Consider the following 144,179-nt stretch of genomic DNA (forward strand, 5'->3'; position numbering starts at 1 on the left):
GAGTTGTCCATCAGCACTACCTCTTGGTCCCAACTGAAGTTCTGTTGGATTCCAGACAGCTAACATTCCACATCAGGGCCACAGTGTGCCCATCTGAGAGGCCAAAGAATTTGAAAAGTAAATTAAAACATTGCTGTTGGAGGCGAGATTACACCTTGGGTTTCTCTGGGTGGTACCTGCTCTTAGGACCCTGGTAGATGAAATTCCTTGATTCCAGAAAGAGCAGGGCAGGGTTTCCCTTGATTTTGATAATCATGGCATGTTGAATCCTATTCACAGATGCTACCATGCCAGCCCCATTGCTTCAGGCTGCTAAGTGGATACACAGATTTTGTTCTTCCTTGTGGGAAATTCCCAATAAAGGAAGGAGCAAGAAATCTCCCCACTCCTCCTTGACTTGCTGTGCTGGTAAATTCCTGAACTTCTCTGATCTGCAGTTTTCTCTTCTATAAAATGTGATATGGTCCTGATCTTTCCGGTTGCTGTGAGCATCCTGGACCTAAAAGTCCAAGCATGGAGTAGAAGCTTAATAAATGCCCAATGACACTTGTTCTTCGAAAGATGAATTGGCAGCACATGCCTATATCAGTTTCTGATTGCTGTCGTAATGAATTGTCCTAAGTTTAGTGGCTCAAAACCACATAAACATTCTTTTACAGTTTGGTAGGTCAGAGGTCCATAAAGAGTCTTATGGACCTAAAGTCTGCAGGGTGTCTGCAGGGCTGGTTCCTTCTAGTGAATCTAGGGGAGACCCATTTCCTTGCCCTTTCTACCACCTAGAGGCTGACCTCATTCCTTGGCTCATGGTCCACTTCACATCACCATTTCTGCCCCAGCTCCCCCAACACAGTCACATCGCCTTCTTCCAGTGACTTTCCTGATTCCCTTTTATAAAGATCTTATTTTCTTTTTTTCATTTTACAGCTTCATGTGCAGCATATGGAAGTTCCCAGGCTAGGGGTCGAATCGGAGCTACAGCTGCCGGCCTATGCCACAGCCACAGCAATGTGGAATCTGAGCCTCCTCTATGACCTGTACCACAGCTTTCAGCAATGTCGGATCCTTAACCCACTGAGCAAGGCCAGGGAGCAAACCTGCATCCTCATGGATACTAGTTGGGTTCATTACCACTGAGCCTCAATGGGAACTCCTATTAAGATCCTGGTGATTACATATAGGGCCCACCTGGATCATCCAGGATAACCCTCCCCCCATCTCAAGAGCCTTAATTTAATCCCATCTACAGTCCTTTTGGGCACATAAAGTCACATTCATTCATAGGCTCCAGGCATTAGGATGTGTCTTTGAGGGCCATTGTCTAGCCTACTACAATGTCTTAGCCCACTTGGGCTGCTATAACAAAAATGCTACAGATTGGGTGGCTCCAACAACAAAACATTGAATGCTTATAGTTCTGGAGGCCAGGAAGTCCAAGATCAAAACACCAGCAGACTGGGCATCTGGTGAGACTGGCTTCTTGATTCCTAGAAGCCTGTCTTCTTGCTGTGTCCTCACATGGTAGAAGGCAAAAGGGAACATTCCAGGATCTCTTCTATTAGAATCTTAATTCCATCCATGAGGGCTTCACTCTCATGATTTAATCACCTGCCAAAGGTCACACCTCCTAATACCACTGAGGATTAGGTTTTCACCATGTGAATTTGCGGGGGACACAAACATTTAGTCCGTAATACACAGTGTCTAAGGTCCTTGGAAATTCTGTAAAGTCCTTTGCAGGAAACCCAGTAGTGTAAAGACCGTAGCACTAGGTTCGGTCATGGGATGATATCTGGGGACTGCTGTTCCTCAAGGCTGCTCTTAAGTTTATGGCAGGTGGGGAGCATCATACACCACCCAGTGGTTCTCAGAGCAAGGCAACTGAACCAGCAGTATCATGTCACCTGAGAACTTATTTAAAATGCAGATTCTCAGGTCCTCTTTCAGATTTAACTGAATTAGATTCCCTTGCAGTAGAGCCTAGTAACCTGCATTTTAATAAGCTGTCCTGGTGATTCTGATGCATGCTCCAGCTTTTTTTTTTTTTTAATAACAGCTTTATTGAGATATAATTCACATGTTTTAAAGTTTACTTTTTTTTTGTCTTTTTGCTATTTCTTGGGCCGCTCCCACAGCATATGGAGGTTCCCAGGCTAGGGGTCTAATCGGAGCTGTAGCCGCCAGCCTATGCCAGAGCCACAGCAATGCGGGATCCGAGCTGCGTCTGCAACCTACACCACAGCTCACGGCAACGCCGGATCGTTAACCCACTGAGCAAGGGCAGGGACTGAACCCGCAACCTCATGGTTCCTAGTCGGATTCGTTAACCACTGTGCCACGATGGGAACTCCTTAAAGTTTACCTTTTAAAACAATTCAGTAGCTTTTAGTAGATTCATAGAGTTGTGCAACCATCACCACTATCTAATTCCAGAACACTTCCATCACCCCAAAAGGAAACCTCACATCCATTAGCTGTCACTCCCTGTTACTCCTTCCTCAAGCCCCTGGCAACCATTAGTGAGCTTTTTGACTCTATGTATTTACCTATCCTGGACATCTCATGTAAATGAAATCATACAATATTTAGCCTTTTGTGTCTGGACTCTTTGGCTTAGCATAATATTTTTAAAACTCATCTATGTTGTAGCAGGAATAAATACTTCATTCTTTTTCATGGCCAAATAATATTCCGTTATTTGGATAGACCTAATTTTGTTTATCTGTACATCACTTGATGGATATTTGTGTTGTCTTCACATTTTGGATATTATAAATCATGCCACAATGAATGCTCAAGTTTGAGAACCACTGTGAAAGAATTCATCAGAACCCAGAAATCTGGGTCTTATTTTCCCAGTTCAGAATACATATTCTGAGTCAGATTCTGAGTCTCACCAGACTTTTGAGATTGATGTATAAAATCAGAATGTCTGTTTATTAATGTACAATGAGAATTCACTGTCACAGGTACTGCTTTTCTCAAGGGCCATGGGATTAGCCCATTTCCTCTCTGTAGCCCACCCTTCCTGAAAGCCAGATTTTCATTAGGAGTTTTCCTGGTAAATGTGGAGTAGAGAGTAGGAGAGTTTGGTGTATGAAATGTTTGAAGGTCTCAGGCTGAGACACTCTTCTCTCCCTGGCAAGGTAACTGAGAGTACAGGCAAACTGCCCAAGGGTGGAAGGGTGGATCCTAGCCCTACCACTGACTATCTGTGTGACCTAGAGTAAGTTATTCAATCTCTCTGAACCATACTTTCTTTCTCTGTGAATTTGAGATAATAATAATGAAGATGTCATGAATCTGTTGGGCAGATTAAATGAGATAACACCTGTAAAGTGTTTAGTACTGATGCCTAGTACATGGTCCTTGAATGGTGGGTGCCACCACCTTCACGGTAATTAACCATCTCGTGTTTGGATCCAGCGTTGCTACAGGGACTGGAGATAATAGAAGTCTGCTCTAAGGTCTGTCTCTGTGACCTTGGGTAAGGTCAGCATTCTCCTGCTTGTAAGTGAAACAACTCAAAACTGCTTTAAGTCTTTAAAAATGAGGATTTAACAGAGAAGCTCCAGGGGCTCAAATGATGTATCCACTTTTAGTTTCTCTGCATCTCTCCACCCTGCTTTTCTAGTGTGTTGGCTTCCTCCTCAGGCAGGCCCTTCTCACAGGTATACTCAGGTGTGCAGCCCACCAGCATAGCTGTTCCAGGGAACAGAGGATATCTTAAAAAAAAAAAAAAAGTCTAGGGTGTTTCATGGACTCTGATTGGCCCATCTTGCACACATGCCTGCCCCTGAACCAATCACAGTGGTCAAGGGGTTTGGAATGCTTTGGACTCTCCATGCCTGAGTCAAAGCCCTACCCTAGGACTGGGAGGTCCAGCCTGCCCTGAACCTCTAGGATTGAGATACCATGGTTTTCCCAGTGCAAAACCATGCTGCTGTTACTAGAAGAAGGAATAGGCTCCAATGCCAAAGACTCCTGTCCCCTGGATGGGGTGGGTTGGGTCAAGTCAAAATCTACCCCGGGACTTTCTTTACCTCTTTTTATGGTTGACTAAACTCCTCTTTCAATCTGTCCAATAATTAATCAGATTGCATCAGGCTCTGGATCTAGGTGCCTTCCTGACTCTTTGGATAGGGATTCTCAACTCTATAAAACTATTGCCATTCAGAGCTGGATAATTCTTTGTGCTGGGGGCTGACCTGTTCTTTGTAGGATGTTTAACAGCATCCCTCGTTTCCACCCACTAGATGCCAGTAGAATCCTCCCCCCAGTTGCCCCCCTCCAGATGTCTCCAGGTGCTTGAGAACCACTGCTTTAAGTTAATGTCCCTATGTCCTCTGTTCCACTGGGGTTGGACTAGTTTCACTCTTGGAGGGTCAACTTCCTTATTTCCAAGTGTTTGGGGTTCTCTATACCCCTCCAGTACTGACAACACTTTTTGCCGACAAACTGTAGCCATATTGTAGCAGAGGTTCCCTGTCTCCATGGCCTCGAATTCAAGGCTGCCGCATTAGGACCAGGACCTGTCACATCTCCATCACCTCAGCCCCTTTAGAGATGCTTTGGAATATGGATGCCCCATCTTAACCTTGGACTATGCTCCATCACAAGGCTGTCTCCACCATGTCTGCAAACTACAGACAGTCTGGACCCCTCTGTGGACATCACTTTGAGCATCAGGGAGGTGATGGGGGAGGAAATCTATTGCCTGAAGTTCAGATGCAGGAATGCCTGGTGTCTTGGGTTTCATAAAGTCGGACTGGGGTCTCTCATAGCAAGCTGGTCTGTCCCAACTGAGTCCGGTCAGGCAGTAAATTCCATGGAATGAGTCTATGTGGGGAACTTCTCAGCAGTCCTTTGTTCTATGGACAGTTAACTTCTGCTGAACATTGACTACAGGGTGGCTGCATAATTTTAAAAATGCCACATTTCCATTGTGGAAGAATTTCAGCCCAGGCAACTCTGAACGACTCTGATTTAAGATCCATAAACCCAGTTCAAGGCAATAAATATATAAGTAATTGATGATGTAGTGTGTGAGCAACTTAAGACCCATCCATCACAACCGGGCAAGCAAGCGCCGTGGACATGCTCTGAGAACAGGATGATAGGAGGGGAATAAATGGTCAGAGGGACCTAGACGGTTCTGCTCTCTCCATAACTCACTGCTGCTTCTCCAGAGCATCGTGGCCTCCTTTTACAAAGAGCCTCCTCCCTTCTTTTATCTTCTCAGACTGGGGAGAAGTGCCACTTAGGAAAGTACAGACAAGCACCTGGGTTGCTCAAGGGGAAAGGTACCTTTATTGCACACCTACTACGTACCAGGCACTTGCTTTGTATTCCAGTGCCCAGGTTCCTTAGAGAAACTTGGCAAGACGAGGGGTTTTATCACTCCTCTTTGAGAGGAGGAAGTCCAAAGAGCAGAGGACAGGAGCATCACATGGGCAGAGGCAGGTTTGGGTAGGTCTGCACCTATAGTTAATTCTATCCAGACCCTCTGCCTCTTAGGTAGAAGAGAGGGTGGGGGCCTCCGTGTTGCCTGGATTGTGGAACGTGCCATCCATTAACACGTTTATTGCCCGTTTCTGAGTCCAGATGTCAAGCCTGACTTGCTGATCCCAGCCTGTGGTCTGAATGCACACTGCCCCCTGCCCCCCACCCATCCCACGCCTGTCACTGATACTGCTGTTTCTGTTGGTCTGTTTCAATGCGAGACCATTTACAATTGAAATTGATGGAGCACAGGGCTGGCTGTTTTCCTCCCTTCACAGGGACATTTGCAGTGATGGCAGCACGGGGCCTCTGTCTGTCAACTCTTGTTTTGTCCTCATTTAAGCCTGAGCAGGGTGCAGTAAGCCAGCCTCTTCCAATTAGCATTTTCCTTCAGGTCAAGGAGACAGGTCCTGTGTCTCTGTGGTCTGAGATGGCTCTGCATTGCTAACTGGGTCCCTGGGCTTCTCTGGGTTCCAGCCTGCCTTTCCTCTTGCTCAGGGCTTCTCTCCCAGGGAGGGTGCACAAGAAGACCCCTTTGCCGCCTCTGCTGGTAGTCTCTCCTCCTTTCTGAGCATCTGAAGAGAGAGACCATGGTACTCAAAAATGGGGCTCTGCAGTCCAGGAGATCTAGGTTCAAATCCCAGAAGGACACGTTCCTCTGAGCCTCAGTTTTCCCATTTGCAAAATGGGATCACTAGTACCTATCTCACAGGGTGAATTGTTCGTTCATTCATTCATTTATTCCTTTATCAATAAATATTTGCAGGGATGCTTACTTTGTGCCCATCTCTGCAAGCTGCTGAGGATACCGGAGGGAATGAAACAGATATGTTACAAAGAATCAATGCGCTACTACAGGTGAAGCACTTAGGCCAGTGGTCCCCAAACTTGTCTGTGCATTAGTCTTACCTGAAGACCTTTTGAAATTTTCGAAGTCAGAGCACACCTGTTCTGATTAAATCAAGAATCAGCTAAGTTTTTATTAAAGAGCCTGATAATAAATATTTTAGGCTTCGTGGGCCATCAGGTCTCCATCTGGCTATTTACCTCTGTCCTTCTAGTACAAAAGAACCTGTGGACAACTGACGTGTTGATGTGCCAATAAATCTTTATTTGCGAAACAGGCTATGGGCCAGATTTGGCTCATGGACTGTAGTTTTCTGACCCCTGAATTAAATCACAATACCAGGGAGGAGCCCAGGTGTCAGATGATTCCACCATGTGGATAATTGGGGAACCAATGACTTGGGCAATGCATAGCTTGCTGCAGCTCAGAGAAGTGAAGTAACTTGCCCAGTGAGGGGGCCAGAACCAGGACAATAACCCCAGTCTTTCTAACTCTAAACTCCATTCTTTGGATCAGTTCTCTGTTTTAAGCTCTCAGAGCCTCAGTTTCTTCATCCGTATAATGGGATTGATACTAGACCTCCCTGACAAGGCAGCTAAGAGACCTGAATGTGAATATTGACATAGGTGGCAGGTCTGCCCTTGGGAGGGACTCTGTCAATGGCACCCATTTTGGGTGAGAGGGGGAGTTGAAAATGTTCCAGGGGTCTTGACCTCAGTGGCTCTGGAAACTGTGGAGCCCTGGACGGATGAGCACAGGGGAGAGGTTTGGGTGAGAAGTAGTGGGTTCCATTTTTGAGCATTTTTGGGCTTCTTCGTTTGGCCAGCCATCCCAGCTAAGATCCTGGCCCCGGCTCGGAGCCTGAGAGCTGGGGCTAGACTTATGGGTGGGTGGCCAGGGCAGAATGGGCCACCTGCCTTCTGGGACCTCTCACTAGTTCAGGCCCTTCATGGCCATGGAGAAGTGAAGCCTCCATTTGGAGGGCTAAGCTATTGACTTATTTTTGCTAGACTTAGCAAGAAAAACCCTTCACCTCTCAGCTCTAAGCCAAACTCTGCATGCGACCCAACATGTAAAGATGAATAAATGGCAGCTTTTACTGTCCAGGAGCTCACGGTCAAGTGGGTGGTGGGAGATCATATGTGTAAACAGAGGTTCTCATGCAATGAGGCAAGTGGCCCAGAGACGTAAGCACAGGATTCTATGGGAGGAGCATAGCAAGAGTGTCCGTCCATGTGATTCAGGGAGGGCTTCCTGGAGGAGCCATACTTGAGCTGGATCTTGGAGGAAGAATTGGCATGAGTCAGGCTAAGGGAAGTAGGGAGCAGAAGGATGCAAAAGAATGTCCTAGACAGAGAGGACAGTATCTTTGAAGTTGGGAGGTGCAAAAGAGCAGATCCATGGTGTGACTGTGACCGGGGGAAAGCTGGGAAAACAATGCAGCCACTGGCAGTTTTCAGCCCAGGATTAGCTCCAGGTGCTGTCCTTCTGTTTTCTCAGAGGCACCAGGCATTTCTTCCTCTGTGGCCTGCAATTGGCATATTCTTCCCCTACCTCTGACTTTTCTTGGTTGCTTCAGTAGACTTGATGCTGTAACAAAGGTCCTGGAGATAATGATTCTGGATCTACCAAGGCTGCCCTCAGGATTATATTTAAGGAGTCTACCCCCTCCCCCCTTTAACTCCAGAAGCATCGCATGTATTTCCTGATTGATAATGTATTTCCTGAGTGCTTCCCAAATAAACCAACATGGGTCCATTATCCTAATGAGAGTCTTCTGGACTCCTCGATAATGTTTTATTCCCCCCCCCTTTTCTTTGTATTTTAATTTTATTATCTTATTATAGAAACTGATTTAGACGTTTCAAGAAGATGACCCCTCTCTTTCTAGACCGTAGCAGCAAAATTATATCAAGGGGGACTCAGAGGGGAAGGTTGTGGGTAGGGACACTGGGAGGGGGAGGGAAGATGGGTTTTCTAAAATGTCTCATTTTTAGAATTGAGAGAGGATGGCTAGTTAGCACCACTTCCTGCTCCAATCTGTGGGGTTGTGTCTCGTGGAATGAGAGGCTGATTTCTTCACTTTTCTTGTCACTGCGCCCCGTCAGCCCCACCTCCCCACCCCCACACCGCCTGTACGCAGACCGGACCTACTGTTAACATCCTAGATTTTCCACCTATCATCCCCATGAGGAAGATAATTACTCACGTGGCACCCGGCTGTCCCATTGTTTGGTTATGAGGTTAAAAATCCCTGATACACTTTAATAAATTCAACAGTGAGCACATTATAAACTGTAATTAAATGCCTCAGCCATCTTCTCTTTCTTCACCTGCAATGAAATTTAATTGAGGCCATCAGAGGGGGCTGCAGTAAATCACAGGTGATGACTCCAGGCTCCACTCTCTTGCTGGGAGGGGGCGTGATGTTATCACTGTCCAAATGTGTGATTTCTGGGCAATTGGGAGCCAGGGGGAGGGGAGGGCGGGGGGGGGTGTCCCTGCTCAGCAGGTAGCTGCCACAACTCAAATGCAAGGGGGTGATGGTCTTTTAAAAAGAAGAGCATGATTCGGAAGGGAGATGTTGGAATAAATACATCTGGCTTTCTCACTAGACCCTGAAGGTAATTCCAGTTGGGCTTCACCATTAAAAAAAAAAAATTTAGGAGTTCCCACTGTGGTACAGTGGGTTAAGAATCCAACTGCAGCAGGTCAGATTGCTGCAGAGGTCTGGGTTTGATCCCCAGCAGTGGGTTAAAGGATACAGGCTGTGGCTTGGATTCAGTCCCTGGCCCAGGAACTTCCATATGCCGTGGGTGCAGCCTTAAAATATATATATTTTAGACCAGACCTTTGGCCAGGAGGAACAGGTGATGGGGAGAACTTTGGTTGTAACTTACTGTGATGTCTGCCCCTCACATCCTCTGTCCTTTTCTGCCTCCTACCCCACATAGCAGCCATCTCTGTGCTGCCATTTGCTCAGTGCCCTCACTACTCACCTGCCCTACCAAGGTAGGCTTCTCCCGGGAGTCACACTCAGGAGAGCACTTTATTCTCCTCGGCCATGACCAGCACCACCACCTCTCCTGCTGTAACTTACACATCCTCAAGGTCTTCTCTCTGCTTTGGTAAAGTGACAACTGGATAATTGTATTAATTAGCCCAGGCAGAAGCAGTGAGAGGAGAGAGTTAATTTTCCTTTGCCTCTGTCTTCATGAGCTGATGTGGATTTCAGCAGTGGCATGTCCTCAGAGACATTGCCTCATCACGGATTATTCTACCAGGAGACAGTGAGGGCTAGAAAGAAAACAGGCTTGGGGTGAGACAGGAATAGGTTAGAACCTTGGCTGGACCGCTTACTGGTCCTACTCTGCATAGTTCTTCTCTTCTGTAAAATGGGCAATGGAACAACACACCCCATGGGCTATTAGGATTTAGGTGAGCAGGGATGGGTGAGCCCACATGGTCATGCACACTTTGGCTTGGAGAATGCAGACCATTTGTCCAAGAATTCCCACCATATCAGTGACAGAAATGGGTCTACAGCCCAAGTCTTCCGGCTTCAAAGAAAAAAAATCTTTCATAGTGTGTATGCATATCAAACCATCATGTTGTATACATGAAACACCTTACGATTTATCAATTATACCTCAATAAAACTGGGGGGAAAAGAAAAAGAAAAAAATCTTTCTGCTTATCAGCTGGAGAAATGAGTTACACAACTGTTAATCAGACATTGACACACTTTTTCTATAGAAGGCCAGGTAATAATTACCTTTGGCTTTGTGGACTATATTGTCTCTGTCACAATTACTCAGACTCTGCTGTTACAGTTCAGAAGCAGTCACAGACAATATGTAAATGAGTGGATGTGGCTGCACGCCAATCACACTTGCTTTACAAAAGTAGGTGATTGGCTGTATTTGGCCTGAGGCATCATAGTTACCCAACCCCTGTTCTAAACCATAGTCCATGGAGAGCTTTGTCAGGTTCTAATTGATGTGTTAATTGTAGAGGCAGAGTAATGATGACAATGACAAAAACAAGAATAACCATAATATGTCAGGTGCTCGGCTGAGAACCTGTTCCAATTATTTTATTCCACTTCATCCTCCTAACAATTCTATGAGGGAGATATTATGACCCCCCCTTTTTTTTATAGGAGACAAAACTGAGTTTCTGAGAGGTAAAAGTGCTGACCTGATGTTGAAACACAGGTCTACTCACTTCCAAGTCCCACACTCCACTGGGCAACTTGATAAGCTGGAGGCTCTTCCCATTCAGAAATGAAGTATGCTACTCTGTCTCCAAAGGATGTCTATACTCAAGGCCTTGTGGCTGGTTTAAACCCCACGTCCATGCCAGTTGGTTTGACCTTGATACCTCCATTCTGCAGTCTTCCTATTTCTAGGCAGGTAGCTTTACCATTGCTCATTTTTTTTTGTCTTTTGTCTTTTTAGGGCTGCACCCACGGCATATGGATGTTCCCAGGCTAGGGGTCTAATTGGAGCTACAGCTGCTGGCCTACACCACAGCCACAGCAACACCAGAACTGAGACACGTCTGCGACCTACACCACAGCTCATGGCAATGCCAGATCTTTAACCCATTGAGTGAGGCCAGAGATTGAACCCGCAACCTCATGGTTCCTAGTCAGATTCATTTCTGCTGTGCCACGATGGGAACTCCCACCATTGCTCTTTGTTTTGCCTCAATGTCATGGGGATCCTTAAGAATCTCTGAGTGGTCTGTTCCATCAAGAGTGAGCAGCACAGGGAGTTTCCATTGTGGCTCAGTGGGTTAAAATTCAAAATAGTGTCCATGAGGATGCAGATTCGATCCCTGGCCCTGGAAACATTCACATGCCACAGGGGCAGCCACAAAAAACAAACAAAAACAATAAAGAGTGAGCAGCACAACTTTTGCTCACCCCTAGCGTCTCTTTATCACCATTAGTCTTTTTTGCTTTATTTCTTCCCCCAAGACATAGCCCCCAGGCTCACTCTCAGCTGCATACTCGCCAATGCTAAGCGGTTCCCTGGACGCCTTGGATGAAATTTTTCATCAAGATGATGAAATTTGGATGTTAAGAAATGGGTGGTAGTTGTCTCAGGGAGAAAATTATGCCCATCTACACAGAGAAACTGAATTTGGCTTTGAAACACCGTGGAGCTATAACCTTTAGAGCTAGCCCATGATTCAAAGACTTTTAGATCTGATGTATTTGAATTGGATATTAAAACAAATAGAGATGTTCCCTGCTATGTGAATAATAGCATGAAGAGCTTTCGTCAAGGATTGGTTGGCACCTTGGATGAATCAGTGGGATTTTAGCTAGTGACTGGCCTATGGCCCCCAAAGAAAAGTTGAATGCTCTAAGTTTTATTAATTGCCGGAATCTTGCTAAAGAACTTGCTACTTGCTTTGAATAATGCAGCACCATTGTTAAGTTCTCAGTCTGTCCTGTCCCTGGGCTGGAAGCTGAAGGGCAGTTTGTACCTTCCATTTTACTGGTGGCATTTCTAAGGATGAGTTCTGAGGCTGGACTGTCTTAGCTCAAACCCCAGCTCCTCCACCTAAAATAGAGTTAGGAGATTAGATGAAATAATACATCCGAAGCATTTAATCTGAGCCCTGCCATGTAGTAGGTACTCAATAAATGTTAGCTGTTATTATTAATAGTATTATGTGCTCAGCGGTCTTTATCTCCATGGAAACATTTAAGGATAGAATAGCTCCTTTTCTCTTCAAGAGAGTTTAAGGACTCAGACTGCAATAGACAGTTTCCTGTGGTCCTTTCCAACTCTCGGACTGCAGGATTTGAACAATAATTTTTACACCTGTATCAGAAGGAGACATAGTATAGGAAGGCAGTATGAGGTAGGTTGAAAAGCTAGGCTTTAGTTTCATAGGAAACTGAGGTCAACTCTCAAGTCCACAAAAGACTAGCAATAGGACTTTGGATTATTAATTATTCTCACTTTCCTTATTTCTATACTAGGGATACAACCTCATAGGGTTGTTTGGATTAAATGAAGACACTCGGCTCCAAAAGGCACATCCCCCTTTGGGGTACGAACCAGAAATAAGACCATACATTGCTCTTTTGCCAGGCATTGGGCTCATTACTCTGGGGTATGAAATTTTTATTGAGGGCTGCAGGTGGCATCATGACATGACAGCTCAAGTGGGAAGGGCCTGGCCTGGGAGATGAATGGCCTTGTAAGGGTAGGACTGAAGCAGGGGTGGAGAGTTAGGGGGGTGGGGATGGGGCCCTCCTGTTCTTGCCAGAGCCTGGCAGGCTATTCTCCTCTAAGCCGACAGAGGGAGCTCTTAAACGTGTAAGACCCTGCACAGCATTCTGCTTGTATTCTAGTGTACTTCAGGGTTCCCATTGCCTTAACACAAATCTCAAAGTCCTGTTTGATTTCCTTCATGGAATGGATCAAATTATGACTCCTCTGTAGACTCTGAGTGCAGAACACTTGACTATCCATTTCACCACACCCACCCCCAGTTCCATACCTGGCAAGGGGTAGCGCTGTATCCGTTTCCTATGGCTACTGTAACAAATTACCAAAATTTAGTGACTGACAAGAACACAGTTCTGAAGGTCAGGAGTCCAAAACCAGTCTCAGGGCTAAAGTTAAGGTGTCTACAGGGCTGGTTCCTTCTGGAGGCTGTAGGGCGCATACATGTGTTATATGGATTAAATGAGATACTGGGAGCTCCCGATGTGGTGCAACAGGATCAGCAGTGTCTTGGGAGCACTGGGACTCGGGTTTGATTCCTGGCCCAGCAAAGCGGGTTAAAGATCCATCAGTGCTGTAGCTGTGGCTTAGGTCGAGACTGCAGCTCAGACCTGATCCCTGGCTTGGGAACTCCAGATGCTGCTGGGCAGCCAAAAATGAAAAGCAAAAGAGTTCTCATTGTGCCTCCGCGGTAATGAACCTGACTAGTACCCATGAGGATGTAGGTTTGATCCCTGGTCTTCCTCAGTGGGTTAAGGATTCCGGCATTGCTGTGAGCTGTGGTGTAGGTCACAGACGTGGCTCCAATCTGGTGTTGCTGTGGCTGTGGTGTAGGCTGGCGGCTACAGCTCTGATTCGCCCCTGTCCTGGGAACTTCCATAAGCCGCAGGTACTGTCTTGGAAAAAAAAAAGAGAGAGACAAAAAAAGGAGAAAAAGAAATGAGATAATATATGTAAAGGGCTTATTTGGCAACAGTGCTTGGCACATAGTAACACTCATTTTTATGTGATGTTTCTGTGTTAAGTGGTTCCATGTGTTTTCCCTGTGCCTGAGTCCTCTGCTAGCCTGAGTTCAAATTCACCAGGTCAGAGCCTGAGTTTTTCATTTCAAAGCTCTACCTAATGTGGCACGTCATTACTGTGACTTCCTTCTAGCGCGGCTTCTGTTTGTCTATCTGGCTACCAAGGTGCTTTCAAAAGCCAAGCCTCCTGGTACTTTTGAGAGGGAGAGGGAAGGAAAGCCCTCCTTCCCTCCAGTGCTTTCCCTCGCCCTGCACTACAAGCGAAAATATCTGGGAAGAAATGTCTGTTATTCTGCTCCTGGGACAGAGGCACCAGGGATGGTCACAATTCTGCCTCCATTGTCTGAGTGACTTGTTATCAGAAAATTAGAGTAGCAAAGCAGCTTTTGTTCAGCTATGGAGACATCTTAATAGGCACTCTGATTGTTAAACAGGAGTTTCTATATCAGTTTAATTGCTATAAATGCTGTTTGCCTTCTCTGTTATGATAAGGCCTGAATTCTCATAGATTTTCCCCTTTAAACAGTTTTCCTTTGCTTTGAGGCTTGCATTGGCAAGTTTAATGAAATCCAAACGAAGGAAGTAAAGAGAGGATCTCAGAGTTCAGTTCTGCACACCCACGGATGAAGCCATGTGGAGGTTATTACTGCTTGAGACTAATGATGCTGCGGCTGCTGAGCATAATTGACAGAATTCGCCCCTTCAACCAGATATTGGGGGGTGAAACCAAACTACGAAACTTAATTACATCTACTTTTTGGAGAAGGTGCTGTAATTGAGAATAACAGAATAACTAGCATATGAATCTAACAGTGAGATGTGCTTGTAATAAAAGAGGATTTGTTCTCTGCTGAGTTGAGCTTTAGAAGTACCTTCTCAAGTTTTGGCAGGGGGGAGGGATGGGGCTATGGAGACGGTCAGAGAAGTGAAAAACATCTCCACCAGGGTTTCTCAACCTCAGTCTGTTGGTTCTTAGATGTAGGGGTCTGCCTTGTGTATTACAGGAGGTTGAGCAGCATCCCTGGTCTCTGCCCATTAGATGCCAGTGCTCCCCCTCAGCCCAAGTATTTGGCAGTTTCTCCAAACAATGACACATGTTCCCTGGGGCAAAAGGGCCCCCAATTGAAAATGCAAATTTAGGGGATTTTGGAAGACTCAAAGAATAATTGCAGTTACTCCTGAGGTTCTACCAGTGCCTGGGTGTGTGACCTTTAGCAAGTCACTGCACCTCTCTGAACTCCTGTGTCTTCCTTTGTGCAGTGGGAAGGAAAGCACCTGCTGCAGAGAGTCATGGCTTCTGGCTGTAAGCTTACAGAATAATGCCTACTACATATTGAGTGATCAGTAAATTCACTGTTTCTAGTATAATACTCTTGGATTCAGCAAACATGTATTACATTCTTACTTTATCCCAGGTGCTTGCTGTGCTGTGAGGCAGTGATGCAAAGATGAAGACATGGTCCCTGTCCTTGTCGGAAGTGGCAAATACATGCAGACTTGTTGGTACACCTTATTCTCCACCCACGGCTGACATTGCTAATCAATCTCGATGCTTTTTTCTATTGAGCCTCAGAATCCTTCTCAACACTCCTTTCTAGACAGCCACTACTAACATCTCATGAGCTCTCCTAGTTTGTAGAGTCCCCATGAGGATGCTGTGTATCTGAGCTAACCCTTCCTCCTCAGCACAGCCAGGCCCCCTCTCCCAATCCCTGGCACTGGAGAAAACATTTCAAGGCATTAGCAGGTAGCAGCCTTCCTCCCAAATCTGACTTCAGTCCTCTGTTTTCTCTCTCTCTCTCTTTTTAAGTTGCTTTTCTTTCTTTTCTTTTTTGTTTCTCTCAGTAGCTGAAACAAGTAGTAAAATGGGCTTGGACTTGATGACATTTAGTTTTTAGTTAAACTCGAAGAAATTCCACTGGCTATAATGCTGATGATTTATCACTCTGTCTCCCACTTGGGTTTTCTCTGCCCTTTGGGGTTTGGGAAATCATTAGCTCTCCCGGAAATGGTCCCAGCTTTACAAGGGCAGAATTGGGGTTGCTGGAAACAGCTTTCAGATGGCTGCCGACAGTGTCATTAGACAGAAGAGAGGAGTGAATGGGTTAGGGTTAAGCGCTCCCTGATCGGTTCAGACATGCCCAGCTCCCCCATGAGTGCGCCACTCCATAACAATTGCCGTGAAAAATGAGGCATGCATTTGCAGCCCTGAGAACACAGAGCTGGCTCCATCCATCTGGCCTGAGAAATGAGAGCTGGCGTGGGGCTCGGCCACTTCCCTTCTTCTCTCCCCTTGCTGGTGGAGATTTCACAGGCAGCACGGGTTCATTTCTGCTGTTGTTTCACACCTCTCTGGGGCCTTTGAGGGCTGCCAGGAGGGGGATGTGGGCAACGAAGCAGTGGAGTGAAGGTGGGGGGCTGGTGCCCAGAGGCTGTGGAAGAAGTCCTGGAACTCAGTCAGTGGCAGAGTGACAGTGTAGGTCACTGGCATGTAGCCTAAGGCATGAAAGAAAAAAAAAAACAGATGGGGACAGGCATCCCATGTGAAGTCTGTGCGATTTATTGCTTCTTCCACATTCCCATTCACCCATCAGTTTACCCATCCATCCATCCACTCATCCATCCATCCACCCACCCACCCATCCACTCACCTCATCTGTCCATCTACTGATTTATTTGTCCATCTACCTACCTGTCTTAACATCCATCCATCCATCCACCCACCTACCAATCCATTTTTCCATCCCTCCACTCATCCACCCACCCACCCACCCATTCATCCATCCATCTACCCACTTATTCTAGCATGAGTTTAGGTGGTCCATGGTTAGGCATATTTTGATTACTTATACAGAAAGTGATATTGGTTTTCCATATAGAGTTTGCTTTGACAATAAATGTGTTTAAACAAACACAAAATAATTCCCCTTAAAACATTAAATAGATAGTTTTATGGGTTGTACAGGAACATGACAAAAATGAAGAAAGTGGGACTTCTGTGACTGGCATTTGGAATCTGCTGTGTTGGAACTGGGTGAGCATAGGAACGTGTCCTAGGTCCCTAGGTTACACAGCTGCTCTGTGGTCTCCAAGTTGTATGACCTTGAGCAAATGACTTCTCCTCTCCAGGCCTCCATTTCCTCATCTGTAAGGTGGGATGCTAACAACTCCAAATCTTGGAGATGTTTTGAGAATATAATGAGCTAAGGCCTGTGAATCACGTAGCACCTGCCTGCACATAGTAAGCACTCAGTAGTTGGGAGCCATGCTCAGTTTTATTCTTCCCACAGCTGGTTTCTCTTCAGGCACTGTCTGAAAGCCTCACCCAGGGGACCTTGCGTGAGTTCAGGCAGTACAGGCTAAACCCTTGTTCCACTTGGCTTTGGTTTAACAAGTGATGGAGGTCAGTGTCTTCCTGAGGCCGGCAAGCCTCTTGGGGCTTGATGGGAGCCCACCCCCGCCTCTAATTCTCTGTGTAATGGAACCTTCTCCTCCTCTCTTCTCTCCCTGCAGACACACTGTCAGTGCCACGCTGGTCCCCGCAAATCCCTCGCAGAGACCTCGGCAACTCCATCAAGCACAGGTAGGCTGGATCCCTGTGTGCACTGGGGGCCACCTCCCAGCATGATGAGGGTTGAGGGGCTCTGGACCCCGTATGGGGAAAACCTGGACAGTTCCTATATCACCATACTCTCCTCTGCTAGGCTGAGCCTCAGTGTGGCAAGGGACTGAGATGTCTGCTTCTTGTTAACCTGGCTCTCAGAAAATTAGCACCTTGTGGTTAAAAGCCCAGGCTTTGAAGTCAGACTGACATGTATTCCAATCCCAGCTAGTAAAGCTTTGCAGCTTTGAGGAAGTTACTTAACCTCTCTGAGGCTCCATTTTCTCATCAGATAATTCCGCCTCCTCATAGGATGGTCGTGAGGATTAAATGAGACAATATATTGAAGTGCTAAATAAGCAAGGGGCCTGGTACGTAATAACCAGTCAGTAAGTGGTATTAATATTAAGACAGATGCTCATCCTAATTTTGGGTCTCCTCACCCAGAAGACAAGATTGTGGGCTGAATTCAGAGATGCTCACTTTCTGCTGGAGTGTGTAGGTCAGTCCAGGGATCCAGCCCTGTTGGGTGCATGGGTCAACCTCTCCAAGGGCACGCTTGCCCTTTTCAGAAAGGAAGTCTCTATCTACTAAGTCATCCCCTAAACGAAATTAACTTCCTACGTTTTATCTCATCATCCCCACGATCTGTTCACAGACTCAGTGCTTTAAGTAGCACAAGTGTGGGGCCGTCCATTTAACGGATAGGGAAACTGAGGCCCTGAGTGACGAAGTGATAGACCTACGAGCTCATTAATCCCAGCACTTTGTGTTCTTCTGACACCACTGCTGAGAGCTTACTTGCACTGAGGCCTCTATGACCAGCAGAGAGTTCACTCATTCATGATTTCTTTCCACGGGTATTTCAAGGGAACATCTGTACCAGGGCTGCTGCAATGAGCTCCACGTAAGGCTTTCACCTTCGGGGAACTCACAGTCTAGTGGAAAGACAGACAGTTAACAGACTGTGACAGTACAGAGGAATCAGGGCTGGGGTTGGGGGGGCGGGTGGAATGGCGATACCAGGGGCAGACATATCTTGTCACCATAACCCTGGGCCAGGCAGGAATGAGCATACTCTCCAGGAATGACGTCTCGTCAACACTTTTGGAAAGAAATATGTTGACAAGATGGTTTTTAAGACTCAAATGAGAAAACGGTGGAGGAAGGCGTGAGAAATACACGACAGACACGTCAGTAGTCAGGCGGTGAGATGCAGAGAGAAAGGCATCAAAAAGAAGCCTTTTTTGGGTTTCCCTTCATACAGCTTCCTCGCTCAACTCCATGCCTTGGCCCAGCTCCACCCCTGGACTTAGTTCCACCCTTTGATTGGCCACACCCCCAGCTCAGGTCCGCCCCTGGATTGGCCACACCCCTGGCTCAGCCCCAAGGCTAGACTCTAGCACCCTAATGTTAGACCTGGTGGTACCTCAGATTCAAATACTGATGCCAAGAAGAGGAAAATGATCTGATGATCTTGGGCATCAAGAACATTTTCTTAGAGGAACTGGCACTTGGGATGCCCTGTTACTTTTCAGTCTCACCCTGTGTTTCTCTGTGGGATCCGCGCCAAGACCAAGAGACTTAAGACTCATCCCAGCCTTGGTGAAAAAATGAAATTAAAATCCCATACCATCCACTGTCCTCAGAGTCACCTCAGCCACAGCTTGGGTAGAGGGTTTGCTGATCCAAGGGATGGGAGAGGGCTGGAAAGGAGAAGGAACTCCCACCTGCCACTTATACTCTCTCAGTTCCCATGTGAGTGGAACATGAGCCCATTTGACATTCCCCAGAGCTGCCAAATCCTGCAAAATAGATCCTGCCAAACTTACTGGCCCCAAAGATGGGGCAAAAAGGGACTCAACCAGCCTTCAGTACAAAAGTGGAAAGGGAGTTTTCTTGGTCACAAGAGTCTCTGTTCAGAATATTGCTATTTGCTTAGACAGGGAGGCTTTGGGCTGCAGCTCATTCTGTTTGGAGAGTGACTGACCCAAATCAGGCGAGATGGTACAGCAGAGGGATGCAGGCTTGCCCTCACAATTCTCAAGCACTAAGTTACATAATCACTTCCGATTTTCATTTTGACACTGTGAGGCAGTGGAGATTAGATACAACTGCTGAAGGCAACAGAAATTGAAAATGAAAATTAACTCTGACCTGGCAACCTTCAATACTTTTCTTGGGCCCAGCCCTGCTGCTGCCTGGTATCACGTGGGGAAGAAAGGACCCTGGCAGCAGCAGGGAGCCCCGGAAGTTAATCTAATACACCTCTGTTCCAACTGGTTCTTAGCTGTGTATCAGAAACCTCCAAACTGCTTCATGTTTGCAGCAGGTGGTGATGGCTGGGGAGGGAGATGAGTTGATGGTCTGAAAAGGCTTTCATTTTAGGGGCCTCTTCTCTGCTGCTAAAATTTGAAGTCTCCAGTTTTTTGGGGGGGGGTGGGGTGGCAGCACCGTCTTGAAGCTCCTCAGGTGAGGTAACTAGCAGTGATGGGAATCAGCTCAGGTCAATGATGGGGCCACAGACACCTTGCTCTGTGGTTCCCTGAGGACAGTTCCAGCCCCATCCATCTGTCCCAGAGCTGAACTTGGCCCATAGTAGGCCAGCAGGCAATATTGAATGACTGAATGACTGTTATGAATGTTTGGGTAATAATATAATCACACCCCATTTCTGTGAGCACTTTCTGTTCACCAGGCGCTCTGTGAAACCCTTGATGTGCATGACCTTGTTTAATTCTCTGAACAACCTATGAGGTCAATGGTGTTATTATCCCCACTTTAAAGATGAAGAGACTGGAGCTCCAATGGTTTAAGCAACTGGATAAAGTCACCTATCTTGGAAAAAGTGGAGCTGGAATCCAGGATCCATGTGCTTATCCTTTCAGTGGTCATCCTTCTAGAGATTGGTTAGTCACCATCACCTTGGCCTTGAACGCTCTTTATCTCTCTCTCACAGGTTTTCCACGAAGTACTGGATGTCTCAGACCTGCACAGTCTGTGGGAAGGGGATGCTTTTTGGCCTCAAATGTAAAAACTGCAAGTAAGTGGCTGTTCCTAAAAGCATGTTTTCACATGCCTGATGTCAGCAGGAGCCATCCTGGGCTCTGAAATAGCTTATGGAATTTTGGCTTTTTGGCTCTCAGGTTGCTTGCTCTGTTTTTCAGAAATAGATCTTAATCTCTACACTTAAGTTGTACGGTCAAGGAGAGCACTTGGGAATAAGAACCAGAGCTGGTGGGTGATGCTGGATACACATAGTGCTGTCTGCAGAGGCACAGTGGGAACTTGCATTTTCATAGCATTTCAAACCAGGGCCTGGCAAACTTTTTCTCTGGTTGACCAGATTAAAAATATTTTAGGCTTTTCTGTTCATAGGATCCCTGTTGCAACCACTCAAGTCCTCTGTGTAGCTCAAAAGCGGCTATAGACAGTATATAAACAGATGCACATGACAAAATTTATTTATTCCAGTAAAACCTTTTTTTACAAAAATAAACTGTGGGTAGCTTTGGCCCCTCAGCCATAGTTTGCTGATCCCTGAATTAAGAGTTTACAAAGGCTTTTTCCCCTTTATTTTTTCTCCTCGTGGTGCCTCTCTGGGGGTGAGATGTTCTGATCCTTCCCATTATACAGATGTGAAAACTGAGTCCCAACAAGGCTAAGTTACCTGTTTCGAGGTCACACAGAATAAGAAGCTGTCAAGACTTAGACTCTGACCCCCTAACTCCTGCCCTTTCTGTGGCATCATGTTGGTCAAGTTCTGGTGAGAAGAGAGGACCACTCAGGCACACTGCCCCCTTCCCCCAGCATCCATACGCCCATTCCAGGTCATGGCTGGCAACAGATAGGGATGCAGGAGGGACTGTGATACCCAGCATGGGCCCTGGAGTCAGACTGAGATGGATTTACATCCTCATCCTGTCACTGTCTAGCTTGGTGACCTTGGACGTGTCCTCTCACATTTCTGCTGCTAGTATTTTCCTCTGCATGGAAGGAGTCATCGTCAGGCCTGCCCGGTGTGGCAGTGAGCGCGGACTTGATCAGCCCTGAAGGATGTAGCCCAGGACCAGGCTTAGAGTTCAGTCCTCTGTCTAAATGCCTTTCCATCTGACCTTCTTCTTTCCTTCTATAAACTTGTATTAAAGACTCGCTTTGGTCCAGTCACCGTAAAATAGTCAATACCATTCAGCTGTATCTAAAGGTTACTTACAAATGAGTGTCCATCTGATGGCTTTATGGGAGTCACTAAGTTGGAAAGCAGGAACCCTTCTTTCCCCTGGAGCCTTGTTCTTCCTGGTCCAGCCCAGGCTGGGGACTTTAATTCAGACCTTACCCCATACTTGTCCTGTGATGGAGTTCTTACTCCTCCCCCAGCCAGGACATCTCAGGTTGAGTGCTCTTCCCTCCTGGAGTAATGGGCATGGGGAGGGGGGGATTATTTAGTTCGAGCCCCTAAGGAGTCTTGATCTCTATGGCACAGGGTGGGGGTTGGTGCAACACCTACCAAGACTCAGTGTTTGGAGGCCCACATCCCCACCTTGGTCCTTTAGAGACCCAGGTGAGTCCCCAGGATGGGGCCTTCTGGTCTGCCTGACTTTGAGATGCATGAAGCCAGGACCCTGGCGTCCAACCTGAAGTTCTGTCTGAATTTCCCTGCTCACCAGCTTCTTGGGGGGCCTGGCTCATCTGGGTGTAGTTGCACCACCTTCTGAGGAGAAACGGCAGCTCTCACATCCTCACACCTGCTGAGCAGAAGCTTTGAAGTCAGGTAATTAGGTGACAGGGACCCAGCCAGGAGTCAGCAAGGCTGAAGGCTTCCTGAGCCGTTTTAATTTTCAGCACTAGAGGCAGAAGTCTGAGGTAGCCTTCCCTCGTGCTCTGTGTTCTAGAAGTAATGAGCAAAGACCCAACCCTGCCAAGGCTTGGTGGAGGGGTGGGGAGCTAGGGAAAAGAGGTGGCTGCAAGAAGCAGAGGCTCTGAGAGCAGCCAGAACAGAGTTGGGGCCCCACCTGCACTGCCGAACTCCGGGTGTGTGAGCTTGAGCCGGAGACTCCCGTCCTGGGCTTAGTTTTCTTCCCTGCAAAGTGGGCATGATATTAGCACCCCCTCCCCCAGGGCTGTTGGAAGGAGTCAGTGAAATGCCCTTGCTCCAGGTAACAATGTTTTAATCAAACGTGCTTCTCACTTCACCCTGCGCAAAAATGGCCCCTGGAACTGTAAGATGCACAGTGCAAACCAAGCCTTGGTTGCAAGGCACCCTTGATCTCACCAGTCTGCTCAGCACTTGGAAAAACTGCCCCAAAGGTGACAGCCGAATCTGTAGCTGCTGCAGAGTTCCTGCATACTTCAGGAACTATGACCTTGTCCTTGTGTGACGGTGGCAGAGTTTAGTGCACGCTCTGGTATGTAGTTGGGAACATGCATTACTGATCTCTCCAGCTGAAGTTTGACTTTATGCTTCTGTGAATGAAATTATCCGTCTTTTACCTTAATTCTAGTGAGGATGGATGGCTGTTCATATGTGTTTTCAAAGAAGGGCAGAATTTGGGATGGAAAGGTTGGATGAAAGACAGAAAAGGGTAACATACCAACCCCATTGTCAGGGGCTTTATGTGAAGACACACCTAGAGAGAAAGGAATTTCAGTGAAACTGAAGTGCATGCGTAAGAGCAGCCACGGTGAAATCCCAGAGAGCAGCACTGAGGATGGGGAGGGAGCTTCTCATAAAAAATGGGCAGAGCTATTTGTTCATTTACTCAGCTCATGTTCATTGAGCACGTACTGTGCGCCGGGCACTGTCTCAGGCACAGGGGCAATGACAGTGAATGAAACAGACAGAATCCCTGCTCTCACAGAACGTAGGTGCTGGTGGGGGGTGGAGATGGGGGAGAGCAGACAGTTAACAAATTGGTAAAAGAGGTCATCTGTTCAGATGATGCCTCAGTGCTGAGGAGAAGAACAAAGCAGAGAAGGGAGGCAGAAAGGGCCAGGGAAGGGGCTGCAGTTTTCAACATTCAGGGAAGGTCTTTATACCTGAGTGGGATGTTAGGAGAAATGTGGTGTGTGATACAGGTCATTTCTTGTTTTCCTAAAGCATTTCTAGAGGCTTGGGTTTGAATCTCTCCTGAAGGCAATTCTTCTTCTCCTTCTTCTTCCTCTTCTCCTCCTCCTCCCCCCTTCCCCTTCTTCTCCCCTTCCCCTCTTCCCCTTCCTTCCTCTCCCTCTTCCCTCTCCTCCTCTTCCCCCACTTTCCTCTCCTCCCCCTCCTTCTTCTTCTTCTTCTTTTTTTTTTCTAACATAGGGCCGTTCTGCTTGTGTTACTGCCAGAAACTCCCAGGTTGGCAGACCCATGCTACTTCAAGTGTGGTCTCTGGACCTGCAGCCTCAGCATCACGTGGGAGCCCGTTAGAAATGCAGATTCTCAGGCCCCAGCCCTGCTGCATCCGAACCTACATTTTAAGGTTGTCCTGGTGATTCCTGTGCGTGTTAAGTTTGAGAAGCACTCCTCTCATGAACTCCAAAGTCCCTTGCAGAGATGATTTTATTTTTCTAGCTTATGGGCCTCAAAGTAAGAATCAGCATCCCATGGAAGGTGTATTACAACACAGATTCCTGGACCTGCTCCTATCTGAGTCTCCAGCTCAGTGGGTCGGGGGGGGCTAGTTCCTCAGAATTTGCATTCCTATTGAGTTCTTAGGTGATGCTGGTGCTGCTGGTCCAGAGACTGCAACTTGAGAACCCCCTGCTCTATATGCAAGCAAGAGTTTGGCAAAACCAAACTTTATTTTCCAGGCTGACATTTTGGCACATGAGGTTTTATCTTGTTTTTTGTTTTTTTTTTTAAAAGATTGGTCTGTCTTTGCTGATGATTTTTCAGGCTCTTCTGCTATTGCTTCCCTTGGCCTCACTCTGTAGACTCGAGGCTTGTTCATCCTCTTCTCTCCAAGAAATTCATCCAGTAGATATTTGCATAGTGTGATGAGGAACCCAGTCTCCAGGTCAGACACCCACACCTCTGTGGGATTACTAACTCTGCCACTAACTGTGTAATCACTTCGGAGCCTCTATTTCTTCTTCTATAAAAAGAAGAAAATAGCATCTACCTTACCAGATTGTTTTAAGACACAACTGAGATAAATAAGGGAAAGTGTTTATTAGCCTAGTACTTGGTCCTTTATAAGCACTTTATAAATGCAAGTTAATGTCATGAACTTTATGAATTAATTTTGGGGTACCCCTCCACCCAGGAAGCCAGGATACTTCTGAATGTCTAACCCCTTTCCCTCTTGCTTTGGTTCAATGCCCACTTCCTCCGGAATTATCATCAGCTGTCTTGTTGGCATTCTGAATAGAGAGATTAATGAACTAATAGGAAATTATGTTCAGAAAGCAATTTGCAGTTATCTAAATCGAGGCGTTTTCATCTAATAGGTTCATGAGCATGGAATGGAGTTTAGTTCTAAGTGGTCGGATGTCAGCACAATCCACACATTGTCTGATAACGATGGATTCAGCTGCCTGAAGTTTGCTTTTGCAGTAAGATGCTGATGGATTTCCCGGGCCTCAGCCATGTCTTATCTGTGTCCTTCTTCCTTCTCAGGGTCCTCCCACAGAAGGACCTTTCTGCAGAGCTGAGGTCTAGTTCTTTGGAAACCTCTCCGCTTCTATCTGCATTTCTTGCAGAAACACTGCCAATGGTGCTTGGGTAGCTTGTACTCTAGAACAAGAGTTTGATTTGAACCCAGGTTTGTTTTTGTTGTTGTTGTTGTTTTCTGCAGAGGCAGGAGTCTAGGAGGGAGGGGATGTCTTCCCAAACCACCAGTGGAGAAGTAGCCCAGACTCCTGGCCCCAGCCTGGCCCAACCTCTGGACATAGGGCCTAGAAATCTGCATTTTTATAGCCGAACCTGTGGCATATGGAGTTCCCAGGCTAGGGGTCGAATCAGAGCTGCAGCTACCAACCTACACCACAGCCAGATCCTAGCTTCATCTGCAGTCTGCACCACAGCTCATGTCAACACCGGATCCTTAACCCACTGAGCGAGGCCACATCCTCATAGATACTAGTCAGGTTTTGAACCCACATCCTCATGGATACTAGTCAGGTTTTGGACCTGCTGAGTCACAACGGGAACTCTGAAATCTGCATTTTTAATCAACCTCCCAGATAATTCATATTTGCACCTAAGTATGAGTGTTCTAGGCTGAAGAGACAGCAAAGGCAAGGATCAGGGCTTAGAAGAGTTGGAGCATATTTTGCAGGCAGGCCCAAGAGAGGAGACTGTTGTTGTGACCTATCCTGGTGCCTCCTGAGGTTCCAGGCCTGCACGGGGCACTGCTCACTGCCCAGCGAGCTGTGCTCCTGGGAAAGCAGTCTTGGACCCTGAAGCTCTCATCACTTTGGAGCAGTTCACTTGGCAGGACAAGGCCCCAGAAAAGAGAATGTGCTGACAGGATGGCCCTTTCTCGGGGTGGCGGAACGGGGAGTGGAAACCAGGACTTCTGATGTTCTCAGAGTCACCTGCTCTCAGAGCCTGAGATGGGAAGACCTGGCAGATGTTTAAGACTCATTTTCCTCTAGGACCGCAGAGTACTCACCCCTCTCCTTTGAAGAGAGGATGATAAAATCAGTGGCCACTGAGCACCACCCTAGCTCACCCATGTGTGTCTTGACGTCCTGCTCACTGTCCCAAAGAGCTCGCTTAGGGATGCTGGTGCTAACGGTTCACACCTGAGACCTTCTGGAGGCCCTTGGCAATTGCAGCTCTTCTCTCAGGTGGCTCAGCGCCAGGGCCCGATTGGTGCAGGCGTGCAAAATGCCAGCTCTCTTGCCTTAAGACAGAAGACTCTATGGTACAGTTGACACTCCAGAGCCCCCTGAGGGATCAGGCTGAGACTAGAGTCATCTGAAACAACATCCTTGCCAAGTGTCTCTGCCCCTGCCCCAATTCCCATCCTGCTGAGGAAGATCCTAGAGAACTCCCTTCAGAAATCACTTGCAAGAATATCCATCTCGAGTTCTGCTTCTAGGGAGCTCAACTTAGGACAATAAAGCAGTGGAAAGCCCCAGACTCTGGAGCTGGAGAGAGCAGGTCCTGGCTCTGCCGCTTCCTAGCTCTGTGACTCTGGAAAAGTTTCTAAACCTCTCTGATGTAAAATGAGGCGAATCAGTTCATTTGATGTGTTAAGACATATGAGTGCCCTAATCACGTTAATGACACAGATCAGAATCTTTAAATAAATTGTTCGGCTGTCATTTCATTGCAGAAGTGGATTCTCTCTTAATACAAAGTAGAAAAAGACACAGACTCACCTCCATGAAGGGTTTAAGGTCAAAGTTCTAGAAAAGTTAGCCCATTTCCCACTCTTCTGTAGTTCTTGTTCTCCATTTTTCTTTGGGGATTTTCAGAACCAGCCAACTTCTTGGGAGATGTGTTCAAGGTTTCTCAACCTTGGTACTATTGACTTTGAGTTTTCTTCTCTTTCATTTGAGAATTCTTTGCAGTGGGGGTTTTCGTGTGCATTGAAGGATGCTCAGCACCATTGCTTTTACCCCTGACTCCACCCTCAGTTGTGACAATTAAAAATGTGTGTCCCCTGGTTGGGGAGGGGGACAAAATTGCCCTTGGAGGAGATTTTATATATATATATGTATATATATATATATATGTATATGTAATATACATAAATATGTATTGCAACACACACATATATATGTTATATAATATATAATAAATGTGTTAATAATACATAAGATGTATGTGTATCATATAATAAATCCCTCACTCCCAACCAATGGGACTCTACCCATTGTTCAGTTTTTGAGTGCCAGCATTAGTGTGCCATTACTAAAATATTCAACAGAGTGATCAAACAGCTCGATTTGCCTGGGACTTCCCTGGGTTGACCACTGGAAGTTCCATGTCCCAGGTGGCCCGGGTTGGTGGAGGCAGGTCTATACTGGTAGAAACATTTTCCATATTCCAGTTAAGGTTAAGGTCACTGCTCACTTCCATAGGCTTGAGACCCATCATCACTTCCCTAGAAAGGCAGAGAGGGATGTTTGGAAACAGCGTGAGATTTCCAATTTATTCCAGTGCTATTTGAACGTGCTTTACCTGGGTCCCCTCTCCTCCTGCCCACAATAGCCTGGCTGAGCACGCTTGCATTTAATTCTTTTCACATAAGCAGTCACTTTGCTAATTTCCATGCACTTCTTTGTCTGGTTTTGCTCTGTTATTGGAACTTTTCACTTGGATTTCATGTGTTCTTTGGTTCCCTCCTTGCCCTGTATGTCCTCCTAGCTCCTGTCCTTGCATCAAAATATAGTGTTTTACCTGAAATGTTCCTGTTTTTTGCAAAAATGACTCCAGCCACAGGTGACAAGGAGATAAAAGCATGAAGTAAGACATGGTTGGTTTGAGCTACTGGGCATATTCATTTTCCCAGCTCTGGGGAAATGATGAGCTAGTGTTGCAGCTGCCGTGAAGTTCCTGGAAGCTTCAGGAATCTGTACAACAGGCAGGATATTGGCAGGATATAATTATGAGCGTGTGTTTCAGAGATCACCAGCTTGAAGGCTGAACTTACTTTTCCATTAATAGAAACACTTCAGTTTTTGCAATAATCATCATGGGAATTAATGGTCCCTTAGATGCATTTTTACTTATTTTAAGCAAAAATCGGGGTCCAATTACAGTCATCCATGTGGGATGATTATAATTCTCCTGGAGGCTGAGGTGGGGATTGGATATGAGGATGGTGATGAGAGTGGTGATGACAGCATCATTTTGCTAAGGTATTTTGCTGCGTCCATCAGTGCATCATCTCATTTAATTGTTACAACAACCAGGGAGGGCAGGATCTATTATTATCCCCATTTTACAGAGGAGAAAACAGAGGCCTTTAGGAATAAATCGTTGGTCCTAAGTCTCCCAGTGCACTCCTCAAACCCACTGATCCCTCTGATTCAAGATCCCAGCATCTTGACCACTTTACATGCACAAAGGACCAGCCACACAGTTGCTGGCCCCTTCTCTGCTTCTCCTTGAACCAGATAAGCGGCACAGAAGATGACAGGCTGATCTCAACCTGACCCTGGATCTGAGCTATCAGTCTTTTTTTTCCTCCCCTGCCTGCTCCCCTCTCCCACCATCCCTTCTGGAATTGAAAGATGACACATGGGTCTCTGGGACGTATGTACACCTCTGTGTTCAGGGAACCAAGAAGACTCTGTAGTCACACTCTCCTCTCTCAGGGAAGTTAAGGAGGTCGAGGGGGCACCCCCAACAGGGAATAGGGATGAGGCTTCCTTCTAGTATCCTCTTGCGGAGAGAACAGTGCCGGGGTTTTCCTGATGATCTTTCATTATATTTCTGGAGCATTCGGTCTGATTCCTAGATTCGTGCACTCCATCTCCCTTGCTCATTTCTGCTGTTGCCTTTTTCTTTCTAAGCCAGTTGTAAGCCACAGAGCTCAACCCCACTGAGCTGTCAGCCTCAGGGGATGGGATGTTTTGAGATCCTTCGCTGAGAGCCTATGGAGACATTTCTAGAAGCATGGGCTCAAGTGAGAGACCACAGGGGAACCAAAACGAGACAGAACTGCCTCGTTGGGATATTCAGTGAGACAAGCCCACTGCAAAGGGGGTCATGATTTGGCTTAGTGATTTTTCAAGAAGTCCTAAGGAGCATTTCATGCAGTGATGGGGGGGCGGGACGAGCAGAGGCAGGGAGCAGGAAAGATAACCAGGGAAGGGAACTTCCCTGCCCTGTGTCTGCGATTGTAAACACCTGCTGCCAGATGGGGTCTTTCCAAAATGCTTTTTCAGCCTTCACCTCCCTGTTTAAAACCCTTCATTGGTTCGCCTGGCTCTCAGGATAAAATCCAGTCACTTGAGGAGACCTTGCACCATCCTTGTTTATTTCTCCTTCCTCCTGCCTCGCCACTTTCCACCTTACACCCAGAGCTCCAGCTTCATCGAGCCATCAACCCCACAGCAGAACCCATGCCCACTTACTGCTGCTTCTCTGCACCCTAGTGCTTCAGCCTAGATTTTGCTTGCACACCTCTGCTAGCTCCACTTTTTCTTCTGGGCTTATTAGCGCCATTATCACTTCCTCCAGGAAGCCCTCCCTGACTCCCCTCAGATCCAAAGTGCCCTACCCTACCTTCCTGATCATTCCGTATAAGATAGTACATGTTGTTTGTCTATTACCTGTCCAACCAGACTTTATTTGACAGTGGGGCCATGTCTGGTTTTGTTTACTGTTGATGTGTCCAGTGCAAGCACAGCACTTGGCACATAGCAAACACTCAGGAATTACTAGTTGGTGGAATAGATCCCAAAGGGAGTCTCTGGAGGGAAAGTGATTCTTGCCAACCCAAGATGCTGGGAACCTGGTTCCAATCCAGATGGGATCATTTCTAGGAGGCAGTTTTGAGGTGAAAGGATGAGTGGAAAGATGTCTGCATTTGAAAGGATGAGAGAGGGCTTTACATACCCATCTGGATAGTAAACTTCTTGCTAGATGATTCCAAGAAAGAGGATTAAAGAAAGAATTCTTGCTCTATTTTATTATACACCCCCAGTGCCTCATACGTCACCTGACACAGAGGAGGAAGGCAGTGATGTTTTTGTGTGCATGAATGAATGGTTATCCTGACTCTGCCATTTACCATCTGTTCCATTGGACTGCTTCCTTGGCCTTGGTCTTCCTGGCTTTAAAATGGGTGTAACAGTATCCCTCTCTTATGGAATTGTTGGTCAGAGTTATTTAGGGTTATGTAAGAGCACCTGGCCTGGAATGCTGAACATTCCCTCAATTGGAGTTAGGGGCCAGGTTTTTTTGTCTTGGTTTGGTTTGGGTTTTCTTGCTTTTTTTTTTTTTTTAAGGTTGCACCTGCAACATATGGAAATTCCTAGGCTAGGGGTCAAATCGGAGCTGCAGCTGCCAGCCCACACTGCAGCCATAGGAACTTGGGTTCCGAGCCTCATCTGCAACCTACCCCACAGCTCACGGCAATGCCAGATGCTTAACCCTCTGTGTGGGGCCAGGGATCAAACCAGCATCCTCATGGATATTAGTTGTGCTAAGCCACAACGGGAACTCCCAGGGTTTTTTTTAAATTAATTTTTTATTATAGTTGACTTACAATGTCACATCAATTTCTACTCTATAGCACAGTGACCCAGTCACACAGACACACGCACACACACACACACACACACACACACACACACACACATATATATATATACACATTCTTTTTCTCATATTATCTTCCATCATGTTCTTTCTGAAGATACTGGATATAGTTCCCTGTGCTGTACAGTAGGACCTCATTGCTTATCCATTCTAAATGTAAGGGGCCTGGTTTTTTAAACATCCCATTTGCCCTCTGTAAGGAAAGGCATATTGCAGATTGAGCTGGTATGAGACCAGAGAAAGAATCAGGGATTTGGGCTGCTTGGAGCCAACTTTTCATTGATTGGTTAGAATCACCCGGTGAACTATTTGAAATGAACGTGACTGTCTTCACCAGTGAGAGAATCGGTGGCCCCTCCTCCAGGAAGGCTGCCCTTCTCATCCGGGCAGCCTCTGGGATTCTGTCTGCTCCAGGGGGCTGCTGGTGGCCGGACAGATCCATTAAGGAAACAGCAGAGCTACTCATAAAAGGGCCATTTGTCCCTCACAGTTCCCGGGCAAAATCCCTGGGTGTCCAGTTTTCTTCTGGTCAAATCCCCACCCCCCTACCCCCACATCCAGGGAGGAAGGAGGGGCGGGAAGGAGGGAATGGCAGAGCAGGTGTGTTTGCATTTCACAAACTTTGAGGGATACAATGTATAAGAAATAGAAAAGCTTGTTTTGTTTTGTTTTTTTAATGGCTGCACCTGTGGCATATGGAAGTTCCTGGGCCAGGGACTGAATCCGAGCCACAACTGTGGACTATGCCACTAGATCCTTTAGCCCACTGTACAGGGCTGGGGATTGAACCTGTGCCTCAACAGCTACCTGAACTGCTCCAGTTGGATTCTTTTTTTTTTTTTTGTCTGTCTTTTTGTCTTTTCTAGGGCTGTTCCCACGGCATATGAAGGTTCCCAGACTAGGGGTCTAATCGGAGCTGTAGCTGCCAGCCTACGCCAGAGCCACTGCAACACAGGATCCAAGCTGCCTCTACAACCTACACCACAGCTCATGTCAATGCCGGATCCTTAACCCACTGAGCAAGGCCAGAGATCGAACCCGCAACCTCATGGTTCCTAGTCAGATTCGTTAACCACTGAGCCATGATGGGAACTCCTCCAGTTGGATTCTTAAAATACTGCTCAACAGTGGAAACTCCAAGAAATAGTAATCATTTAAAAAAATTGGTGGAGACTATTAATGCCCCCACACGAGAACCATCCAATGAGCTTTCCCTTCTGGGCCTGCCTTTTTCTTTCTCTCCTCCTCTCTCTCCATCTCTCATGTATCAGGCACCAGCCACCAAGCCAGGCACAGAAAGCAGGGTGGGAAGGGTGGCTGCAAAGATGAGGAGCGCTCAGATCCTGCCCTCCAGATAAATTCACATATTGAATTTTCAGACAGAGAGGCTCTCTCATTCGGCCGGCAGCCCCTCTGCAGAATGAGATAGCCCACATAAGCAACTTTTCTTGATAACTGAAGCTTATCCTATTACCCTTTGAAGTTGGGCGAGGGAGTGGGGTGGGGAAATGAACTCTTTTCAACAAAATTTTAAATAAATCCTTTCCAAATTTCCAGAGTGTCTGAGGTTGGCCTGGCATGCCCTGTGTGCCCTCAAAGGTGCCTCAGCCTCTCCTGCAGAAACCATGACCTATTTGCTGCCCAAGTGGGCTCCACTCACACATTTTCTCACTGGCTCCTCTGGGCAGTTTTGCAGGGAGGAACCTGGAACTGGGCAAGACAGATGGCTGCCCCCTTGGTCTGAGAAGGGTTGAACTGTGATTCGAGCCCAGGTTGGCTGAGTTCCTGAGCCCAGCCTTCTCACCACTTCTGGAAACACATGTGACCTTTTTCCTGTGCCCGGGCTTGAACAAAGCCACCATCCTAACTCAAGCTGCTCCTCCAGGCCATGTCAATTTGGAGGTTTGTCCAGTGCAGTCGGCTGTCTCCTCTCCACCCGCCCTTTTCCTCCTGGTGGGGCAGAGCACGTGAAGGACCAGATTCCTTAAGAACTGTGGGCTAAAGGGACACACGAGGGACAAGGAGCAGAGGGCTTGGTTTTGGTGTGAAGCTTTGGGACAGACTGCATTCCTCCTTGAAGAATCATGGTGTCTTAGGTGGGATCCTCTGTTTCTGTACACCTTCAGACAAGGATCTGGGGGCAAGCGCTTTCTTGGAGAGGTGATCCCAGGCCACACCCTCAGGGGAGTGGAAGAGAAAGGGAAGGGAAGGTGGGTAGCCTGGCCTGGGTGCCTGGAAGAGCTGGTGACAGCTATAGACACATGGCATCTAGGCCCACGTCACACCCTGAGTTGTCCCACCCAAGGGAGAGGAGACCAGTCTGTCCATCAACCAGCTCCCACCTAGGGTTGTTTCAGGGCTCAGGACAGTCCAGCCAGCCCACATTCCAGCTAGAGGAAGTCCTTCAGGGGAGGGTAGTCTTAGGGGCTAGCTGTAAATGCTGCACAAACAAGCAGGAAAAAGACAACTCCCACAATAAAAATGAGAGTACCCATTATCACTTATATCTTGAATCTAATAAACAGCGTAAGTAAACCTATCTACAGAAAAAAAACTTACGGACTTGGAGAACAGACTCGTGGTTGCAAGGCGGGGGAAGACAGGGAGGGAGGGGGATGGACTGGGAGTCTGGGGTTAGCAATGGATAAGCAATGAGATCCTGCTGTGTAGCACAGGGAACTGTATCTGGTCACTTGTGATGGAGCATGATGGAGAATAATGTGAGAAAAAGAGTGTGTGTGTGTGTGTGTGTGTGTGTGTGTGTGTATGTGTGTAAAACTGGGTTACTTTGCTGTACAGCAGAAATTGACAGAACATTGTAAATCAACCATAATAGAAAAAATAAAAATCTTACCAAAAAAAACAAAAACAAAAACCAAGATTAGCCACAACTTCAAGTACTTGTCCTGGGCACCTTACTTCTGTCATATCCTTAGTTTTCTCTGCAACCGTATGAGATGGATGCTCTGTCCCCACTTTACAGATGTGGAAACCAAGGCTCAGAGGGGGTCAGCCACTTGCCAAGGTTGTCACAGCCAGGAAGTGATGGTGTCAGACTTTGAATTCAGATTTGTTCTGTATATTATCCTGATCCCATTTCCTTTTTTTGGTGGAGATATGGCAGGGGAAGGACCCTGCCTTCTGGAAGATTTAGGCATTCAGACATCTCTCATCCCTCTTCTTCCATGGGTCTTGCGCTCCTTGCACTTTGCTAAAAATTCACATCCCAGCACCTCCTGAGTCAGAATCTGGGAGGGTCTGCCTTGGGAATCTGATTCTGAAGCAGGTGGTCTCCTGACAGATTGCATGCTAGTAGCTCTTTTCTTTCATGGGCAGTGAAAAGGAAAAGTCTAATTTGGGTGGAATCGTGTGTGTTTCCCGCTGGAGAAATGATTCTTCATCGGCGTGACGTTGTGTCTGTGTCATGCAAAAGTCTGGCCTCAGTCTCTAGATTCCCTCCCCTCCAGGGTCTGTGTGATTTCAGTGCTCGGCTGTTCTTGCTGATTTGATCAGCAGGTCCTGGATATGTGGGCTGTAGTTCTTGACCCTATGAACCTTCGTGCAAGGTTTAAGTGTCAGAGCATCAGGGAGTGTTCTCCTGGGTTTTCTGTACAAGCAGTGGTTGTGCCACCAGTCCTAGAGCTGCCCATTGAAGCCCTGGCTGGGAGGACCAGCCTTCCATCTCCCTGCTCAGCCAGAGGTGGAGGAGGGCTGCTCCCTTACTGTGAGAGATGAGCAGCAGGGACACAGAGAGGAAAGCGCCAGGCGGAGGCAGGAAATGGCTGAGTGGTCTTGCCTGCCTTGTCCCGATGGGACCTGCTCCAGAGGTTACACTGAGTTGCTTGCCCTTGTGCTGTGGTGCTGCCACTACAGGGAACGGGCCGCTTCACCTGCTCGCCAGCCTTCCAGCTGGGCTTGTTTGAGGAGACTCCTAGGTGGGGTGGCAGAAAGGCACAATCTCTTTCTGGAAGCTTCTGGGTAAAGTTGAGCTATTTCCAAAAGGAAAGAGTGCAAGTGCTTGCTGGTTCCACTATCTTTTGGCCTCAGCAGTTTCCCCTACCCAGGGCTTTTCCAAACACCAGTCTGACCCAATCATAGTCACCCAAAGCCTCCAGTGGTTTCCCAGTGTTTGTAGAATCAAATACCAACTCCTTGGTGGGTGCTGGGCCACCAAGCACCTCAAAAATGAGGCCACTTTTGGCAGCATTGACCAGGACAAGTCGGTTGACCTCAGTTTTTCCAGCTCTAAAATGGGAAGAATAATAATATCTATTTCAAAAGATTGTTATAAAAGGTCTAATGACATAGTGGATGTAAGCGGTTTGGTACAATGGCTGGCATATGATTCTTCAAGTAAGTCAGTGATGATTGTTAGGATTGAATGATGATAATGATGATAAATATAGACCAGTAGATAACAGTGTCTTTCAAAGCATGAAGTCCAAGTGGGCACTGCTGGTGAAACACTTGCTACCCACTCTTGGACTACCCAGGTGAGTGTACGATGGCAGCAGACTCTCTCCAGACATAATTTTCTAGGTTTCAAGGGTATGCCTTTGCAGTAGCTGCCCTATCTCATCTCATATCTTGATGTCCATAGCATCCAGAGCTGTCTGCACCACTGATGTGTCCCATCCACGCATCCATTTATTCGTCTGTCCATCCATCCATCCATCCATCCATCCATCCATCCTTCTCTCTCTCTTTCTCTTTCTCAGGTTAAAGTGCCACAACAAATGCACCAAAGAAGCCCCACCCTGCCATCTCCTAATCATCCACCGAGGAGGTAAGTATTTAACACTTACTGCCCTAGAGTAGGGGTCGGGTGGGGTGGGGGGGCTCCTGAAGGCCACCTGAGATAGCCATCCCAACCAGGTCAACTCTAGATGCCTCTTGACCCTTGCCTGTCTTATTTCTTTCCCTCTGACCCCTTCTTCCTGGCGTCTGTCTCCTTAATCTACCCCCTATGCCTGTTTTCCCTGTTCCTTGCCCCTGGAACTGGCCTCTCTGATACTTTATCCCTCAGATCCATCTTCTCTTCCCTAGGTCTTTTTCTCTCATTCTTGTCCTCTCTCCTAATCTTTACTCTCCTCCCTTTCCCCCAATCCCATTCCTTTCCCTTCCCACTTAAAAAGAGTGCTAGATGAATGTTTTTCCATTAGTACTCTTCAGACGCAGTCAGCTGGCCCTGCAGAAGTAGGCATGAGGGAGTTGGGTGTTTGCATGGGCCTGTTGGTTTGGGCTGTCTGTGTTCATCTCCAGGGGCCCTGGGAGTGTCTGGGCCAACCTGTCCAGGCAGGGAGGTTACTGCTACTTCTGGGAAGACACTTCCAGCCCTCCACCAGGCAAATCAAGACCAATTTAGTGGAAATGAAAAACTAGAAGGAAAGGCTTTTCGCTGCCTGCCAAGGACTTAATAGGAGACCTTGCAGCCCAGCTTTCAAAATTGTTCCTCTGGGAGTTCTCGCTGTGGTGCAACGGGATCAGTGGTGTCTTGCATCTTGGAAGCCACTGGGACGTGGGTTCAATCCCTGGCCCGGCACGGTCAGTTGGATATCCCCTGTTGCCGAAGCTGTGGCTTAGGTCACGATTGTGGCTCTGATCTGATCCCTGGCCCAGGAGCTCCATATGCTGTGGGGCTGCCAAAAATGACAACAAAACAAAACAAAAATTGTTCTTCTGATTCCATTATCCACACTGCACTTCACCCACTGGGGGACCCTCTAGGCCTGCACTGTTTCAATACAGTAGTTACCAGCCACATCGATTTAAATTTAGATGCATTACAATGAAACAAAAATAAAAGTTTAACTACTCGTCATACCAGCCACATTTCAAGGGCTCCGTAGCCACATGTGGCTACCATATTGGGTATGTAGAACACTTAGACTGTTGCAGAAAGTTCTGCTGGACAGTCCAGTCCCTTGCTCTTCCAGCTGTGGTCCACGGACCAGCAGCAACAGGGGAATCATCTAGGAGTTTGTTAGAAATGCAGAACTTTGAGCCCGACTCCGTACCAACTGAATTAAAATCTGCATTTGAAACAGCATCTGCAGGCGCTTCATCTGCTTTAAAGCTCTGCTCTAGTGGGGAAGTTGCGAACTCAGAGGCCTGCCAGGGTCAAGCAGGTACCCTAAATGAGAGAAGCTGACCACCAGGAGGGGTGGTGTACTGTCTGAGAGCCCAGGTGCCAGGTAGAGGGGATGGCAGTCCAGCAACATGGACCTGCGTTGTACCATTCCTCATGTCTCAGAGAAAAGCCCTCATAGTTGTATGTGCCATAGACTTATTTTACAATGTTAGCAAGGAGGTCCCATTGTGGCTCAGTGGGTTAAGAATCCAACACAGTGTGCATGAGGATGAGGGTTCAATCCCTGGCCTTTCTCAGTGAGTTAAGCATCCAGTGTTGCTGCGAGCTGTGGTGTAAGGTCACAGACACAGCTCGGATCCCACGTTGCTGTGGCTGTGGTGTAGGCTGGCAGCTGTAGCTCCAATTCCACCCCTAGCCTGGGAACTTCCATATGCCCCAAGTGCAGCTGTAAAAATGAAAATAAAATAACAATAAAATGTTAACAACTTATTAACATTTTTGCCATTCTTGTTGGCCCCCTCCCTGTCACCATTACGCGCTCCTGTTGGTAGGTTGGATGGAGGCTTAGAACCAATCTTGGGGAACACAGTTTGCTCATCCTTGCCCTCCTACCCCACCCCTCCCAGCTCTCCTGGCCTTGGGTCAGTATGGGCTCCAGGGGTCAAGGGTGAGAGAGTCTGCCTTGTTCTCAAATGAACCCAAGGGAAACTCAAAGAGGGAGGCAGATTGCTGCCTGCTGAAAGTGCTGGCATGGCTTCCAAAGCCAATGGGCCGTTGGTTTTCAATGATCTTTGCATTGCTTTCCTCCACAAGGAGAGGAAATTGCAAGAGAAGGAAAAGTCTTTAGCTCCTTTGTCTTGCCCTTTCCCACCTCACATCCTTAATTAAGAACCATCTGGCCTTGGAACCACTGTATACACACCACGAGGCTATTTTTAACCTGAATTCTCATTGTTCCTGAACCCTTGGCTTGGGTCATCTTCGTTGAGAAGATCACCTCCCACTGGGTTCCCCTAAGTGAACCTTCCTCTGCTGGAGCCCGGCTGTCACATGGAGACCAGCACCAGCCTGCTGGGAGGCGACTCACTCTTAGATACCCACATCTGAAGAAGGGCGCCCTCCCACCCATCTTCTCAGCCATGTCCCCTTTACTCAAAGGTGGCAGGTGCCTGTACATCTGAAGCAAATGGAACTTTTCCAGAGGTCCTCCAGCTTCTAGTCCCCATCCCCCACCTCCTTGGTTGGAAGTTGAAAATATAGTTGGTTTCCATAGTAATGGCAGCTCAGGCAAAGCAGAGAAATTAAATCCCTAGGTCAGTCCAAAGCTTTAACTTTTCCACCAACACCCCCACAATGAAAAAAAAAAAAAAAAAAAAAACAGCTCACAAGTAACATTACCAGCCACCAACTTTGAATGTGAGCTTCTCGCTTTGACCTTCGCTGTGGTCCCTGTAAATAGTAAATAACAGAGGGTAATGGGGGAGAGGGGCTTGGGTGATGTGGTTTGGATCAGCATGCATTTATTTAGCATCATCAGGTGCCCAGCTTTTCGTGCGCCTTTAGGGGTGAGGTAGAGGGGAAGCTGGGATCCATGTTGGCCTTGTTTAGGACAAATGTGTTTTGACATGCAACAGGACGCTAGGGCCTAAGAAATCCCACAAGTAACACAAGATGATCCTAACACAGGCTTAGATGGGGCAGGGACAGGTGGCCACAATAAGCTTGTCCGCTGATGCCAGTCCGTAAGAAATCAGGGACCTCTTTTGTGTTTCAGAGGAGGCTCAATTCTGAAATGAATACCAATGTGAAACAATGATGGTATTGGGGGAAAAACTGATAGCTTCAGTTTCATTGTTATAAATATTGTCAAAAGCCACATATTGACAACACAAGCATTTTAGAAACCACAGAGGAGTTCCCATTGTGGCTTAGAGGGTTAAGAACCTGACATAGTGTCTGTGAGGATGCAGGTAAGAGCCCTGGCTTCACTCAGTGGGTTAAGGATCCACTGTTGCCATGAACTGTGGTGTAGGTCAGAGATGTGGCTTGGATCTAGCATTGCTTTGGCTGCACAGATCAGCAGCTACCTCCGATTTGACGCCTAGCCTGGGAATTTCCATATGCTGCAGGGGTGTGGCCCTAAAAAGAAAAAGAAAAAAAAAAGTAGAAACCACAAGAACTTGGGTGGCAGGAACAGGGTCCCACTAGCATTACACAATGATATCATCTTTTAGGGCATTCCCTTTCAGTTCTTGGGGGGTGGGCCTTTGAGGTGGGGTCCAAGCTCTGCCCTCCTGGAATGACAGTACATAGTGAATGTGGTACTTAAACTCCCCGATCGCTGTTTTTACCCCTACGGATCCAGCAAGGTTAGTCCGGACAGAGTCTGTCCCATGTGACATCAACAACCCTCTCCGAAAGCCACCCCGGTATTCAGACCTCCACATCAGTCAGACGCTCCCCAAAACCAACAAAATCAACAAGGTAAGACTGGGGTTCTGCCAGGACGGGGCGTGCTGGGGCTGCCACTGCCAGAGAAGGGGCAGGAGAGAGGAAGTTTCTCAAACAGGGGTGGGGGGAATGATCTGGGAGCATTGCCCTTATTGCCCAGCCCACCTCGGCTCTCCTCATTCTGTGTGGCTTATGTCTAGAAAAGACACTCGGTGCAGAGTGAGTGTGCCTAGGCTCTGTCGAATTTAGAGAGAGGGCACCTGGAAATGAGAATGAATGACTGTATTGACAGGGGCACAGTGGGGATAGAAGGAGAACCTGAGAGAGGGTCCTTCGTGGTCCAGAGTCTGCCCTCTTTGCTCCATGAGAGGTCTCATGATCTGCCAGAATGAGCTATGCAGAATGTCCTATGCTTTGTGACACATCTGTTGAATCCAACCACCAAGGGACAAGAGTCATTTTTGAGCTCCTGCTAGAGACTAAGTAGATGGGTCTGTGTAGGGACCTCAAGCTCTGAGCCATTAGCCAGTCTGATTGGCTTCTGCTGGTCCCCGGATGGTGGTCAGCCAAGGGCCTTTCTATGCATCTTTCTTTCCAATGTGGCCTGGAAATTTCCAGTGTGACTTCCATGTCCTTTGTTAGGTCTGTTGGTTGGACAGCACCAAAGCCATCTCAGGGACACTTCCAGCCTCACGTGTGTGTAACCACAAAGGTTACTCATGTCAGCAGGTGATTTCTCAAGCCCTATAATGCCTTCATGTATTGTGTGGAAGGGAGATAAAATGAGGATCAACCCAAACATGTGGGAAGTCACCAACCTGTGTTCAGGTCCCAAATGAGCATCCTGACGTCTCCCCAGCAAGGCATATTCTCCCGTCTGTGCTTAAGTCTTGAGAGGGCATTGCCCCTGCTCTGAGCCATTCTCTGCACAGCAGCCAGAGTGATTCTTAATGAATGTAATTTGAATCACACTACCCTCTGTTTAAAAACCATCCAGTGGCTTTCTATGGCATTGAGGAGACAAATCAAACTCCTTATTGCAGCCTCCCAGGGACAATTTGGTCCCTCCCTCTGTCTCCGACCTCCCTTTCCACACCTCCCCGCCAAAGCCCATATGTTCTTTCTCTCTTATGCTGTCACCCACTGTTTTTACTACTGGATCTCAGTCATTCACCATCTGGCTCCTTGTGGCATCATCTTAGGTCTTGATGATATAACTTGGCCTCTGAAGTCAAGCAACCATGGCAACCAGTCTTGGCTTCCTCCACTTATTAGCTCTGAGACTCTGGGCAAGTAATTTAATCTCCCTGAGCCTCAGCATTCCTGTGTATAAAATGGGTGTGCTCTAATTATCCACTGTACCACCTCAAACGTAGTGATGGACACAAGCAGCCCTTTAATTATGCTCAGAGTCTGTGGGACAGGCATTGGGAAGGGGGTACAGTGGGGATGGTTTGCCTCTGCTCCATGATGTTGAGACTCATCTGGGAAAGCTCACCCAGCTGGGGACTGGAATCATCTGGAATACAGATTGGAAAACTGTGACTTACAGACCAAATCCACCCCATTACCTGTTTTTGTGAATGTATTTATATTGGAACAAGCCATACCCATATTATCTGTGGCTGTTTTCATGCTGCAGTGGCAGAGATGAGGCATTGCAATAATGATTACTTGGCTCACAAAGCCCAAAATGTGTACTGTCTAGCTATTTCAAGGAAAAGTTTGCCAACTCCTGATCTAGAGGTTTCTTCACTCACATATCTAGTACCTGGGCTGGGATGAGTCAAAGGCTGAGCTCAGTAGGGACTCAGCAGGAGCACTTACCTGTGGGCCTGCCTCGTGGCTTGGACTTCCTCACAATATGGCTGCTTCAGAGCAGTCGACTTCTTTCCTGGAGCCTCAGGGCTTGAAGAACAACTGTCCTAGCAATCAAGGTGGAAGCTGCAAAGACTTTATACCTTAGCAGTATGAAAGCCCATGCATTGTCTTGGCCTGTCACTCGCCAAGAGCTGGCAGTGTCAGCTCTGTTGTTCTCTATTGATGGAAGCAGTCACAAGCCTACTCAGATTTAAGGAGAGGAGGCATGATTCCACCTGTGGATGGGAAGAGTCTAAGGAATTTGTGGCCATGTTTTAAAATGTCCCCTCATGCCTAAAAAGAGCACCAACCTCAGAGGGTTGTTGTGGGGATGGAATGAAATAACCAATATAAAAGCATTTAGAGAGGTTCCTGGCACATGGTAAGTGTCCAGGAAACTCTAGCTATTTTTATCAGCTTAAAAATTTGGCTTCTAATTATAATGTCAGGCTGGGTCCATTTTTCCTTTGTAAAAGATGTTGGTCTCTGGGGAGGGGCTCCCCACCTCAGGGTGGGGGTGCTTAAGGGGCTCCTTCCTGGGAAGTACCTGAGCACCTACAATCATTCTTTCCTTTGTGATCTCTGGGGGGGGGTGGTATTTGGCTCAGAGCCATTTCGAGACTTTTCTCTATGGCTTCATAGATGCTGTGAGCCCCTTGGTGTCAGATGGGACAGAAACATGGGTCAGACAGATCGGTGACTGTGACGTTGTTCTGCCTTGTCTGCCAGCAGGAGAATTTGATAAGAGAAATAAATTAACCTCTATTTAGAAAGCAGCTTTGACATGAAGGTGGACAGGACCTATCAGAAGCTGGGTTATTTTTTCCCTTCTTTCTCTTCTCACTGGCTTCACCCAGATTCTTTTTGTCAGGCAATGATGTGGTTAGTGCAATAGATTTCTGAGCCAATTTGGTCTGAAGATTTCCTTTTCATTACTCTCTGTCTCTTCTCTCGTCTAGCTCTGTCAATCCAGGTTCACAAAAGCCCAACTTGTTCACCCAGCATCATGGTTTGAGCGTACATTTTAGAGTCACAAGGTCCGGGCTTGAAACTCTGTTTCTTCATGTGCTGTGCAACCAGGGCAAGATCCCTCTGCCTTTGTTTCCCACCCTGTAAATTGGTCATTATAATAGTAGACGTTCTTGGGGTTGTGGAGAGGAGCAGATGCAGTGATATGTGTAATGGGGTTAGTCTAACATGGGATTCTTAGGGAATGGAAGAGCTTGATGATGAAGACAGTGAGGAGGAGGAAGAGGAATCGAATGGAAGTAGGAGGAAGAAGGGGGATGGAGGAGCAAGAAGAGGAAGAAGGAGAAGAAAGAATAAGAGGAAGAAAGAAGAGGAGGGAGGAAGAAGTGGCAGAAAGAAGGATGAGGAGGATATGAAGGATGAGGAAGATGAAAAGGATGGAGGAGATGGAGGACGAGGAGGATGGGGAGGATGGAAGAAATGGAAGAGGATGAGGAGGCAGAGGAGGATGAGGATATGGAAGATGATGAGCAGGTGGAGGAGGATGAAGAGATGGAGGAGGAGGAGCAGCAGCATCATCTGCCCACTCCTGAGGGGGCCAGTCTACAATACTTGTGCTTCCACATCAAGGCGTCTAAAAGTCCCATCTGCAGTGGTGTCCAAGGCTGAAGATCTGCCTGCTGCAGTGACGCCTTTTGAAGTAGCTGTATACTGGCTCTCCTTTTCCACTGGTTGCGAAGAACGGAGACTCACATAGGCTAGCTCTGCACAAGGAGTTGTATATTGGAAGGATGGACACAGGGCAATAAGAGAGAGGAAAACCACAGTTGAGAAGCTAGGTCTCATAAAACTGGACATGGGGGACAGTCTTGTGCTCAGGCTAGCTCCTTGGACTCTCAGCAGGACCATGGGTCACTGTACTGCTCCTCCAGCACAACCATGGCCTGGCTTCTCATTGTGTATCTGCTCTGGTCTGTTATTATCAACTGATTTCTTCATTCTCTTTTCTCCTCTTTTCTCTCCATTATCGCTTCTGCCACCATTTAGTTCCTACTCTTTGTGGCCTCAGGTGATTTGTTTTCTGACCTGTTGTGGCTCTTCTGTTCTCTTGAACCTCATCTCCTCTTCCCTTTTGCTTTGCTTTCCCCTTTTCTTCCTCTTAGCCCTGCTCATGTTTTTATTACACATCCTAAGACATTGACCAGCTGCCGTGATGCCCTGACCTATGGCCCTGAGTTGGTAGTCAGCTGTGGAGGTCACAAGACAAGTAAGGCTGTTTAGGACTGTCCCTTCACCAAAGTCCATTGAGTTGGAGGGTGGGGTCGGTGTCCTTAGGAAAAGTCCATGGGAGAGATAGTTCACAATCACCGCCATATTCAAATCAGCGCACAACTGAGCGAAGGAGGATCCTGGGAGGTGAACTGTTTGATTTTCAGAGTCGGATGTGAGTTTCCTATTACTTGGTTCAACCCTCTGTTTCTGCTTCTGGGCTGGAGACGGGGACCTGGGCCACCCACTCTCTGTGACTCCAGCAAGTCACCCTCCAACTCTGAGTCTCAGCATCCCCATCTGTGGAATGAAGGGGTGGGACTGGGTGGTCTCTGAAGGATGGTTCCATGTTTCAGCTGTGCTCAGAAAGAGGACTTGTGCCATTAACCCTTCCCTGCCTGATCTGGTAGAGTTTGAGTTTCCCTCTGATGAACTGCAGCCTCCAGCTGCTGGTCCCACTGGGACACAGATGGAGGTCTGACCTGAGGAGGGATTTTCCCCTCCTGTTGTAGCAGTTCTGCCAGGGAACGTGGGCACCATATGCTGCTTTCTCTTTTGCTGATTCTGTTCATTCCCATCAGCCCTGAGCCACTGAGACAAGAAAGACTTAATTCCTGCCGTAACTAGTTCCTCCATAAAAATGATCCTCCTCTCCTCCCTCCCTTCATCTCTTCTTCTCTCCCTCCTTTCTTTACATTCATTGATTCATATAACATTTGTTAGCTCTTTCTTATGTTTTGTTTTCTGTGCTAGATTCTGCAGATTCCAAGGTGAATAAGATGCAGGCTAGTAGAAGGAATGAACAGATTGGGGTGTCCCTGAGAACTCTCAGCTCTACTGACTTTGAGCAGTGGGAACCCCTTCTCTGGGCTGTGGAGGTTTGCTAGTATTATTCCCATTTACAGTGGGCAAGAGTGAGCAATGGAGAGGCTAGGCGTTTTGTTCAGGATGCATGGGGAAGAGGTGGCCATGGGATTTTGAATCCATGTTTGTCTCGCTGGGGATTCTGCTTGTGTTCGTTTTCTGGGGCTGCGGTAGCAGATTACCACAAACTGGGTAGCTAGGACAAAGCGCATTTATTCTCTTGCCGTCAGGAGTCTAGAAGTCTGAAATCAAGGTGTCAGCAGTGTTGGTTCCTTTTGGAGAACCCAGAATCCATCCTGTGGCTCTCTGCTAACCTTTGGTGGCTCTAGCAATCCTTGGCATTTCTTGACTTGTAGAAGCACCAATCCCCTGTATACCTCTGCACATCGCCTTTTCTCTGTGTATCTTTCCTTTTCTGTTTCTTGTAAGGACACTTGACATTGGATTTCGCACTGCCCCTCCCCCCACCCCCCACATCTAGGATAATCTCATGGGTAAATCCTTACCTCCGCAAAGACCTTTTTCCAAATAAGATCGCTTTCGGAGGTTCTGAGTGGACATGTCTTTAGGAAGGACACTCCTCAACCCCCTCCACCTCACCCTGACCAGCACCATTCTGAGGATGCACACATAGATTCTGTCTTCATCTTGGCTTTAGAACAGTTTCAAGGGCCAGGAGAGGCAGCACTGGTTCCCACTGAGATGCGAGGGGAAGATGCTGAAGGCTCGCTCACGCTCTCTTGAGCTGTCAGGCTGTTGATTCTTTAATAAACACTCAGGAGGAGAGGTGTTAGGATGGGAAGAGCACTCTGGGCACCTCTGCATGGGACTTTCCAAAATCAAAGAGGCCCAAGGAGCGTGGCTGTCACTTCCACAGCTTTCATTATGTGGTAACCTTTCAATCCAGGCTCCAGGCAGTGGACAGGAATTTGACTCCAGAAACTGTTTTTCCACAGCTGGATGTAGCTTGGTGGGGATGCCAAAGCAGGTGGGACTGTGGAAGGATCTGGTGGGTGAGGAAAATGGAAGAGGGGCTGAGGATGCTGGGGGGGGGGGGTCTCTTCCCATGCAACTTAGCCTCACTGCTGTGACTCTGCTTCTCTGCCTGCCCCCTGCCCTGTTTTCTTCCTGCAGGACCACATCCCGGTTCCTTACCAGCCAGACTCTAGCAGCAACCCCTCATCCACGACCTCCTCCACACCCTCCTCGCCAGCGCCCCCACTCCCTCCCAGTGCCACACCGCCTTCTCCCCTGCACCCTTCTCCGCAGTGCACAAGACAGCAGAAGAACTTCAATCTGCCAGGTACCTCCATGCTTTGGAAGTGACAGGGGAATTGGGTTCATGCCAGAGCCATGTCCGGGCTGGTCCACGCATAAAAGTGATGGATTGGAGGCATAGGGAGTGAGTCTTACCATATGTAGGGCAGTTGTTCCATCATTTGATCTTTAGAGTAGCCATGAGATATGATCAGCTCCATTTTACAGATGAGGAAACTGAGGCTCAGTGAAGTACAGGGACTCTTAGAGACTCGATCTTTTGGGAAGCCACAACCCGGGGTCTCCACCCAGGTCTGAGTCCCAGGAGAGCATCTGCTCTGGAGCTGGCCATTGTCTTACACACGAAATCAGTTGAAATTGGCAATGGGTTCCTACGCCAAGGATCTCAGGGGCCACACACCCGAGCAGGGCTGCATTTAGACTGTTACACTAGACATCAGGATCAGTCTTTGAATGAGTGGGCTGGAGTCCAGGATTCAATATCCAGCTGTCTCATGTCCCTGCTGCGTGACCTCTGATTCCAGTTTTCTCCTATATCTGAAAGGATATAGATGGACGAAAGGACCCCAAAGAGTATTCCAGCTCCTTGCAAATTCCATGGCATCAGCTGCCAACCTGAAACTATGTGCTGGGCTGTGAGATGATGGAGAAGCCCTTATGTGATGTTTTGGCTTCTTGAACTTAAAGGGATCTTTCACTACTCTCAGGTGGGCCAGACCTGAGAGGCTTCCCGCCCCTTCTGGGGCCCAGCCCAGCCTATTTCATGTTCTGGGGGCCCAAGGGTACTTCCAGTTTAGCTGTATTTACAGCACAATATCTGGCTTCAAGACAGAGGCTGGTGGGATGAGGTCTGGCTTGGCTGGTTGGGACCAAAGACATGGTCTGTGTTGATCAATATATTACCCTCTAGTCACATGTGGCTATTTAAATTTAGATGAATTAAAATTAAATAGAATGAAAATTTTAATTCCTGAGTCACACTGGCCACAGTTCAAGTGCTTAATAGCTTGGTGTGACTCGTGGCTGCCATATTGGACAGCACAGGTGTAGACCATTTCCCTGTGCTGAAGAAATGGTCTACACCTGTGGAGAAAGGTGTAGAAAGATCTAGTGGACAGTGTTGGTCTAGGGGCTGATTTCCTCCTGAGCCAGTGAGCTGCAGACAGGGGAAGAAAATCACAGGTCCTCAGTCACAGGTCACACCTCCAAGCCTATCCAGCCAGGAGTGACTATCCGGGAAATGAACAAAGACCCAACCCTACATCTGGGCCGCACCCAGATACAACCACCCACTGAGGGCAAGTTGTTCATGTCACGCCCACACTAGGTGATGTTTGGATCTGGGCGGTATCTAAAAGGGGTAGAGTGTGTTTTGAAGACTTGCATCATGGAGATTCTGTGGTCAAGTTCAAGCCTGAGGCAGCCTCGTACTTGTAATTGAGGGCCATCCCCCTGGCAACAGCAAGGACCATGATGTGAGTCACCAGCTGGAATCATCTCAGTAAATGCCCCTGAGTCAGTGAGGCGAAACGGCCCTGTATTTCCGTAGACCAAGGGCTCCCACTGCTACCTCCAGTGTAGATCATTTCCACTTCTCAGGTAGGGGGTGTATGGTTAGGGTTGGGGTTCCAACAGTGTCCTGACCCTCTCTGGGGAGTGGGCTAAGGGGTCCTTTGGGGGAAAGCACTTTGGAACAGCAGTTAAGAGTGTGGGCTCTAGAGCCAACTTGGGACAGATCCCAGCTTTACACTTGATATTTGGCTGACGTTGTGCAAGCTGCCTACCTCTCTGTGCCTCTGTCTCCTCATCTGTAAAATGGGGATGCTAAGACTACTACTTACTCTGTAGAATCCTTGAAGGTTTAAACATTACTATACTCGTACAAAGCTTAGCAGGGCACCTGTCTCGTCAACAAAGGTGAGCTACTTTCATTATTGTTAGATAAACACAGGAATAGCAAATTCCTGAGGCTCCCACTGCTAAGAAATACGGGCCTAACCAGAATTGTGGAAATAAGGTAAAATCACCATATCCCCTGGTATCGGGAGTATGGAACAAATTAAACTTTGGGAGAAGGTAAATTGGCATTGTCTGTCAAAGTCTGAGATGTGCATTCCTTGGACTGCCAATATCACTTTTAAGAATTTATATGCAGAAATATTTACACAGGGCACAGGGGTCTGCATGTGAGGATTTCACGACAACGGTGAAAAATTTGGACTCAACCCAAATGCCCATCAGGTGGAGAGTGTTTGAATACACTGTAGTTTATCTGTGTAACCAAATACTCAGCCACCCTTAAAAACAATGGAGTAGCTCTTTGTAGATACCCTGACATGGAACGATATCCATATTGTCTTCTAAGTGCAAAATAAATAAGTGATTTGCAAAGTGTTTGGTATAATAATTCTATTTATTGTAAAATAATTTTATATGTTTGTATATGTACAAAAATGTCTACAATTCTTCACAGCAGGTGTTCTTTCTAAGAAGAGAAATTGTATTCCATGCACTTTTGTAGTGTATATAATAGGAAGGGACACACACCAGTTTTATAATTGAACAATAACAATAAAATGCAGTGTTGAAATGGAAAACTAAATGGGACCCTCCAAAAGGACAGTCAGACCTTCCTCCTGATTTGGGTGGTTTTGGGAAAATTCCCCCAAGACGACAGGTGTCTGTTCTGTTCATACAAGGCCCTGGTCACCTGTCATACTCTAGACTGTGAGTCTCTGTCAATGGGACAGGGAATTTTAGCTCTGGTTTCTTGCCAGATGTTGAGTTTTCTGAAGACTATCCAAGCTAATGCCTGGGCATAACAATGTCCCTGGCATTGGTTGATCTAGAACATTCCTTTTGAAAACAGGTTGTTCAGTTAGGCTTTCGGCTCACTTGTTAACCTCAGGACACATGAAGGACACCCACAGACTTGATGAGATTTGGGATTGTGCTCTGCTGGTTGAATGGACCTCCTTGTTCTCCGCCACACGCCTTCAGAATCCTGGGGCCATGTCGGACATGGCACAGTGTAGGGTGGGGTCAAGAGGGCCACGTCTGCAACGAGATTTGCCCCTTCCTACCTCTGTTGCTTTGAGGGCGGCACTGACTCTGTGTCAGTCTGTTTCTCTTCTGTAAAATAGGTCTAACATGCAAGGTTGTATGACATTTGCTGTAGGAAGGTACGTGAAGGGACTTTGTAAGGGACTGTTGGGTGGGTTACAGGGACTGGAGTGCTCAAACACCTTTCTTTGGAGCAACCTAGTGCTACGTTTAGTGTCTATCTCCTCCATCAGAATGCCAGCTCCATGAGACTAGGAAACATGTTGGCTTTATCCACCTCTCTACACCCAAAGCCCAGCAGAGTACCTGCTGCCAAAGGCACTAATTAAGTGTTTGTTGAATGAATGAATGCATGATCACATAACTTGAGGTTCATGCACTGCCTAGACCCACATTCCCCCCCCTCAATCTGTCTTCAGGCCTTCAGACTGAAGTCATTCATTCATTTCCTTAGTGGATATTTACTGAGCATCTACCACGAACCAGGTACTGTACAAGGCATAGGTATGGAGCAAGGCACAAACCAGACATGCCCTGTATGAGTTTGTCGTTGCTGCTGTAACAAATTGCCACAAGGTTATTGGCTTAAAGCAGTAGAGATTTATTATCACAGTTGTGGAGGTCAGAAGTCCAAAATCAAGATGTCTGAAGAGCCAGCTTATTCTAGAAGTTCTAGCAAAGAATCCACTTCCCTGCCTTTTCCCAGCTCCTCATGACTGCCCGCATTCCTTTGCACATGGCCCTGTATCACTCCAACCTCTGTTTCTATTATCAGTTCTTATCTTATCTTCTCTCTGATTCTGATCCTCCTGCCTCCCTCTAATAAGGACCCTGGTGATTATACCCAGGTTCATCCAGGGAATCCAGGATAATCTCTGCCTCTTAAGGGCCTTCTCTTAATCGCATTGGCAGAGTCCTTTCTGTCATGTAAGGTTACATATTCACAGGTTCCAGGGATGAGGAGTTGGAGGTCCTGGGGATGGGGATGGGGGTTAGGGCATAATTCTGCCCATCATGGCCTCTGTTCCCATGGAATTTATGGCCTTGTGGGAGAGACAGGTGTTAGCCAAGCAAAATATATGTGAAAATAGGATTATAAGTTGTGACAAGGGCTCGGAAAGGAAAGAACAGTGCTAGGAGTGAATTCAAGAAGAGAACAGGTTTAGGTTGAAGGGTCAGAGGCAGCTGAATTCCAAAGACGGGGGTGGAAAGAGTTGTCCACCCAGAGAGAGGGGAGCAGGTGCAATGGCCCTGCCATGGGGAAGAGTTGGGAAAAAAATGTCCCAGTGGCTAGAGTGCCATAAACAAGGCACCCGGCAAGGCTCAGAGCTGCAGGACTGAGGCCTGGCAGGGCCTCACAGGGTGTGGCAGGAATTAAGAGGTTTTTTTTTTTTTTTTTAGTTGCCATATTCCTTTATTTTTTCTTACACTTTTTAAAGTTATAGTTGATTTATGGTGTTGTACCGATTTCTGCTCTACAGCAAAATGACCCAGTCATACATAAATATACATTCCGTTTCTATATTATCTTCCATCATTAGATTTTATTTAAAATGCACTGGAAGGCCATTGAAAGGCTTAGGCAGGGGATGGTTTGATCTTCCCTCCTCCTTCTAGATCCTTCCTTTCAGACGACCATGAAGGCTACTCTCTGGGGAGCCCATAGGGAGGGAAAAGGGGCTTCAGAGTGGAAGGGCCTTCAAAAGGATCTGCTTGTCCCTCTGACTCTGGTCATCTGCAGCCTCCCAGTCCCCAGGTCCTCTTTGATGCCAGGCAGCCAGGAGCTGCTCGGCTTCGCTAGCTGCCCCTTGGAGCCGCTTCTCGCCTGTCCGTCATCAGCAATAAGAACAGGGAGAGCTCACGGTGCCCTTTCTCTCCTCCTCTGGCCAAGACTCCCTCTCAGCCACCAGGAACAAGCTGTGCTCAGGCACATGGAGGGTCCAGGCGGGGGTTGGCTCTGGGTGGGAAGGCATTTGCACCTGTCCCTTCTCAGAGCCCTGCTTACTCTCCATCACTCAGTCCCTCCTCTTAAAAGAACATTTAACTGCCAGCTAACCTTTTCTGTAGACACCTAATCCCCAGTCCAACTGGGGAGGAAAGAGATCAGCTGAGTCTCTTGAGAATCCCAGGGGTGGTTTTGCTTTTTAAATTTTAACCCTTTGTTGATGAACACATTATCTGCACACAGTGAAGAAACCTAAGTTATCCAGTGCAAGAAAGGTCCCTGACCTTTGGGTCGGATCTCTTTCCAAACTTTATTCTGCAACTCTGAATGAATTGTTTCCCAGCTCGGGCATGTCATTTTCTGGAATCAGAAATGCATCTCTTTGGATTCCACCTATCTGAGATATTTGGGGACTGCTGTGGTAAAAAGACTTGTAAATCAACAAACACGAGTAGTTCATCCACTGTGTGCAAGGCACCAAACCAGGTGCTTGAGATACTGAGATGCTGAGACTTGCTGTCCATCCCGGGGGAGCTTCTAAATCTGTCCCCACCTCTGGGGCAGCTAATGACTTAGCTCTTAGAGACTATCTGATTGTCTACTAATTAGAAAGCATTCTTGTCTGTTAATTAAGAGAGCTTAGAAAGATACTGGCTTAGTCATCGCAGTAAATCCTGATTCTGTTCTTACACTCATTCATTGCTCAGCCCTATCAAGGGGAAATTATAATTATTCCCATTTTATACATCTGGAAACTGAGACTTGGTGAGCGGTGCCCAAGCTTTTACAAGCAACCAAAGAGAGAACAAGGATTCAGCCCTACAAGATCAGCCTCTAGATCCTGGGCTTGGAGCCACTGTATTAATTCTTGGGGAGCCAGCTCCCAGTTAGAGCTTGTCCTTGAATGAACAGAATTGTTTCTAGAAGTACATTCACCAACTCAGACTCATATCTGACCCCATACCTGCCTTTACTTGAGGATACAAAGCTCTGTGTGACCTGTCCCCCCTTCCCTAACACCCCTTATGCCCTGTGATTCAGGCCCCCAACCCTCACTGGAATAGTGGTAACGTTGGAAAGCTTGGGGATGTATGGGAAGCTGGCCTCCAGGGAGTGGACTGGAAGTAAAATGACTTGTAGGAGAATGAGCAGTGAATTTGAAGAAGCTTCTTTGATATGATTTTCCCCCTAAATATGGACATTAATTCACATGTTTGGTAGGCAGAATAATGACCCCCCCCCCACCAAAGAGGACCAGGTTCTAATCCTGGGTTCTGTGAATATGTTATTTTATATGGCGGGAGGAATTTTGCAACCATTACTAAATGAAGGATCCTGAGGGGGAACGATTACCCTGGATTATTTGGATAGACTCAGTGCAAGCATGAGGATCCTTTTAAGAGGCAGGCAAGAAGGTCAAAGACAGTAGAAGATGATGTTAGGAAAGAAACAGAGTGGGGTGATGGGACTGTGAGCAGGGCGAGCTCTACAGATGGAAAAGGCAAGGAACAGATTCTCCTTTGGAGCTTCCAGAAAGCACCAGCCTTGCCAACGCTTTCATTTAGCTCCTTATGACTGTTTTCAGGCTGCTGACTTCCAGAACTCTAAGAGGACAAATGTGTGTTGTTTTAAGTCATCCAGTTTATGGTAATTTGTTACAGCAGCAACAAGAAAACTGATACAATGCTCAATGCAGAACACTTGAAAAGCATAGGAAACACATAAACGACTTTTCCCAGTTTATTGAGATAGTTGACATAGAATCTTGCATAAATTTAAGATGTACAACATAAGGATTTTATATATATATATATATATATATATATATATATATATATATATCTCAAAATTATTACCGCAGTTTAGTTAATATCCATTATCTCACATAGTTATAAATTTTTTTCCTTGTGATGAGAACTTTTAAGATCTACTCTCCAGGAGTTTCCGCTATGGCACAGTGGCTTAAGAATCTGGCTGTAGTGGCTTGGGTCGCTGTGGAGGTGCAGGTTTAATCCCCGGCCTGATGCAGTGGGTTAAAGGATCCAGTGTTGCCACAGCTGTGGCCAGATTCCGTCCCAGGCCTGAGAACATACATATGCCATGGGTGTGGCCATAAAAACAAACAAGTAAGATCTACTCTCTAAGCAACTTTCAAACTTAACAATAAAGGACAAGGTAGTGTTAACTACAGTCATCCTACATGATGTCACCAGGACTTATTTGTCTTATAACTAGAAATGTTTACCTTTTGACCACCTTCACCCAAGTCTTCTATCTCCATCACCCACTTCTGGCAATCACAAATCTGATCTGTGTTTCTGTGAGTTTGATTTTTTTTAGATTCTGCATGTAAGTGAGATCACACTATTTGTTTTCTTCTGTCTTCTGTTTTCTTCTTATTTCACTTATCACAATACCCTCTAGGTCCATCCACATTGTCACAGATGCAGAATTTCAGTCTTTATTATGGCTGAGTAGTGTGTGTGTGTGCGCGTGCCCACATTTTCTTTATCCAGTCATCTTGATGGGTACTTGGGTTGTTTCCATGCCTTGGGTATTGTAAGTAATGCTGCAGTGAATATGGGGGAACAGATATCTCTTTGGGATAGTGATTTCATTTCCTTAACTTTATACCCAGAAGTGGAATTGCTGAATCATATGGTAATTCTATCTTTAATTTTTGGAGGAACCCTCATACTGTTCTGCATAGTAGCTGTGCCAATTTACATTCCTACTAATGGTGCACAAGGGTTCCTTTTTCTTTACTTCTTCACCAACACTTGTTGCTTCTTGTCTTTTTGATAGTAGACATCCTAACAAGTGTGAGGTGATATCTTACTGTGCTCATAAAGGATTTTTTTAAGCTGCTGTCATCACTCTGTCAGAAGGGAGAAAATTAATGTGTTAAATTATGACTTTAGAGGTTTTTTCTTTATGTGTATGTGTCCTTATGCACTAAACAAAGATGGGATTGCAGTCAGCTTGACTCTCCTAGGTGGGGTGTTCTGTTTTCAAGGAGTGTCAGTGGGAGGGTTGGCTTGAATGTTTCTGGCTTCTTTACTCATGTGCACAGTCCCTTGGAATTCTGAAGTGTCTGCAGAAGTCAAGGGCGGGCAGAGAACCCACATGGTGGCTGCAGGAGCCCCAGCTGTTTCATGAAGGGTCAGCTCCAGGGTGGTACTCACTGTGATGTTTTCTTTCTTTTGCAAGCGTCCCACTACTACAAATACAGGCAGCAGTTCATTTTCCCAGGTGAGTTTGTGTTCCTTCCGAGCAAGCCTGCCAAGGTGCGGGACTGCTGGAAGCGACTGTTGCTGGGGTGGACGAGCTCATAGAGGATGGGGTGGAATCACCAGACCACAGGCTAGCGACCAGCTATGGAGGCGGAGAAGGAAAGGGGGGAGGTCCAAGGGCCAATGAACCGACAAGGTCCCAAAGCGTAGTGAAAAGGGGAGGATGGGCGAGGGTGAAGAGGGGTCCAGAACCACAGGGCAGGGGAGAGATGGTCAGAGCAGCTCAAGTTGGGCCCTGGGAGGCGTGAATCCCAAAGAGTACTCAGGAGTGAGGAGCATCCAGAGATGGTACCTCGACAGATGTTTCAGACCAGAGGCTTGGTGGCTCTGGCAGGCTCCTAGGTGACACTGGGGAATTTTGTGCAGGATGTCATCTAGACCACAGGTGCATCTGACTGGTAAAGTTTAAGTGCAAGTGGCTGGGGAAGGGAGAGAAGGAATTGGTCAGCCTCAGGGACTTGAGGTCTGGTGAGAAGTTCCTGACTGCCAGCATCTCCCAGGAATCGGGCTTTGGGGGGTGGTTGTGGACCTCACATTTGCCTCTGACTGTCTAATCTTTGGCTCTCAGATGTGGTGCCGGTGCCGGAGACACCAACCCGGGCGCCCCAGGTCATCCTGCATCCAGTGACCTCGAATCCAATGTAAGTGGCACAGAGACCTTCCCCCTGCTCTGCCCCTTCGGTTTGCTCAGGAACCCTGTCATTTCTTTTCCTCTCCCTGTAATTGATGGGGTGGGAGGCAGGGCCAGGGGTATAAGGGGGCCAGAGACAAAGGAGTAACTCAGGCAAAGAGAGGGTGTGACAGCCCAGGCCGAGAGAGAGGAGCAGTGCTGGCCCCCACAAGTCGGTTCTACCCTGGGTTCCTGGACCTGGCGACCAGGTGTGATTTCCAGATGCTGAACCATTTCCTTCAGAACCCCAGACTCTCCTGTGATCGAAAAGCTAATTTTTCCCAGGCATATCTAGAGCTTAATGAAAGGACAGATATTCTATATCATTATCCCTCTTTTAAAAAGTATAGTTTAGGTTAAAAAAAAAAAGGTATAATTTGGGTTTATATTAGGAATCAGCAGCTTACAGCCTATGGGACAAATCCAACTTGCTACCTGTATTTATAAATAAAGTTTTACTGCAACACAGCCACACCCATTTGTTTACAACATGCTATCTACAGCAGCTTTCAGACTATAACAGTAGAGATGAATAGTTGCAGCAGAGACTGTGTGGTCTGCAAAGTCTAAAATATCTATTCTCTGGCCCCTTACAGAACAAGTTTTCCAATCCATGGTTTATAGCATTATAAAAATAAAGTAAGCTAATGGGAAATTTGGACTATGCTGTTAAAAAAAAAAGACAAAAAAAATCCACTTATAATTGCACCACTTTTAGATGTGTGCTCCTTCTATGCATGTGTTACTTGTGATCCATGCTGTATGCCGTCTCTATCCTGCTTTGATAACCCTTAATGCTATAACATCACATTTTTCATATTATTCTGGACTCTTCATCCACATTGGTTTTAATGTCTGTAAAATACCATATCATTGTGGAATAATTTCCTTAACCACTTCCCTATTGCTAGGTCTTACATCTTCTCATAGTTCATTGCTTTAACTGTAAACAGTGCTGTAATGAACATCTCTGTGTGTGACGTCTTCAGCATCCTTAGGCTATAGACCCTTTTTGCAGGTGGTCTGTTGTTTCTGCAGCACACCTGAAATCACCCTCCTCAACTTGCCTTCTTTGGTAGTAACTCAAGTCTGCGGCTTGCTAGGGATGTAATTTTGATGTGACTGATTTCCCAACTCACGTTTTTGCCTACTTGGTTTTTCTTCTGGCTCCCCTAGCTGCTCCATCCTTTCTAATCCATGTTATAGACTTTGTTAAAGACCGAAATGGTACATCTCTGAAATCAAAGGAACAGCAATTTGCCAGGGGATATTGTGCTGATATCTCGCCCTGGATCGTTTCTCTGCTGCACATAAACCAATTCCACAGTTTGTGCAAGATGAACTCTAGCTTATTAACTGAGAGTCAGGGAGTGCCAGTGAAAAACAGAGTCAATAAGTGCCTGCGATCTGCTTAAATGTGCGTGCAGTGATGGGAACTGACTCTTTGCAGAAGGGAAATAATTTAATAGTGCCGGCCGCTGTAGTCACGCCTTGATGCAAACAGAGGGCAGTCCATCTTTTTGGGTGTGAGGAGGGACTCCAGCTGCATTGTTCCACCCAAATCTCCCACAGGGCATCAAGTTCCCAGCATATCAGCTGTTATAGTGTGGTTTCTGTCTTCCCAAGCTGTACTAGAAATTATTGGTTAATATGATGACAAATGCTACTTCTCTCTCCTTCTTTGAGTTCTTATAATCTTTCAGACTCCCTCCAGCAAGTGGATTGATTGACTCTGTCTGCAGGGTCAGCAGCTTCCTGGGTGAGGTCTAAGGGTTGTGATGGGGGAGCCCCCCCCAAATGAGGAGATAGGTGGGGGGAATCCATTAAACTTCCACTGGGGAAATAGGAAGGGGGTGTGGTAGCCAATGTGATGCCTTCCTCCCACCAGTGCCAGCTTACCGTGAGCACATACACATCCTCTACTCTAGAACCCACTCCCTGCCAGATTCTTTAACAACACAGCAGCCCCACATTTCTATCACATCCCATGTGCTCCAGTACGCCCACACATCCCCAGTACATCCCCAATGACACCGTCAACAGCAGCACCCCCCTCAACTTCCCCAGTGTGTACACTCAACCCACATGCAGAGACAACCCCTGCACAGAATGCATCCCATAATACCCACGCAGTCCGCGATTCTTAGCCTCACATCATGCCCCCAGCTCCCAGAAAAAGCACGTTCCGCTACTCAGAACACAACTGCAGCTCAGGAGCTCATGAATGCATCACACACACACACGCACGCACGCACGCGCGCGCGCGCGCCAATGTCTTCCAGTCCAGTCCTATCTCCCTTCCTCCCCGTCATTCTCATCCCACACACCTCTGTTGAATGTAATTGGCAAGGTCCAACTCAAAACACCGTGAACTTTCCAAGATATCCAGTAACCCTCTGTCCTGTGAATTTCCATCACCTTCCATTGATTCAATTCATACCTAACTTTCGACCTTGTCACTTGTAGCCTTTCTGCACACCAGTAGTAATATAAATATTCCTTCAATTCAGGAGCCATGTCAGCTTCAACTTTGTATTCCTTGCAGTGTCTGGCACTGTTCCTGGCACATAATTCTATTCGAATGAATGGATGGATGAGTGAGTGAATGAGCGAACAAATGAACACTAGGATCCTTCCCAAAGATTCAGAACTGTAGTGATCTGATTAATTCTTTCCTAAGGAACACCTAAAGCTCTGAGTACCCTGCCACCTGTGGCATTTAAGCCAATTTATAAGGAAGCTGCTAGATTGATGGAAACTAAAGCAACAAAGAAAACCAAGCCCTGAGCAGACCAGAAAATCTATTTAAAATGATGTCCTTGCACACTGGTCCTTGGTGGCGAGGTTATGGGTTATTTTAGACACACACATTAAAGTAAAATTGGAGAGAAAGGCTTGATGGTGAAGACTTCTCATTTTAAGGCATTTCACACGTGAATCAAGTCAATACATGGACCCACATTTTCACCTGAGGGTCACATTTATTTTTCTTTCTTTAAAGCTTGGAAGGAAATCCATTACTTCAAATTGAAGTGGAGCCAACGTCAGAGGTGAGAACGGACAGCTGTGAAGCACCTTGGCAAAGGCAGTTGCTGTTTTTAATGACGCAGAGGGCAGGCTGTGGGTGCAGGGGCCCTGTTTGCTGGATGTTCTAACTCCAGGACGACTAACGAGCCGTGGGGAGGGGCCCCTCCGGGCACCCAGCCTAATGGGCCGTTATATGGCGTGCATCACGGAAAAGCTAGTTGTGCGGAAGTTGGCAAGTGATTTGCATTCTTAGTTGAAAATTCAGCTCAGGGCTGGGTGAGTACCCAGGGGGATGCACCCCACTGCTTTCCAAAGAAGACATGGGAGGAGGAGATGGGGCCTCAGGAACATGGGTGTGGTGGGGTGTTGAGAATGTTCTGGGGCTTCTTCCCACCTGCCAGAGCTGCTGGAGGAGCCAGGACACCTGAATGGAAGGGAATGGAGTCAGGGTTTGCAGAGAAAATACTGTCCTTTTCTGGAACTATTGCGGTAGTTGGAAAACGATCCTGAAAAATAGTTATCTTTCCTGTGTCCTTTCCCCAGAGTGTGCTGCTGGGGACAGCTTGCTCAGGTTTGGGGTCAGACAGACATACACATAGACGAGCAGTCACCTTCTCAGACTGTCTTGTCAGGCTCCAAGCCCCTGAAGATCCCGCCTGGCTTAGACCCCTGGCTTCTTCCCTATTTCAGCAAAAGAACGCAAGAGGCAGGGCCCCCCAGCCCCAGGCACCCCCAGGCACCCTGCTGAGATGGTAGGTCCCTAGGAAGCTGCATTTTCTCAGCCATCCCAGAGGATGTTTCACACAGGTGGTCAGGTCTGTGCAAAGAACTCGATAAATCTCCGCCTCATGGAAAAGCTCGCCCCGCTTCACGGGGGCAGATGTCATTAGCTTCCTTTATGATGAGGAAAGGAAGGCTCAGAGAAGCGAAGTGATTTGCCCAAGGTCACACAGCCACCGGATTCCAGCTCATTTGGTCCGACCGTTAGGTTCATTCTGTCAGCCTCTCATTCTTGTATCCCCAGCCCTCCAGCTACACAGGAACCCCAGGCCTCTGGCCAGAATGAGTAGCTCTGACATCTCCCTGTTTCTGCCTCATCAATTCCAAATTCCTGGGAAAGCCAAGGCCCTCCATGTCGAGAATTGCCATGTGTTATATGCAGGTGTGGGATGTACTTGTATGTCAGCCTGTCGTCTTTCTTGCTCCCACATAAATAACCAGGCAAGTTGAAACATCATGATAAGAAGTTCCTGTTGTGGCTCAGCAGGTTAGGAACCCGACTAGTATCCATGAGGATGTGGGTTCCATCCCTGGCCTCGCTCAGTAGGTTAAGGATCTGGCATTGCCATGAGCTGCGGTAAAGGTCACGGATGCAGCTTGGATCTGGCATTGCCATGGCTGTGGTATTAGTTGGCAGCTAAGGCTCCAATTTGACCCCTAGCCTGGCAACTTCATATGTCACGGGTGCAGCCCTAAAAATAAAAAAGACAAAAAAATTTTTTTAGAAAAACCCATCATGATAGAATAGGAGGGCCTCGGATATTAGGAGTTGAGAGACTCGAACCGTAACCCTAGCTCTGTCCAGCTGCCCAACCTAGCGTGAGGCACTTCCCATGGCGACTGACCATCCCCACTGGCCAGTGTCCCAAGTGTGGGACTTTCAGTGCCCCAACCAGCGAAGTCTGAGGGAAGCAGCATGGGCAGGCCCCCAGCCATTCTCTTCTCTGAGCCTCAGCCTCCCCTTAGCACAGGAGAGAGGGATTGCCATCACTCCCGTTCAGCTCCTTCACTGTAGTGGATTCTAGACAAGAGGCACCTGGGCAGATAGACGCGTATGCACCAGCTGAAAAGGCACAGTGGGGCTCAGCAGGAGCTTGTGAGAAGGTGGGGCAGTGGCAAGAACTGACCCCTCTTCCTCTCTGGCCACAGAACGAAGAGGGCCATGATGAGGCCGAGGAGTCGGAGGATGACTTTGAGGAGATGAACCTGTCCCTCCTCTCTGCCCGGAGCTTCCCGCGCAAGGCCAGCCAGACCAGCATCTTCCTGCAGGAGTGGGACATCCCCTTCGAGCAGCTGGAGATCGGCGAGCTCATCGGAAAGGGCCGCTTCGGGCAGGTGTATCACGGCCGCTGGCACGGTGAGGTGGCCATCCGGCTGATTGACATCGAGAGGGATAATGAAGAGCAGCTGAAGGCCTTCAAGCGGGAGGTCATGGCCTACAGGCAGACACGGCATGAGAACGTGGTGCTCTTCATGGGTGCCTGCATGAGCCCGCCCCACCTGGCCATCATCACCAGGTCAGTCCCACCCGGGCTCCCAGCCCAAGGATCCCCCGAAGCCCTGCTTCTGGCAGAGTTGAGAAATGGCAGTTCTGGTAGATTCAGCATTCTGGTGAACAAAGAGCCTCTGGCTTTATCAATCACAGTTTATATATATATATATATTTTTCTTTCTCTGGCCATATCTACAACATATGGAAGTTCCCAGGATACAGGTCAAATCAGAGCTGCATCTGCAGGCATATGCCACAGCCACAGCAATGCAGGATCCAAGTTGTGTCCGTGCCCTATGCTAAAGCTTGTGGTAGCAACACTGGATCCCTAACCCACTGAGTGAGGCCAGGGCTTGAACCCGCATCCTCACAGGGACAATGCCATATCCTTAACCTGCTGAGCCACGGTGGGAATTCCACAACTTAAATGGTTTTAAAATTTGGGATTCCAGGAGTTCCCTTGCGGCACAGCAGGCTAAGGATTGGATGTTGTCAGTGCAGCAGCTGGAGTCTCTGCTATGATGTAGGTTCAGACCCTGGCCTGGGATCTTCCACCTGCAGTGGGCATGGCCAAAAAACAAACAGCACAAAAGATCTAAGAATCCAGGAATGCTATTTTATTTTTTTTGGTCTTTTGTCTCTTTAGGGCCACACCTTTGGCATGTGGAAGTTCCCAGGCTAGGGGTTGAATCAGAGCTGCAGCTGCCAGCCTACACCACAGCCATAGCAATGCAGGTTCAGAGCCATGTCTGTGACGTACACCACAGCTCAGGGCAACGCCAACGCCAGATCCTTAACCCACTGAGCGAGGCCAGAGATGGAACTTGTGTCCTCATGGATGCTAGTCAGATTCGTTTCTGCTGAGCTACAATGGGAACTCCCAGAAAATACTATTAATGCTAGCTTTGGCAGCATAATGCTTTGGAGCAAGCACCATGTGCGACATCAGAAAAGTTGGTTCTGAACCGCCCCCCTGCCCCGTGCTTCTTATTTATGAACAGCATCTCTGAGATTCACTTTCTCCAAATGTAAATTGAACGGATTCAAGTAAATTAAGGGTCAGGAAACTTTTTCTGTAAAGGGTTCAATAATATTTTTGGCTTTGCGGGCCGTACAGTTTCTGTAGCAACTGCTCAACTCTGCCACTGTCTAGTGAAACTCAGACAAGATGCAAATGGGTCTATGTGGCTGTGTACCAATAAAACTTTATTCACACAACTAGGTGATGGGCTGGGTTTGGCCCACAGACCCTAGTTTGTTGGCTCCTGGACTCACATTCTGATGACTTATTCTGGCTTTCATTAAAACAGAAGAGCTCATTTGTAGGGCTCTATCATTGTTTTTTAAATATCCAGGATCCATGGTCTGTAGCTGCACAAAAAGGGTAGTTAACAGAGAATGGACATTAAAAAAATGTCAACTGATAAGAACTTTCTTGGACCTGCTCTCTCTAACCTCACCCAATGATGTAGGCACTGGAAAAAAGAGCTTTGGTTTCCATTGAACAGTTATGGAACAATCCTTTGGTGTGTTTTTAAACTCTGGCCTTTGCTCCCCTGTTGCACTAGGACTGGCCACAGCAGCACTGTCCGTAGTCTGGCCTGTGATGCCAGGGGTCAGTCAGGAGCCTTATTCTTATTCTCAACCCGGGCATTCAGCTCCCAGATACACAGCCTGGAATCTTGGCAGGTACTGTAGTGGGAGCTATGGGCTCAGGAAAGAGCTGGTACGTCTTTGATCTGTTCCCTTTTGACCCATAGAAAAGCCTCTTTGAGTCCATTTATTAGACCTTGGTGATCGGTGTGTTATTGTCTGTCACCATTAATTATGCAGTTGGTGGGTTGACTGAACCCATGTGTCAAATGGTAAGTGCTTGCAAAGGATGGGAGATCTGGGGATGGCCCTTCAACTCTCCTTAAACCAGGGTAAAAATTGGTGGTTCTCAGCTCTACACAGGACTGGAAGTGGCTCTCAAATAATCAGCCCAGATCCTATTCAGGACTGTTCTGATTAGGCGAGTGTATCAGTAAGCTTTTGGTGAGTAACAAACTACCCCCAAACTTCATAGTTTCTCTCTAGCCTGCCAATAGTTCTTCTGAGCTAAGCCAGGTTCATTACCCTGGGTTCTTGGATGTGCCTTTCATTCCTCAACAGGCTAGCTTGGGATCATCCCCATGGTGGTCTCTGGGTTCCAAGTGCAGCAAGGCAGCAAGAGGTCAAGCCCTGATGGACAAATGCCTTTCACATCTCTGTATTACATTCGCTTATGTCCATTGGCCAAAGCAGGTCACGTGGCCAAGCTCCATCGAAGGCCTGGACAATAGACTCCACCTCTGGATGGGAGGATTTGCAGTGCCATGTTGTAAGGATGTGATGCAGGGAGATGGACAGTCTGTGGCAGTTTCTACAACCTCCCACTGCAAGCAAGACCCTTAGCTCCCTTTTCTTTTCCCTTTCTAGTATGTATCATCTATATTAGCAGGCTGTCAACAGCCCTTCACTTAGGGTGCACACAACTGTTTGAAGGGTGGTCTTCCCCCCACCACTGGCCTTCTGCCTATGATGCCCACCAGTCTGTTACTCCAGCTTTCCTTCTGGTCAGCTCCTCACCCTCTGGCATGCTAACCCCTATTTTTCAAATCCCCAAATTAAAAATTTGAATTCTATCATCTCTTCTCCCTGGCCTGGCCCGTCTAAGGACCTCCCGGCCTCTGACTTATTCAGGGGTATCAGTGGAACCCCATTACCCAAACCTCCCTCCCCACTTTCCCAAGAGCTGACTAATTGGAAATGGATGGATTCAGTTAGCAACCATCCTTGAAAAAAGAGTGGTCATTATGAAAATGTGTCACTCCCCCCGCAAGCCAGCTGCATTGGCGGCCCCTTTTCTATTATATACAAAATTCTGAGTCCCCCTCCCCAAGCACCATAACTGCCTGCAGATTTCACAAATAGCACTGCCTTTTCCTGGCACCGCGATAAAGACTCCACAGCTTTGGGACATGTAATTGGTCTCTGAAGTGTTTTGGTATTTTGTTTGAAGAAGCCAGATGAGCCCCAAAGAAGTGGCACTTATCCCATATTATCATGTCATTATATATTTGTCTTAGGGAGGGGCTGGGTGCCCTCCTCTCTCCCATTCAGCACCAGCCACTTGTTGGCCACCCAGGTTTCTTATCTGAACGTTGAGTTTGAAACCAAATATTTGAGTAATTTGATTAATCACTCGCATTCGTGCAATTGGCTGGCAAAGGTTGATGGTTGGATGGTAGCCAACCAAATGGAATGGTTTCTGGACCCTAGATTTATTTTAAAGGGAACATAAAACCAGATAATTACCTGGCATATTCCGGATAAATTCACAATGGCATGTTCTAGCCAATTACTTAGTAATTATCATTGAAGTTAACAAGTATTTCTAAGATTAGCTTCCCCATAATGTGATGTGTATGGCCCTTGGGGAATGAGTAATAACCAACTAGTTACCCAATTGCTAGATCCACAAATGCAATTAGCAGCAAGATTGCTAAATCATTTCATGATTGGATCATTATGAGACTATTGCACAGCTATCGACAGTCTGCACAATCGCTCATTTTTTAAAACTCCGGATGGAATTTGAAAGCCAATAAAGAGAGAGTTGAATGAAAAGCATCTCTTGCCCTTCTGCCTTGCAGCAGAGTTCCTTAGATCTCAGTTTCCCCATCTGTGAAATGAGGAGGTAGAAACAGATGTTTGTTGCAGGGTCCTTCCAACTCTAGCAAAATTCTTTGGTCCTCTGTGAATGGGCAGTTTCAGAAGCAGCCTGGAACAGCTCTGGAGCAGTGCTTCCCAAAATATGGTCCGCCAGCACCTTCTGCATCAGAGCCACCAAAGGGAGGAAGGTGGTAAATGCAGACTCCTGGGTGCTACCTCCATTAGCTTCCTAGGGCTGTTGGGACAAATTGCCACAAACTTCATGCCTCATGATGCCACACATTCATTCTCTTATAGTTGTGGAGGTCAGAAGTCTGGTGTAGGTCTCCCTAGGCTAAATGAAGGGAGGGCTGAAGTCTTAAGTCTGGTGTAGGTCTCTCTAGGCTAAATGAAGGCAGGGCTGCTTTCTTCTCTGGAGGCTCTTGAGGAGAATCTGTTTCCTCACTTTCCCAGCTCCTAGAGCTGCATCCCTCAAAGTCCTTGGCTTGTGGCCCCTTCCTCCATCTTCAAAGCCAGCATCACGGCATCTTCCATCATCACTGGTTGCATCTCCATCTGATAAAGACTCTTGTGATGACATGTGCAACCCACCCAGATGATCCAAGATCATCTCCAGTTTCAAGATGCTCATGCACACTGTGGTCTATGGAGTGACTGGCCAACAGGGACCTGCTGTAGAGCACAGGGAATGCTACTTAATATTCTGTGATGCTTTTCCAGGAAAAGAATCTGGAAAAGAATGGATATGTGTACCTGGATAACTGAATCACTTCGCTGTACAACAGAAATGATCACAATATTGTAAATCAACTCTACTTCAATACAACTTTAAAAAATGAAAACAACAGAAATCAAGATGCTAAACTTAATGACATCTGCAAAGTCCCTATTGCCATATAAAGTAACAGTCATAGTTTCTATCAATTAGGAGCTGAATATTTTTAGGGGCCATTTTTCGGTCTACCACATTACCCTCAATCTGTGAATCAAGTCTCTTTGTCTGTTTGTCAGTGAAGCCTTTTCACTTCCCAACCCATTCTAATACAACAAATATTTGGGAACCCTTCCCTAGAGAATATCACCATGGAGTACTATGATGTGCCCAGCATTGATGCCAGATGTGTCCTGCCAGCCCAAAGGGAAATGGAAACAGGGAAGTTTTCCCAGGAAAATAGACGAGGCAGAATTATAAAGTATTGGGATCTCAATGGGAGAAAATTTGTTATTTATCTGGTGACAGGCGTATGGGCCAACCAACCTTAGTTCGGTGCCGTGGAGACAAAGACAAAGCAAAACCCTGAAGTTGATGTCTCCAAGAAGGCTTCCCTGGAGGAGCCTGATCCTGCTGAACCCATCCCAGCCATAGTACAGCTGCGGAAACTGAGACCAGGAGAGGAGAGAGGGCCAGGACAGGAGCACAGATCTCCATCGTGGGTACACCTATTCCTCTGACAGCTTGAAAACCCCATCACTCAGTGCTTCCTCATCCATCCATCCAACAGATATTTAGTAAACACTGACTAAATGCCAGGCTTTTGCTGGTTGCTAGGGGACTGTGGTGAGCAAGTCAGACATGGACCCAGTTCAGAGTGCTGTCATTTTAGCAGGGGAGACAGAGCAGTACTATAGATATAATAAGTAGGTCCCAGGGTTTTGAAGGAAAAAAAAAAAGAGATATACTATAGAAGGACTGGGTGTTGGGGCTATTTTAAGAGTGTGGGGGTCCAGACAACATCTCTGAAGAAGGGATATTTGAGCAGGGACCTGAATGCTAGGAGGCAGCTTTGCAAACATGGGGGCAGGACATACCCAGCAGAGGAAACCGCAGATGCAAAGGTCTGGGGATAGAAATGAGCTGGGAGGGTTTGAGGACCAGAAAGAAGACTGTGGTCCAGAGCATGGTGGGTGAGGGTAAGAAGGTAGACAATGAAGTTGGCAGGAGCCAGGCTGGGGAGAGGAGGGGCTCTCAAGCTTGGGGGTGGAGAGGGGCTTTTAAAGGAATACCATACCTACCCCAGTCTCTCAACCGGGTGCTGTGACATTTGGGGCTGGATTCTTCGTTTATGGGCCCATCCTGAGCTTTGTAGGATGTTTACGACTTTCCTGCCCCCGGCCTACTAGACACCAGTAGTACCAGGTCTCTAGCTGTGACCGCCAGAAGGTCTTCAGGTATTGCCAGGTCCCCTGGGGCAAAGTTACCCCAGTTAAGAACTATTGCCCTAGTGTCTTTAACTTAATTAGTCTGGATGGGGCTCAGACCTCAGTACCAAACCCACCCACACGACTCTCTCTGGCAGCTCTGTTGTAGGACCTAAAAGCCTGATGAGAGGTCTGGATTTTATGTGAGGGGCTGCAGGCAGGGGCAGCATCTCATGCCTTTGAGGGCAAAAATAGGGAAATTTCCAAAATGAAGGCCCAAGGGGAGTATTTTGACAGCTGCAGAGGCAACAACACTTTTAGGAAGTGTCCATTTGTCTGCCTTAACTTCCCAACATGATCAAAGAGCTGATGGCTTCAGCAGCCTCAGCCTCCTCTCCTCCAGCCCAGCCCCCTGGTCTGTGCTGTGAAGACCACCCTACTGAGGTTACTGTTTTCACAGTGAACAAGGGCCTGCACCAGTGGAGGGGAAGCTGCAGTTCCACCCTTGTCGCCACCAAGGATGAGGCTCGGGAGGGAGAAGCTGCGTCATTCTCCCCAGAAAAGTTGATAGTGATGTTCCCATTTCCTCCTCAGCATCTGTTCCACCTCCCTCAGGCCAGGAGGACATGGCAGAGACTGGTTCTGGCACATGCTTCCTTCTCATGCAGCTGAAGGGAGCACAGCTGATCCTCATTGTTGAAACTATTTCCCTCATGTTGAAACTATTTCCCTGATTGAGGGGCATTTATTTAATGTCAGTAAAGGCAGACCCCTCCCTAAATAACAAGCAACAGATTCCATCAGCCTTCAACAAGTGGTTCATTTCAGGCCAGGTGACAGTCAGTCTCCCGATTATCACTGTGTGCCCATTTAATGGATGGGAAAACTGAGGTCGATGATTGTCTCTAGATTATCACTGTGCCCATTTTACAGATGGGAAAACTGAGCCCAATGAGTCCAAAGGAGCCCTGCCCAGGTCATAGAACACAGAAAACTGGCAGAATCTGGAATTGAGTGAATGTCCATCTGAACATTAGTCTAGCGTGTTCCTTCTTTGCTGGGGCTGCCTTGGCCTGGTGGAGGGGGCTGGGCTCAAGTTGTGAGCAATAGCCTATCGGGGGAGTTGGCCACCTTGAATTTTATCCAAATCAGCTGGAGCACTTGGTAACATACAAGGTCCAGGCCCCATCTCACGCCAACAAGGCAAGGCCTCTGACATTTTTATTAGGTTCTAGAGGATTTGGTAACCACAGTTGAGTACCACTCTCTTACTAAACTGAGTTTCATTTTTTTAGAGCTTTAATTCTCTATTTGTGTTTCTGAAATGCCCTGTAAATTCCAGTGGGGCCAGTGCACAAGTGTGGTGCTGTCTCTCTCTCTCAAACACACACCCACACCTTCCATATACACCCTAAGTGATACACCAACTCTCTCCTTTCTCTCTCTCATTTTTGTCCTCTCTCCCACACACCCTTTCTTATTCATACAAACACATGCTTTCTTATCCTCTTTCCCTGCAAAAGACTCATTTAATTAATATAGCAGCTCACAAAGGTTGGGGAGCCCAGAAATTCCTACCCCTCAAACGATTATCTAGAATCCCCAAGTTCTTTAAATCCATGTTTCATAGCGTGGACCTCTGACTAGCATCACCTGCACCCCTAATGAGCATCACCTGGGAACTTGTTAGAAATGCAAATGATTGTCCCCTCCCTACCAATCAGAGGTTAGGGGAGTGGGCCCAACTATTAGTGGTTTAAGAAGCCTCCCCAGAAGGTTCTGATGTGCGCTCAAGCTCTGACCGCTGCTTTGAAGAAACCTGTTTCTGTTTCCTATGCTGAGTGGGCAGAAATTCTACTGCCTAGAGCTTCCTGCACAACCCGAAACCTCCTTGCCCCTCACCCAATGATCCTTCCAGGTGCCACTAAGAGGTAAGCTGCTGAGTCCAAAATGAGTAAGGCTCTAGAATGTCCCGATGTGAGAACCCCCAGGGGCCTGAGAGCCATCTCTTTAGCTTCAGTGCTCATGTAAGTTCAGTAAGGTGCCTTCACATTTACTGGCCCCGGCTGAGTGCCAGCTTGCACACTGGGCGCTCAGAACATGGTTCCTAGGTTTTATGCAAAGACTTTACGTGCCAGTAGTAAAGACAGACAATAACAAGTTAAACAATTAAGAGAATTAAAGTATTGTGTTAAGTGCTCTGAAAACCACAAAGGGGGGCTAGTCGGGGTGACTGGTGTGCTACTTGAAGAGGGGCTCAGAAGAGGTGTCTTGGGGAGGGGGTGACACTTGAGCTGAGACCTAATGATGATGAGGAGAGGCAAAGAAAGTAGTCTGGGTAGGGGTACGGCAGATGCAAAGGCCTGAGGTTGTTACAGAACCACATTTGGGTCCTCTTGCCTGTGCACAGTTAAGACAATATACTGACACCAGGTTGTGGTGAAGGAAGGTACAGTGTGTTTTGCAGGGCACCAGGCAAGGACTGTGGCCCAGCTCTCTGATGGCTCTCAGGGAACCATTTCTAAAGACAGGTGACAGCGGGGGCTTCTGGCATGCATGATCAGCCTAGGGACGTTCTTCTGATTGGTTGGTGGAGAGGTCATCGGCAGTCCTCGTCTCAACCTTCTGGTTCCAACCAGTCTGGGGTCTAGTGCTTGTGGGCAGGATACAGTTAACTTCCTCCACCTGGTGGGAGTTTTAGTTGCGAGGCAAAACAGCTCAAAGGATTTGGCTCAGAATATTACCTGCAGCGCTTGCAGAGAAACTAAAGGTCTTTGACTTGTTTAATGGCTCAACTATTATTAATTTGTTTTGCTTGACTGTTTTCCTTTGTTTTTGCATTTTCTCACTCTCCAATTAAATATGTTCTTTGAAACTCAGGGAAGGCCTAGGAGACTGAAGTTTTCCTTAAGCCAGAGGCAAGGGGAGGATGTGTGTGGGGGGGGTCTGTCTTGGGAAAGCCTCATAGGGTCTTGCTCAGTTACAAGCCCCCTTTTCTTTGATACCCCTCAATCTTGAGGGGGGAACAGATACGGGACAAGAAAAGGAATGAAGTCTTGTATAGAGAGGTCAATCATGAACTCAGTTTTAGGGGGATTCAGTTTCAAGGTGGGAATGAGGTGGGTACTTTGAGGACTGCCAGCCAGTGCAGTGATGGCAGGGTGGGAGGAAAAGGGGCTGCAGGGCCTCAGAAGGGCAGGTAAAGCCATGGAGTTTAAACCTAACGCACAGGGAAGCCATAGAAAGCTTTTAAACAGGAGCTGCTCCCACCGCTCTGGGAGTTTCCTGATGGCCTGGCTGCCGCCTCCTTGGACACTGGGCTGGTTGTGTCAAATGTGTCAGAACTCATTTGCTTGAGAGCAGTGACGCCATCGACCAAGCCCAGCCCTGAAGGACACAAGCAGAGGAAAGGGGGCTCTGGGGTGTCCCGGCCGTCAGCCTGGTGTTTCTGCCTGCGTGGAACTCCCAGAAAGATGCTGAATGGTTGCTCTGCATTTGGGAACAAACACAGTGAACCTCCCTGAGATGCTTTTGTGGGGATGGGAGTAGGAGGGATCCAGACATGAGGGGCTTGGGCTGTGTACCTCAGGAATGAGAGGAAAGGAAGGACAGCATTTCTTCACTGTTCTCAGGAAGGTTTCCTCATTTTGTGCATGTCCTCCATCCCCTCACTGGGTGCCCGGGGTTCAAGAAGGGCCCAAGAATGGGCTCTTATCTAACACTCAGGAATGAATTGTGCGAGGAGACAGACGTGCTGACAAAGCGAGAGACGTCCGGGAAGGGGCACCCGGACCAAGAGCAGGAGGGTGAAGGAACCCAGGAGAACAGCTTTGCCCCGTGGCTCGCAGCCTCTGGTTTTATGGCAATGGGGTTAGTTTCCATGTTGTCTCTGGCCAGTCATCTTGCTCAGCCCATTCTTGGTCTGGTCCAGGGTCCTTCCTGGTGGTGCCCACATCTCTCTGCCAAGATGGATTCCAGCACAAAGGATCCTGGGAAGTTGGTCATCTCCTCCCTCCTATTGGCCCCTCTCCAGGTCCTCCTGGTTAGTCTTCAGGGCAGCACCATGTTCCTTACTTAGCAGGGCCTCCTGTTGTGAGACAGTTCATGCACGTGCCTATCAGTGTGCCTGGCCAAGGTGGGCTGTTTCAGTCAATGGTCCCCAAACACAAGTGCAGCTCTGCAGTCGTGTTTCTCATCTTGACTGTATTACCCACATGCACGTGACATCCAGCCAGTACCCGTCTCCGGAGGATGAGGTCGTAATGAAATCCCACGGGGCCTCATTTGCACAGCATTTTAAACCTGGTAAATATTGGGAGCTACTTAATACGTTATTTATTTCCAACTCCAAATCAGCTCCTGTTTTTTATGCCTTCAAATATAATAGCGCCAAGCTGCTATGTTTGACAAACAGAGGACCCTACCTTCTGCTAAGACGGTAATGTGGTGCCGGAATGAGGTCTCTACTTACTTTCTCTGTAACTCTGTCCTTAGGGGCTTTCTGATTTTCTTTTTTCTTCAGGCCAGTTGGATTGTCCTATATATATATCATATAAGAGTTGGGGGCCTGAGCACATGAAGATTCCATTCTGCCCCCCACCCCCAGTCATCAAGTGGAATAGGCTTCCTTTTATGTTTCAAAAAGCTGAATTGCTTTCCCGTTATAAAGCACAGCTGAAAAGGTTTTTGTCTGTGGCTGTCTTTAATTGTGCTGGAATGTAAAACACCCCGGGACTTTTGTGAAGGAAGCGCTATAAATGTACTACATTATTATTATTATTATTAGCATCATCTTATGTATATTGTACATGCCTGTTAGTAAATTATCATGTGACCAGGAGAGGACTTGTGTGGGTGAAGAGTATGCCAATGGCCACCACTTTTCTCGAATTTCAAAGATTCTACATTGGCACGGGTGACATCTGCCATCACTTAACTTTTGCGTCTTATTACACAAGTGATAACTCATTTGTGGTTGAAAATGCAGATCAGCAAAAAGAAAATGAAATTCACCCAGAATGTCTTCAGCCAGAGAGAATCACATTAACATATTGCTGTATATCCTTCAGGCAGTTTTTCAAGTATACATGTGAATTCACCATTTGTATTTGTCAGATTAATGGTAGCTGCCCTAACAAATAAGCCTGGGAACATTAAGTGGCTTAATACAAGAGAAGTCTATTTCTTGCTCATGTAATAGTCCAAGGTGGGTGCTTCTGGATGGCAGGTGGCTGTTCTCCACACATGGAGGGATTCACGCCTAGCCCCATCTTTGGAGCTGTCTCTAGGGCTCAGAGTCCTTTGCTTCTGGTGGGGGAAGAGGAAAAGCATGGTGAGTCACATCAGAGTTTTCCGTGAACTTAGCCTAGAAGCAGTGACATCACAATTTTATGGGTAGATCTTCTCCCATTGAAGATCGAGTCCTCTACCAATCCTGTTCATGGCTGACTGTTTTCACTAAATGATTTCTATTTCGTGAACATACCTGTTTTGGATTCAAATCTATTATTGACGTTTTCACTCATGTTTGCCTCAGTCTCCTCATCTGTGAAATGGGGATAACATTGATCTCTCTCACAGGGTAGGGATAAGAGATCTTGTATAAAAAGGCTACAGCTGGAGTTCATTGTGGTGCAGAGAGGTAAGAATCTGGCTGCAGCTCAGTTTGCTATGGAGGCATGGGTTCAATCCCCAGCCTGGCACAGTGGGTTAAGGATCCAGTGTTGTTGCAGCTGTGGTATAGGTCACAGCTGTGACTTGGATTTGATCCCTGGCCTGGGAATTTCCATATGCTCTGGGTGCAGCCATTTAAAAAAAAAAAAAAAAAGGCTATAGCTTAATGCCTCCTGTAACTGAAGGTGCTCTATACTTTGTATCTCCTGGTGGCTGTAGTAATGATGATGACAGCAATAATGAAAATGATAGCAGGAGTTAGGAGAAGTAGTGCATTTTCTCTCTGGTGCCAAAGCCTTGGCGCTACAAAGAGAAGATGCTTTGTGTTTATTATAGTATCAGGGGATGGTTGTGGTTTGACTACTTGGGTTTGTGACCCAGCTCTGCTCCAGGCTTATTACCTTGGCCAAGTGGCTTAACCTCCATAAGCTTCAAGCTGCCCAGGAGGAGATGTTGAGTAGGGGCTGGATGTCCTGGTCTAAAGCTCAGATGAAAGGTAGAGGCTGGAAATAACCTTGTGTGAGTCACCTGAGTGGAACTGGTGATTGAAGCTGAGGTCCTCCTGTGTTCTCCCCTGGATGATCCTGGAGGGTCACCCAAGGGCAAAGTCTGGAGCACCCCCAGCACTGGGCGGCCTGGTTAGGAAGGGTCACCCTGCACAAGACACTGAGAAAGAAGCAGGCAAGGCAGTAGAAGCAACCAGAAATGCATAGAGTGAGGCAAAGCCAATTCAAAGCCTCTCCTGCTGCCCAGCTTCCCTGCCTGAGTCCCTATTACATCACTATTTTTCTTAAGATGCTTCTCACTATAAGATAATATTGTGTTCCTCAGTTTGTTTGTGGCCTCTTCCCCTACATTCCCTCCCCGACCTTGGGACAGAAGCCTCAGGAACACAGGATCACAGCTATTTGACTCACCTCTGTGTCCCCAGCCCCTAAAATATGAGGTCCTCCTTAAATACTCATTGAATGAATAACATATTCCAAGAATACATTCACACGCATTAGCACAGCCTGCTTCTCAAAGCAAGTATAGCAGCGAACAGTGAATGGTACTATTTCCTTAGCATCACTGCAGAATGAATGGGACATAAATATAGTACAAACCAGTTCGGGGGTGGCTATAGGGTGTGGGAGAATTACTGGTGATGGAAAGGAAAAAAGATGCCAATAAGGTGATGTAGATGATAAAAGTACAATAAAGAAGCTAAATGGTTTGGGGTTGTTTGCCTCGAGTACTCATTACATATAAGATCCTGGCTCTGATGCTGGCAATGAAAAGGGGGGGGGGGGGTACAGCCTCTGCACCTGTGGTGCTTAGAGGCAGACAGGTAACTGGATGATTCTCAGTGTCCTTATAGGATCATGGAGGCTGGCTGTGGGATCCTGGAGCTGGCCCCCTTATCCAACCCATTGGCCAGATGGGCAGGAGGGTGTTGGTGTTCCTAATACAGGGACTACACGTGCAAAGGGCTATAGGTAGGAAATGACAAGGTGGGGGCAGGGGGTGGTGGGACGCAAGAGTGACGAGCTGGAATAGAGGATCCATGTGGGGAATAATAGATAAGAAGCTGGAGGTGTTTTTATTGGGCCTCAAGAGCCAAGCTAAGGAATCAGACCTCTCTTCCTAAAGGCAGGGGGAAGCCACCCAGAGCTGTAACCAGAGGAGTGACAGTCTGGTTTGCATTCAGAAAGGCAGGTTTGGGGCGCACAAGATTGCTGACGTACTTCCCTCCCTTTAAGAAGGGTGTGGACAGTTGGTGTTGATCCTAATCTGATCTCAGTAGGAACCAATGTGGATTTTAAGGCCCTAGATCCTGAAAGATACTTGGGCTAACTCCCTAAGGGGAAAGCAACTGCGAACTGGCAGTCCTTTGGAAACGAGGGCGTCTTCAACAGCTTTCTCTATTTACCCAAGTTAAAAATAGCCAGCTGCACTCTCATGTTTTGAAGGCAAATGTGGGCAACATCAGCTCCTTAACATGAGTTCCAGAAACCAGAGGGACAGCTTCTTCACCTCTGCTGGCAGGGGGTGGTTAAAGATTCAGGAGCATGGGGGGTTAGTAGCTTCATGGAGGAAGGTGAAATTGTGATTAAAAGCTGGCTTCCCTGCAATCTGATGGACCTGCCTGGGTTTTCTGTTCTGACTCATTTTAACAACTCTCTGAAGCATGGCGCCATTCAACGCTCCGGTTCATAGATGGAGAAATGGGGAGATGAAACAATGTGTTTAAGGTTGACAGAGCTAGGAAAAGGTGGGCTTTTAAACCAAAGACTGTCTGATTCAAACCAAAGTCCATATTAAACCATCTTCTTGTCCTCTTTCCCTTCTCAGACCTACCTGAGCCCATCCCCCTTCTTCGTGCCCCGTGGCCCTCTTAGAACCCTCCACTGCTGGGTCTTCTCTGCAGAGGGCAGAAGCTGACCCATTTCCTAGCCAGATTCATTGTTTGAGCCACCAAATGTGCCAGGCTTGTGCCTTGTTGACCTGGCCTCATTATTTGTCCCTTTCACTCCCTTCCCAGGTGGCAGACTGTAAGGCGATGTGAGTGGGCAGGGGGTGGGAAGTGTCAGATAGATTGGTTTTTCACTGCTCTGGGAACTTGGCGGCCCTGGGCTTGGGTTTGATGTCTTCCCAACCTGGCTACACTTGCTTGGGCACTGCTCAACGTCTGCTTTGTCCCTGCCTGATCATGTTTAAGATAATTAAGCCCATAAATCAAATAATAAATAGATATTGACTCTTTGTCATGGAGTAGATCAGAATTGATTGACCACTGGGAATACTGCTTTCCTCAATCAATGGGGAGCTGGGGAGATAAATAAATCTTGATAATGACTGGCAAGAGGAAAATCAATAGGTATATTAATATATGCATTGGGAGCATATGTCTCCAAGTGTGAAGTAAGAGTTTGTTTTCTCAAAAGGGGAGAACAGGAGAGGCAGGGCAGATAGGCAGAGGCTGACCGTCAGTAGATTTACACCCAAGTAGGGTACCTGGCACACAGTAGGTGCTCCCTGATGTTTGATGAACTGCAGAAATCTCAGGAGAGGTTTGCTTTAAAGAGGAACTATATTTAGTGTTGACTATTTCTATTCTCTGGGTGCCAAGCTCCAGAAATTCCCTTCGCTCAAGGGCTGAGTTGTTCTGTTCACACTTGGCCTTCCCATGTCACTGGAAGGAAAGGGTGGGGAAGGATTGGAAATAAGGAGGGGGCGGGGAGGGCAGATGAGGGGAGAAAGGGCTGCTTAGGTGTTGGCAACACTCTTTAAGAAAGAGATTGCAGAACCGCATCAGATTTGGGGAGCAAAGTCAAGAATTGGGTCAAGTTTGAGGGGCCACTGCATCTTTCAAGCAGTGATGTTAAATAGGCATTTAGATGTATTGTTGTTCAGCCATGAGTTTTAGCCCAGAGATACAGAGCCAGCAGCCACCTGTGCTCTGAGATATTAAGAATCATGGGCTTGCAGAGCTGGCCCAGGGCAGTGCTTCTCAAACTTAACTTTGTATCAGAATCCCCTGGAGGGCTGGGGCAAACAGACTGTTGGGCTGCAACCTTAGTTTCAGATTCAGTACCTCTTCTTGGATGGGAGACTAAGAAATTGCATTTTTAATGTGTTTCCAAGTGGTGTGGATGCTGCAAGTTTGGGAACCCCACCTTGAGAAACAGTGGTCCGGGGGGTGGGGGGAAGATCAAAGTGAGAAGAGAACAGAAGGTTCCTGCAGAGGCTGCTAAGTAGGGGCCAGAGAGTCAGAGGAAAACCAGGAGAGTGTGTTATTGTGGAAACCTGAGGCAGATGGCATTTTAACAAGGGGAGGTGGGCAGCTGGTGTTGAAAGGACAGGCAAGATGCAACTGGAAGAGCGGCCCTCAGAATTCTTGCAACCTTAAGAGTTTGCTCACTTGTGGTTTGATCCCGACTTGCACTTGCCTATTCACCTACCCAGTGACCTTTGACGACCCCACCTGTGATCCCAGGGGCCTCCCATGTGCATTCCAGGTTCGGGCTAGGGGGTCAGGTCAGAATGGAGCTCTTCACCTTCCAAACAGGAAAGAATGTAGGACTGTTGCAGTGATGCTTATAACAGCTATTGGGAGGGGTCTGAGGCACAGCTAGAAGATCCAGTCCCAGAAACAGTTCCCAGCACGAAAGAGCTGAAATTCATCAGAATGGCTGTGTGGAGTCGCTGAGGCTGAGGAAATTAATCTACTGGGGGAGACATTCTCTCTGGGCACTGTATCATTGTTTTCAAAACCCATCATTGATGCCCAGCCACCACCATCCATATAAAAATAAGGGACGTTGATTGTGTGGTTGAATCATTTTAAATATGAAAGAGAGCTTTGTCATGAAAAGGCGCTCTGAATATTTATTAAGGGGAACATTTGTTGAACATCTACATACTGGGTTCTATGCTAAGAACTCTATAGATATTGCTCCACACAATTGTCCCCGTTTTACAGTTGAGGAGCCTAGAACTTAGATCAAATGACTTGCCCAAAGACAAAGCTAGTGTGAGGCTGGGTCAGGGTCTAACTTGACTTCCCTGACCCCAGAGCCTGAGCCTTAACTCCACCAGGCTGGCCTGGGCCATCTTAGAGACTGGAATTACTTCTTTGTTTGAAAAGTCTTTTAAAATTATTTTTTTTCTTCCAGTTTCGCAATGCAGTGGACATGCAGTGCTGTATAAGTTTAAGGTGTGCCGCATGATGATTTGACTTACATCATGAGATGATCACAAGTTGAGTGAGCATCCTTCATCTCATAGATAGAAAATTAAAGAAACAGAACAAAAAAATGTACTTTTTCCTTGTGAAGAGAACTCTTAGGATTTACTCCCTTGACAACATTCATATATAACATATGGCAGTATTCTTTTTGGCTGTTCTCCAAGGCCCTCTAGAGATAGATGAGTTTTATAGATCACCATCAGAGTCTGACCACTTCTCTTACCCTTGGGGATAGAATCAAATTTATGGGAATTTCCCCCCATACGGAAGTTTCAAACTGAAAAAAAAAAATGTTCTTGCATGTCAAAGTCAAGTTTCTTCTGTGTTCTTCCAGTGCCTGGACCTTGTGGCTCATCAGCAAACACAAGGTGATGGTCACCAAAAGAGCCTCTGAGGAAATGTTTGGTTTACCAGTTGTCTGACTCTGAGTAATTAGACTTTGTGCAGATTTGCCAACACAAGGTTTTCTCTGGTATCGGTAATGATTTAACTTTTCTGAACCTCAGTTTCTGCATCTATACAATGGAGCTAATAATAGTTTCCATGTCATGGGTTTATTATGAGGTCTAAATGAACTCAAATATATAAGACACTGAGAACAGAACATGGTTCACACCAAGTGCTATGTAGGTGTTAGCATTTGTTGTTATTGTTGCAGTTATTATGGAGGTGACATAAATACAACTCTTGTCCTATGCCGCAGTCACTAGAATGTGAAATATAGAGTTCACAGTCCTGGGTGAATGTTCTAACCTTATTACTTGCTGCCTCTGTAACCTCTCTGAGCCTCAGTGTTCTTATCTGTAAATTAGAGATAACATGTATTTCCCTGGGTGGCTAGGATGAGCATATGAAATGTCAAAACTGAAAACGTTTCCTAAAGTGACAAGGACTAGAGAAATGTGGGACTATTTAAAATCATACCATCATAATAATGGTTTATTAAGCATCCAGTATATGTCTGGTAGCATTCTAAGCATCTCGACTTTTCCCACCTTCCAGAGGTTGTAACGGTGGAGCTGGGATTTGAACTTAGCTCTGCCGTTGTCAAAGCAAGTGTACTTAAGTACTTTATTGGCAAAGAGTACTTTCTCACGTTGGCAGTGACACAGCTTGAAAGTTGGGACTGCAACTGAGGGGACCTGCAGCCAGTCCCCGCTTCTTGGGGCTCAAGCCCGTTGGTCTCCAGGGAAGTGACCGTCCTCAGGCTGCGACTGACTAAGAAGCAGGGCTCCCTCTCCCAAGTGCGCTTGTCATCTTCTCTCTTTGATGCCAACAGAGAGCCTTGTGGCTGAGAAGTTGCTCTTGCCTTTAATCAAAAGGTTTGTCTCTGAGTCCTCTTCAAAAGAGGATTCCGTTTCTTCTAGGTGTTCAAAAGACCCTGAGGAGCGCCAAGCAGGGAACAGATCAAGTATCTTCAAAGGCAAGGAAGGGGTCGTGCCCGTCTTTAGCGTCTTCCCAGCTGAGGCCATTCCCTCCAAGGCAGTGATTAGCACAGCCCACTGGGACTTTGAGGCACAGATCAAGGATTCTCAGCGGATTTGTTTGGAAGCATTTGTAGACCATTGAGGACTGACATAGCGTCTGAGTCCTTGGAATCTGATCTTTCTGAGCAACAAGAGCCAGCTTTGACAGTTTCTCAAAATGGGAGATGCTGCACCATGGCCCAGTGGAGTATTATCCTGTCTTGTTAAGAAACCACTATTTCTCAGGCTCAGCTGGCCTTGCCACCCTTCCTCTGTAGGAACTCTGCCCCCTCTGATCTCCTGTTCTGTTTCTTCCTCTCCTGCTTTCAGTCCTAATGTTGGCACATCCCTGGGGCTGATCCTACTATCCAGATATGGAGTATAGTAAAGAAATGAAAAACTGGGGCTTTTTAAAGTGCACCCAGAGTGATGAACCTTCCATCAGGTGCTAAGTATGACAAGGAAAGAGCATGGAAGGAAGAAGGAGCCCATCATTCAAGAAGTTCTGCTGCTGTGACCTTAGGCCTTAAACCTTTCTAGCAGTTTTCTTGTTTGTGAAATGATTCTGACGTTACCTGCTTCATTCTTGGGGTCATTTACCTCCATGTCTGAGCCTGGTTGGCCTAAGCTGAACTCTTAAAAGTAAATGACCTCTCATCTATCTTCTCATCTTTTACCCCCTCCCCCCTCCATAGACCTATCCACCCACCCACTTGCCTTCCCCATCATTCATCCATCCAACATCGTCCTTCTCAACTCTCCATCCACCCTTCTGTCTTTCCATTCATGCACCCATCCACCTACTCATCTGATGATGTATCAAGCCATTTAGCAAATAGTTGCTGAGCACCTGCTCTCTACTAGGCACTGCCATTTGCTACGAATGAGTATTGGGGGCTTTAGGGATTGTGAGAGTCACTGTGTCACAATTAAAGCCAGTCCTCGAGGCAGTGCAAGATGGCAGGGTAGTGTGGGTAGGCTGTGGTCAGCATCATTCTGGTATCACTGGGCTGGAGCTAAGGACAAATGTGTCTATGGGAGCATCCATGAATGGGAATTTCAGCAGAATGCACATCTCCAGAAGTGAGCTGTAGGCCATTTTCCTAGACCACCCAAATGAAAGACAAGGCAGCAAGACTAAAAGACTGAGAATCATCTCTGAATCCATGTTTCCTTCCATGCTCAGAAGCATGGAAGCTGAGACCCTGGTGATGAATGGAGGAGAAGGTGGTCAGAGGGTGATCTTGGGCAGTGAGATATGGGGGAGGAAGGTGCCAATTTAGGAGGCTCTGAGTAGCTTAGCACGTTTTCCAAAGGGTGATGGTGGGAGGGGGCCTGCAGACCAAAAGGCACAGGGCTGCTCACTGCCTGTGTTACACCCCATTAACTCTCAACTCATGATAATTTATCAGTGGCAGGCTGGAGTTTACTAATTCATTATTTATAGAAAAAGTGTTTGCTAAGCAAATTAGCAGTTCAAACAATATCACAGGGGGGTAGATTTAACCCACTCAAGAAACCCAACCAGAGCACATTTGATAGCTGAAGGCAAATGGAGCTGCTGGTGACAGACAGACACATGCTGGCCTTAATGGTCCCTGCCTTGCAGCTCCAGAAATCTTCACTTGATCTCAAAATGGTTTGTCTCTAAGGAACACATCTCATACCCTCTCTGCCCCATCTAGTCCAAATTTCACTATTGACTCTAGGTTGCCGCTTCAGTATTGCACTAAAACCCTTTTGTCAATTCTAGTAAGAATATCTTTGGGAGTTTCCACTGTGTTGCAGTGGGTTAAGGACCTGGCATTGCCACAGTTATAGTGTGGGTCAAAGCTGCAATTCAGGGTTGGTCCCCAGCCTGGGAGTTTTCATATGCTGTGGGCGCAGCTAAAAAAAAAAAATTTAAGAGTATCTTTGGAGTCAAGTATTAAAACCAGGTCCCTTGAACAACCTTTACCTTGTGTGAGATGAGTGGCCATGGCTTCCTTTAAATGTCTTAAAGATCTGGTCCTGTTGTTTGAGAAAGGCCTCTTGGACTTGGAGTTGGGAGACCTGGTTTCCCATCTTGATGCGTGGCTTCAGGCAGGTCATTTGGGCTCTGTGATCCTCTGCTTCCTCATCTGTAGAATGGGCACACCAATCCCCGTGCTACAAAGTTGTTTCAAGTAGTCGATTAAACCAGGAAGGTGAAAATATTTTGTTAAAACAAAAGAAAAAAGAAATTCAAAACAGATGTGGGAGGACCAATAGTTTATCAGATGGATTTCAGTGAAAATGAGATTTTTAAATTCCTTTGAGTCAGGATGAGTGATTTTAGCTTTTCCAGTAGTTCTGAGCCTTGGCTTACCATTAGGATTACCCGGGCAACTTGTTAATCATGAGTGATGCCTGAACTCTGCTTCCCACCCCCAAAAGATGCTGCTTTGGTTGATCTGGGGTGGGGCCTGGGCGTTTACACTATCCAGGTAATTCTTTCATGGAACCGGGGTAAGGAATCCTGTACAATTCAGAATGAGCTGTGTCAGACTTCTCTTTCCTCCTCTCAGAATCGGAAGGACATCGCGATAGGGGCCTTGGAATCTTACAGACTCTGGTGCAGCCATGCCTCTGGAACTTCCTGGCTACTCTGTTTAGGGTAGAATATCTTTGTGATGAGGGTCATTGAGAAGAGTAAATCTGATAAGAGCACAAGTGCCTTTCTTTGATGCCTAAAACCGTTTGGGCCCAACTTTATTCTTGTTAGGGATTGACCAATAAAATCCCAAGTACAAGTGGCTTCAGGGGTTTCCCAGGACTGAATTCAGGGACAAAAAAATCAGTTTCCAAAAGGCAACAGAAGCCATGGCAATAGAAATAGTTCTTCCTAGAAGAGCAGGAGTAATAAGAGTAATGTCCATCGAGAGAGTTCCCATTGTGGCTCAGTAGTAATGAACCTGACTAGTATCCATGAGGATGCAGGTTTGATCCCTGGCCTCGCTAAGTGGGTTAAAGATCCAGCATTTCCATGAGTTATGGTGTAGGTTGCAGACATGGCTTGGATCTGGCGTGGCTATGGGGTAGGCTGGAAGCTGTAGCTCCAATTTGACCTCTAGCCTGAGAACTTCCATATGCCACACACATGGCCATAAAAAGAAAAAAAAAAAGTGACGTCCATCGATATTCATTGAGTACCTGTTAGGTCCCAGGGTTCCTGCCAGTCTGCTAAACCCTTTACTTGGACGATCTGGGGTCATCTTACAGCTACCCTCCTAAAGTGTGTATAAATGTTATTCCCATTTACAGATGAAGGGTTCAAGGTAAGTGACTTCCCAGGCATTCAGGGAGGAGTCAGGCTGGGATTGGAGCTCAGCAGCCAGACTCCAGAGCCTGTGCATAGAGAGAGAGGAAGAAAGTAACAACCAGAGTTGTGCTGCTCCAGGTGCCTGGCACCTTTAAGTTTCTTCTAGAGCCAAGAAAGCATCCTCACACCTTGTCCTCTCAAGAGCACTAGACCTGCATCCCAGTCCAGTCTCCCTCGATGTGTGCCCAAGAACAGTCAGGAAGTCACTTCCCCTCCCCCAGCCTCCATTTCCTACCCTGTAAAATGGAGCTGATGAGCGTACCAATCTCTCAGGGTTCTGTGGAGGCTGGAAGGTGGTGATGCCTATAACAGACTTAGAACAGCGTGCGTGAGGATAAAGAGTGAACAGTGGTGGTTATTTTAGCGTACTCCTTGAGCCAGACACAGCAGTAAGCATGTCAGATGGCTCATCTACCTGGATGTTCAGAACAGGGATGTAGGCTCATGAAGCCCAGCTTATGGATGAAAAAACCCAGGCTCACAAAGATGAAGCGAGGATTCACACCTATGCATCTTCTTGACCCTCAGGAGGATGGTTTTATCATCCTTTATCTTGCAGAGAGGGAAACTGACACCCAGGAAGGTTAACTAATGTATCTGGGTTACCCGACTAGGAGGCAGGCTAGCCTGCGTGTGACTCTGAAGCCCACGAGCTCTCTCCTGGGTCTCTGTCCAGCTTTCCACCCTTGCAGGAGAAAATCTACAGTTTATTTCTCTGCTCTCCTCCTGGAAAAGCCTGCAGAGCAGACTCCCTTCTCCCATCGCCTGTGTGGCTTTTGAAACTGCACTAAAAAGAGACAGCTGGGGCTTGTGGGCAACACAGGGCTGCTCTGACACCGAGAGGATGGTATTTCTGAATATCTGATGTGAACATACCCTCTCGTGCACACACCCAAGAACCACAAAATCACAACCAGAAATGGACAACTTGGAGGGGAAATACCAGTGTTTCTAAGTGGGGAAAGGAGCCATATTGGTTGGGGAGAGAAATGTCATTTTCAGGCTGCCAAAAATAGTGTTAACATATAATACAGAGAGCCCATAAAATCCACAGTCCAATTCTTCTGGGCCACCTAGTTGAGATACTTTACGAAATTTCATCTGAGCGCCTTGACATGTAGCTCCTACTCTTGCTAGAGATAGTGGGGTTTTTTTGGCCCAATGTGGTGGTATCCATTGTCAATGCCAAAGCCTCCTTCTCAGTCGTAGATGCCCCAAACCTGTGTCCCCAGTGGAAATGTTCAAAACTGGCTTTGTTAATCATTCGTGTATCTGTTCATTCACTTGTCCATCTGTTCACCCACCCATCCGACACAGTTAAGAAACTCTATAATCATTGCATCAGATAGGAAGGGTTGAAAAAGGTGTGCAGAGGGTGTGATGAGAATTTGCAGTGAGGGGAGATGGGCGGCTTTGTGAAGAATGAGACATTTGAAAGAGACAGAGGAAGGGTGTTCTTGATGGAAGGGACAGTATGGGCAAAGGCTAAAAGGTGGGAGAAACAAGATGCCACATCTGGAAAAGTACCAATAGTTCAGTGGGGTTGGAACACATGGTGCCACATGGTGGACACTGGACACAAAGTGTGGGTTAAGTAATCATCATATAAGGGAGGACAGTTACTGAGTCCTACTGTTCCCATAGGGAGGTTTTTTGGTCTCGTCACAGGAGTTCAGAGACAGAAATCGAGAATGCAAAGTGAGGATTTAGTTAAGTGAGAAATACACCCCCAGAGGGGAGCAGGCAGGCAGGTGAGCAGCTGCCCTGCATTTCCTTGGCACGCCAGCTATGAGGGGCGTACAAATGAAGGCACGGGATATTTATTGGGAGGGAGGGGTTTGAGTGTCTTATTTCCCAATTTTCATTCCAGCTCCACCTTCCCAAAGGGAGGAGGGATTTTCGTCTTTATTTAGCCTTGATTGAAAGTGTCATGGCATCAGTGCAGAATGGGAACTTCTTATCTGCAAGGCTAATTTTGTTGTAATGAGGGCATAATGAGCAAAAGGTTACATTGAGACACTGGAGATTTGTGCCTTTTCCCACCTTTTTTTTGTCTGCCTCCAGGACTCTTATCACCCAAAATGTGTGGTTTCCTGTCAGTCTGGAGGTTCCTACTTTTCTTTGTCTGCCCATGGACCCCCACTTTTTACAAGATGTGTGGTTTCCCACCACCTGGCCCATGCCCCTCTCCCTTTCTCTGCACATGCATAGCTATCTGCCTGCTCGAGCAATACTATGTGTCACACATATGCTGAGCCTGTTACTACGTTACTTTGTTATTGGAAGCGCATAGCCACACTGAGAAGTGAATGGTTATTTGTCTCCATTTTATAGATTGGGCTCTGTCTTGGACTGTTCTGGCTGCTATAACAAAATACCACAGACTAGGTGGTTTATAAACTGCAGAAAATAATTTCTCATTGTTCTAGAGGCTGAGAAGTCCAAGATCAAGGTGCTGGCAGATGCCATGTCTGGTGAGAGCCCACTTCTGGGTTCATGAATGACTGTCTTATCACGGTAATCTCACATGATAGAGGCGGGTGAGGGAGCTCTGAGTCTCTTTTCTAAGGGCACTGACCCCATTCATGACCTAATCACCTCCCAAAGGTCCTACCTCCAAATACCATCACTTTGGGGGTTATGTTTCAACATATGCATTGGGGAGGGGGACACACACTTTCTGTCTATAATTGTGTCCAAGAAGTTTTGTTACTTGCCCAAGGTTCCCTGGGTGTGAGCAACAGAAGTACAACTATGTTTGAGCAGGAGGCTGGGGTGATCTCATGGAGAAAGACAAAGACATGGAGACAGTGTCTGGGTTCTGGTTTTGGGTGGAGAGGGTAGAATCACCACGTGGGTTAGACCCTAAACCTCCATTTCCTTGTTGTAAAATGGGGTCCGCTGTACTGATTCAGGCAGCGAACCTGAAATGATATAGCGGGGAGGACAGTATAGGCACTGAGAAGAGGTCAGGACTCAGGTCCTGAGCTGTGTAGAGCGAGTGGCCTGGCTGGTCCTAACTTTTCTTACAGACATCCCAGGCCTGGGTACCCCCTCCCACAAACCTCCCCAGGGTATCCCCAAAACACATTAACTTTGGAGGTCAAGGTGGCCAGTCCCTTGCTTGTCCTCTTCGCCCTTGAAGCTTTGTAGGTAGAGCCTAGAGTGGCTCTGAGATTAAGGAGGTCTGGAAGGGCAAGATGACTTGGGAGAACATTGGGAAGAGTTTCTCTTGGTGCCCTGGTGTTAAGAGCTTAAGGGGAAAAAAAGAATCCCAAATGAACTTGAGCGGTCATTTTCGCCCATCTTGGAAAAATTGATAAACTTACATTTTGCTCCTCCACCTTCCAAATTGGGTTTGGGGGAATGACAGGACTTGCAATTGAAACAGATTACCAAGGTGAGGCTTGGTGACTAATGGAAATATTCATAATAGGATTACACAAAGTTTTCATCTTTCCCGTGAAGATGTGACACTGTCACATGACAACCTTTTGGGGCACAGAACCTGTGTTTTTAATCCTTCTGGACATTTATTTTCTGTTTTTAAATGATTGAGAGGTGAGGTCACATCCCTGAGGTGACTTGCTTTCTATCTGTGGGAAGCAGGAGAAAGCTATTAACAAAAACATGAAATTGGATCTCACTGAGCATGGGTTCCCACTTGCCTCTGCTTCTTTAAAACCGCTGGGCTGTCCAGTTACATCTAAATGGAAGCGTCTGTGCACTATTTGGAAAAGAACCATCCTTCTTCAGCACAGAGGAAAACGCAGCTCCCATCCCAGAGATTGGTTTCCCTGGTGATGGTTGCTGTAGAAGCGTGGGCCTAGCCAGAGTATTTTATTTTTGTTTTGCTATTGTGTCTCTTTCCATTTTCTTATGCCCTCACTCACTTCATCACTATGTGACTCAGTGCTGGCTGGGGGCTGATGGTACCCATCCTGCCTGCTGGGAAACCCCCACATCTGCAAACCTTTCCCTCCTGCCAGTTACCTATTAACCAGGTACTATAGTAAGGGTAGGATAGGCTTGTGCTGCAATGACAACCAACCTTAAAATCTCTTTGGCTTACTCAAAGGTTCTCACCCGCCTGAGTTTGCTATGGGTTGGGCAAAGCTCCAGGAAAGCTGTCTTCCATGCAGGTACTCAGGGATCCAGGAATCCCCAATCTTATGACTATCCTGTCATCACTGTGGCGCAAAAGAGAAGAGACTGCAGATTCAGCAACTGGCTTCTCACTCCCCCAACCAGCAAGTGCCAGGTCACTTCCCATTGGCCAGAACCAGTCACGTGACACTGCATGGTTACTGCAAAGAGACTGGGAAGTGTGGTCTCAGTGGTGCCTGGAGGGAGAAATAGGAAACAGAAGTTGGTGATCACAGGGCATTGTCTCTTCCACGCAGAAGTTTTCTCATTTAATCCCACAGGCCTGTGAGGTAGATTCTGCCTTGTCCACCTGCATTTCTCTTAAGAGGTTTGCCCCAGAGGCTCATAATATAACTTAGGCCTGGATCTGGAGTCTGGTTCTGTCTGCCTCCAAATTATGAGCTCTTACCTGCTGGGCGCCACTACCTCCCCAAGGAGTTCTCTCTTCTCCACTCTCTGTATCTGTTTCAACTTCTGAAAGGAATGATTCCTCCCAGTGCTCTCCTGGCTCTGGATTCTTCTCCACGCCTCTCCGGGTAATGAAATGGTGGTTTATTTCCCTCCCAGAATTCTCCCCAGTGATTCTGCCCAGCCAGCGTGCCTAAAATCCCCTTGGCGTTCTAGATTTATTTACAAAGCTTCAAGTGCAAGGGACACAATGTTCCTTGCTGTTGACCTGGCAGAGGCATAGGTTCTAGAAAGTTGGAGGCGGGGGGGTTCTCCCCTGGTGACATTTCTTCCAAGACTGAGAAATCGGAAAGTTTCCCCAGAACATAGCTCATCTGTAAAGGAAATGGGAAGAAGTGGGAATTTTATGTGAACTTTGAGTTTTTTTCTTTTTTTAAACAACTTTATTGATATAGATATGTAGATATCTCACAAAATTCACTCATTCACACTTTTCAGTGGTTATATATGTACAGAATGGGTGTGCTTATCACCAAATCTAATTTGTATTCAAATGTAACTGATTTACAGTATTAGTTTCAGGTGTATAACAGTGATTCAATATTTTTATAGATTATACTCCATTGAAAGTTGTTCTGTGATTTTAGAACATCTTACCACCACCCCCTGAAATAAACCTGTACCCATTAGCAGCCACTCCCTAGGCCCAGCCCCCCGCAACCTGAGCCTCCAGTTTTCAGACCATCAGTGTTTTCATTGGAGCCTTTCAGAGGCGAGGAAAATAAAAATGCAAGTGAGGGGAGACTGTGGCCAGTTCTGCAGTTGGCATGACTGCACCTGTGTTGCTTTCAAAAAACATACCCACATGTAGATACAGGTGTACCTATAAATGCAAACACACACACATACACAGAGGCATATACATAAATATGCAAACACGTACTACATCCACACATACACACACACGCATTCACTCACATGTTTATACCCACGTTTGAGGACACATACACATGTGCATGTGGGCAGAGACCCTCAGACCTATAGAAACAGTGCCCATGTACCTATCAGTGCCCACAGATGTGTCTTTTGCTACAGTGATCTTTGGTGTGCTGGCAGCAGATCAGGTGATTTCCCCCGTGGTGGCCCTGTCCAAGCCAATGGTCTGTAAGGAAGGCATTCTAAAGCAATTTAGGATTTGCCTCACTTGAGTGAACATTTGTCCAGCAATTTCATGCCCAGGGGCTGCCCAGGAAGGCTCTGGTAAGGTGCGGTGTGGGGATTCAGGAAGGGAATAGCAGAGGGGAAGAGGCAGGAGGCTTAGAAACATGTCAGTTGTATGACACGGACTTGGCATGTGCTTCTGTGATGGAGGCCTGGTGCGTTGGGCTTGGGGAGGGTGTCCCTGATGGAGCCTCCCTCCTGTCTGGGGTGGCAGTGACCAGTGAAGTGCATACTATCCCCAGTGTTGCAGAGCTTAGGCTAGCAGAGAAGTTCCTGGCCCACGTTTGCACTGGCCCCAGATCTCTTGCCTTCTCCCTCATCAGCCCAACTGAATTCTAAGCAGAGAGCCACACTCCTGCCCTATGACACTCCATATCCCTTCTGGGAGTATTGGCTCCATGCATGGATAGATAGATGGATGGATGGATGAATAAGGGAGTGAATGAATGGAAAACCCACTTGATCTTAACCACACCTGGCTCTCAATGCAGAGGAGAATGGCTCACATTTGCCGAACTCTTAGTTCTAGCAGCCTGGTGGCCATTGACCCACCCTGACTTCTTAGAACAAAGATCAACAAATGTTTTCCGTAAAGAGCCAGACGGGAAGTGCTTTGAGCTGTGTTGCACGGTCTCTGTCAACCCCTAATCTGCCACTGTGGCTGAAAGTATCCACAGATGGTATAGAAACAGAGAGTGTGGTTGTGTGCCAACAGAACATCATTTCACAGAAATTGGAATTTTGTAGCATGTTCACAGGTCACAAAATATCATTCTTCTTTGGATTTTTTTTCATTTTGATTTTAAGGTGTTACAACTAGTCTTAGCTCATGGGCTGCACAAAACCAGGCAGTGGGCTGGGTAGGGCCTCGGGCCATAATTTGCAACCCATTTTAGGTGGTTGGTTCTAGTAGGCCTGCGTGTCCACACTCTCCCAGATTCTCTGCACATCTCTGACCTGAGCAGTATAGACAGTGGGCTAGTTGGGGTGTGTGCTAGGGTGGCCCAGTGCCAGAGGCCTTCTCAGAGAAAGGAGAGGTGGTGGAAAGCCCTGGAGCTTTGGGCAAACTGGGTCCAGATCCTGCTTCCACATCCTGAAGGATCCTAGGCAAGGCATTCATTCCCCCGAGTTTTTCCTTCCTCATCAAAAAAGTGGGAAGATGGAAAAGGTCGCCGCCCCACCAGCCTCAGGCTCTGGTGAGGGAGAAATGAACACGAGGCTTGTCTTCAGAGCTTAAAAACATCAGCTTCCTTGTCCCTCAGCCTCTGTTCTTTGCCCTCCCCAAAGAGGCTGTAGACTAAAGGTTGAGAACAAGATTCAGGTGTCAGACTGAGGGTAGAATGCCAGGTGTGCTTCGTGAATCTCACCTGTCTGAGTCTCAGTCTTCCCCTCTGTCAAGTAAGAACAATACTTCCCCCAACAGGGTACAGCTAAATAAGATCATTCGTGTAAAACCTTTAGCAGAATGCTCACGGGAAGATTCAATGGATGGTACTTATTATTCTTAGGTGGCTCTGTGGCTGCAAACGCAAGCTTTAGCCTCAGGCAGGTCTGGGTTCGAGCCAGGCTGTGCCAGTTGAAGCATGACCTTGGGAAATTCCATCCCCCTCCTGCATTTTGGTTTCTCTGTCTCTTCCATGAAGGATGTGGACCTGATGATTGCTAACACCGGTCTACCACCTGAATTCTAGAAATGTCTGTGCATGTTCTCTTACAGCAGGACCAGGTAGGTTCCAGGCTCAGGTACATTCCCAGCATCCCCTAGGAAGGTAGAATCCCCCCTCCCCCCTTCTTCTTCCCCTCCTCCCTCTCCCCTTTTCCTCCTCCGCCTTTTCCCCGTCACCTTCTCTTTTCCCTCCTCTGCTCCCCCTCCCCCTTTTCCCTCCTCACCCCTCTTTACTGCCCCAGTCCCTTTCGATAGAAGGGGTTACTCACACAACTCCTGCGTTTGCCCCTGACCCCTTTACCAGCCCCATAGTCATTTTAAAATATCAAACAGGCAATTCTGTTTTCCTCATTAGGGATTAAATTTTTTTCAGGGAGAGAAAGTTCCATTGGGATTCGCAGATATGGGATTTCCTCATTAGGGATTGAATTTTCTCAGGGGGAGAAGGTTGTATGAGAACTTACAGGTGAGAGCTGAGAAGGTAACTGGCTGTGCACCCTGAATGGGCTGTAAAGCCTGTGCAGAGGACAGAAAGAGCACAACACTGCCTCCTGCCACAGCCAGAGCACTTCCCCAGCAAGACCAGGCTGCTGGAAGGATGAACTCAGTTCCAGCTCTACTTTCTCATTTCAGTTTGTCACCAGTTCAGTATTTTTCAAACTGTCTATAGAATAAACCTGTCTGGTTTCATTTCAGTCTGTCTCAGAAGTGCTTTTTTCCTTTTTTTTTTTTCTTTTTTTCTCATTTTACAGAAGTAATACATGTTTATTGGAGAAAAAAGTAGGAAAGAGAGATAAGGAGCCAGAAAAAAAATTTTTTTTGCAAAGCTTCTAATCCCACGACCCAGGGCAAGCCCCGCTAACACCCTGGAGTCTATCCTTTCTGTGGATTTTAATGCATATAAATTAGGTGGCATATGTATACATTTTAAAAACAGTAGCTCCATAGACTGTTCAGCTTAAAAACAAAACAAAACAAACCATGTGGTTCTGGTCAAGGGGCAACAGCAACTGCTGTATCTTATATTCAGCCCCGGAGGGAAGCACCTGGGGTCAGTCTGGTCTTTTTGTGCCTCAGGGAACCTTGTGCAAGGAAGAAGCTGGAAGCATCATTACTAATTTGATCTGGTTTGGTGCTGAGCCGGTAGGGAAAGACCTGCCCTGACCCTGAGCATGGCTCTCCCAGCTCCAGTGGACACCAGGGAGAATGAAGGTGGTTGCAGTCACTCATTCCTTCGTTCATCCATTCACTCGTTCCAGAAGCATTTCCTGAGCACCTCCCCTGGGCCTGGCCCATGTGTGCTTCCTGCTGGGCAGGCTCAGATGCCCCAAGAACCTCTATAGAGCCTTTCAGGCGGTCTAGCCCTCCATCCTGCCTTGCCTGTCTTTGGATGGCAGCTGGGAATTCCCAACCAGAAGCAGGGAACAGTTGATGAGGTCAAATGGGGGCTGGTCCTGAATTGAAAATATGGAAGGATAGGCCTAGAGTTGGGGAGGGAGGAGGGAGCCTCAGCTCAGTGGACACCCAAAGGTTTCCAGAGGCCAGGCTCTCTGAGCTGGGCCATCCTTTCCCGAGGGATCTTATGAAATCCTGGAAAGAGGATTTGAGATCAGGACTCAAATCCTGACCCTGTTGCCTGCTGACTGCAGGACACTGGGAAGGTCACTTAACCTTTCTGCATGTGCATTTTTTCATTTGTAACCTAAAGCCTCCCCTTCCAGGAAGGCTGGCATGACAGGGTCTCAGCTCAGTGGATGAGAGAGCTCCAGTGCTAACTAGTAGGTTTTAATCTGCATGGAGAGATCACACATACACCCTAACATATAATCAACCGCTTTTCCGGAATCACCCCACCTCATAGTTTGCATACACTCAAACTGTGAGTTCCAAAGATTTCAGGTCACTTGTCCAAGACCGCATAGCTAGAAAGAGTGAATTTTATCTCAAGTGGTTCTGATTCAGAAGTGTCTGCTTCTATCCAGCCTGGCACATTGCCTCAGTTTCCTCATGTGTAAAATGGGAATACCACTTTAGAGTGATATTGGAAGCATTTGGTGAGATGGTGCCTGGAAACCTTTTGGCTCTGTTCTGGTTCTTCGGGATGCTTTTGGGAGATGGTCATCATCCTAAATAAGATGATGCTGGCTCTTCTTAGAGAAATTAGATAAGGGGCATCCAGAGGCTTTGCCCTGAACCCACACAATGTGGAGGGAAGAGGGCCCTGCCATTCCCTCCTGACTACCTGTTAATGGAGGCACCTGCCTCCATCCTCTCATTGTCTGCCAGACCCCATGTGCACATCTCCACTGCCCTCATTATGACCCACAGTTATTTTGCTTACTGATGGAGAATGTCAGTTCCATTGCCAAGGAAATGGCCTTTTTGTCTTGTCACTTCACACCTGACCTGTTGTCCTTGTTCATACATAATTGGCAGGAGTAGGGGATTTGCAGGCCTGAGGATTAAGTGAGTCCAACTTTCCTCCAGAAGGTGGAACAGGTACCTCTAGCCCCAAATAACATTGAATCACATAGTGGGATCAGTGCTAGTATTCAACACCATTCTTACCCTTACTTGCTAAGCTTTTTTTTTTTTTTTTTTTTTTAAGGCCACACCTGCGACATATGGAAGTTCCCAGGCTAGGGGTTGCATTGGAGCTGCAGCAGCTTGCCTACACCACAGCCACACCAGATCCTGGTTGCATCTGTGACCTACACCACAGCTTGCGTTAACACCAGATCCTTATCCCACTGAGAAAGGCCAGGAATCAAACCCACATCCTTGTGGATACTAGTCAGGTTCTTAACCTACTGAGCTACAATGGGAACTCCAAACTTTTTATTTTAAACAAAAGAGGAGACCTTAAGTACAGACCATTTGGCAGGCCATAATGACAAGCAAGGACTTAATTTGGGTTTTTTCAGTGGGCTTGTTTTCATTTTATGTATTTTTACATTTGTTTGTGGCTAGAGATTCATAGCTTTCCTTCTGGTAATGATAGAAGGTCATGATAAAAGTTTCTTTTTAAAATACATTTATTTTTCAAAGCTTGTCCATCTAAAGAAAACTATTAGCAAGTGATAAATAATATGATTTGCCTGATGTAGGAAAAATCCTAAGGTGGCTCTGGAATGATGAGTGTGAGGGATACGGAGTGACATGTACAGTCTGACCCTTAGGAGATGCTGAGAAAAGATGCTATAGAGTTAGGGAGGAACATGTCCTGGGATGTCTTTGGACAAGGTCAAGAAGAGCAGGTCTTGGATGGTGACTGGACCAAACAATCTGATGAGAGGCAGAGGAACCAGACAGGCTACAACCCCCCAGAAGTTCTGGAAGCCCACCCCAGCCAGCTACCTGTGCCCTTGGAAATTCCCTTGCTTATAAAGCACAGACCAGGCAGGGAAAAATATTCACCAGATGCCTAGAAGCAGGGGGTCATAGTTAGGGACAGGAGCATCCCCTAGTGGGTGGAACCCCCATCTCAGTTCTTGAAGGGCCCAAAGCAGCTGACACCTGGCCTCTCTGAATTTAACGAAAGCAGAGGGAAGCATAAGCTTCCTTTCCCTTCCCAATTCTCCCAGCTTTGTAGGGACGTCAAAGGCTGGAGATGGGTATGGATTTGAAAAAAAAACAAAAACAAAGCAAAAAAAAAAAAAAACCCCAAAACCAAAGCTCCACTTTCCAGTGCAGCCAGCTCCTGCTTTGCATATTTTGATGCCTGGAGGGCCACTCTCATCTTTTCTTGTCTGGCTGGGCCACATGCCTTACCCCAGCCAACCCGTTACTTAATGGAACTCTATAACTCTTCATTTCCTGGACACACGTCAGGTTAAGCAGGTGGCAAACAGCTGGCATTTCTCACTTGCTTTCTGGCATTTCCCATTTTATAGGAAGCTAACCTGGCATTTTTTTTTTTTTATTATAAAGCCCCAGAGTCCCAAGGTTTAATATCCTCCGTGTTAGATTCACAAACGACTTGGAAGAGGCTGCCGGCGGCTGAGATGTGATGGAGCAAGAGCAACTTATCACTTGACATGGCATTTATTTGCTTGAGGGAGGGGAAGAGAGAAGGGCAATTAAGTGGGTTTTGAGTTTTGAGAGGTTGAGGAAGCTGAGAAGTGAGCGAGGGGGCAGAGAAGCCGAGGGGTTGTGAATCCCTTCTGACAGAACCCAGTGTTGTGAAAATAACAGCTGACTTTGAATCCACCTGCCTTGGGAGCTAAAATCAGGCAAAGCAGAGAACTGTTTCCACCCAGCTGTTTCTTTTATTCAGAGGATCAACCCTTGGAGGGCAGGCAGTGGGAGATGCCCTCTAGAGCCCAGCCCAGCCAAGCCACATGGCCTTGGCTGTGTGATCAAGCATGCTGCATGGGGCCTGCCTCAGGGTCTTTGCACTGGCTGGTCTCTCAGCCTGGAACTCACTTTCCCCGGATTTTTGCACGGTCAGCTTCTTTCTTCCTTTTCTCTCCACATGGTCCCCTCCCTGGAGCAGTTTTCCCTGAACATCCTGGTTCAAGAGGTCCCCAGCCCACCACGCTTTGTCTAATCGGTCTGTTTATTCTCAGAGTTCTCGTTGCGGCTCGGCAGGTTAAGGAGCCAATGTTGTCTCTGTGAGGATGTGGGTTCAATCCCTGGCCTCGCTCCCTGGGTTAAGGATCTGGTATTGCCACAAGCTGCGGCAGAGGTTGCAGATGGGGCTGGGATCCAGTGTTGCCATGGCTGTGGCGTAGACCGTCAGCTGCAGCTTTGATTCGACCCCTAGCCTGGGAATCCAGCTGCCACATGTACAAGGACAACCACAGTTAGCTTCCTATAAAATGTGAAGAGCTGCAAAGATGAAGTGCATGGTGCCGCACGGGAGAGACCCATGGGAGAGAAGGGACCTAGCTGGGGAGGCTTCTAAGGACAGATGGCGGGTGGATGTTGCTGGCTGAGAAAACAGCCTGAGCAAAGGCCCTGCGGTGGGCTGGTGTGGCTGGAGCTCGTGAACGAAGGGGTGGAGCAGTCTGCAGGGGCCAGACTGTGCAGGGCCTTTGGGCGCTAGAGAAGTTGGTTCTCTATCTGAAGAGCAGTGGGAACCACTCTAGCAGGGGTGTGACCTGGTCAGCTTCGCATTTTGAAACCACTGCTCAGAGTGCTATACGGAGAATAGACTGGGGAAGCGTCAGGGTGACCCTGGGGAGTGGTGTAGTCATCCAGGCAGAAGAGCCTTATCATTAGCAATAATATTAGAAATAACGTTATTGGCCGTGAAATAAGCAACGTTCAAGGAGTCCATGTTCTGGCAGGATGTTGGGCGGAGCCCCATAACCTCATTTCACCCTCATTCTGTGGCAGAACTTACTGGCCCACGGCATTGGTTTCCAGTTGCTGCCATAACAAACTACCACAACCTCAGTGGTTTGGAAATTTATCTTAGAGCTCTGGAGGTCTGAGTCCAAAATGGGCCTCACAGGGTTAAAAATCAAGGCCTGGGTCAAACTGCATTCCATTCTGGGGACCCTTGCCTTTTCCAGCTTCTAGAAGCTGCCTGCACTCCTTGGCTCACAGCCTCTTCCTCCATCTTCAAAGGCTGGTCGAGTCCCCACATCACACAGCTTCCTCTTCTTTTTTTGCAACCTAAGGTATTTCCCAGACTAGGGGTCAAATCAAACCTGCAGCTGCCGGTCTATACCACAGCCACAGCAACTCGGAATCCAAGAGGCATCTTCGACCTACACCGAAGCTTGTGGCAACGCAAGATCCTTAACCCGCTGAGCGAGGCCAAGGATCGAACCTGCATCTTCATGGATACTAGTCAGATTCTTAACCCACTGAGCTACAGCAGGAACCCCTCAACTTCCTCTGCTGTACCCAGGTCTCCCTCCACTTCCCTCTTGCCTCCTGATTCACATGGCTGCCTTCCTGTGACTTGCTGGTCTCCCTTGTGTTATGCTGGGCCCACCCTGATCATCCAGGATAATTTCCCCACCTCAAGAGCCTTAATTTAATCACAGCGGCAAAGTCCCTTTAGCCATGGAAGCATTCACTGTTTCTGAACATTGGAATGTGCATATCTCTGGGGGACCACTATTGAGTTGACCACACCCACGGTCTCAGATGAGGTACAGTGAGTTCCCAAGGCCGTGTGGGCTGAGGGGGGGGAGGTGTCAGAGCTGGCTTGCAGGCCCCTCTGTTGGTCTTCAGAGGAGGTTGCCCCCAGCCCCCACTCCCCACCATTCACACTGGCCTGGCTGCCTGTCCTTGATGGTGAGGAGTTTGCAGGAGAGAAAAGAAACAGCAGCCACAGGCATCCAGATTTCCTTCCCAGCCACTGTTTTGGAAGAATGAGCCACTGTTTTGAAAGAAGGAGCCAGTGTTCCCTTGGAGAGAAACTTCCTAGATGGTTTTATCTGTTTGTTTCTGACAGGTCTCTTTTTGGCCAGTTTACAGCAAAAGTCTTACACTTTGTCTTGGCCAAAGTTTTGCTGTGTCACCTGTGATGTGGGGTCAAAAGAGCCTTCTGTGAGCTGCCTGGGGCCAAAGCAGAGGGAGCTGGGGGCTACAGATAAGATAGGAAATTCCCAGTCCTTTGTCCTCTTCTTGGAAAAATGTGGTCTTTGTTGCAGAGATACTATGTACCCTAGCCCTAGTGCCTGCACCCCAAAGCTAGAGAGGTACTAAATATATCATGAAGCCACCAAAACACCTTCTCTTGACCTCCAGACTGACTCTGCTACCAAGGCCAGCAGCCCTCATTAATCTTCATTGCCATGGGTGATGTTAGTAGCAGTAACACAGCAACCATTTACTGAGGGTCTGTGACACGTTGGAGTCTTAAGAAAGTGGTTAAGAAACAAAAGATGGTGGTTAAGGAGCACCCTGGTGGCCTAAAGGTTAAGGACCCAGCATTGTCACTACTGTGGCTCTGGTTCGTTCCCTGGCCTGGGAACATCAGCATGCTTCAGGTATGGCCAAAAAAAAAAAAAAGTGGTTAAGAAGTTCCTCTCGTGGTGCAGTGGAAATAAATCTGACTAGTAACCATGAGGTTGTGGGTTCAATCCCTGGCCTTGCTCAGTGGGTTAAGGATCCAGCATTGCCGTGAGCTCTGGTGAAGCTCACAGTCGTGGCTCGGATTTGGCATTGTTGTGGCTGTGGTGTAGGCTGGTGGTTACAGCTCCAATTCAACCCCTAGCCTGGGAACCTCCATATGCCACAGATGCAGCCCTAAAAAACAAAAAAAAAAAAAAGGGGGGGGGGTTAAGAGCATAAACTCTAGAGTCAGCCTGCCTGGGTTCAAATCCCAGCTCTTCTTAGCCTCTCTGGACCTTTGTTCCCTCATCTGTAAAAATGGGGCTGATCTTGTATTTCATTAAATCTAATGGTCAGTCAGAATATGCACCATTTCTTTTATGTTCTACAAAGAAAGAAAGGTAGTACCCAAAAAACTGTGACCTGTCAACAAATGCAAAACACATTCTAATTTCAGCGATGTTAGTTACAATGTGAGGAAACGTGCATCTTGGAATCAATGAAATAATGAGCAAATACCCACCTCCCGGGACTCTCATGCTTAGGCTGCTTTGGGGCACATAGAAAGGGCTCAGTCCATGTTAGCTGGTGTTGTTACTGTTGTCCCCGTTTTACGGATGAGGAAGCGGAGGTTGAAATCACTTCCTGAGGTCACCCAACAAGCAGGAAATGGTAGAGTTGGGACTTGGGTTCCCTCGGCTGTGCATCTTTCACGGCCAATAACCAAGCACCCCCCCCCCCACCCCCCGTGAATGAGAAGATGAGAGAGAGGTCAGCAACAGGCTGGCACCATGGCTGTGTGTCGGTGAGTGGGTCCTCTCCCCTCCTGCTTCCCACATCCTCCCCTGTAAGAGATAAGTGATAACGTGGACCCTGCGGGGCTGCTGGGAAGCTGCCTAGAGGTGAGATAGGTCCCACATGCTCAGTAAACCTTCCTCCTCTCCTCCCTTCCCTTCCTACACCCAGCCACAAGGGGCTTTTAGGGCACTGGCATTAGCCGCAGAAATCCTAGTCTCAGAGCTGTTGCCCTGGATACTTGGACCAACTTGCCTGGCGATCAGAGCCTCGGCCACCCTGGACATCTGCTTAATGTCTGCTCTTGCTCAGAGCTCAACACCTCTGATAAACATCCTCTGATAAATGACTGGCCGGGCGCAGCCAGGCCTGGAGCCCCCCATTCCCCTATAGACACTGCCCCTCGGGAATGTGTGAAGCATTTAGAAATGGATCCCTGGGGGGTCAATATTGGCTTAGATTCTCAATTTCAGCACCGTGTATTGATGGTTCATCCTTTCCTCACTGGTTTTGTTTTTTTTTTTTTTTTAATTTTTTTCAAAGGGTAACTTACCTGCCAAAGTGTTCAGATGCTAAGAGCATAGCCTGATGAATTTCCACTAAACATACATCTGCATAATCAGCACCCAAATCAAAGCACAGGACATCGCCTGCTCCCAGCTCCTGTCAGGTCCTTCCCAGCCTCCCCACTCCCCAGGGTCAGCTCTATGCTGACTTCTAGCACAGGGACCAGTTTTGTCTGCTTTTGTACTTTATATTAATAGAGTCGTTCAGTGTTGTGTGTGGCTTCCTTTACTCAACATTATGCGCATGGTTTTGCAGTTAGCAATACTTGGCTTAGTAACAAGCCAGTACGAATATATTTTCTTATACAGATCTATCACATTTATCCATTTTTTTCTGTTGATGAACATTTGAGTAGGTTCCAGTTCAGGGTTATTATGAATGGGTTACTATTAATTTTCTAGAGTATTCTAGCACAGTCATGTCTGGGCGAATCTGAGTACACATGCCTGCTGGGTACTTACTTAGGGGAGGAATTGCTGGTTGTGGCTTATTTGTATATTTCACTTTAGTAGCTATACCAAGCTGTAGTCATACCAATTGACATCCTACCGGGCAGTGTGTGTTTGGCCAGCAGTGCCTAGTGCCATAGGGTATTGAGAGAAGCAAAGACGTTAGCAGCTGCCGCTGGAAAAGAGGATGTATGAGCCCGGGGAAAGGAGATGGGTGGACATTTGGATCCTGTGACTTCTGCACAGTTACCCTGAGAGTCTGGGAGCCTCCAAGCCTGCTGCAATTGTCTGCTCTGCCATCTACAGTGGGGATGTGTTTCTCCTGGACTCTGGTGTGGAATGAGCCTAGGTGGCTGTTCAAGAATGGAGAATCTGGGGGAGGGAATCCACCCACAGTCTCCACCATCCTGAACATTCAAATGTCACTATGGTCTAATTGGCTCTGCAGCCCACTGCCCCCTCCCCCACCTTCCTGCCAGCAGCCATGGCAAATGCACTGCCTGAGACCACAGAGGGGACAGCCTTGACTCGTTGGGCAAACTTGGACAGGCGAATCAGCTGCCTGGGAATCCCACCACCTGAGGCAGGTGAAGAGACGAATCTTAGTCAAAGATCGTGGGTGATTGATTATTGATAGCATGGTAGGTGGGTGGATAGACAGATAATGGACAGATAGATGTGTGTGTATCAATACATAACATATATATGTATATTTTTGCACACAAGTGTGTGTATATGGTCACCATTTTATTGATCACTTACCATCTCTCATAATAGCCTGCATTTCACGAATATTTGCTATGTGTCGGGTATGGAAAGTTGCCTAAACCTTTATACACCTGATTTCATGGGATTCATCTAAAACACTTTGTAAGGCAAGAACTCTTGGCCTCATTTTACACATAATGAAACTGAGGCTCAGAGAGGTTAACTCACCTGCCAAGGGTCACATAGCCACTGACAAATCACAGTTCTAACCCAAAGAGTCTGACTCCAGGCCCCCATTCTTCTAACCACTGTGCTCCACTCCCCACCAGCAAGTTCTCTCATTCCATCCTTGTACTAACTCTGTGAATAGGTGTCCCTTTGATAGAGAGGAACCTGAGGCTCAGAAAGGTTAAGTAACCCACCCAAAGATACACAGACACATAGTAAGTACAGAGCAAGAGCTGGGATTCAGACAGATCTCTCTGATTCCAGAGTTCTGGCTATCACCACATGATCTCAGCTAATTCTGGCCCACAACAAAGGCTCAGTAACTACTAAAGGAATGAATACAAGGCCTCAAATATTTTAGCAATGAAGTCACAGATTAAAAGAAAAAATTTAAGCCATTATTTTGACAGAGATGGAAAATGAACTTTCCTAAAGCCATTCCTTCTTCTTTCAGCCTGTGTTGGATGCTGTGAGCCAGAGGTGGTGCTAAGGGCTGGGAATGTTATGATGGATCTAGAACTCAGGCGTTCACTCATTCATTCAGTCGCTCCTTCATTCTGTGACTATTTAGAGAGTGCCTGGTCTCTGTGTGCCAGGAATCGGGCCCAATGCAGAGCAAAGGGGTGGATGAACTTCCCAGCAATTAAATGAGCTGGCGTTACTGTCACTATATAATGTCCTTTTCTGTCTTGTCCTTCATCTTGAACCGCTGGACCTCGAAATGAATGCAATGAGGCTGAAAACAATTTGAAAACCCTCCATCTAGAGGGGCATCTGGTTGTGGGGGGTGCTGTTATTGGTGTTTACACACCCCCATCTAAAGGTCTGAATACATCGTTCTCTGAAGGTACTTAGTCCACACCAGCTACTGCTTTGCTGGTCTTTCATCACTGTCCCCACATATCAGTGGCTCCTGGCAAGTGGGAGCTGCTGGGACAAGGGGCTGGCAGAGTGCCGCTTGCATGCTGAGGATCCCAGAAGTTTTCAGTTTACTCTCAGATTTCCATCTATGAGACCCTGGGTTAAACAGTATATGGCAACTCTTCTTCTGGACCAGGCTAGACTCTGCAGGTGTCCTTGGGCACTGGGAGGAGCTGGCAAAGATCTTGAAGAACCCCGAAGACTTTGCTCCCAGACCCTCATCTCATAAGAGCAGAGGTCCTGTGCCAGTCTTATTATCTCATAGGCATAATGGTGGCATGTCCACACACGCCCACTCTCTTCTGTGTCAGCTTCAGTAGCTCTCATGAGGGGCCCTTCTCTTGACAACCAGCAATTAATTTTGTTCCTTTGTTTTCCAGCCTCTGCAAGGGACGGACACTCTATTCTGTGGTGAGGGATGCCAAGATCGTCCTGGATGTCAACAAAACGAGGCAGATTGCCCAAGAAATTGTGAAGGTACCATAGTGTCTGGGACCTCCTCCCTGAACCTTAGAAAGACCCCACCCCCTCCTGAGACTCATGGTCTGGCTGCAGACCAACCATCTGGGCTTAAAAGAAATTAAACTTGACCTGAAAAAATACCAGGCCATGTGTATGTAAGAATTTTGCCAACATCCAACCACTAGGTGTGGTCTACCCATGTTTGGTTTCCATCATGATGATAATTGGATGTGTACAGGGGTTGGGGGGGGGGAATCTTCTCATTGCTGGAATCCTTTACCCTTCAAATCCTTGAATTCCCATGAATTCCCAGCTCTCTCCACAACTGCTGGAGAAATATCAAATTGTCAGATGGTGGTTGGGATTATGAAACACACAGAAGAAACATCCTGTGTTTTCTGGCCAGTGCCTTATTAGTAGTCAGTTGTATTAGGTTTTTATTTCCCATTGGAAATGTCAGGACTGAGCTGCAAAAAGAAATAAAAATATGACTGCTCACTTAAGGCAAAAAATTTTAAAAAAATCTAGACAGTCACCCTTGAGCTTGATAGCCAGTAAACCCTTCTCCATGTTCTCAGGTATCATCTGTGATATGTCTCTTAAGGAGCTTGGTGATTTTCTGTAGTGGCCTGGGTTAAGTAGATCTAAGGAACTGGTCTCCTGCAGAGCCGTGATTTTGCAAAGAGGAGGTCGAGGGAGGTGGTTGATGGGATTCCTTTCTCTGGGGACCTCTTTTCAGGTTTGTCCCCACCCCTTTCCTTCTAGGGAGATCTTCCTTTGTTTCTTCTTCAGGAAGCAGAAGAGCTTAGATGGAGATAGTTTTATGGTGGTCTGAGGGTGACTTGGGGTCCCTACCTGTTCCCTCTTGCTATGCTTCTCCACCCCACCTGCAAACATTGGCGTTCGGGTCTCAGATCCATAGCTGTTCAGCATGTGTGGTCTCAGTGGAAAGGCACAGCATGTGAACCGTGAACCCAAGCCAGGCTGGTTCTTGGGTTCACTCCCCGTGTCCTTGTTTCTTGCAGGGCATGGGCTATCTGCACGCCAAGGGAATCCTGCACAAGGACCTCAAGTCCAAGAATGTCTTCTATGACAATGGCAAAGTGGTGATCACAGACTTTGGGCTCTTCAGCATTTCCGGGGTGCTGCAGGCTGGCAGGTGAGAGGTGGTAGAAGGGCCCAGAGGGCTTCTTGACAGATGAGGGTCAGGGCATGGGAAGTCACCCAAATGGCTTTAGTGACCTAGACTCAGTGGTGGACCTGAGGTCCCTTAGCTGAGCAGCTAGGCCCATGATGCAATGCTGATGCTCTGATTTCCATGGGGCCTGGCTTGGAAATGGCACTTCTGAATGGGCACAAATCATCCTAAATCCTGCAAGGTGCTTGCCCTTGAACTTCACTGGAGGACTCTCTCCTTACTCCATGTGGAGGCTGGAATCACCTAAGAGCTTCAGTTCATTCATTTTAGTACAGCAGGAGTATAGTTGAGTGCACAGGATTTAAAGTCAGACCCACCTGGGTGCCAGCTTGGCTCTGCCTTCAGCTTCCTGCAAGAGAAATGATGGGCATGATGGTGCTTACTGTGATGGGTTCTCAAGAGGGTAGGGTAAGATAAGACACAGTGAGCATCCGCACAGTGCCCAGAGCACATCAAACACTGCAAATATTAGCTGCTCTGAAACTGTTGTATTTAGTATGAATTTGCATTCATCTCCCTAGTATCACCCAGGAGGATCATTAACCATTGTTAACTAATTAACTCTCAGCCACCGCTCACCCTAGAGCAAGCTGCCTTGAGTTGACCATGGGAAAAACAGCCTGATCCCAAATAAATAACCTGTGTAATCCAGAAGGTCTACCCTTTGTGACTTTTACTTGGAGTGTGTGCACATGCATACACACACCCAAACTTTAAACCTCTAATCATGCCTCTCATAACAAATGATGCACCTCTCCAGAAAGGGCAGCCCCCACCCCGTTTCTCTCACTGTACTTCTGTCTCTGCTGCCTTAGAGAATCCCGGATCCCCCTGAGGTACACTCCAGGACCACGCTACCAACAAAGTATATTTTGTTCACTCTCTACAGCACCTTGAATCTCAGACCTTCTGAGCTTTGGTGACGCCTGATCTAGCTATTCCTAAGGGATGCAGTAATAAATAGAAGCTTAAGGGTTTTTTTTTTTTTTTCAGATTTCACTCCACCCCAGGAGATCCATCTCCAGAATGATGTGTAGTCCCTAAGATAAGCAGTAGACAGGAAATGAAAAGATAGATTCATGAATAGATAGTTGGAGAGAGTTGTCAAGTCAGAACCCAAGAAGCCAAGAACCCACTTGGGTTCCGGTTTGCTGGCTGGGAAATCGCTCCCTCCCTGCTAAGGGCAGAGAAAGCAGTTAGTGATGGCACCATGAACCCCAGCGTCTGTGTTGAGACTAGAAGAGACTTAGCAGGTTTTCTTTAACCTGACTCAAGGCCCTTTTGAAAAAATCAGCTTCCTCCATCCCAGTGGCACTTCCATACTTGTTCGTTCTCCTTGCCCATAGCTTCTCCCCCAAGTAGAGGAAAGAGGGGCAGGGCCTCTGATTTTTTTTTTCCTTTGGATTCATGATTTTCTGAGGCCACTAGGAGGAGAAAAAGCAAAGGGAAATAGAATGACCTGCAGCTCATTCATGTAGGATCAGTGTCAACCAGAAAGGGAGTTCAAGTCAAGGGCAAGGTGGCTTCTGGCCTTATCACCCAAACAGCAGTCCCTCTCACCCTGCCCCATCCTGGCTGACCTCGCAGACCAGTTAATGTCACAAGAGGCCAGGAAGCCCTTAGCACCATCGCCCAACCAGAAGTCCGATTCCTTGTCTTCCCAGGAATAGCCATCTGTGGCTTTCTGTGCTTTTCCCCCTGTTGCAGTTCTGTGTAGGGCTTAGTTCAGAGTTGTGCTCCCAAAGGATGCTATTTCTCTAGGAATTTATGTAAAATTGTTATCAGGAGTCTAGTCACTGGAGTTTTAAAGACTTGTGGTCAAATGGATCTTCGCTCTTTCACTTATTACCTCTGTGGCTGTGGGAAGGTCACTTAAACTTTTTGAAGCTCTTTCCTCACTCATAGAACAGGGGTGATAACATGAGAATAAAGTGGGATGGATAGCCTGGTATATGGTAGGCGCTCAGCAGGAATTCCTTGCCTTCCTGACCGTCCCTCAGTTAGACCTTAGGACATTGGCAATACTGGGTGCCCACAGGAGGGAGATCAGCCAGGCATGGGGCAGGGGTGGGGATCACAGTAACGTGAGCAGTTCTGAACATCTGCTCAGAACTAGATGCCAGGGCTTCCACTGAGCCCATTCTCGGCATTGCCTTGCACACAGCTGCTCTGCCATCATCCAGAAAAGGTGTCATCTAAGATGCTAGGGCAATCATGCCAGCCACCCACAGACTGTTATTGATCGTGATAACCATCATGAAGATGATTTGGGTTGGTCGCCGGCAGGCCCATGACCATGGGAACCGGACACCCCAGGGCATCTGTACCAGGCCTGGTGCCTGGCCCCTCCCAGGCATGTGCTCACGTCCACCCCAGGATGGTGGTGATCAAGTGGCCAGCACTCTTCCTCCTGGCCCAGCCCTGAAATTCCAAACCTCCACTGCCCCTGAGAGTCAGGAAGAGGCGAGAGGCCCTGTTGAATGGGATGGGAACTGGGAAGTTTGCCCTTCTGGCAGCAGCACCCACCCACCTGCCTGGTCGGGACAGGAGAGTAGTGGTGGCCCAGGCCCCAGCCCTCTTACTTCGATGACCTTCTTCCTTTGAGCTGTAATCTCAATTCCACACCATTTGTAACAGCATGGGTGCAACTAGAGATTCTCATACTTGAGTCAGAAAAAGACAAATACCACTGATATGTGGAATCTAAAATAGGGCACAAATGAATCTATCTCCAGAACAGAAACAAACTCATAGACCTAGAGAACATACTTGGGGTTGCCAGGGGGGAGGAGAGAGGGGGGAGGGAGTGGGATGGACAGGGAGTTTGGGGTTGGTAGATGCAATCTATGACATTTAGAATGGATGAGCAATGGGGTCCTGCTGTATAACACAGGGAATTATATCCAGTCTCTTGGAACAGACCATGATGGTAGATAATATTTTTTTTAAAGAATGCATATATATGTATAACTGAGTCACTTTGCCATACCGCAGAAATTGGCACAACATTGTAAATCTATACTTTAATAGAATAATTAATTAATTTAAAAGAGTACACAATAGAAAAAAATACCCGTAGGGAATGGTAATGTCCAATAATGATGTGGCCCTCTTGGCTGATCAAGCCATTCTCCTTTTCATCCGTGCACCAGCCAGGTGAAGGCCAAGTGCCTGTATCCATGCTGCAGATGGGAAAATGGTCTGCTCAAGGGCACACAGCTAGTAAGCGACAGATGGGTCCTTAAACCCCTGCAGGTGTCCCTGATTCTAGAAGCAAGAACTCACTGAATGCTGCCAGTGCGAGGGCCGGTTAATGGACTGGAGTCCTCTTTTCTAACAGAAGACGTGTTCTATCAAGTCCACTGTGTAGAGCACCTGCGTCACTCAAGCTGAAAGACTTGAAATTTGGACTGTTTCCTTATTCTGTGCATAAATTAGAACAGTGATTTTCAGTCTGGGCTCTCCCACCCCACCCTACCCCCAGGGACATTTGTGATGTCTGGATACATTTTTGGTTGTCACAACAGAGAAAGGGGTGCTGCTGGCATCTAGTGGGTAGAGGCCAGGGATGCTGCTAACCCCCCTACAATGCACAGGACGGCCCCCACCACAAAGAATTCTCCAGCCCAACCATCAGAGCTCAAACTTCCGGGGCCTCTTCCTTCAAGGTCCTCTCCCCACCCCCACCCCACTTCCAAGTGTGATCCACAAGCTGACTTCAGGGAAAATGTAAACAAACGTTTTTTATCTTAGTTTTAAAGGTGTACTTAAAAAGGGCTAGTTTCCATTTATGGTCACGTTAAGAAAAATAACCTATTAAAATATATATAAATAAAAAATCCATTAGTAATAAGTAAGAGTCTAGAGCAGCCCTTGCAAATACGGTCGCCATATAGAGCCATGTAATTGTAACTGAATTACAATGAAACAAAACTAAAAGTTCCGTTCTTCATTTGCATGGGCTGGTTTTCAAGTGCTCAATAGTCACAATGGCTAGTGGCTGCAGAGATGGAGATGGCAGAGATGGAGAACACTTCTCTTGTCATGGAAGTTCTGTTGGACAGCACGCTCGAGAAGGTGTTCAGATAGAGCAAGAATCATGAGTGTGGGATATGTATGAGTGCAGTTAAGTGAGCAGTGCATCACAGTTTACCTAACTCAAAGCTTACGCTAGAAAGTCTGTAAAATCCAGCCATCCCCAGGTTCCCAGAAGGTCCCCCCACATGGTAGAGGATCTGGTCCTTCACGATGTCACTCTTTTTTTTTTAATTATATTATTTTTTCCCGCTGTACAGCATGGAGATCAAGTTACTCTTACATGTATACATTTTTTTCCCCACCCTTTGTTCTGTTGCAGTATGAGTTTCTAGACATAGTTCTCAATGCTACTCAGCAGGACCTCCTTGTAAAGCTATTCTAAGTTGTGTCTGATAAGCCCAAGCTCCCGATCCCTCCCTCTCCCGTCGGGCAGCCACAAGTCTATTCTCCAAGTCCCTGATTTTCTTTTCTGTGGAGATGTTCATTTGTGCTGGATATTAGATTCCAGTTATAAAGGATATCATGTGGTATTTGTCTTTCTGACTCATTTCACTCAGTATGAGAGTCTCTAGTTCCATCCATGTTGCTGCAAATGGCATGAGGTCATTCTTTTTTATGGCTGAGTAGTATTCCATTGTGTATATATACCACATCTTCCGAATCCAATCCTCTGTCGATGGACATTTGGGTTGTTTCCATGTCCTGGCTATTGTGAATAGTGCTGCAATGAACATGAGGGTGCATGTGTCTCTTTTAAGTAGAGTTTTGGCCGGATACATGCCCAAGAGTGGGATTGCGGGGTCATATGGAAGTTCTATGTATAGGTTTCTAAGGTATCTCCAAACTGTTCTCCATAGTGGCTGTACCAGTTTACATTCCCACCAACAGTGCAGGAGGGTTCCCTTTTCTCCACAGCCCCTCCAGCACTTGTTATTTGTGGATTTCTTAATGATGGCCATTCTGACTGGTGTGAGGTGATATCTCATGGTAGTTTTGATTTGCATTTCTCTAATAATCAGGAATGTTGAGCATTTTTTCATGTGTTTGCTGGCCATCTGTATATCTTCCTTGGAGAACAGTCTCTTCAGGTCTTTTGCCCATTTTTCCATTGGTTGATTGGCTTTTTTGCTGTTGAGTTGTATAAGTTGCTTATATATTCTAGAGATTAAGCCCTTGTTGGTTGCATCATTTGACACTATTTTCTCCCATTCTGTAAGTTGTCTTTTTGTTTTCTTTTGGTTTTCCTTTGTTGTGTAAAAGCTTTTCAATTTGATTAGGTCCCATTGGTTTATTTTTGCTCTTATTTCTACTGCTTTGGGAGACTGACCTAAGAAAATATTCATGATGTTGATGTCAGAGAGTGTTTTGCCTATGTTCTCTTCTAGGAGTTTGATGGTGTCCCGTCTTATATTTAAGTCTTTCAGCCATTTTGAGTTTACTTTTGTGCATGGTGTGAGGGTGTGTTCTAATTTCATTGCTTTGCATGCAGCTGTCCAGGTTTCCCAGCAATGCTTGCTGAATAGACTTTCTTTTTCCCATTTTATGTTCTTGCCTCCTTTGTCAAAGATTAATTGACCATAGGTATCAGGGTTTATTTCCAGGTTCTCTATTCTGTTCCATTGGTCTTTCTGTCTGTTTTGATACCAGTACCACACTGTTTTGATGACTGTGACTTTGTAATATTTCTTGAAGTCTGGGAAAGTTATGCCCCCTGCTTGGTTTTTGTTTCTCAGGATTGCTTTGGCAATTCTGGGTCTTTTGTTTTTCCATATAAATTTTTGGATTGTTTGTTCTAGTTCTGTAAAAAAATGTCATAGGGATTGCATTGAATCTGTAGATTGCTTTGGGTAGTATGGCCATTTTTACAATATTGATTTTTCCAATCCATGAACATGGAATATATTTCTATTTCTTTCATGATGTCACTCTTGATGGTTTGCAATACACATCCCACTCTCCCTGTGTAACTGGCCTCTTTCATTGGAATCTTGAATCAGTGGAAACCTTGCAGGAGTTCAAATTTAAGGCTCCAATAGGTAGCTCTGTACTCGCAAAAGACTTACAACATGAAGAAGGAAGCCAGCATCCTTTCTCTTCTAAGAATTTCTCCTAAGGAATAATCACAGATGTGGGTGAAGAGATAGATTCACCATATCTATTCAAGGATATCCATTGCAGCTTTGTTTATAATGAGGAGAGGGGGAACCACCAAAGACCCATCAACAAGGGGTTTGTTATGTACAATTTAATAGATACATGGGGTAGCATGATGTGTCCCAACTACACTGATATTCTTTAGCTTTCTAGAACACCCCAAAAAGGGCCTGCCTTGGGCCTTTGTCCTAACTTCCCTTCTGCCTAGAATATTCTTCCCCTTGTTCTTATGGCTGGATCCTTTATGTCATGAAAGTCTTAGCTCACTTTTTACCTAAAGTAAGTGCCCTCTTATCTTTAACACAGTCTCCTATTTTAATTTTCCCTATTTATTTAATTTACTTGTCATCACTTTCCCTTACTAAAAAGTGCAAGTTCCAGGAAGACAGGGACTTTGTCAGTCTTGTTACTGCTGTATTTCCAATGCTGAGAACGGAGCCTAGGCATAGTAGGTGCTCATAAATACAGCCAATCCTCATTATTCACGGATTCCATATTTGTGAATTTACCTGCTCACTAAAATGTATTTGCAACCCCCAAATCAATACTCATGGCACATTCACAGTCAGTCGTGGGCATGTACAGGGAGGTGAAAATGTTGTCTCAATTGATGCACATGTTCCCAGCTGAAGTCCAACAAGAAGATGCTGTGCATCCTTGTTTCAGCTGTCACTCAGACAAGCAAGGGATGGAGATGGGACGGGGTGGTGCAGGACAAGAAGCTCCAGCTCTGGGGCCAGTTGGATAGGTTGTGCAGTTCTGCCCCCTGGTAATGAGGCAACCTCAAGCAAGTCACTTAATATTTCTGAGCCTCATTTTCTCTTGTGTAAAATAAAATAGGCTAGGATGAGTTTTTGTTAGGATTTAAGAGTAAAATCTATGTGAGATGCATGCATATGTGTATGTGTATATATGTTTCTTCCAGGGGCAATAACTCCATATTCACTAATTCAGTGTTTACTGAGACTTTAGAGAACACAGTTACCGTGAATAACAAGAAACAGCTGTATTTGTTAAATGAAGATGGAGAACAGGGCTCATCACAGGCAAAGGGACACAATGATGGTTTGGGTGTTGAGTGTCTCTCTCCAGAACAGCCTTCCCTGGGCCTCCCACTGAGTCTTGCCCTCAAGTACAAGGTCAGGCAGTATCTGATGGGGACAGAGTGAGGAGGAACACAAGAAGGCAGAGGTGGTCCAGGGACTTGGGGTCAGTGCTAGGGGACTGGTGCTCCTTGGTCTGAGCAACAGGGCTCACTCCATGCTTTGCTTCTCCAGGCGTGATGACAAGCTGCGTATCCAGAATGGCTGGCTGTGCCACTTGGCCCCGGAGATCATCCGCCAGCTTTCCCCCGACACAGAGGAAGACAAGCTCCCCTTCTCCAAACACTCAGATGTCTTTGCGCTCGGGTAGGTGGCCCACTCTGGTCTTCTAGAGCCCCCGCCTGGGCAGAGGGGAACTTCCCCAGCATTCCATTAGTGCTTTTGGAAGGGGCCAGGCACCTGTCTGTGGGGACAAAGGTGACTGGATTTCTGGGTGAAACTGGGGAGATCTGAGTGGCCTGTAGTAGCAAACCCTACTAGCAAACCTAGCAAACCTTCATGCCTGGTTTCTTTTTTTTTTTTTAACTCTTCCTTTTCATTTTATTTTTTTTTATTTCCCCAATACATTTTTTTTTCTACTGTACAGTGTGGTGACCCAGTTGCACATACATGTATACAGTCTTTTTTCTCAGTCCCACTCTTGGGCATATATCTGGACAAAACTTTCCTTAAGAAAGACACATGCACTGGCATGTTCATTGCAGCACTATCCACAGTATCCAAGACATGGAAACAACCCAAATGTCCATCTACAGATGATTGGATTGGTAAGATGTGGTATATGTACACAACGGAATACTACTCAGCCATAAAAAAGAATAATGCCATTTGCAGCAACATGGATGGAACTAGAGACTCATACTGAGTGAAGTAAGTCAGAAAGAGAAAGACAAATATCATGCCTGGTTTCTAACTGGTTATGTGACCACAGCAGGTTACCTGACTCATTCATTCATGTGATAGCTATTTACTGGGTGCCTGTTATTAACAAATTATCAAAAACATGGTGGCTTAACATGACATTGATTTTCTCAAGTTTCTGTGGCGAGGAATTTGGGAGTGGCCTACCTGAATGGTTCTAAGCTGGCTTAGGATCTCACATGAGGTTGCAGTCAAGATTTTGGCCAGGGATACAGTCTCATTTGAAGCTTTGACCAGCTGAGGATCCATTTCCAAGGTGGACCATTCACATGGCTGTTGGCAGGAGGCCTCAGTTCCTCACCACACAGGCCCTTCCAAAGGCTGCTTGAGTGACCTCACAGCATAATGGCAAGAAGCTGCATTGCTTTTGCAACCTAGTCCCAGAAACTGTGTTGTCACTGTTACCACATTCTATTTGTTAGAAGCAAGTCAATAAATCAAGCAGAGGGGAATTCAACTCCACCTTTTACAAGAGGGCATATCAATTTGTGGACATTTTCAAACCACCAAAGGCCCCTATTCTTTCTGATATAGTGGAAGACAAACAAGGCAACAGCTTTTTTTTTGCAAAGTTCAATGACAAATGCTATGCTGAGGATAAACACAGGACTGTAGGAAAAAATGAAGGAACTAAATCCAAGCCTGGGAGATCAGAAAGGGCTTCCTGAAGGAGATGACTCTTGCAGGAGGAGCCTATGTTAAAGATTGAGTATAAGTAGTCCAGGTGAGGGTAAGGCAAAGTGTTCCAGATAGAAGGGACACGTGAAAAAGAACAAATTGCCCACAGTGGAGAAACATGGGGGGGAGTGAGGAGGGGAAGAAAGGAAGCTGATGGATGGAGAATCAGAAAAATGAGTCTAGGGTGGTGAGATGAGAGGCTAGAGAGGAAAGAAGGCACTCTTACAGAGACTTAGAGGCAGAGTTAAGGAGTTCTTCTACAGAGCACCAGGGAGCCACTGATGGTTATTAAGAAGTCACATCACACTTTGAGCTTGAGAACAATTACAACTGTGTCAGAAATAGAAAGGAGAAGGACAAGACTGGGGCCAGATGACCAGTCCAGGGGGAGATGCTGAGGTTCTCTGCTCAATCACTACCAGTGGGTGTGAGTGCTGAAATGGGACATAAAAAAGCAGCATTTTGGGGGTGGAAGTGATAGCGCTTTATTGTTGTTTGAAATGTGGGTGGTGCCAGACAACTACCTGAAGCAGCTGGGTAGAGGGTAGTGTCCTTTACCGAAGTAGAGACCCTGCTCTCCACCCCTACTAGAGATGGACAGGGTTGTGGCATACAAGAAAGGCAAAGAGAGAGAGCAGGTGTGCACACTGTGAGTTTGAGCTGCCTTGGAGATGGACAGCCAGTTGCAACTGAATCTATGTTTTAAGTTAGGGAAGGAAGCATTGAGGGCTTGTCAGCAAAGAAATAGGAACTGCAGCCTGGGATAAGAATGTGATGTCCTTGAAAGTACAGAAGAGGGGCGTTCCTATTGTGGTCAGCGGGTTAAGAACACAACACAGTGTCTGTGAGGATGCGGGTTCAATCCCTGGCCTTGCTCAGTGAGTTAAGGATCCAGCGTTGCAGTGAGCTGCAGTGTAGGTCTCAGATATGGTTTGGATCTGACATTGCTCTGGCTGTGGCGTAGGCCAGCAGCTGCAGCTCTGATTCATCCCCCAGCCTGGGAACTTCCATAAGCCACAGGTGTGGCCATAAGAAGCAAAAAGCAGGGGGGGAAAAAGTGCAGAGGAGGGACGGTCCAGGGAACAGCCCTAAGATGCAGATCAAGGCACTCTGAGAAGCTGCACCAGGAAGGCTTCTGTGCTCCTGTCCCCCAGATGGCCATGCTAATCCTTGCCTTACCTTGACCGTGGGGTGTTTGCAAGGGCTGACAGAGATAACACTGGGGAAGCTGTTTGGGAAATTTGGAGGCCTTCAGATACTTGCAGTTGGATTTAGCACCACCAAGAGAAGTTACAGAGACCATCTTCCATGGCAAAGTATGCTCACTGCGTCCTCTTTATAAAGCTGGGGTTGGGTGGGGGCGATGTTTGCTGGTACATCAGGATTCTCACCATTTGTCACTTAGATCCCTTTAGAGGATGTCATTTGCCCTGATTAGTTTATGTTCAAATCTTTATCTAGTTAGATATTGTTATCTGAAAGCCAAATTGCAATAATTAAGTTGGTATATCTTAGTATCAATTTAGCAAAAGAAAAAAGAATGTAATTAACAAAATGTACCAAAGTAAGTAATTGATTTTCCACTGGAGTTTTCATCTTTAGCAATTTTTTTCCCCTTGAAGCCAGTTTCTCTTAAAAGTTAGGTTTGAAAGGAAGTTTTAATGAGGCTTTTATTCATGACACTGATGAATTCCGAGGGACCTGGTGCTCTTGGTTTCCTGCCAATTAGATGCATCTTGTTGCTTGGGAACATCATGCTGGGTCATGACTTGGAACAAAAAGGGACTTTTAAAAGTGTATTTAGCACCACGTCAAGCTTAGTATGGGCACTGTCTTAGGATAGCTTCAGAAGCACACTTTGAAGCAGGAACCATTGTTCCCAACTGGCAGATGAGGAAACTGAGATTCCGAGTGGGTCAGTGACTTGCCTTATGGTAACTGGCAGGGGAGCAGGAAGTCAAGCTTAGGACATCCTGCCTCCACAGTTGAGCTTTTAACCACAGAGACTCCAGGTGCTTGAGTGTCAGTTCATCACTCAAAGCCCTACTTCTCTCAGCCATAAATCAAAGACAGTAAAGTCTGTTGAGATGTTCTAAGGATTGAATGGGAAAACACCTATAAGGCACCCAGCACAGGGCCAAGCTCCAGATAGGCTCCCTTCCCCCATTCACTTGAGTGGTGTCTATACTCTATGCCTCTTCACCAAGCTCCAACCATCACTTATAAGGTTGCCTTCTCAAGTAGTCTCTGCCCCAATTATAAAGTGCTCTCAAATAGGATGGAATGTAGGTTTCCAGTGTAGCATAATGGCCAATGGTCTAATTCTATAGTCAGGAGGTTTCAACTCTGGTTACACCTCTTATTTTGCTGTGCGACCCTGAGTAAGATAGCCTTCTGGAGCCTCAGTTTCCCCATCTGTAAAATGGAGCTGATAATAGCACTTCTTGCTTTAAACATAAGTTTGATTATTATTTGGGTATAATGAGGCCAGTAGATCAGGAAACCACTGCCATTGGAAAGATAGGTGGTTGTTCACAGTTCCCCAAAGGAGGGAGGGCCACATAAGGAGGCACCAGGGTCAGTCAGGAGGCAGAAGGAGCAGGAAGAAGATGTGGGCAAGAGCCTTTAGGATGGTTTCTGCAGGAAGCAATGGGAAAGGCGGGGTAAGCAGGCTTAGGACTGGCTTGTTTGACTAATTTCAATGGGCTCTGGGATATGGGGGCTGTCCTGGGTAGGACAGGGGAATATTGGCTTTGAATGTGAGGGCCTGATAGAGGAGATGAGGGGAGGGCTTTGGATTGGTTAGTTTGCTTGTTTAAAAGCACACTTAGGAGTTCTCATCATGGCGCAGGGGAAATGAATCCAAATAGGAACCGTGAGGTTGCGGGTTCGATCCCTGGCCTTGCTCAGTGGGTTAAGGATCCAGCATTGCCATGAACTGTGGTGTGGGTCACAGACACAGCTCAGATCTTGAGTTGCTGTAGCTGTGGCGTAGGCCGGTGGCTACAGCTCCAATCAGACCCCTAGCCTGGGAACCTCCATATGCTGCGGCCCTAAAAAGACAAAAGACAAAAAAATAAAAAATTAAAAAATTAAAGCACACTTTCAGATCAGTCCTTTACTATCTCTAGGAATTGGCTAGCCCTGGGAAGGGCAGTCCCTCCAGGGTCTGCAAGGACCTGGCTATCAAAGCACCAGAATAAAAAGGCATGCTTACTGCACCTCCCCCATAATCATAATAAAGGCAGAGAGCCTAATGTCTAGCACCGAGTGAAAACTCAATGTTATTGTCTATTATGATGATAAATCCAGCACCTTGAGAACTTCCTGATCATCTAACTCAACATCCCGACACCTGAGCAGCATCCAGAGGGATGAAGTTGGCAAGGGAGAGAAGATGCTAACTGAAAGGTGGACTCCTAGAAATAGCCAGATTGATACAGTCCTCTATCAGTAAAAAGGATAACCAGAGTTCCCTCTGTGGTTCAGTGGGTTAAGAACCCAGTGTAGTCTCTGAGGATGGAGGTTCCATCTCTGGCCTTGCTCATTTGGCTAAGGATCAGGCATTGTCACAGTCTACAGCATAGGTTGCAGATGTGCCTCGGATGCAGTGTTGCCGTGGCTGTGGCATAGGTCTCAGCTGCAGCTCTGATTTGACCCCTAGCCCAGAAACTTCCATATGTTGCAGGTGCAGCCATTAAAAAAAAGGGGGGGGATAACCAAATGCTTTGTGTTCTTTAACACAAATTTACATAAATTATCTAGATTAGAAGAAAGATCATTTCAGATTGTTTCAGATAACCCCTGAGTTGGGGAATCTTCTCAGTGAATTGAGACCTATCCCCATGGTACAGCTCAGTGACACCCCAACACCTTGTGAACACCCCCATGGCACCCGCTTAGACCTCACTGCTGCCCACATCTCCCAGCATCACTTACTCAGTGCCCAGCCCATCCCCCCATCCATCCCCACAGGCTTTGCTCCGCTCCAAACAATATCTTCCATCATTACACTGTCATGATTTCTGAAACAGACAACATAGTCAGTCCCTCTAGTATTAATTCCAGCATCAAGTTGTTCTGGCATTTGGCATCCCTGATAAACATTCTTCCACTGCAATTTTATCATCATTCTCATTTGGTGGGTAAGGAAACCTGGACTCGGAAGGGATGCAGACTACCCAGTGATCTAGCACTAGCACAGAATAGAGTCAGGACATGAACTCAAGGTCATTTGACCCTCAGATCTTTTTTTTTCTTTCCAGTTTTTTTCACGGGAGTGAAAACACAAATAGGAAAAAAAAATGATGCTTTCTATCACTGAGAGTTAGCCATTGTTAATATTTTTTTGTGTTGCTCTTATTCTCTTGTCCATACATATATAATGGTTTTCAAAGGTGTTACATATCTTATATACAGTTTTGTATGTAACTATTTTTACTTGAAGTTATATGTTGAGCATTTTTATGTCAGCAAAATTTCTTCGAAATATTATAGTAATAATAATATAGTATTCCATTTCATTTTATGGATTTACCATAATACTTTTAATCAGTTCTTGTTATTGAGCAACTGTGTTATTGTTCCTTTTTTTCAATGCTTTATATAATGGTGTGTAGAAAACTCTTGTAAATAAAGTTTTACCTATATCCCTAATTTCCCCCTTACAATAGTTTCCTAAAATTACAAATGTGGGATCAAAGACCTGGGGCGCATTGCATTAAAGTGTTCAGGTTCCAGCTTTTGATCATCTTGACTCAGGCACCAGAGAAGATATCCTGGAATAAGCATGACTTTTAAGACATTGGGAAAGCTTTAAGTACATCTTAGGTAGCAAAACACTAGTCCTGTGAAGAAGACTCCAGGGTGGCAGAGTGACTGGTGGTTAGGGAGGGGGTGTGTTGGAGAGGGGATACAGAGTTGCAAATGACATATCACACCCTTTCACAATGTCTGCCCACAGGACAATCTGGTATGAGCTCCATGCCAGAGAGTGGCCTTTTAAGACCCAGCCAGCAGAGGCAATAATCTGGCAAATGGGCACAGGCATGAAACCCAACCTCAGCCAGATCGGCATGGGAAAAGAAATCTCGGTAAGTCCCAGGAGAGTGCTGGCTCTGAAAGACAAGGGGAGAAGCAGACGCAGGTCTAGGCCTTCTTTTTCCTGCATGTTAAGGTGACAAACGCTTTCCAGAGGGTGATGAAAAAGCATGGCCCACAGCCTTGTCAGATGATGATTTGGAGCTTCGAAGGAGAAGCTTTTGAGCTATCCCTGCAATTCAGGTTCCTACCATCAGGGCACAGTAATATGCGGCCAGATTTTGCCTAACAATGGATTGCTGGGTCTGGTAGAACCAGGCAATCCCTCTGTTTCTGTTATTTTTAAAAGATAAACATTAAAATATCTAATTTCATTTGAATCCACATAAAAATTTTAAGGCATCGCCCAACTCAAAATAAGATACACAGAAACAGAGAAGCCTGAGTATAAATCATCATTAAATAATCATCCTCTGAAACACATTAGGAAGACTCCTCTTCTGATCACAAGATAAATGAGTCAGAGAAGCAGTAATTATCTGGTATGTTTTTAAGGATCACCTGTCTCTAGATTTCCTTTCTCAGATAAGGCAATTACTAAGAGTAATTTTCCCCTCTGAGATGTTGAGGAGTGCTTATAGTATTAGGATTTGGTTAGAAGTCTCAAGATTCCCTTTTCTCCCTCCCTTTTGAGAAACTCCTTGGGGAGCATTAATTGATTCCAGTGTATCCCAGACCTTCTAGAATATGATTTACCTAATTTGCTGTATAGGCTCAAAAAATAGATGAGTGGATGGATGGATGGATGGATATATGGATAACGGAGGAAGGATGAACTGAGATGGGTAGATGGATGAATGCATGGTGGGTGGATGGATAGATGGATTGGTGGACAGATGGATGCATGGATGGGATGGATGAATGGATGATGAGGGGGGAATCTGAAAGTGGAACAAATGGGTAGACAAATAGATCCAATGAGGGGCCAAAGAGTAATCAAGAAGTAACTGTTTATGTTAAATCACTATATTGGTTTCTTCTAGGATATACTTCTCTTCTGCTGGGCCTTTGAACAAGAAGAGAGACCTACCTTCACCAAGCTCATGGACATGCTAGAGAAACTGCCAAAGCGAAACCGCCGCCTGTCTCACCCTGGACATTTCTGGAAGTCTGCAGAGTAGGTGCTCCCCCTTAATGTCTCTCCCCACTGCCCTTGTCCCATGAACTTTGTCACTTTTTTGCTCCCCTCTTCAGCTCTTCTGCCAACCATCTCCTTTGTGTATACCTACCTCCCTCTCCTAGCCACCACCTTTCCCCACTGGGTTTCTGTTCAGGGGAGTCTCTCTTGGGATTTGGGTCATAGAGGTCCTAGAAGGCACAGAGTCTGATCCCTATGGCTGCCATGGTGACATTTCCTCTCTCTTCCTGTGAAGGTTGATGCTCCAGTGAATATGAGCATCACGTGGTAAGGTGGCATCCTGAGCTCACCAAGCCCCCATATGTCAGCTGTTCATCAAAGTCAAAATGCCCTGGGGAGTACCTACTTCAGGGATAATAGTATGTGAGGCAACTGTGCCCTATTCCTGTACCCATGGTAGACAGGACTAATTGACCACAATACATTTGTCATCACTTGGTGGTACTCATCAGCAGTTATTTAGAATCAGTGCATAGATGCTTTCACTGACCATTTCAGATATATCCAAACTCCTTCTTTTACGCATGGAGAAACTGTGGCTTGGAGACATCCAGCAATTCACCCAGATCTTTGTGGGGTGCTGGCGACAAAGCTGGGGACACAGGTTAAGCTCCAACTCCCTAGTCCAACGTTTGCTCTCCCCACAACATCAGCTCCTGTGGACTCTTCACTCATGCTTATCTGGCCTTGAGATGGTCACTCTGGTAGTGTGATACTTTCAGAAACCACCTGGGTCAACAGTGGATTAGGGGAGGGCTTGTAATCTACAGAGGGGACTGACCAAGGGGTCTCAGCTGCAGCTGGCATGTTCCAAGGAGGTGGGCGGCTAGCCTGAAACTCACCTCTGTGGTCTTGGGTTCACCCCTCCAGTGGCTCACATCAAAGGAGCTAATGTTTCTAGAATCCCAGTATGGCTTAGCACATGGTGAGTTGGAGGCAAAGCTGGGGCAAGCCAGCATTCCAGAGCAGTGCATCTCAAAACTTAATATCCTTTCCCATCACCGAAGGACTATGTTAAAATGCAGATTCTCATTCTCTATGTCTGGGGTGGGGCCTGAGATCTTGCATTTCCAACAAACTCCAAGGCGATGCTGATGCTGCTGGTCCATGGACCACGCTTTGGACCTGTGTTGTCCAGTAACAGCCTCTCACTGTGTGTGGCTGTTGCACACTTGAAATAGGATGAGTCTAGATTGAGATGTGCTTTGAGTCTAAAATCTGACACGAAATTTCCAAGACTTAAGATAAAAAAAAGAATGTAATGTAATTTATTATGTAATATATGCAGAATTGGTTTCATATTAAAATTACAATGTAGGATATATTGGGTTTAAAAATATGCTATTAAGATTGATTTCAAGGAGTTCCCATTGTGGCTTGGTGGGTTATGAATCCAACTAGTATCTGTGAGGACATGGGTTCGATCCCTGGCCTTGCTCAGTGGGTTAAGGATCCGACATTGCTGTGAGCTGTGGTGTAGGTCGCAGATGAGGCTTGGATCCCACTTTGCTGTGGCTGTGGTGTAGACCGGCAGCTGCAGCTATGGTTCGACTCCTAGCCTGGGAATTTCCATATCCACATGTGCAGCCCTTTAAAAAAAAAATTTTAATACTTTTTACAATATGACTAGAAATTGATAACTACGTATGTTGCATGGTATTTCTTTCTTTAAAAAAACAGCTTTGTTGATGTAGTTCACGTATCATGTGATACCTGAAGTTAAAATGTTCAACTCAGTGGGTGTGGGTATATTAAATTATTTTTTAAATGTGGTTTTATATATATATATATAATATATGGCTAAAGTGGAAAATTTTGGTTTTGTATATAGAAAATAATTTTTTAGGCGTTCCCGTCATGGCTCAGCAGAAACAAATCCGAGTAGGAACCATGAGGTTGCAGGTTCAATCCCTGGCCTCACTCAGTGGGTTAAGGATCTGACATTGCCATGAGCTGTGGTGTAGGTCGCAGACTGGCTTGGATCTGGTGTTGCTGTGTCTGTGGCATAGGCCGGCAGCTGTAGCTCCAAGCTCCGATTCAACCCTTAGCCTGGCAACCTCCATATGCTGCAGGTGTGGCCCAAAAAAGAAAATAATTTTTAAATTTGCCATTTTAGCCATTTTAAATGTACAGTTCATTGGTGTTAATTGCATTCACAGTGTTGTGCAATCATCACCACTATTTCCTAAAATTTTACGTCACCCTGAACAGAAACTCTGTGTAACTCTTTAGCAATAACTCCCCAGTCCCTCCTCTCCCCAGCACCTAATCTCTCATCCATGCTCTGTCTCTATGAATTTCCCTATTCTAGACACCTCATATAAGTGGACACATACAATATTTGTCCTTTTGTGTTTGTCTTCTTTTGCTCAGCATGTTTTTCAAGCTTCATCCACATTGTAGCATATATTAGACCATTGTTTTTCTTATGGCTGAGTGATAGTCCATCGTATGTATACACCACACTATGTTCTGTCCATGAACCTGTTGATAGACGCTTAGTTTGTTTGCGCCTTTTGGCTGTTGTGAATAACTCGGCTGTGAACATTGGTATATAAGCATCTGTCCAGGTCCCTGCTTCCAGTTCTTTTGTGTAGCGTTGTGTATGTGATGCACGGCTCTGGTTTAAATCATCACCATGACCACCTGATCTCCATCATCTGGGCACCACTTATTAAACACAGGTGTGATAGGTACCATGTCAAGCGTGCTCTGCATTATCTCACTGAATCCTCAGAGCCCCGCTAGGAGTAGTCTGGTGCCCTCAGGGGAAGTACTGCCTCTGTTTTACTTATGAGAAAACCAAGGCACAGAGAGGTTAAGTGCCTCCTCACAGGTTGCACAGCTAATAAGGGGCAGAGCAAGTATTGGAACCCAGGTTGATCTGGATCCTAAATCCCCAATCTTGACTCCTCCGCTCTTCTGCCTTCTAGGCAAAGATTGTCTGTGTACCTTCTGGGTCTCTTTCTAGAACCATCCTGGGAGAGTGGGCATACACACCTGCCCCTGACAGCCCAGATCCTAACTCAACAGTAATCAGCAAAGCCTCCACTCCTAGCTGGAGTCCATGGTGTGGGCCTGGTCTCACCTCCTCTTCCTGCATCTCCAGCCCTTACCAGGCATTCTCAGCAACTCCACATGGCATGCAAGCTGGTGTTCCTGTCCCACCTGGCCTCAGCCCAGCCCACACCCAGGTGACCAACCCTAGTCCAAAGGCCACATGCTCCAGCAAGAAGAGCCCGCAGCTTCCTGGCTGTGCACCCTTGGGCAAAACACCTAACCTCTCTGAGCCTCAGTTGTCTCATCTGTAGAAAGCATGTAATGTGCCTTTCTTGCAGGTGCTCCTCAGGTTTAAATGAGATCAGGTGTATGCAGCATTTGCATGGAGCCCGGCACAAAGTAGGACCTCTGCCTTTCCTTGTAGAGGACAGAAACAGCTTACCTCAAACCACTTGCCCTCCTCGAGGGCGCTAATTCACAAAAGATGGCGTTGTCGTACCCATGTGACCTCTTGCCACTGTCTCGCTTCTCTCCCTGCTCCAGGCTGTGACCACTGGACAAGGGGACAGCACTCAGCTGCCTCAGCACCCGAGCCACCTCTCTTCCCCTGCTCTGCCCTCTGCCAGCTCAGGAGGCCAGCGGCTCACCATCAGAGGGTACCGACCCCGGCCAGCCTGGGAGTGCTGCACAACTGAGCCCGGCGGCTTCCCTGCACCCCAGACCCATGTCCACTCACTTGGGCATGGGGGGGACCCCGAGCTAGGATTTCACCAGGACCAACCAGGGAGACACAGAGTGGATCAGTGAGGCCCAGGGGCTGGTGTAGAGAAGAGAACTACGGGCTGGATGTGGAGCCCCTGGGCCATGGAGACTAGGGTGGGAGGCTCACGCGGGCAGGCTCGTGGGACCAGTCTGTGTGCGTGTGTGTCTCTGTGCGCGACGCCATCTGCTCTCCATTCCCCTTGGCAAACAGGAGTCAGGCTGCCCCAGCTCAGGAGCTGAGCCCTGCCCCACCCCCACCCTCAGCCCCCCCCCCCCCCCCCCCGGGGCTGTTTTGGTGTCTGCCTGGAGAGATGACCAGGGGATGCAGAGCTGAGCAAGAGGCTACAGGCAGGGGACTCACCTGTTCCTTTGCAATCTGCTCTCAGAGGCCCCACCCCAAGCCCAGCAAGGTTGGGGCACCTTTGCGTATCACTCTACAGTGCATGTCTTTTGCGCTCTGGGTCTCTCTGGGGCACACTTGCCTGTTTCTGCCGCCTTCTCCTGCTCTGTGACAGCCTCATCCCCCTTTTCCTCGGGGCCCCACCTACCCCACCCTTTGGAAAGCACAGTGGCTCCCTGGCCGAGATGACTTCTGGGAGCTCCTTACAGCTCACCTTCATCCATGACACCCCCCCCTGAAGTCTGAGCCTTGGGAGCTGGGGCTCTGGGAGGGGCAAGTTCTAGGACATTCTTTTCCCCTCCCTCTGCTCTGGCACTTGCACCAGCTAAGTTTGTCCACCACACTGATGGATACGGGTCACTGGGGTGTGTGTGTGTGTGTGTGTGTGTGTGTTGGGTCGAATGGCATGTGCACAGCATCCTATTTGCTAGAAGATCTCTCCCCCGCCGCTTCACCCTTAAAAAGTCCTATCAGGCAGCCAAGGAGGGCGGCCATCTGTAGGGGTTCTGCATTCTCCACTCCAGCAGGTGCCGAGTCTCAGGGTGGCTTCCCCGTTTGATGTCTGTGCTCGCTCAGTGCCCCTGCCTTCCATCCCTCACCCTTGCACCCCACCTGGGCCAGCTGCTTTTTCCGACCACACTGGGATCAGGTGTTCTAGGTGCAGAGTGAGGGGAGAGCCTCTGTCTCACATTCCTTACCTTTCAAGGGAAGGTCTTATGTTCCCCCAGCCCTCGACCCCATTCATCTGACCTGGCATCAAAGGGAAATCTGTCCCCCAGCAGGGCACTAGCAGGACAGCGGGGCCTTTAGGAAAGATGCCAGGGGTGGGCCTACAGTCCCACTGCACTTCCTGGGCCCTGCCCAGGCGCGGTTTCTTCTGGTCACTACCTTATCTAGACATCCCCCTCCCAGAGAGGGGACCTCAGACTTCAAAAACCCTATCTGAGCTCGGACGCAGTGTCCGACCAGCAACACAGGAATCGTCCCCCACTTTGGGTCCCCTTTCCCCCCATGGTTCAGGCCCTGGGGGTGCCAAGCCTGCCTCCTAACTGGGAAAAAGGATGAGACCCGTCATACTTCTGGAGACCCTCGGCCAAGGGAAACCCTTGTGCCTCCCCCAAAGGCCTTTCTGAATTCCTTCCCAGGGCTCCCACCTGCCTAGGACCAGTGACTTCAGACCCCCACGTGGGCCATTCTTAAACATCCCTCTTCTGGGGGCATCTGTAACTCTGGCCCTGGGCCCATCACGTGTCTATTCTGGAGGCATTTACACCTGTTTGCACAAGCCCCAGGTGCCTCCCTGTCCAGGAAAGTCACCCAGCGGACCCACCCCCCAGGTCAGGGCTCGGGTCTCCTTCTCTTTAGTCGAACCAGGCTGCTCTCGTCCCTGGACCCCAGTCTGTGTCATGGACCTCTCTGTGCCAGGGGCGGGTTGGAGGGGCAGCTCCCTGAAGCTGGAATTCTCACCAGAACTGCAGCCTACTCCCTCTTTCCTCTCTTGTTTCCAGGATTAACTAAGGTGGCCACCCAGAGCCTTTGGTAAGGCCCAGCAGCATCTCCCCAGGCTGATTTTTCCCATTTGTTCGCAAAAAAACAGCTCAAGATTAAGAATGGAGCTTGAAGGACCCAAGGAGAAATTCCAGAAGCCCCTCTGTCTTTGGGGTTCCTCTGCTTGTGGAGCAGGACTCCTTGGGGCCTCTGTGGTTCCCACATCATTTGCTCTTATCTTCTCCTTTGCCCACATCTTGACTTTGCTATCACCTTCCTCACTCTCCACTGTAGCCAGCCCAGCCCCTCCCTGCCCTCCTCTGGCTACACCACCCTGAATTGTTTAGAAGCCAGCTTTAATTTGCAGCCATTTCAATCCAGGAAGAACCAAACCACTGCTTTCCCTGTTGACCTCAAATCCTTATTCATTGAAATACTGGGAGGAGGTCAGGTTCATTAATCTATTGCAAGGGGGGAAAAAAGGGTGGTGTGTGTATTTATCGCACTTGCCAGCCCCCACAGTGACTCATGCTGTAGAAACCACACAACACAGATTGTGCGTGTGCAAGTGTCCAATCACAGCTGCATGCCTGTGCCTGGCACCCAACAGCAAGTTGTTTCTGTCTCTGCCTCGCTTTCAGTAAACCCATACATACACAGGCCTCCCAAATGGACCAGTCCATATCGTCAGGATTCACTAGGAAGCCTTGACCTTGTTCTTTGAAGGGCAGGGGGATTTGCACACTGAATCCCAGCCAACTCTGCTTGGCCACAAGTCTTTCATAAAATAGGGGTCCCCTTGCAGGGACACCCCCCCCCCCGGCCTTATGTGGGGACATCTCCACATGTCATCCCCAGAGCAAAGCTAGACATCCAAGTCTCCACTTAATTCTGTTTGTCCGGGTTTTCTTTTTGCTGGTCGAAGAGAAAAATCTTGTCTTGCCAAGGAGCCCCTTCTCTTTCGGTTTCTTCCTTGGATTCCTTGTTAGTAGAAGCCCTAAACTGATCTCAGGAGACTAGATTCCTATATCTGGGAAACCCTGCTCTACTGTCTTTCCACCTCCCACCCCATATGCACACCTCCTGCCCCCCCCCCCCCCCCCCCCCATCCTACCTCCCACAGTTCTTTTCCCTACTTGGGACTGACCATCTAAGGAACAGGAAGGAAGTGGTATATACTTAGGCTTAATCACTATGCTTAAAAATATAGACTTGGGGGTTGACAAATTATGCCCCGTGGGCTGTATCCAGCCCACCAAATGGCTTCTACAGCATTTAATTGGGGGGAAAAAGATTTCATGACATGTGAAAACTCAATGAAATTCAAATATCAATGTCAATAAACTAAATTTTATTGGTACACAGCCACACCATTCATTTACACATGTATGGTTTCATTTGTGCTGCAACAAAGTTGATTACTTGTGACAGAGACGGGGTGGCCCTTAAAGCTGAAAATAGGTATAGTCTTGCCCTTTACCGAAGACTTTGCCAACCTCTGGTCTAGGAGACGTGTCAGAAGGGAAGAAAAAACCAATTTGCCTATGGTTTCCTATGGAGGAATGGGAGCCAGGGCTGGGAGTTACCGGGCAGAGAATTTGTTCTGGCAGGAGAGCTTTCTAACAGCTTTTTGCCTTGGGAGGTAGAAAGCTCCCCATCCTGGGAGAGGTATAAGCAGACACTGAGACCCCTTGGTGTGCATGATCTGGAGGGAATCCAGGCCCCGGAGGATGGAAGGGCTCCCTGCCTCCATGTAGTCTGCTCCTGCAACTGTGATGAAATAACCCAGCTGGCAGGGCTGCAACAACAGAAATGTATCTTCTCACAGTTCTGGAGGCTAGAATTCCAAGATCAAGGTGTCGGCAGGGTTGCCTCCTCCTGAGTCCTCTCACTGTGTCTTCACCCGGCCTTTTCTCTGGGCACAAACACACCCCTGGTATGTCTCTCTTCTTACAAATACACCAGTCTGTCATAGTCCCGTCCTGCCCTTCTAACCTACTTTAACCTTAATTATTCTTTAAGGGCTCTGTCTCCAAACACAACCACACTGGAGGTTGGGGATTCAACACATGAATTAGGGGAAGGGAACACAGTTCAGTCCTTAACAAGGACCTACCCCTGTTATGAGATTTTTTTTTTTTTTAATTAAGACACTTGAGATCTTTGAAGACTGTGATTGTAGGGGCTTTCGGGGCAAAACTCCCATCCCTGGCTGGCTTTTCCATACTTGTTCTCAACCTTGAGTTCTTAAACATGCCCTTCCTGCCTTCAATCCCTTGCCAGCCTTCTTTAGACCCACCCATCCCTTGAGAGCTAGCCTTGTTTCAAATATGCCACCAGCGTGCTCAGGCCCCCTCCTGCTTGGTACCAGCAGCTGGCAAGGGCTGCTGCAGCAAAGTACCACAGACCACAGGAACTGATGCTCACAGACTTCCCAAAGCCAGATTCAAGGTGTGGGCAGGACCACTTTCTCCCTGAAGCCCATAGGAAGTCCTTCCCGGCCTCCTCTTCACTTCTGCTGGTTTTTATGGCAATGGTTGCCCTTCTTGGGCTTGGGCTGCATCTTTCCAATCTCTGCCTCCATGCACCTAGCTGCCTCCTTGTGTGTCTTTTCTCATGACCATTTTCTTAGAGAGATACCAGTCGTATTGTAATAGGGCCCCATCTTATTCCGTGTCAACTTTCTCTCACCAGTTCCATCTGCAGTGACCCTATTTCCAAATAAGGTCACGTTCTCAGGTACTGGGGTTAGGACTGCAACATATCTTCTTTTTAGGGGAGGGCGTGATTCAAGCCCTGCCATCCTCCAAGGAGCTTTCTCTTGTGCCTTGGCTGGTCACCTTGGCTCTTCTGCGGCAGCCTCCCCGCCCCCGCACCAGGAGATAGATGCCCCAGAACTCCTGGGCCAGGAGGGTCAGCCTATCGCTGTCACTCTTATCAAACTTGCCCCCCAACCCACACCTCCATCCCTGGGGTCCAGTCATCCTAAATTTTATCTCCATGGATGAGGGTGCGTGGCCCACCTATAGTGTGACTATTGCTTGACCTTTGAATGAATGTGCTTCAACCCAGTCTAAAGGGGTGGGTGACATGATCTTTTATTTATAGTCTCACTCAGTGGCAAAGGAACAGACCTGGGTGAGCTGTGCGTTGGCTATGTCCTTTTCCAGCTTTGCCTTGACATGGGGAAGGATGAGCAGGCTAAGGTGGACACCCTCCCTTGGCCCCAGCCTCACCACCCCCAGCCCAGCCCTCACCTGCACGCACCTGTAAGGGGATCATCCTGACCTCCGAGGAGGAGGAGATGCAGCAAATGTCAGCCTGGACCCAGGAATGTGGGAACCCAGAGTCTGGAAGGTCCACATTCTTCCTGACCTTCCTATAGCATGCTCTGGCCACGTCGTCTGTCCCTCTCCCCACACCACTCCTGATTTTCACCACAAGCCACTGACTGCCCTCTCAAGGCCCAACCATCGTGCTTGCCCGCCCCCCCCCACTCCCCCCCCAACCCTTCCCACTCCCCCACCCTGATTCCCTCAATAACCTATGCACTAGCACCGAGCATAGCTCCTGGCACATAGTATGTACTCAATAAACATTTGCAGAATGAGGGAGGGAGGGTAGCTGGGGCAGAACAAGGCCCTGGCATGGGGGTCAGATGGCTTTCCCTGCAGCCAGTGGGCTCCACTGGCAGCACTGGGTGGTAATAGGATCCCACATCCAGGCCTGTGTTGTGAAGCCCACATCACCCCCAAATGAATTTGCCAGATTGAATGGTCATGACTCCTAAAGAGACCCAGTGGGGCAGGGTGGGAGGTAGAGTAATGGTCCATCGTGCACATCCCCTTTGCACTGAGCACTTACTATGTGCCCAGCCATGGGAACCCCCATGACAGGATGGTCCTAGGAAGTAGGTACTGTCATCCCATTTCCCAGGCGAAGGACCTGTGGGAAAATAGATGAAAACCAGCCCATGGAGCAGTAAAGTCAACATGTGAAAAGTGATTCTTTGGCTGGTCCGTTCCCAGGAAGCCACCACTGTTTAAAGTGGTGTACGGCCAGCTTCCCATCAGGATGTCACAGTCCCCACCTCTGACGTTATCTGTAGCTTGTAACCAAGAGAGAGGGAGGAAAAACAGGAAGCCATTGCAGGAGGATGCAGGGCAGGGTGGGGACTCTCGTGGGAGCTTGCACTTATGCTCCCAGGCTGCCAGGAGCTGCCTGGTTTCCAGGAAATGTGCATCCGGGTTGGCCAAGCCACTCCTGGGTTCCTCCAGCACCCCTGCACCAGGCAGTCTGCACCCTCAGCCTGACCCCCTCCCTCTCTCACACTGGATGATTGACTGTGGTCCTTTGTCCCAAAAGGCTCACCTGTGTGTCCTTCTTGCTCTCAGTGATCACGCTGACCACTGGGATCAGACTGCCCCTTTTCCTAAAACCAAGAATATGAAGGATTTATCCGGGGAGTGGGGGGCAGGGGGAGATGGCTGCTCTCGCTTTCTTGAGGGCTGAGCTGGGGGAAATGGGCTTTGCCTGATCCAAGTTGACTCAATTTACCAAGTGAGTTCCATAGACCTTTAATTCCATGGCAGACTAGATGGATGTTGCGTTATTGGGAGGATTCTGGAACAAATATGCATTGGAAATGCTTAGGCAGAACAAGATTGAACTGAATTTTTGAGTGCAGGATTTATCAGAGCTTTTAAGACACTACCATGTAGTTAAATTCTCTAGAAGGCTGACAGCAAGCTGCTCTTCCCAAGCTGTCTCAGCCTGGTTTCTGAGTCCTCAACAAGATCAACCACTGTGAATTCAATTTGGTATCTTGGATGGTAGTATGAAAGCAAGTGCCAGTGTACCAGTCCACAGAAAAGAGAAGGTCACCCCCAACATTTACCCACCACTTGCTAGGAGTCTTGAAAGGTAGATGCTGATCTACCATCCAGACCCACCTTCCCTGGAAATGAGAACGATGAACCTGCAAGTTGAACAAGACACATTTGGCAGAGAAATGCATTGGGAAGCTGGGGGTGACCACTGGCCTCAAGCTGCTCCTGAGCCCCAGAAAACTTGAGCCTTGACCCTGCCACCACACATACCCTACCCTGGCCTGATGGAAAACCCTGGTTCTATGCATGAGGACTCTTCTGTGCATGAGGATGCTGCAAAGGAAAATTCTGGCTGATGGCGTCTTCCAGTGGAGGGGTCAGATGTGGTGTGTGCAGTCACTTCCCAACATACCATGGCCCAGAGGTCAAGGTGGAAATAGTAGAGGTGATCGTGCCCTCAGAAGGGCCAGCTAGGTCTTGACCTGAGTTTTTATCTTCAGCCAGGTCATTGCTGTGAAGATCTAGAAGGATGGTCTAGTCCAAGGAGTGTAATATATGTGACATTTCTATCACCACTGTCCAGCCCTGTGCTCTTGGCAGACATTGCTCATCAATGACAGCACACTTTCCCACTTGATGTGGACACGAGTAGCTATTCTGGTCGCATGCCTCCCTTTCACAGGAGAAAAAACTTGGGCCCCGAGAAAGGAAGGTAAACTCTCCCAAGCTAGGTCCCTTCTTAGCGGCAGAGGTGGATTTAGAACTAAGGCATCAGAAAATCCCAGAAGCCCAGTCATTTGTAGTCTTGGATCTCACTAGTGGACATTCTCAAAGAGCCCAGTAGAGCTTTATTTTCCATCCGGGAACTTGGAAAAGGCAAAAAGACTGTCCATAAGATCTTGCGTCTAATCAATCCTATTTAGTAATGGGTTTGCTTGGAGAGAAACCATTGTCTTCCAGGGATCGGCTTCCCCTCAAGGCCTGAATGCCACCCCCACCCTTGTATCAGCTGGGCTGGAAGGCCCCAGGACCTTAAGAAAATATGGTGTGTATGTGTGTGGGAGTGGCAGGGCTATTCTTCACTTGAGGCAGTTTGTAGAAGTTTCGTTGGTTCATTCTGGACATGTCTAGAGATACGGAATGTTGCCTATAGAGGGATGGAAAGAAAAAGTGACTCCAGTTGCTTTTTGGTTTCTTCACTGTGCAGAAGGCTCAAAATCAAGTTTTCATCCAGATAAAATTCCTGGGGTCCTAGTGGACCACCAGCTCTACTCCTGAAGCCCTTGACCTGCCTTTAGTAACCAGCTTGGTGGCTGAGAGTAGTTCTCATTGGTTATGTCTTCCTTTCCTTCCTCCCCTTATCCTCCACCACCACCACCTCCTGCCAGATAACATCTCCCCCAGACCGTGAGCCGAGGAGAAAGTTACACAATAGTAGAGAAGAAAAATAGCTGCATGCATTTAGCTTAAATTAGCTCAGAAGAACGGCTCCCTCCCTCCATTGAGCTGGCAGCCATTGTTTATGCCAACATGCTATTTGCATCATGCCTTCTTAGATTTGAAAGTCTAATGATTAAAACAAATCTTAGTTTTTCTTTTCCACCACTTAAGGGAAAAAAGGGCCAGCTTGGCTAGTTTCTCTAGTTTAAAAATACCCTGACCTCCAGTGCTTAGAGTTAGAATTTTGGAAAGACTGGTGCCAGGATAGCAGGGGAAAAAAAGGTGGGGGGGGAAACAAAGGTAGACAATATAAACAGAAGCCTGTTTTGAAGTGGTGAGCAATGGGCTGGTCAAGGTGGGAGAGAGGCTTTTGCGCCCTCACATGGATGTGGGCATCCGGGTCTGTTTGGAATTCCCTGAGGTTATTTCTTCATAAGCCATGCATTCTATGTGTTATTTATTGAGCATCTCCTACATACATACATCTTGGGCATTCGGTGATGAGGGGAACAAAGTCTCCCCATTCCAAAAGTGGAAAACTCAAATCAGGGGCTCCTTGAGTAACTGTGGCATGGGTGGGTTTTAAAAGCAATATTTAGCATCTTTGATGGTTGGAAGGCTGCCAAGGCGAGGAGGACGTTGACTTGCCCATCACCATCTGCATGGACAAGGCAAGGTCTAAAATCCCCTCTTATGGGGTAGGAAGCCACCCATGGGTCATCCACTCAATGCCTGGCCTCCCTGCCACATCCACCCCCCTTCCTTTCACAGTAGCCCACTCCATCCTCTTACTGAATCAGATCCTCTACTGAACAGACATCTTAGCACCTGCATCAGGCAATCCTAGTGCTGCTCTCAGGGGCTACTCAGGGAAGTCCCCTCTGTCCATCCCCAGGAAGCCAAGTCCACAGATATCCTAGTACCTCCCACCTTCCTTCCAATCCCCAGTTAACTGTGGAGAAGAGAGCTATAAGGGCTGACTCTGGTGGGGACAAAGCAATAAAATGGACAATGTGGACAAGAGATGGCTGTTCAGTCCCATCCACGTGGCTGATTTGGGGATGGACTTGGGTGGTGAGTGTGGACCAGCTCTATAGGTCCCACTGCTCCACCCCTACAATCAGATCTGGGAGCTGCCACCAGTCCCAGGAAGGCGGGGATCGAGGAAGTTGGCATCATAAAGGACCAGGGCTGGGAAAGTTGGGGAACTGGAGACGCTCAGCCAAGAACCTTCAAAGAAGGATGCAGAGGTGACTGGGGCACCATTTCCTGGTGAGTCAACCTCTCCCCAGCCCAGCCCAGCCCTGTCTGGGTTGGAGCAGTGGCAGCTTAAGTGTGTCATGGACAATTAATGCAATGCATTGGTCCTCCAAGATTGTAGTCACTTTCCTCTGTTTATTTTCTATCCGTGTTGCTACTACTGCTGCTAATAATAATAAAAATGGGTCCATATGAACTCGTGTAGTTCAAGTAACTGCTGTATAGCTACAGTGTAGACACTAGGTTACCCTAACGTACCTGTTCTGCCACACCAAGGACCCCCCCTCCCCACCTTCTGGCCCAGCCTCTCAGTTGCAAATGGGGCAGAGCCTTGGCCAGGCCTGAGCATGGTTGTGAGGTGTCTGAAGGCTTTTCTTGGCTCCTCCCTCCTCTTTCTTGTCAGTCTTTCCTTCACTGAGGCCCCAGTGCCCGCTACCCTGGGGGAGGTGGTAGATAATTTCCCTTCTTCCACGCACACATCCCAACCTGTCAGGAATAAATCCTCCGGAAGCACCAAGCATTGGAGCACAATAGCCGGAAGCCCAAATGGTGTCAGACATAGTGTCACCCAAGCTTCTCCGACACCCCCTTTGAGCTGTCATCCAGTTGGTAACATTTAACCCCCATGGACCAGCACCCCCACCCCCTGTATCCTCATGGGCTCCTGCATTCCATGTCATGGTCCCCTGGTGCCACTGTAGCTCCTACTTTTTAGCCCATCGCTGGCTCTAAAATGCCTCCCGCTGAGCAGCTAAAGGATTCTAAGAAAGGCTTCCCCATATTTCAAAAGCACGTGTCCCCAAATGCACTAGCTACACCCCCCAGCATCGGGCAACATTTTTTCCTCCTTCCCCAAGACCTCAGCTCATAAACTCATCCGGTAAATATTTAGTAAGTGCTTTCTCTGTTCCTAGAAAAGAAATCAGGAAGAAAAGTGGCCCCTACCTTTAGGGAATGCAAGTCCAGAGGCCAAGATAGAGAAGTTCTGACAGGGGCCTTGAGGCCCTGGAGGATCACCCAACCCTGACAAGGGCCTTAAAGGAAGGTTTCTCGGAGCATGGGAACTTCTGAAGCTTGTGTTGAGATTTGAGTCGAATGGGAGTGGGTGGAGGGAACAGTGTGCCAGGTGGAAGGAACAGCCCATGTGCAGGCTAAGAGGTAAGATCAAGATTTATTGGAAGCCCACCCATAGGCTCTAGCTCTGTCCTCCCCTGCTTTCTCCCAACCCTGATGCAGAACCCTGGGTAATTCTAGCCCTGAAGTGAAAGTGCCCTAGCTCAGACATGGGGACCTCAGCTTCTCCCCACATCATGTCTGATCCAGGTTATTGGCCTTGTCCGGGGGAAGATGTCCCAGGTGTGTTTTGTGCTTGCTGGGTCAGGCCAGTACTTAGGCTGCCTCAGATTCTGCATCTCTCTCTCTCTCTCTCTCTCTCTGGCTGCCTGCCTGCCTCCACACAATGTCTGTTTCCTAGTACCCCTATAGCAGGGCCTTTGGTGTCACTTCTATAGATTTATTGCCCATCAGCCCTTCTCTTTAGGGCTTCTTTCTCCCTGTCTTTGCTTCTGCTTCACTCTTCCTCTGCCTCCTCTGGCATTTTGTGTCTCTGTTCTCCCTGAGGCCCATACACCTGTCTTGCCACACCAGAAAGCCTCCCTTGGCTGTCTCACCATGGTCTGTTTCCTGGAGAGTTTATGTCACCCTTTTCATAGGTCACTGGGGTGTTGCGGTCGAGGACATGCATGAACACAGAAACTTACTGATGGGAAGAGCTGGCTCTAAGGGTGTCCAACATAAATGACAGGTGTGATGGGCAAAATACTGGTTTGTTAACAAGCTGGTGGAAGAAGAGCTATAGGTCATAGTGGACCACAGGCCAAGCCTACATTGCAGCCTAAAGTGTGGGAGAAAATGCATCGGCCCTTTAGGCAGGATGATGTGTGCCATTGTCCCTATAAATATATGTCCTGGCTTGAAGGATGGGAAACATAGTATCTTTGCTGACCATAGGACTCCCAGGGTGTGTGTGTGTGTGTGTACGTGTGTGTGTGTGTGTGTGTGTGTGGTTGCTGTAAATTAGCAGGGCTTGTGCACTTGCTTCATTGTGATTGTGAATGATGATCTCACCATCATTTTCTTAGCTCCAGCAGTTCTCCCATTCCTTGAATTTTCTTAGCTTCATGCAGCCCACTTGCACTTAGTATATCCCTAACCCTCAGGGTTATTGGAGGGAGCAGATGAAATAATGAATGTCAATAGCATCACATAATACCTGGCACACTGTAGGTGCTTAGTAAATGTGGTTCCTCTCCTCAATAACCCAACTGAAGCTTCCCCGGTAATTCCATTGCTAAAGGGATGTTCCTGAATAAATGGAAGCCTGGAATAGAGAGGTGGGAGGGCTTAGATGCCGGTGCCCTGATGGATTTCATAAAAATACCCCCAAGCTGCCATGGGGGTCAGCATCCATAGGGCAGAGGCTCAAACTTAGGGAGCTGGAGAACCTCCAGCAAGATCAGCCTCCTCTGAGGCCCCAAGACAGAACCCAAGGGTATGCACTGGGGCCAGAGGAGTCTGGTCATTGGGTGAGTGCCCTTGCCTATGGCTGGGTCAGGCTGAGGACATCCCACTTGGGTGGTTCATTGCCACTCCAGGTCTCTCATTTCTGTCTCCCTGAGCTTTGATCTTGCACTGGGATCCCCTTCACACACTTACCGCATGATTCGTTTGGTTGATTACTAAGTCATTGACCTTAGGAAAATTCTCAGTTGTAAAAAGGCTTTCTCTATGTAAATTATGCTGTTACTTTTTCTATACACAAAGTATATATACCTATAAATATTATACATATATATTATATATATATATATATATATAAAGACTAATTCTTGTACAGACCAACCTGGACCGATGGCCCACATTGTTTTCTCCATGTTTGTGCTGACTGTTGCAGAACGAGTTCATGGAAGAAGTGGGTTTCATGTTTTCCTTTTGGGGCCACTTCTTTATCTTTATCTCCTTGTCCGTCTTGGTCTCTGTCTGCCTGTGTCTCTCTGTCATTGCCAATGTCTTGTTGCTGGAAAAGAGCAGTCGATTCACATGCCATCCAAGCAGGAAGGCCAGCTGGATGGAGGGTCCACTGTGTATATTTGTACAGAATCATTTATAAACTTTTCTACACTTCTCAAAAAAGTATTTCTAACTTGGCCTGTTGGACAGGTTGTGAGCCTCTGAGCCAGCAAGCCTATTGTTTCTCGTGTTTAGTGCAATGTTTAGTAAGAATCCAATGTCTAAATTATTTATGCCAATAAAGAATTCGAGAATTACTGCATCACATTGCTGCCAAAACAGGTCTGAATTCTGTTGTTGTCTGTTGTACAGAATGAAACTGAAAATGTGATGTCAGTCAGTGTATCAGTCAGCTATTGCCACAGTAGTGCTGTGCAACAAATCCTCCCCCAGTCCATGGCTGACAACAACCACCATTAATTCTCATGTCCCTGAGTCTGTAGGCCTAGTTTGGCTTAAATAAGAGTCCTTTTTAGGCTTCAGGTTAAGATCAAGTCTGTTCCACCATCTTCCTATTTCAGGGCCCAGGCTAAAGGAGAAGCTCCCTAGGGGCATGCCGTTCCTATGACAAATCATCAGAACAAAAGAGCCAAGCCAAACTTCATCAACACATTCAAAGCATCTTCTCAAACCACATCCACTAACATTCCAGTGGCCAAAGCAAGTCACATGTCCCACCCTTTCAGTGGGAAGGGGCTGTTAACTCCACCTTAAGTGGGAGGTGGGAGGAAAGTGAATGTTTACTGGAAAGCAATGCAAACTATCACAGCCAGCCTGGCAGGATATTCTTCTATCTGGCCAGTCATGGATGAGTTCTCTCCCTAGGGATGAATACACTGGGAATACACAAATATACACACATGTATGCACACATGGTACACACACACACACAGTACACACACACACACACACACACGACTCTACATCTGCGCTATGCCTGGCCCAGAGAGTACTAAGCATTGTCATGAATGCCCGTGACCACCCAATTCCATCTGACAGATGAGGAAGCTGATACAGAGTGATGAAGTAACCAGCCCAACCCAAGGTGAGAACCTAAAGATCGTGCTTTCTTGGTTACACACATGGCACATTGGGCTCCTCAGTAATGTGGATTACTAAAGCCACTTTGCAGAGAGTGCTTTTATGAAAAAGATTGCTTCTCATCAGGAAAACCAGCTGGTGAGACAGGGACTATCCCACTGATTTCAAGCAGAAGGAACTGAGAGCAGGGAAACTAAAGTGTAACTCTGACTGGAATTCCCACCTCCCTCCCTGGAGACCACACTGCAAATAGAAGAGCAATCTCCTCTGTTGCAGTGAGTTCTCAGCACATGCTTCAGAAGCAAGAGTGTATTGACGGACCTGGAGTCAGATTCTAGCTCGTGCAAGCTGTGTGGCCTTGGGCACATGACTTAGCTTGTCTGAGCCTCCATTTCCATTTCTGTAAAATGGGCATGATTGTTACACCTCTAGTACCAACCTCCCGGTATTAGGCGGCTTGCACAGATTAACAGTACTTGGAGCAATGCCAGTCTCTAAACACTCTACGAATGTGAGTTGCTCATGTTGGTAGTTATTACAGCTATGGGATGGGGCCAGCCTGAATAACTGCAGAGCAACTCCACTCCAAGTTTCTGTACCCCAGAGTACCCCATCTCTGCTGGGAGTTGACCCAGGCCCCAGCCAACCACCGTGTCTTCTCAGTCTCAGCTGGTGTCTTTTTTTTTTTTTTTTGGTCTTTTTGCCATTTCTAGGGCCACTCCCACAGCATATGGAGTTTCCCAGGCTAGGGGTCTAATCAGAGCTGTAGTCACCAGTCTATGCCACAGCCACAGCAACGCGGGATTCGAGCTGCGTCTGCAAACTACACCACAGCTCATGGCAACACCAGATCCCCAACCCAACTGGTTCCTAGTTGGATTCATTAACCACTGAGCCAAAATGGGAACTCCACAGCTGGTGTCTTAATGCTCTACACTGGCCAACCGTTCTTTGCAAGCTTGATATCTTCCCTCTCTCCACGATCAAATGAAATAGGTGGTATGAACTGCCCCCATTTGACAGCTGGGGAAACTGAGCTTTTGAGAAGTGAAAGTCTCCCATAGCACCTGAGTTTCAGTCCTGGGCTATGTTACTTAGACCAGGTGTGTGACCTGGTTGGCTGGTAATGTCAACTGTCAAAGCTTCAATTTTTTTACCTGTAAAATGGAGATAATAATTGCTCTCACTTCAGAGGGCCGGGATCAGGATTCAAAGCAGGTAAAGTACTGAACACACTTCCTGCAATAAACAACCTATAAACATTAGATATTTCAAGCCCAGATCTGACATTTAGCCCCAGGGTAGTGTCGACATGGAGAGAAAGTGTGAGACTGACCAGAAACTTCCATCCCCACCTCTCCTATTTCAAGCAGAAGGGAACAGAGTCTTCCCTGGGGCCTGGAACTAATTGATTGTCCCAGTTCTAGCTTGTGGTCCTCCATGGCCGCAGGGCCACCATCAATCAGGCGCAGCAGGTGTTGAGCTGAGTGAAGGAGGCCTTGCAAGTCATCGGAACTGAACAGCTCATTAACCTCTGTGCACAGGCTGCAGGGAAAATGACTGGGAAAGTGACAGCCACAGAGGAGGTCATCCAGCTGCCCCAGTGGCAGGGACAAGGCCTCTCAAACCCCTCTAGCCCCTGGGCTCCTTCTTGCCCTTGCCAGAACTGAGACCTTCCAGAGCCCACCCTCCTCTCCCATCAACTGATTTCCAGGCACAACGCCAAGCAAGTTACATTTGTCACCTCAGCTAACCCTCGCCATGGCCCTATGAAGCAGTGCAAGCAAACCCCATTGTACAGATGAAGCAACTGAGGCTCAGAGAAGTTAAGTGACTTGCCCGAAGTTACACAGTGGTGAGTGTCGTGTAGAGGCAGGACTCACACCCATATGATTTGAATCTGGGGCCCATGTTCTGAACTGCAATGCTGGCAGGACTCCAGGGAAGACAGATTGCAGTGAATTCAAGTGATTGCAATGAATCAGTGGTTCTCAACAGGGGCAGTCCTGCCCTCAGGAGATATTTGGGGCCCCACCGAGGATGCTGTTGCCTTCTAATGATGGAAGCCAGAATGCCGCTCAACATCCCACAATGCTCGAAACAGCCCCCTCCCTGCAACAAAGAATGATCCAGCCCAAAATGTCAATAGGGCCAAGCTTAAGAAACCCTACTACAGGAGTTACCTTGTGGCAGAGCAGATTAAGGATCTGGCATTGTCCCTGCAACAGTTCAGGTCACTGCTGTGGTGTGGGTTGAATCCCTGGCCCGGGAACTTCCCCATGCCATGGGCATGGCCAAAAAAAGAAAGAAAAAATACTAAGAAACCCTGCTATAACAATTGCTAAGTACAAGACAGGGAAGGGAGCACTGGCCAGGATAATGGAGAAAAACTGGGAAAACATTCCTGGAAGAAGACAGACCAAGCTGGGAAAGCAGTTTATCCCCTTTCACATTACAAATGTCTCAAGAAAAGTTACGAGTTGCTAAAGGATGGCCTCAAACTCAAGGAATAGTCACTACATGCCTCCTCCATGGCAGGCATCATGCCGGGGCTGCGGTTGATTCATACCTTTAACATTCATTCATACATTGCCTGCTTCATCCCAGCCCTGAGAGGTGGGCACTCTCACCCACGTCTTGCAGTTATGGAAGCTGAGGCTCAGAGAGATGATTTGTGCCCAGAGTTACGCAGCTGGAAATGGTCCCAGCTGACAGTGAACCCAGGCCTCCTGTTATTTGCACAGCCACACTTTGAGAACAATAAACCAAAGGCACTAATCTCAGGGCCTCCAGCCATCCCCAACCGGCTCTGCCATAGCCAGGAATATCTTCTATGCCTAGGCAGGTGGGTAACCCCAGATGTGGGTTTGAGTCCTGGCCGTAAACCACATAGCAGCTCTGTGACCTTGGGGAAGTCATTTCATCTCTCAGGGCCTCCATTTGCTCATCTGTAAAATGGATATCATAATAGTGATTTTCACGATGCTGTTGTGAATACCCAATGACGTAGCATGAAATACTTAAGGTGTTAAGGCCTCCGCGTGTGTTTCAATTGGGGCATCTGGATAACAGGGTTGGGACTTGGATGGGGACATTTGCTGAGGGCCTCGGATGCCAGATGAGGTTTGGGATCTCAGCCTGACAGGTGGTGGACCTTGGGGGCTGCCTGCCAGTTGACATGAAGTGGTCAGACACGGGGACCCCGAGGAGCACTGAGGTGTGTTTTCCTCCCCCGCAAAATGATTTTCCCCTTGGGCTTTTCCTACATCTTCCCAGAGGCTTTGGGAAGCCCAGGCAGGGCCATATTGGGGTCAAACAGGTAAGGCCTGAACAGGTAGGGATAGAGTTGGCTCAGAGCCTCTTCTCATGAGCATCCAGTTTCCAGAGGTGGTCCCACCATCAAGCCCCCACCTTATCTTCCAGGATCTGACCTCCACATACAAAGATATGCATGCACGCACACACACACACTTATTTCCAGAACACTCAAATTCTCACTGTTCACCTCACACTCTCATTCATTGCCCTCTCCTCAGCCAATCCCTTCGGTCTGGTTGGGGCTGAGTACCTGCAGGCCGTACTTGACACGTGCATTTGTGTGTCTCAAACATGCCTGAAGGTCACTGTTGGTCTGAACAATCCAGAATTATTGCTCGTAGGGGTGGGCTGCCAGTTCTGGGGCTGCAGGAAGGAAGGAAGGCAACCTGGAACTCACTCAGATATAGTATTACCCGACGGCATAAAGGTAAGTCCTTGCCCTTCCAAGGGCTCTACCACAGTACTTGGCAATTGAGTATTGTTTTCCCTGCCCCATTTATAACTAGGGAAGTAATCCTGGGGGTTATACACATGTGAAATGCCCTCTCAGCCACTAACAAGCCAAACAAGGGTAAACTAACATTCTTTGGCAGCGAGAACAATCACTTCAGCCAATGCCTAGAGTTTTCCTGAAATATGTTCATGGCAGGCTAGCGAGTGGTCAAGAAGCAAAAGGGTGTGACAGGCTAGTTTCACTGGGTAAAACTAAAGTGTTGTTTCTTTGCTGCAGGACTTGTCAGAGCCTTAATATGCTCATGTACTCATAAACCCTCCCAGAGGGGTCTAAAGTATATAGATTTCTCAACTTATTTGGTCCCAGAACTCTTTGTTCACTGCATCTTAGAGGATTCACATTCCATGGGATGTTTTGAGAATCGCTGCTCTCAGCAATGAGAAAAACTCAAAGTATATTCTTAGATGCTTTACAGACCATGTAGTCTGGACCATGTTTTCTGAACAATTAGATGAAAAGAAATTTAGGGAAATATATCATCTTGGCTTTTTATTTTGTTTTGTCAAAAAACAAAACAAAATCCAAATACAATCTCTCCAACTTACTACCATTATTGTAATATAGAAGAAAGGCTAAAACTTAGCACAACCATAATGTGGGGAATAAAAGTTAAAATCTCCTTATATTTTTCTTATTTCTCCAAAGCCCAGTTTACACTTTGACACAGACCAGCATGAGCCCATACACAAGTGTTTGGGGGCCACCCACTTAGTATTAAAGTCCCAGGCTGTGAAGCATGATGCCAAGGCTCCGAACCCCAGTTCTTCCATTCACTGACATTGAGCCCTGAGTAATGACCATTATGTATGCCCCTCCCCCTCCTGTTTGTGCTTTGCTTCTAACAGCTGCACCTGTGCTCTCAGGCATCCCCCACCCCCACCCCAACTCCGGGATGACTGCTCACCATGACTGACTGGTGACCAGAACACCAGGCAGCCCTTGCGTTGAAGGAGGATGACCTCCAAGTTGTACCTTACACTGCAGAGCCCCCCGCAGGATCAGGCTGAGGCTGAGACCTAGGCTGAAATAGCTTCTTGCCTGCCTTCTCCCCCCCCCACACACACACTCCATTCACCCCCAACCATCTCCACTGGGAACATGTCCTTAATAAATAGCTGGCACAGGGCTCCTTAGGGTCTGCTTCTAGGAGAACCCAAACTAAGAGAGTCGCCTCATGCCATTCTCTGATCCTGAATTTCCTCAGACGTCATATAGGGATGATAATCGCATCCACCTTATTAGCTGGAAATGAAGACTTCAGGGAGATGATATATGTGAATCATTTAGCATGGAGCCTAGCTCATAACTCAAGAAAGGCTGATACTTGCTATTGTTATTAGATTGTTATTGGAACTTATCTCTAGGGTTTGCAACAGCTCCCTCCAGCCCATAAACCCAAGAAATGGGTCTGTGCACCAAGGACTGGCTATTGAGTGATGGTGCACCTGCCATCTTCTCAGCTGAGGCTGCAGACCCAGCCCATCCCCCACCCCCACTCCCTGCCAGGGCACATTCCCGCAACAGGGACTGGAGCTTGAAGCTCTGGCATGAAGTCCCCTCTGCCACTGTGCTCCTTCCCTTCTGACTGTTCATCTAGCGAGAACACAGCTTCAACACCTCCAACCAAACCTCTGAGGATTTCAGTTTAGATTGCTTCCTCTTTTTTTAAACATCTAGCTTCATACCAGCAGCCTGACTGTGGGGCTAGGCTTAGGGGCAGAAGGTGGGAGCAGGCCTATGATTTTCTGTCCAGTGACATCTTGATCCTTTGTTCTATGTGACATTTCCCAATCCTAATGAGATTTAAAAAAAAAAATGAAAATCAGATCCCACTTAAAGAATAATGGCTAGAAGTTCTTTAAGAAACAAGAAATTGCTAGTACCATCTTGACAAGGAAGCAGATGTGAAAAATAGCTAAGCAATGTCCCCTAGACCCTGAACTAGAGGAAGAGCTGGATTGACCAGCATCACTCACTGAGGTCAGATTTGCAACTGCTTTATTAGATAATAAATTAAGTCCTCTTAAGGCTGATTGACTTTCAACTTGCAACATATTTGAAATGATGTTTGTTTCCATGGCTGCTTTCTCTGTCTTGAGGTAAACATTTAGATGAAAGGATTTAATGTCACTTTTCATTGCAGCAGGGGGTCAGCAACCTCCACCCCCCAAACCCCATCTGACCTGCCACTTATTTTTTCACAGCACACAATATAAGAATGATTCTTACATTTTTTTAAAGGTTGAAAAAAATCAGAAGATTCTGTAACATGAAAATTATATGGAATTCAAATTTCAATGTCCATAAATAACGTTTTATTGGCACACAGCAACACTGGTGGTATGGTCTGTGAAGCTAAAAATATTTACTAACCGGCCCTTTCCAGAAATTGTTCACTGACTTCTGCATTATTGAATTATTAGCACTCCCTAGAGAAGAAGGAGACAGGCCTGTTCAGGGTGGGACAGTGAGAAGACATCAAGCCACATTGGACTGGGTTTAGGAAGATTCTTTCCCAAAGATAAGGATGCCTCTTTTCTGGCTGCCCACCCTCTGTTCTCCACCTGGACGTATATATCCCAGCAGTGCTGTCTGCTCCAAGACTGCGGTTATTTGACCCCGCCCATCCATAGCTGATTGGTTTAGGGGTAGACACCTGATTCAGGCAGGGCCAATCAGATGTCCTTTTCTGGGTATTTAGAATTCTAAACTGGGGCTGACAGGGAAGGATTGAGCACTATTAGGAGCTAAGTCTGTGACTCAAACAGGTTCAAGAATTTTTGCTGCTGACTCCCCAGAGCAGAGTAGGTTTCTGCATTTCCTCAGGTTCTTTGGATTCTCCCGGTGCTCTGCATTCTAATTTGTTCTTCCCCCTTCCTCCTCTTTTCCCCCAAAGCTCAGAAATTTTTTTATCACTCGCAAACCAGACAAACCTGAAGACCTAGTCTCTAGACTACATCTCTCTGCCCAGAATTTATATGATACGATGTTAAGTCTTAATGTCATGTCTTCTGGCAAAGAGCATTACAGAACATCCAGAGCCAAGAAAATGAAGACAGTGACCCTCTAAGTAAATTAGAAAGATCTGAGCAAAGATGATAGGTTTTATTTTTAAATATAAAAACATTGTACAACCCTGTTTCAGAGTCAATTTCGTTAACAGTGTCCTTAAACTAATATTTTATTAGATGAGTCGTTGAACCTATTGGTGGCCCAGTTTTTTCATCATCACCAAATGGAAATATGGCATGACCTTGTAAAACGAATGTCAAGATCGATGCAAAATTACTGAGAAGCTATGGAAACATGGCTGACTAAAAAAAAACACACAACATGAGAGTTTGTGAGTTATGTTTCATTGGGGGCAAACTGAGATCACAGCCTGGGAGGTAGCATTTCAGATAGCTCTGAGAAATTTCAAAGAGGTAGAAGAGAAGGTCGGTATATATATGATTTTGGTGAGGAGGGGGCAGTACATTGCCATCAAGCACACATTTTCTAGAAGGTTGTTACTGTGAAGATTACAGCTGGTCCTGAGGAGCAGATGTCACGATGAAGGATTTTAGTAGTATTCTAGATACAAGGAGATGCAAGAATTGGGCTCATAAAATAGCCACCTGACACTATATCTGAAGACCTGTTCTGCCAGTTTTCTCAAAGCAAGAATGCCTCTCTCCTGATGTCCACCTTGATCTCCTTTCAGGGTGTATTAAAGGTCAGCAGCTGCAGTGGCTCATGATTTAATCCTGGTAGAGGTAGATTGGCAAGTGCCAATCTCCAACTGGCAACATAAAGGGAGTTGCACAAGGGAACAGTATCACACAGCAGAGAAAAGAGTGAGGGATTCACAGTCTGCCAGACTTGCTTTGGAATCCCAGCTGTCTTGCTGTGTGAACTTGGGCAGGTCGCTTAACCTCTCTGATCCTCAGTTTCACAATTGATATTATGGTGATAGTACTAGTCTCTAAGCCATAGAGTTATTGTGAGGATTAAATGATATAATATAGGTTAAACCATTCAGCACCATGTCCAGCATGTAGTAAGCCCTCAATAACTGATAGCCACTGTTACCAGTTTTATGATAGATCACCCAGAGAAAGGTCAACGCTATTTCAAGGTAGGAGCAGGCTGCACCCCCATTTCTCACAGTTTAAACAGTCCTGTGGCCTCCACCTCCTCTCATCCCCACCTCAAATATGTGGGCTGCCTGGTTCAATCCATGCTTCCCTCACCTTCCCATCTTTCCTTCAAAGGTTGACTTTCAAGATGCAAGGCTTTTGATGGAATGACCTTGCAGCAGCACCTCTGAAAGAGCAGGCTCTTCTGAGAGTTGAGGCTTTCAGTGACTTCTTTGTCTCAGGAAATTTTATCAAAATATTGACATTGCAAATGGCCCCACCCTGATCCCCTCAGATGCTTCTTCCCCCAGCCTTGAGGAAATTTCCTCACACCCACTACTGGTACACTAAATACTCTAGAGGGACCTCCCCAAACGGTCTTCATAGGCCCACCAGCCTGGTCAACCAGGCACCAGGTGGTGGAAGCCTGTCCTGTGCCAGGCACTTTAGACTTCATTCCACTAGTAATGTTTAGAAACTGTGCTTCTGATACAGTAGCCACTAGCCACATGTGGTTATTTAAATTTAGTTAAATCAAATTTGAAAATCAATTCCTAGGATGGTAGGATTGTACAACTATAAATGTAATAAAATCCATTGCGTAATTAAAAAAAAGAAAATCAATTCCTCCATCATACCAGCCATGTTTCACATGCTTGATAGTCTCATGTAGGTAGAAGCTACTGCCTTAGTGCCCACGTGGCCATCACAGCAGAAAGTTCCACCAAGCAGTGCTGTGCCAGATGAAACTGTCATCACACCCACTTTCCTGATGAGGAAATTGAGGCTTAGCATCATGCAACTGGGTGGCCAAGCCAGGAAGGACATCAGGCCTCTAGTTCCAAACCACCAGACTGCCCCACTTCTCCTACAAGCGCCTGCCAAGGCCAAAAAAAAAAAAAACAGACGAACTCAGAGGACAGAGAGGTGAGTAATGAAAACCTGATGGTACCACGTGGCAACCTGCAGGCTCTGTGGTTTCAGGGACACCTGACCCATTGAGCTGAGAATATCCTGTCCAGATTCCCTCGATCAACAAAACTTTGCAGAATGGTGTTACCCAAAACAGAAGCCACAGGTGGTTATCGAGCCTTTGAAATGTTATGAGTCTGAATGGAGATAGATGGAAGTGTAAAATACCCACTGGATTTCTAAGATGTTCAAAAAAAACAGAAGGTAAACTATCTCCTTAATACTGTTGCCAATCATCCTTCAGTGCACAGGACCCCCCCTCCCCCACCATCCTGAGGAATCACCCAACAGTGCTGAGATTGAGAGAACCTGGTATATGGCAATGGCTGTCTGTGTAACTATTATTAAAAACACCTGGGAAAATTACCTAGTTAAAGACACAATCACAAGATTGTAGATTCCATGAAGGCAGTGATTTTTTTATCAGTCTTGCTCACTGCTGTATCCCCAGTGCCTAGAGCAGGACACAATGGATTTCTTTGCAGAGCAGATACTGACTCACAGACTTTGAAAAAACTCATGGTTTCCAAAGGAGACAGGTTTGGGGGGTGGAGGGATACGCTGGGGGTTTGGGATGGAAATGCTATAAAATTGGGTTGTGATGATCATTGCACAGCTATAAATGTAATAAAATTTATTGAGTAATAAAAACAAAGCAAAACAACAGAAAACAAGACAAAAAAGGAATTTCCATCATGGCTCAGTGGTAACGAACCCAACTAGTACACATGAGGATGCAAGTTTGATCCCTGGCCTCACTGGCCTCACTCAGTGGGTTGAGGACCTGGTGTTGCCGTGAGCGGCAGTGTAGGTTGTAGATGAGGCTCAGATCTGGCATTGCTGTAGCTGTGGCATAGGCCAACGCCTGCAGATCCCCATTTCTGGAGTCCCCTTAACAGCATCCTTCTGGAATCCTTTAATTGATGGGGAGCTCATTCCCTCACAAGGTAGCCCACTCTGTGATTTCTCACCATTTCTTATTAGAATGTTCTCTTCAGTAGTGAGATTCACCAGCAGGGGCTGGGGTGCAGTCACCTGAGCTCAGAGCCCTTCCCTTGTCATCCTGAGGCCCCAGTCTGTACCCTGGGCACCTGTCCCATGTCTGGCTCAGGAGGGCCCCGTGGCTGACAGCCCAGCCACCTGCCGGCTTCCTTCTCAGCCTGACAAGCCAGGCTGGCTGAGTCACAGGTTCAACTTCTTCCAACCCACGTGGGGTCTGGGGCTGGGCCAGGGGGATGAGCTGCCTGCCAGAGTGCCCTTAAATCAGACCAAAAGGAGCCCATGAGGCTCACTCAGCATTAGACCTAAGAACATTCTGGAATGGTACACTCCACCTTGGAGCTCCTGGAGGGGCAGAGCCCGCGGAGAGGCATGTTATTCTACCAGAGAGGAAACCAAGACACACAGTGTGGGAGGGTCCTGCCCTGCCTGAGAAGGGTATTATCATCGTCATCACTGCTATGTATTGTCACAGTTCACTATTAGAAATTGTCATTGTCTGTTAGACACTATTAGTTCACTATCAGAAATTGTCACCTCTCTGTGAACAGTGCCTCATCCGCATTCTTCACTCCCTATGTGCCCAGTGCCTCTAACAGCATGTGGCACATAACAGGTGCCCAACAATTTCTTTTATTGAGTAAGTGTATAAACAATAGCTCCTTCTACTTTTTAAGGACATTCTGCAAGGAATTACATGTATACTTGTGTTTTAATTTATTGTCTGTCTCCATCACCAGGGCACAGACTGACTTCATTTTGTCCACCGTTGTGTGCCCAATGCAGTGACCCACACATAGTAGGTGCTTAATGAATGTTATTGAGTGAAGGGGCAGGTGCTGGCTGTTTTCTCATTTATCCTCACACAGCCCAGGCAGGGAGGCAGTGCTAGTTAGCACGTCTTAGAAATGAGAAATTGAGCCCTCGAGAAGGGAAGTGATCTCTGAAAGTCAAGCAGTTGGTGAGGAAGAGCCAGGGTTTGAACCATATCTGTGTGATTGCAGAGCCTGTGTAGGCTCTTAAATCCTGGTCCTGCTGCTCCCCCTCCCCTGTGAGGGCAGGGGTAGGGTGGGGTGGTGGTGTCTGGGAAGGTGTACCAGGGCAGTATAGGCACTCCCCAATCCTGCCCTGTGTGTCTCAGTCACAAAGCCCTTTCAACACGGTGTCCCATTTAGTGTTCACTGCAGCTTCAGCAATGCCCAGGGAGGTAGAGTAATGTCCTCAAGGTCACACAGCAAGTTCAGCACAAGTCTTCTGACTCTGTGTCCAGTGTTCTTTCCCTTAAATCCCAGCTATGGCTCAAACTTGGAGCCCCAATACAAGCAGGGACTCATGTGGGTCCGGAGAAAAAGCACAAACATAGACTGTTTTTCCAGGCAGCCTAGCCCAATATGTCTGGTAGCAAGTCCACATCCCACACTTTGCTGTATGACCTTGAGAACTGACTTCCTGTCTCTGAGCCTCAGTTTCCCTATCTAAAAAATGATGCCTTACTGTGCAGTTGGTGGTTACAATCCCTGACTTGG

General features: G+C 47.2%; 1 protein-coding gene across 1 annotated transcript; it reads left to right on the forward strand.

Annotated features, from left to right (window-relative positions):
• Window positions 1–34,864: 34,864 nt before the first annotated feature.
• Window positions 34,865–119,454, forward strand: KSR2 (kinase suppressor of ras 2). The gene is made up of 15 exons (XM_047762634.1): window positions 34,865–34,923; window positions 35,149–35,216; window positions 36,367–36,558; window positions 38,887–39,005; window positions 45,069–45,237; window positions 53,431–53,472; window positions 54,082–54,154; window positions 57,185–57,233; window positions 59,140–59,507; window positions 99,032–99,128; window positions 100,139–100,272; window positions 107,781–107,912; window positions 114,169–114,298; window positions 115,289–115,422; window positions 118,987–119,454. Exons 1-15 carry the CDS (start codon window positions 34,865–34,867, stop codon window positions 118,991–118,993), a joined length of 1,773 nt encoding a protein of 590 aa, XP_047618590.1. The 3' UTR covers window positions 118,994–119,454.
• Window positions 119,455–144,179: the final 24,725 nt, after the last annotated feature.

This window comes from Phacochoerus africanus, chromosome 15 (genome assembly GCF_016906955.1).
Source record: "Phacochoerus africanus isolate WHEZ1 chromosome 15, ROS_Pafr_v1, whole genome shotgun sequence".
NCBI lineage: Eukaryota > Metazoa > Chordata > Mammalia > Artiodactyla > Suidae > Phacochoerus > Phacochoerus africanus.

Excerpts from the sequence above, each read along its gene's own strand:
- KSR2 (XM_047762634.1), top strand. The coding sequence starts at position 34,865 with ATGAAGTCCAAGTGGGCACTGCTGGTGAAACACTTGCTACCCACTCTT. Across the intron at positions 53,473-54,081 it reads GCAGCAGTTCATTTTCCCAG|ATGTGGTGCCGGTGCCGGAG; the intron begins GTGAGTTTGTGT and ends TTTGGCTCTCAG. Across the intron at positions 57,234-59,139 it reads AAGTGGAGCCAACGTCAGAG|AACGAAGAGGGCCATGATGA; the intron begins GTGAGAACGGAC and ends CTCTGGCCACAG.